This window comes from Danio rerio, chromosome 4 (genome assembly GCF_052040795.2).
Source record: "Danio rerio strain M-AB ecotype USA chromosome 4, GRCz13ab, whole genome shotgun sequence".
Taxonomy (NCBI): Eukaryota; Metazoa; Chordata; class Actinopteri; order Cypriniformes; family Danionidae; genus Danio; species Danio rerio.
In genome coordinates this window covers 17850765-17980000 of record NC_141024.2, presented here as the reverse complement: position 1 = coordinate 17980000, position 129236 = coordinate 17850765, and the positions used below count along the sequence as shown (strand labels likewise).

General features: G+C 36.0%; 8 protein-coding genes across 14 annotated transcripts in view; 4 read left to right on the top strand and 4 right to left on the bottom strand.

The window, feature by feature from the left end:
* Positions 1-1871, top strand: part of LOC101884203 (uncharacterized) — a 78957-nt gene extending 77086 nt beyond the window's left edge. For both annotated transcript variants that reach the window (XM_087248159.1, XM_087248160.1), the window contains one exon: positions 1425-1871. In XM_087248159.1, the coding sequence (XP_087104285.1) occupies positions 1425-1676 (252 nt within the window). In that variant the 3' untranslated portion in view covers positions 1677-1871. The remainder of the gene's footprint in view (positions 1-1424) is intronic.
* Positions 1872-7998: 6127 nt separating this feature from the next.
* On the bottom strand, positions 7999-9659 carry ascl1a (achaete-scute family bHLH transcription factor 1a). The gene is given in 2 exon segments (NM_131219.1): positions 7999-8826; positions 8933-9659. A coding segment is annotated over 1 exon segment (591 nt). The 5' UTR covers positions 9537-9659; the 3' UTR covers positions 7999-8826; positions 8933-8945.
* A 7805-nt stretch (positions 9660-17464) lies between these two features.
* Positions 17465-35222, top strand: pah (phenylalanine hydroxylase). The gene is given in 13 exon segments (NM_200551.1): positions 17465-17544; positions 18835-18951; positions 23339-23522; positions 26050-26138; positions 26531-26598; positions 29302-29498; positions 30796-30931; positions 31043-31112; positions 31721-31777; positions 31884-31979; positions 33384-33517; positions 33603-33718; positions 34419-35222. Coding segments are annotated over 13 exon segments (1350 nt in total). The 5' UTR covers positions 17465-17499; the 3' UTR covers positions 34460-35222.
* Positions 35223-35800: 578 nt separating this feature from the next.
* Positions 35801-46328, top strand: th2 (tyrosine hydroxylase 2). Of its 3 annotated transcripts, none has more exons than XM_087246446.1 (12): positions 35801-36109; positions 38277-38454; positions 38542-38630; positions 38754-38821; positions 40717-40767; positions 40871-41016; positions 42220-42355; positions 42435-42504; positions 43122-43178; positions 43610-43705; positions 43986-44119; positions 46005-46328. In XM_087246446.1, the coding sequence occupies exons 1-12, from the start codon at positions 35879-35881 to the stop codon at positions 46168-46170; spliced, it is 1422 nt and encodes a 473-aa protein (XP_087102572.1). In that variant the 5' UTR covers positions 35801-35878; the 3' UTR covers positions 46171-46328.
* Positions 46329-56488: 10160 nt separating this feature from the next.
* nup37 (nucleoporin 37) lies at positions 56489-99218 on the bottom strand (the record flags this gene model as incomplete). The annotated part of the gene is given in 11 exon segments (NM_001002619.1): positions 56489-56667; positions 56766-56859; positions 56931-56981; positions 57323-57504; positions 57717-57807; positions 63800-63894; positions 65552-65624; positions 66918-67042; positions 72025-72229; positions 80589-80714; positions 98967-99218. Coding segments are annotated over 9 exon segments (981 nt in total). The 3' UTR covers positions 56489-56553.
* On the top strand, positions 73786-88190 carry parpbp (PARP1 binding protein). Of its 3 annotated transcripts, none has more exons than NM_001040380.2 (11): positions 73786-73878; positions 74118-74275; positions 76416-76649; positions 76744-76851; positions 78010-78180; positions 78276-78430; positions 81792-81969; positions 82059-82240; positions 82793-82874; positions 86524-86695; positions 87501-88190. In NM_001040380.2, the coding sequence occupies exons 2-11, from the start codon at positions 74123-74125 to the stop codon at positions 87803-87805; spliced, it is 1740 nt and encodes a 579-aa protein (NP_001035470.2). In that variant the 5' UTR covers positions 73786-73878; positions 74118-74122; the 3' UTR covers positions 87806-88190. The 3 variants fall into 3 exon arrangements, with proteins under 3 accessions (NP_001035470.2, XP_087103677.1, XP_087103678.1); XM_087247551.1 differs by having other exon boundaries at positions 73793-73878; positions 74104-74275; XM_087247552.1 differs by having other exon boundaries at positions 73793-73878; positions 73992-74275.
* Positions 88191-90400, bottom strand: pmch (pro-melanin-concentrating hormone). Its single transcript, NM_001202542.1, is given in 3 exon segments — positions 88191-88338; positions 89301-89463; positions 90119-90400. Coding segments are annotated over 3 exon segments (456 nt in total). The 5' UTR covers positions 90362-90400; the 3' UTR covers positions 88191-88288.
* Positions 96596-117949, bottom strand: igf1 (insulin-like growth factor 1). 2 transcript variants are annotated; one of them, XM_087245888.1, is made up of 6 exons: positions 117797-117949; positions 116491-117509; positions 115253-115412; positions 103496-103677; positions 102940-102975; positions 96596-100774 (listed from the first exon to the last, which is right to left on the bottom strand). In XM_087245888.1, exons 2-6 carry the CDS (start codon positions 116536-116538, stop codon positions 100715-100717), a joined length of 486 nt encoding a protein of 161 aa, XP_087102014.1. In that variant the 5' UTR covers positions 116539-117509; positions 117797-117949; the 3' UTR covers positions 96596-100714.
* Between the last annotated feature and the right edge of the window lie 11287 nt (positions 117950-129236).

The following is a 129236-nucleotide window of genomic DNA, read 5'->3' as shown; positions in this document are numbered from 1 at the left end:
CGCATTCGAGGGCCTAAAACCAAAAAGCTTCAAACATGTTTCAAACTTATTGCAGAGTCGCCCAAAGAAGGGCCTGTGGACCTAAGTTAGCCTATTGTAACCTTTGATTTGGCCCACCATCCCATCTGAGAGAAGTGAGTATGAAAGAAAGGATTGAGCGACAACCTCCCGCTCTCCCTCGTGAAGCAAATATGGAAGTAACTGAAACTGCAATTCATCGAATTTCAGCTAGTCCTGGCTCCATAATAGAGCAGATTTCTTTTGAGCTCACTGTTAAAACGGCTAACTTTACAGCAGAAAAAAAGGTGTTTACAGCCCGGTACAAAGAACAATTTTTGTTTCATATAGCTAATATTTTGCCTTCATGACAACTGTGAGAGGGTGAGTTTTTTTATAACTCCTCCGTTTTGTGTATATTAAGTTATTTTAAGTCTGCATAATTGAGGGCGTGGCCACTTGAGTGACAGCTCGGTCTCGCTGGTCACCATCACTTCACCTCAGCCTATTCCGGCTGATTAGCCGCTGAACTCGACATATACATCGTATTTTTGTTTGTTTTTTTGTGGCTTTACACAGTCAGTTGCATTTTGAAATTATTTCTTAAAATAATCAGATGATATGGCATGCTGTGTGCACTTAATTGTGCTCACAAACCATTCACGTGGCCTCCATTTCCCAGGTTAGTGAAATTATAATAATAATTATAATAATTCGCACTTTTTCCTCTAGAAAAATATAATAAGAACAATGCTTAGTGGCTCGATGTATTACAACAGTGTTTTTAAAAGTCTAAACACATTATTGATATAACGTACAACCAAGCACATGTGATCAGATGACAAGCGGGTCGCAGGTAATAAAGTATTAAGCATTTCTTCCAAAAAAAGCTTGTCTAAGCAAAATGCTAGAAGGCGTTTGTGTTTTTTTGTCGAGACATCAACAAGCAAATCAAGGCACAAACTAGTGTAATTCTGTAGCAAATGAGGTTGTTCTGTTTTTTTTAAAAAAACTATTATTTAATATAAAGCAATGTTTTCAAGTAATTTCTAAACATTATGAATTAAGCTAGGAAATTACCCATAGCAACTATATTCACCTTTGGCCCACTAGTCTCAATCAAGTTTTGGTTCCCTTTATAAGAAAAAAATTGGGCGCCCCTGGCTTATTGTCTTAAACAACAAAACAAAGATTTGTGAAAGCAACAATATTTACGCAAACATATAGTTTCTTTATAAAGTGACATCGCCAACTACAGGCCAGGCATGTATAATACAGCATTTTAAGTTATTTTTAGAGAATCCATGTGAGTAGTGATTGTTTTTAACAGTGTAGTTTCCTGTACATTAAACCTTTCAAAAATGCAGAGTAAAAACTTCCCAGTATGTCATAGGCTACTAACCTGAGAATGTGTGCTCGTTCTGCAGCAGTTATTCTTGTTCCTGCTGGAGGCTCAGACAGGGGGCACTGTGGCACCAGAGGGCTGCATTGAGGCTGAGCAGCTGCTGATGGAGCTCAAGGCAGGAGGCATCAGGCCAGAACATGAGGCTTCGGTGAGACGCGAACTTCGCAATCTGCACTCTCTCGACCTTCTCGACTTCCTTGCTCACCTGCCTCTCTTCATCCTCATCCACAACTCCGTCATTGCAAACCCTTTCGATGACTCCAGCAACCTATGATGGCATCAACAAACAACTCTAGTTGTTACACTAACTACAGAGTGTATACTATTAAAAATAAAGTAATATGTCAGTAAGATTTAAACAGTTTAATTTATTTAAATAAAAATATATTGGTAAAATGTTTTATTTTAAATGTCATTTATTCCTGTGCAGACTTCGGTGTTCATAAAATATTTTTTTGTTGCAATAATGAAATCAATTGCTCTTTTTATTATTTTTTGGGAACTGTTTTTTCAGTTTCATGACTAAAGTTAAAGAGAATTTGTTTGAAATAAAAATATTTTAGCAGAAGAGAAGTGCATATTCAAACAATATAGGTTAAAATTTTTAATATAAATATTTTTATACATATATTATATTATATTATATTATATTATATTATATTATATTATATTATATTATATTATATTATAAATCACATTTTTCTGGCATTCCATAACAAAAATAAATAAATAAATATGAAAGCAACAAACAAATACGCCAAATCTCTAAAAGATTATTACAAGTTTAAGTGTCTCAATTAACTTGTATTGAACAAACTAAAACAACTGTTGAATAGACCTGAATAAAAACTACTGTACAATGGTGTGATTAATTTTTTTTAGGGAATGTCTTGTTTCCTTTGTTTTTTATTTTTCTTAATATTTTATTTATAACAGTTTTTATACGCACAAAACATAACAAAAATATTTTAACGATCTATAATATTTTTTCTACAAATGATAACAAAAAATAGAAAACAGTAAATAAAAAAAATTCAAAAGACATAATAATAATAATAATATTCATAATATTCATAATAATAATAATAATAAGCAAACAAAAAAGAAAAAGAAAAGAAAAAACACCAGTCCGTGCAAACATGCATAGAGTAAATAATATACACCATCAATTTCGACTTGGTCAAACACAAAACATTGAAAATGGAGTGGGAATCTATGATTACAATTGTGCATGAATCATAAGGACTCTACTGTCAACTCTTAAAAAGATAAGCAAGGAAGATGGCCCAGATTTTTTCTAACTTTTTAGACTTAGCAAAACTCATTCAGCAGCAACCAATTCACTCAGCCATTTATGAAAGGTAGGTGGTAAAGTGGACTTCCAATCCATCAAGATCAGCCTTTTAGCCACCACCATACCAAACATAATAGACATTTGCTGATTATGCGACCATGCTTACAAAAGGTCAGAGCATTAAAAGCAGGGCTCAAAATCTGAACTAATGTTTTCTCCTAAAACATTTGAATAAAGCTTAGAAATCTCAGAGCAGAACCAAAAAGTGTGAGCATATGTTTTCTCAAAGCTCTTGCATCTGTCACATAATAGGGAAACTGAAGGGAAAATTGTATTGAGTTTGGTTTTGGTGAAATGTAGTCCATGTACCACTTTAAACTTTATGAGTTGTAACCTTTAGCCCTTCTTCTTAGGTATCATTTGAGATGTTAATTCCAATATCCTCTTTCTATGCCAATTCATGTGATAAAAAGACTGGTGCGATTCTTTAAAAGTTTTTTTCAGCATTCGAATCACTAACTCACCAGAAAAAGTCATTCTAAAGACAGGCAAATGACAGAAGCACGCTGCATTCATTCATGTTCATTCAGTGCTGAACATGAGTATAGAGTGAGACGAGTGCTGTCTGTGGTACTGAAACACTGTTTGCATTGCACTCTTCAGGGCCACAGTCAAACAGCTCATATTTCATGCAGCCAACAGCCTTTATTAAATTGCAATTTGCTTTACAGGCAGCAAATACACTGCATAGCGTGCTCGATAAACATCCTATCACCACTGATAATCACTCACCAAAACTGCTGTGGGACTTAGTAGGGGAAAGGAGACAGAGGAGCTTTGACAAGCATAGAGAGCACCATCACATTCAGCCATAACAAAAGTGAGCATTTGTATAAGAAAGAAGACAGGGGAGAAAAAAAACTGAAAGGGGGGAAAAAACTGAGAGCAACCGGTCTCATTTAGCCTAAAGAAACGTCCGCGGCCCTCTGTTAAAGATTGGACAGTGGTGAAAAGCTCTCTGGGCACTCATGAGGAAGTGAGTGCTGTCTAACAGTCTGCGTCTTTAGATTTACAAAGTCTGGAGAAGTTGAGAGGCAGGGATGGCAGCACTTTCAAAGCCAGTGAAAGGAGGCTGGAGAGGAGCGATAACAAGAAGTCCCCATGAATTTCAACAGGGAGAACATCAGAGGGGCCCGGATCGCTAATCAGTGTGGGTTACATGCTGCCGCTCCAGCTCTATTCAGACGAGCAATAATGAGGAGGCAACATTCTGCCACAAAGGGATGGACACGCGGACGGGCTCCAAAGGGCTGTGTGCACAACTACACACACTGCGACGCCCGCTAACCGTTCCCTTGGACACGCTTGAGTTCAGCATGAATAGTTTGTAAAGGGAATTGGTGGCTGGTATTTTCAGGTGAATGGAGAAGTTTTAAGCATGAACTTTTCATTTTCATCGGGTTCGGTTGTCGAACAAACTAAACAAAAAGAAAGTCTTTTGATAGCTGAGTTAGTGAAGCTTTATGCACTTAAACAATTCATTGGACATTAAATGCATTCGCAACAGGTGAATGAAAAGTTTAAGCACGAATCTTTCATTTCATCTGAGTTCAATTTTGGAAAAAACCAAACAAACCGAATCTTGTGTTAGCTAACTTAAACAAGTTCCTACACTCTAGTCTAAAACATTGCTAGGCTGGTTTAACCAATGCAATCTAAGCCAATTTGTAGATTAAGTGGCTAATTTGTATTAGTTTGTAGTCTCATTTGTACATTTCAGTTTGATTTATCGAGGAAGGGTTGGGTTATGCCTCTGTTTAAAAATCATATGTTTTCATATGAATGTAATTGTATAAATTGGCCACTTTTCTGACAATATGTTAAATAGTTACATTTCCTTGGGAGTTTGGGCTGGTTTAACCCAACGTTGGCTCAAATATGGACAAACCCAACACTGTTTTTTTTTTTTTTTCAATTAAACTTAAACTACACTCTTTTTCAAGATTCATTTCTTTCCATTTTGTCTTTATTTGGCAGAAAGACATGAAGTGGGAGTGAGAGAGGGACAGGATTGGGAAAGGTCCTTAAGTTGGAACTTGAACTCATCACATTCTGAGTGCTGTTGAGTTATATATCAACGTGGAACTACTGTGGAAATCTATCATGCCAACTAAACTGCACTTTTTAACCCAACAGTTGAGTTTGTCCCCTCAATGTTCGGTTAAAACAACCCAACAACTAAACAAAGAGAATCTTGTGTTAGCTAATGTAAACAAGTTCCTACACTGCAAAACAGAGGTTCCCAAAGTAGGGCCCGCTGCCAAAGTTGGCCTATGGTACTGTTAATTTGGCCTGTCTGAAAAAAGAGGGAGAATGATAAGGAGTTGATTGGAGCAAATGCGTTTGACAGAGATCATCATTTCCAATTTAAAGTAACCTTTAGTTTCTTTGTATAATTGAGGAGCTACAAAATAAGCCAACTAAAATTAAATGATGTAAATAGATCTGACTTTTAAAATGTAAATACTGCCACTTGACAGATAGAGGACAATGCACAAGACATCAGTAAGCATATCAAGGCAAAGGCAGGAGCAGCTCAACTACTGTATTCAGCATTAATCTTCATTGTGTTTTAAATTGGATTGTTTATGTTTTAACTATAAGTTCATTATAAAACATACGAAATTATATTGCATCATTAATGTGTTCGTTTTCTAGTTATTTGTAAATATTAGCAAATAAATTAGGAAAATACACATGGCAAATTTATGGTACAGTTTATTCAACACAGCCCTCAATTAAGTTGGGTTTTTGGCCATTTATAAGAGAAAGTTTTTGGCACCGTAGCTCTAAATCATTGCTAGGCTTTGTATTCATTTGTACGATCTCATATACATTTCAGTTGGATTTGCCAAGGAAGGTTTGGGTTATGGGGCATACCTCTATTTAAAAGTCATATCTTTTAATATGAATGAAATGATATAAATTGTCTATTTTTCTGACAATTAGTTAATTTGTTACATTTTCTATTAAGATCGGGCTGGTTCACGTTGGCTCAAATATGGACAAACCCAAAAGTGGGTTATTTTCTTCAATTAAATTTAAACTACACTCTTTTTCAAGATTGATTTCTTGCCATTTGCCTTTATTTGACAGAAAGACATGAAGTGGGAGAGAGAGAGGGGCAGGACTCGTCACATTCTGAGTGCTGTTGAGCTACAGTATATATCAGTGTGGTACTATTGTGAAAATGAAAAGCTATCGTGCCAACTAAACTGCACTTTTTAACTCAACAGCTGAGTTTGTCCATATTTAGCTAAATGTTGGGTTAAAATAATCCAGCATTTTTTAAATAATTGTTAATTACAGTATTTCTATGCTAATCTTTCACCGACTCACACAATAAAAAGGAAATCAAGTGGAAAATGTGCTTTGTCCATCTCAGAGATTCTGATTCATTGATTTTATTCAGGATTTAAAGGCAAAAAAAGCACTGCTTTTCATTCTCAAATGAATTTCACACCAGATAAATATGAGGCTCTGGCTGTAGAAATGTAACTGGCAAATAGGTTCAGTATGCTAGAATAAGATGGGACTTGGTCAAGCTTCTGATGGAGAAGCACTAAAATTGATTTTGATGGCAGTTTAACATGATAAGTAGGTCGAATAACATCGCAGGGAATTCTGGGGCCCATGTTGGCCCCTTAGGTTTTTTAAAACTAGTAGTACTCCTGCTGATTTATGGTCATGATATGGTCATGTTTACAGGGCTCTCATACTACAGGGTTTGTCAAAAAATCATAAAAAAATGTTTGAAAGTCCCAATGCTGGTATAGATACTTTCATTCTACTAATATTGAAGTAAAACAACGGTTAATTTTACAGTTAACAATTGTACTACAGATGCATAGTACTGTATTGTACAGCAGATATTGTTGTTAAACTGGTCAGTTTTGCAGTTGGTGTGCTTTCATGTACTCTGCAACAAAAACTCTGTTTTGCAACATTTATTTCAAACTCTTTAACAGGCAAATTATAACTAAAATAACGAAACCAACAAATAAACAAACTCAATATTGCTTAAAGTGGTGTCAGAACACAATGTAAACAGAGAATTCTTTTAATGTCCATTAATCTGTGTTTTGGGGCAAAATGGTATCCTTTTGTATGTAGCTGATTCACTGCAAGTAGATACCAAAGTTCCACTATAGTTAAAAACAAATAACCATGACAAATTCGAGGTTATCACGGTTACACTACTGAAAGAATGTCCAGTTTTATTTGTTGTAAAACTATTGTCAATGGTTTAAAGGTGGCATGGGTGTGTTATTATTCAAACCATCAATTCATCTAGCCCTGACCGGTCACAAACCGTGGTTTTCCGTCTGAGACGAGTGTAAAATTGTGGCTAATTGATAAGTTTGGGAAGGCCTGCTTCGTCTTACCCTGAACAATGCAGGCGGTACATTCGTCTGAGAGATGTTTTTTTTTCTTCAACACCTGCCTGTTGTGGACAGCACTCGCTTCCAGACGCCGTGTGTTTTTAAAGGGCCAGTTGTTGAGTGTGTGTCGCGGGCTGCTGTCAGAAAGGCACACGCGCCTTCAGCCGACTCCACTCGAGCGCCACACACGCGCACAGTGCCTTTCAATTCATTACAGAAGGCACGCGCCCACCCCGCGCGCGCACACACATGCACACTTTACCTGTCAAACTCCACGACTGTTAATTTAAACTCCACGACTTGGACTTATTTATGTGCAATCGTAACAAACGTGCATTTAAAGTTTGTATTTGGATCAGTGACATCATGATATTTGCTTGTTTCGTTTGTTTTCAACAGATCAGATACAAAAATACTTTTTCTATGTTTGCAATTTCTGAATTTAAAGGTAGGCTATTTAGATATTTTTTAACGTTAGAAACGTCAAAATTGTGTGATTGTTCAGAGATTCCACCACTTATTGCACAAATAAATAAACAAATAAATAACGTTTTTCCCACAAAACGTGTATGGAATGAGCATACAATTTGCTTATTTTCCAAAAGTGCTGTCTCCAAATTGGCATTCATTAAGAGCGCAGTCTTTGAAACGGTCCAGCATGCTGGTCACGTCTCCCCTGCCTGACAACAGGCAGACTGCCGAGGGTTAGCAGGATGGCTTATCACTTTTGTTGTCTATATAAAAAGAAAATGTGTAATGAACAAAAATCTTTGACACATGACTGTGTTCTACCACCATAAAGCAAAATAATTGACTGCAACACGTAAAGCAAAAACCAAGAAAGCATATTTCTTTTTAGAAACGTTTTATTATGAGACTAAACTGTAGAAAATATGGAGATAAGGCATATTCTTATTTTCTGAGGGAGGCAAAACCCAGCATTGTAAAGGCAAAGTGGAACAGGCAGTGTGGAGACACAAAACACCTCCGTTTGGACAATAGCTGCATAACCTTTGATCACTCTGAGTCACATTACAATTGCAATTATTATTCCTATTAAATAAGACACGTTGGTGCTGAAATTTAAACTCTTGAGCATTACACTCCTCTAAAAGCTCCACAACCGTAAAGGGAATTGCCAGCTGCGATGCATTTGAGACTATAAGTCTGAATAAGCAAGAGGTAATGAGCAATTTACGGCAGGCTATAGGTCAAAATATACATATTAAAATGAATGTGTACAAAAACATCTATAAATCTCTCACATACAAAAATAGCTTAATATATTTCCAAAAACAACATGTTTTATACAAATAGAACTTCATATAATAAAATTCGCCAAGTTGGAAGCATATCAGAGTTTTGAGAGAGGGGTCTATCAGGGCAAACCTTCTTTGATTACATTAGCATAGGTAAAGAACAACGTTTGCTTGTTGTTGTTTTTGTATGCATGCCACGGTGTCGTGGAAAGTCTTTTTAAAATAGATTTCTTGGGCGAGTGCGCTGGAAGGACTGGATTCCCGCTCTTCCCTCTTAGTCCCTTGGCTCTTTGACACTCGGGACCCGTGGTTTGCCGGTTTGTATGGGCCATCTCTGGGTGTGCATCCGAACCGGACTGCAGCGCAAACGCAGTGCTTTGTGTTCTTGGAGGACATCCTCCCAAGCGAGTGCTGATATTTTTAAGTTTCCTAAAAAAAGAGAACAAATCTTGGTGAGCATCATGCATGAACAACCAAGTCGTATAAACACACTATAGCCAAGTAATAACAAAGATTTTGACTCATAAATACGAACCTTTTACGAACGCTCAAAACCAGTTGGTGAAGTCCAGGAGCTCTTGTTCTTCTGGACTCAGAGGGTCGTATGAGCCCTCATCCGATGAGTATGAGGATACAGGCGAACCGGCCATAGAGTTCATGTCATTAGAGTAGTTTTGGGAGATGGTGGGTGACAGGACGCCCGACTGGAATGCCGCGCTTACAGCGTCATGCTCGTCCAGAAGCTGCTGCAGCGCGCGGATGTACTCCACAGCCGAGCGCAGCGTCTCCACTTTGCTCATCTTCTTGTTGGCCGCTCCATTGGGAACGTGTTCGCGGAGGGTTGCAAAGCCGTTGTTCACAAGCTTCACCCGGTTGCGTTCTCTCTCGTTCCGTCTGGCCACCGCATGCGGCTGCTGCTGGGGTAAGCTGTAGCCGAAACCGGCGAAATTGAGTCTTCTTTTGCACCGGAGCAGCTCCGGGGAGGATGAGCGCTGCCTCTTTGCCTGCTTTGACGCGGACTTGTTGCTGCACTGGCTGTCTGTCGGGCTGAGTTGGATGCTCTGAGAGGCGAAAAAGCAAGCAGGTGGCATGAACTGCTGCTGGTTTACGCTTATTTCCATCTTGGCGGTGATGTCCATTTCGCGGAGTCAAAAAAAGGAGTGAGTCAAAGCACTAAAGTTTTCTTTGGACTGCCCAGTGGCCGTGCGTCTTGCTCGTGGCGTTCACGTGTGGCTTCAATGGGCAGGGGTGCTCCGGACTCTCGACCTGTTCTGAGTTGGGAGATGGAAACAGCGCGGCCTTTTCAATACGCCGGCGGCCCGCCGCGCGTTACCCCTGACCACGCCCCCTGAGATACGCTTGCGTTGCGTACGCCGGGCGCGTGCCGCTCCTGCCACTGAGTAAACAACTTCTCGTAAAGAATGACTAGAGGTGTTTTTCGGTTATGACAAGTGTTCCTCGGAGAACAAACACACGCACACACAATGAGCTGCAATGAAGGCATCCCATGCCCTTGCAAAATATACAAGAGCACATTTTAATTTTACTTTAGGACGCATTCATAAATGAGCCATCTGAAGATTGATCATTTTAATACATAGAAAACATTTGAGTGAAAATATAAGAACGGTGCATGTCTAGGAGTCCATTGACTGATCTAATGGATTGATTTGAATAGATCTAAATTGGATTTTATTTTTTTTATTTTTATTTTTTTATAATTTGACTATATGTATTTTTTGTTTATAGAGAACAGAAAAAACAATGTAGTTTTCACAATTAAATGTGCTGTTCAAAAACTTACCAGAAAGAAAAAAAAAACAAAGTAAAATAATTATAAACAAATATACCTAAAGGTGTTTCCCCAGATTACACTTGTTATTGACAATAGAATCGCCCATTTAACTATTTAAAATGTCGATCACTTACTTATAAAACAAATCAGAAGTTATGCAAATAAAACAAACAATGCGTAATTGATGTTGTGAATAAGACCCATTACTCCCTTCGAAATTATTCAGATGTGACTAAAAAGCAAACAAAGCACTTTTATGGCCTGAAAGTTATGAATTCACACTTGTCACCAAGTGTCTGGCCGCTGTTGTTAACGCATTACAGCCTTATAACTCTGCTCCACATAGAGAATCTTTGTCCGGGCGAGATGATTTTGGCCAGTCATTATTAGAAATCATCACAGCAGGACAGGCGGAACGGATGGGTTATTTTGTGGACGCGCATTGAGTAAAGCTCCTGACACCTTATTCACTCTATTTACTTACAGTATATCCCTCGATTAATTTCGTCTCTTTCACAGAGCACGATAATAGCACATTGCTTTCACTCAACTTTGTTTTGAATGACTTTGCCTGCGCCCGTTTTGTGTGTGCGCGCGATGCATGTGGAGTGGAGAGGGAGGGAGGGGGCAATAAATTGTGTAATTTCTCTTCGTTGGCTGAGGCATTCAAGATCAGGCCAGCATTCAAGCACCCAGCCCCCTCCAACTTTCCTTTCTCTCCCTCTCTCTTTTTTTCTCCTTCTCCTTTTTTAGCGCAGCAAGGGCGTTTAGAAAAGAAGCGTGGGTTCTATTCACTCCGGCTGGGACTCTCTGAAACATATCCACCATGCTCTGTCAGTGCATTTGCAGAGTCCAATTAGCGTTTTGTAAGCCCCTCTTTCTTTCATGATACTCTAGGCTCCGGGAAGGTTCCAGTCATTCCCGGGTGTAATAATTAATATGACATCTGGGCGTCTGAACTGCTATTGAAACACCTCTGCGCTGTCTTACAACTCGGAGAGCTGCAGCAAAATAATAAAAACAAAACGACCGAGAACAAAGCCGTTTGTTTTCACTCATAAGCCCGGGTTTGATATGCAGGATTATATTTCAATTTGTTAGCTGTTAAAACTACATTGCAAACTTGTTTTTGTTGTTGTTGTAGCTCGATCGATTCAATGACTATTCATTGGTGCGCTTTTGGAGCAGGTGCGCGGCGTTTACGCGCTGCTATTTCTGAATGATATTGGATGAGTGTGGGCTAATGAAGATGAGGCGGTCATATTCGCGAAAAAAGCGAACACCAACGATTCTTCGTTTACTGCGTGCATTTTTTTTGCAACCACACGCACGAGCGTAAAAGTAAAGGAAAGGGTTAAGCGCGCAATTCACTAGAAGTACAATAGGCTGGTATGGCATGCATTTAGTGCACACATACATACATACATACATACATACATACATACATACATACATACATACATACATACATACATACATACATACATACATACATACATACATACATGCATGCATGCATGCATAAACAGATTGCCCAATGCGTTAGAGGGTCTGCTGTATGAGTAATAAACAAACCAAAAAAGTTTTTTCCTACACAGCACATTTTAACTGAACTCATGAAAAAAAGTTATTTAGTTATTTTCATTTCATACAATTATTGTTATAATTATTGCTATTGTCACCGTCATCAATATATATATATATATATATATATATATATATATATATATATATATATATATATATATATATATATATATATACATATTAGTTATTTATTTTCTGCAGTGATACCATATAAAACCATTTTTAGTTCTCCAAAGAAACTTTTAAATCAAAGTTTTTTCTTATGTATACTTTTAATCAATAAAGGTTCTTGGCAGTTCCATTAAGCACTTTCCAATCGCTACAAATGAAAAGACTTTTAATAATTAATTTTATAACGTTCTTAATTCAAAGAAAATAAACGACTTTTAAAAATAAAACTCCTTTATTAAAGCATAATTTAAGTTTGTTGAAGTTATGAAGTTTGTTTAATATTTATGTAATCTTATATATTCTGTTCTCAATCTAAATGTCTTCCCATTTTTTAAATTTGTTGATCACACAAACTAATGAAAAATGTACAAACAACAATAAAATAAAAAACAGTTGTAAAGCTCTTATAGTGGCTATTTGGAGAACAAAAATGGTTCATGTGGTACTGCTGCAAAAATGCTTATTTGGAAGTTTGATAAAAAAATGTAACCTTGCGTGCACTTGCAAAAAAGTTTCCTAATGGAACCACAGATGCCATTAAATATGTTTTCACTGTCTGCGCCAATAGCCTAGTGGTTAAGTGCGCTGACATATAGCACCATGGTGATAACGGTGACCAGAGTTCGATTCCTGGCTCAAGGTTCTACACAGATCCTTCCCCTCTCTCTGCTCCCAATGCTTTCCTGTCTGTCCTCAACTATGCGATCAAAATAAAACAGTAAAAAAAAAATGTTTTCTCTTAAAAAATAAGGATTCTTCTTTGACATCAACGGTTCTGTGAAGGACTACTGTATTCACCCTACATGATCTATTAAAATTCAAATAAACTTTTCGTTCCATAGAGGGTTCAAAAATACATTCTTTTTGTTATTAAAATGTATTTTACACACACAAAATAATGTTGCTTTTAGGAACTATTTACTTAAAGATTGCTTAAGAACCAAAAAAAAAAAAAAAATCTAATATGGCATTGCTGTGAACACTATATTTTGGAAACTTTATTATTAAGTGTTTTGGTCCCACTTTATATTAAGTGTCCTTAACTACTATGTACTTGCATCAAAAAATAAACACATCGTACTTACTGTGTTCATAATGTATTTGAAAACACTTGTGGTGCTCGTGAGTTGGGATAGGAGTAGGGTTATGGACAGGCTTGTTGGTATGGGTAGGTTTAAGGGTGTGTTAAGGTGTAAGGGTAGGTCAATAGTGTATTAACAAATGTAATTAAAGAAGTTAATTACAGATGTAATTACATACAGGTATTTAATCAAGCATAAGTACACAGTAAATACATGTATTTACACAATTAATACATTGTAACTCATTATTAGTTTCTGTGTAAGTACAAATTAGTTAAGGACACTTAATATAAAGTGGGACCAGTGTTTTTTTAAAGAGTGTGTTCCAACTAAGGGGGAGTTTTCACCAGCATATTCAGACATGTTTTGGTTCCCCGAAGAAACTTTTCATGATCAGCTAATCAGAACTAGGCATGTTATGATAAGCGTTTACAAGGTATACCGCAGTTTGGAAAGTCAAGGTTTAAAACTGCCAAAATTTTCTGTTATACCGCTCCTATGGTATATGTAAGATTTTTTGTTTAATTTTGTTTTTGGTACTTTAGGACAACAGTATCTCCACCAGAAAAGATATTTAAAGATGCTGTTTTAAATCGTAAAGAAAGCTGTGTTATTGAATCTAATGAAGACAGCAGATGTCAATGATTGATTTGAATTATTTAGCCAGACTGTTTACTGTTCCAAAATATTTTAAATGTTTCCCAAAATAAAATATATATTGTGAAGACATTGTGTTCAAAGGGCAATTTTTATTTTCACTTTTATTTTTTTACCAAGACATATTTTAGAGCAGTAATCACAATACCGTGAAACTGTAATATTTTTCTCCAAGGTTATCATACCGTCAGAATCATATACCATCCAAGGTTATCATACCGTCAGAATCATATACCAGCTCATGCCTAAACAGAACTGCCCCACATTAGGCCTACATGTATTCATCTTATCAACATTTCTATGTTAAAATAATCAATTAGTTCATAATGTGACTTATTTCTTTTTAAAAGTATTAATTTCTGTTATTGTGTTGTAAATTTAAATAGTAAACAAACTTTGGCTTATACAAGTGAGTAACTCCACTTAACAATATAAGGCAAAGGCCAAATGTGTTGGTTGTAACAGCCCTTCATTCATTTCATTTAGCGTGCATATGTGTGCTAACTGCCACCATGCCTTGATGTGTTCTTGTGATAACATTTCTATACACAGGGAGTCTACTGTATCCTAAACGTATCCTACCTGAAAACATCTGCAGGTGTTAAACGGGGAACGGTGTCCAGATGTTCAAGAGAACTTCAGCTGTTTAGATCACGTAGAGGTTTGGTCATGGGCCAATATTTCCTGTGTAAATAAACAGACATTCATATACAAGCTGCGTCCCAAATCGCATACTTATGCACTATTTTACGCCATTTTGTAGTATAAATAGTGTAAGTAGTGTGTTCACATTGAAAACTCTCAAAATAATAAGTGCACTTTAATTACCCGGATGATGCACTCATTCAGCCGCTAAAATGAAGTGTGTAATGATGGACACTTCACGCACTCAACGACCGCAGGTTTGCTTACGTAGCGGAAGGGGCGGAGCGATCGGACGCACATGTTGAATAACTTTATTTATTTTGGATAGTGAAAGCAAAATTCTCCTACGAGAGTGATTATAGCGCCTCCGGATGGTAAATGCGGCAATACTCACGGCAGGTATTACTTGATAATTCAGTCGTTTATTTCACTGATTTGGCAACCGTCAAACGTCATCAGGGAAACGGTTTGAATTTCCGCTTAGTAAAAAAACATTAGTGTGCCATTTGGGACAGCACTACATACATATACTATCCTGTTGAGTGTGTAAGTGCATAAGTACATAGTGCATGAGTGCATAGTGTATAGTGTGCCATTTGGGACGCAGCTACAGTGTTTCTAAAGGCTTTACTTTCTATTCGGTGATCTCAAATTAATGTCAAGGTAAAGGCATTTCTTTGATAATGAAGATAGATTTTTTATCTTGACATTTGTTTATGGCATAATTTGTGGAAGATGTTAAAATGGTGAGGCTGTGAAAAACATTAATAGGAATTATTAGGACAGTGGAGTTAACAGAAATGATGATTTACAAATTGTATAGACACCTACTGCCATCTAAAGGTGAATAAATGGATGGTTTGCGGTAGCATAAGCAAAGTGTCTGTGTGTGTTTGTGTGCGTATGTGTGTGTGCCAGATAAGTATGCCAATTTCACTTAAGACAAATTAAAAGTGTGGCAAAATTAGCTTTTAATATAGGGACTGAATACAGACCATACATTGCCTATTTTCATGAATCATTTTAAGGATTTTTTAATATACTAATTATTGAAACAAAAAACACAATTTTTTCATTAAGTTCATAACAGATTGAAATATACACTCTAAGAAATAAAGGTACATGAGCTGTCACCGTACCTTTTCAAAAAGGTATGCATTTGTACTAAGGGTCCATATTGGGACCTTAAAAATATTTATTAGTACCTATAAACTTTAAAATGAAATTTTTTGTACTTTTGAGGTTCTAATGTGTACCCTTGAGGTATTAATATGGACCTTGCAGGTTCAAATTTGTACCTTTTAAAAAGGTACCACCCCAATGACAGCTTGTGTATCTTTATATCTGAGAGTGTACATAATGAAAACTGTTACTAGGAATATAATCTTGATTTACATAACATAATCGGAAAAACATTTTTGATTACTTTTAGATCACTTTTAACCTGTTTATAACATACAGACTTCATTGTTTTGTACCAAATTGGTCTAGAAATACAAATAAAATATGCTGTATTGCTTGTTCATAAATAACTTACTATTAGATTTATTTAACATAAAAAAGTTTTAGAGCTTCACATGGAAAACAAACTGAAAATACTGAAATACTTTTTATTACAGTAAACTGTGATGTACTGTATTATAACAGCATTGTAACAACTATAAGTTGTAGAAACTTGCAGCATTGGGTCATTTGTTTATTTACTACAGTTGAGTATAAGGTAACTAAAGTACTTCATTGTGGTTAAAAAACACTAACTGCACTGTAAAAAAAATCTATGATCAATTTGTCTTGACAGCACGTTTTTTAGTTCATTGTAACTTATTAAACTAAGTTAATCATGCTCTAACTTAATTTTATAAGTTACACAAGCTGTTTTAAGATACTTTAACTTACCTAAATATGAGTTCAACAGACTCAGTTTAATTAGATTCAGCTTAAAAAAATTAAGGCAACCTGGATTTTTTTACAGTGTGTATTTCTTTTATTTAACTAACTATCATATTGTTCATGTAAGCAAACTGTGGGTATGTAAATTGATAATAAATAGAACTATGAATTATTAATAAAACACTTGAACTTAAAAGATACAGATGAAATATGTATTTACCTGAACCTCATGTGGCAATGAACTGTGAACATGCAAAAATTAGCTAAAAAAAATTACATAGTAACTTGGTGGTAAGTTCATTTTAGGTCAAAACGGTTCGCAAACAAATAACCTGCAAATCACAATATGCAATCATCTAGTGAATAACTAATCTGATTAAGAGCATTTTTAACATAGTAATCCAATCTATTGTACTTTAATCTACAATTAACTTAATTGCAATTTTTTGGGAATCTGATTATACAGCTATGGCCTAAATCCTAGTACATATGTAAACACATTTCTCTTAAAAGCATTTTTGTTTGCAATCACCCGATGAGAGAGCAGCGCCATATTTGCGTGGCAATCGATCAATACAGAACATTCGAGTAAAACAAAAACATTATTGTTTGTTTAAGTAGTCGTTTAGCTACTTATGCTAATAACACCAAATCAATCTCGGTGTAGGGCGAGTCGAACGACAACAGATTAAAACAATCAAACAAAATAACACTAATATGGATTAAACCTCCCTAAGAGTAGGTGTTTTTTCTCATATTGGTTGACATTCGCTCACCTAAACTAATTCCCAATTTATGAAGTCTTTATCTAAAGTTAGATAATTGGCGCCATCGAGTGGTCATAACAGAACATCAACATATAGGCCTATAGATGATGAAATTATAACATAACTCGATTCTGTTTCTATTCGTTCTTTTATTTTATTTTATTTTATTAAACTAAAATACACATTACATCATTATTACATCAGGTAAAGGGGGGAAACAAACTAGCAAACTAATCGTTGCGAAATGATGACTTTGAACTCCATCCTCACCCAAAACTCCCCCTTTTCCACTGGACTGAACAACACAAACCAGATGCGCTTTTGGTAGCAGCTTCCAAACATCCCCAGCAGGGCTTTATGTGCACAACTGGTCGCGTGACAGGCACACGGGCCGGTTCAGGGGGTGTGGTGTCACGTGGTACTTTTAAATTGCTGGATTTTTGGATGAGTTGCACTAAGTTCACAGAAGCATCCGACAAAGCCACATCACCTGAGGACTGAAGCAAGAATGGACGCAGGACTCACTCAGATAAACGGGGGACTGGAGAGAAAGGTGAACAATTCTTTTAATCCTACTTAATTTTAGCTTATCATTTTACACTTATGTAGCATATATATATATAGGCTATATATATTAGCACTTCCCCAAAATCAAAATATAAATAAATTGATGAAATTAAAACTTGTAAATTAGAATGATCTAATAAACTCAATCTATAGCCTACATTTTGCTTAAATTTATTCAGTGATAGTCCAACTCATTTTTAAGTTTTGTAAGACCTGACAATAAATTTAATTCTATGGAATTAAGCTTTTTTAATAATTAAGTTTGAAAAGAGTGAAAGAGTGTGAAAGAGATGATAATTATTTTTAACAATAAAAAAACAAATGTAAGCAGTCAGAGGTCAGTGCAACTAATTGTTTTATTTTATTTTTATTTTAATATACATTGTGGATCGCCAAAGGTATATTTTTCCATTTATTTTTTATTATTATATAATGATTTTATTATATATATATATTTTTTTTTATTTAAAGCATATTATGGTAAAATAGGGATGAAAGTTATGACAATGACAGCTGATTTAGGAATGTGGGTTCAAAGGAATGCGAGTGTGACTTTGGTCATGAGTTACACACATGCACAGTCTTCTGAAGCTACATTATGATCCTACTTTGGTGGTCTTCTTATCAGATTAATGAGATCTATTAGGGCCACAACAAACTTGCAACATTATCCGACTGGCGAAGAACGAAAAAAAAAAGTTAAAATTATATAAACCTCTGATTTTTGCAAAGAAGAAATTCTCCTTTAAAGTTACTTATTTGTGTAGTTTTGCTAATATGTAACAGACAGTTTTGCATTTTAAGCACATAAGGTGGCTGAATTAAAAGGATAGTTCACCTATAAAAGAACATCCTATAGTGATTTACTCTCCCTTTAATTTTTCCAAATCCGTTTGATTTTTTTCTGTTGAACACAAAAGAAAATATTGTGGAAAATATTGGAAGCAATTGACTTCTATAGTATTTATTTATCATACTATGGATGATTTCCAACTTTGCTGAACAGAACAAAATAAACTCATAAAGCTTTGGAAGTAAACAGTCAGTATATTATTTTTTTTGACTGAACTATCCTTTAACAAGCAGAGACAGGCAATCTATTGTCAATCTATTGTCTAGCAATCTATTGACTAATCTTTATTGCAGAAAAATAACCTACTTTTCATTTCAAAGACCTTTTTAAAATAAAAATAATAATAATAATAAAGATAATTTGACATGATGGTTCTGCATGTGTATTAATGATGGTGAGTGCCTCGACATGCTTGTTTAACAGGGCTCTCTGACCTCATCCTACCTGGAAGAACCAAAAAACAAATCAGGAGTGGTGTCCTGCATTTTCTCTCTGAAGGAAGAAGTTGGAGCTCTCGTGAAAGCTCTGAAACTATTTGAGGTTAGTGTATCGACAGTGCATTTATATTGTATTAATTATTCACCTTTCTTTCTGACTCTTTCTATAATGTACAACTAGAAGCATTTATCAAAAGGTAAAACATGAGGCTCAAGGACAGCGAATGATAGTGGACATTTCTCAAAATTCAAAACACTGGTCAGGACGCATTTGTTAGGCAATGCTGTCCATGTGATGCAACTTAAGCGAGGTTAATGAAGTTTGAGATCTGCCCTCACTTTAAAACAACATGGAAACTAATTTAATTTTTGTACATTAAAAGTACTTTTTAAATTCATTAGACAAAATACAAAATCACAACTATCATATATTTTAAGCTGATTTAAAAAAAGACACCCACTAAAATGAAATTCAGCTTAACATAATGATAATTATATGATGTTTTTAGATATATAAATTAAAATGACTTCTAAATTTCTCTATGTTACCATGCTCTTCAAACCACTGGGTTTTACCTATTTGTTTCCACATGGAAAACATGCTTTAGTGATTGAAAGTAAATAAGTAGTCAGGTTTTGAATCTTACTATAGTAAAATACTTCAGTTCATCTGTTGTGGTTATTATAAAATTGCTTTGGTAATACAACAACTATAGTAAAGTAAAGAAATGACCTAATTCTGTAGTTTTCTACAACAATAGGCTATTATACTACATATTTTATACTTATTATATTATATTGCCACAGTTTACTGTAGTATTTATTACAGTTTATTACAGTTTATGTAGTTAATAATACAGTATACATGCTGTATAGCATTCACTAACAAAGTGTTTTAAATAATTTATAAAACATAATAAACTTTACTATAGTATGACTCAAAAACCAAAGTAACCAAAAGTTTTTCTTCATGCAAGTGAGCAAAAGGTTTTAAAATATATAAAGTCACTTTCGTAAACTGCATTTAAAGCAAGTACCTTAAAATGCAATTGGCTATACAGAAGCAATATATCCCCATGATGTAATAATGTGTAGTAATGTGTTATGTGCATGTGTAGGAAGCATACAAACAGTATCGAAATGGACATGCACGGAGTGTCCTGTAATAATGCCAAGATTTCTTGAATCATTTCCAAAGCTCTTCTTTGTTTGTACCAAAGTTCAGTATATTTTGTTTTTAGGATGTTGACTTTTCTGCTGCCTACGTGCTATGAAACATTTGACCAAATAGATGACAGATTTCACAGACTTATTACAAATTTATTAAAAATGTTTGCCCCATAAGATTACAACAAATTGCATTCCACTCAAGCATATAGGCTTTTTTGAAACTAAAACTAATGAGCTAAAAAATCTGTTTGTGCAAGTCAATAATGGATACATGCCAAATGTGCACCCCCTAATGCCACTATAAACATAAAAGCTTGGCTTGTAGATTCTGATTGGTTCATTTGTGCCATCCTACTCCACCCCCTTAAAACACCCCCTTCTCCACCCCTCTGCCCGGACACCCCATGGACATTTTCCAGCATCATTTGCACTAATTTAAAACACTAATTTCCTGCATTGAATGTTTGCTGTGTGGAGAAAAGGTGCTTTATGAAAGAAAGTAAGAGTTGATTAAAGGTACAGTATTACTTATTAAATATTATATTAACATAACATCAACAACAACAACAAAGCAATATATATCACATTTTTTAAAAAAGTACATTATAGTTTATGAAGATTATTCTATGCGCTTGACAGCTACACTGTCTACTATACTTTCTAGTTTAAATTGTAATAATGCACACCTTTTGTAAAGCTGCTTATAACAATACTTATTGTGAAAAGAGCTACACAAATCAACTTGAAATGAATTACAGTAGATAATGTTTATAATTAATAATTTACTATTCAGCTTGAACAACATATCTTATTATTTGCTCATAATTAAAACAATGTAATTGTCAATAATGCCATTTATTATTATGATCAATGCATTTATTTATAAGTTACTTATTATAAGTAATTTTATGCGATAATATTGTTACTTTATGTAAAACTTCTAGGCAAATGTTTGATTAAGAATGCAAAAAAAAAACAAGTTTGAACGAAATATAAACATGTTTTCAAAATACTAGAAATAAAATGTCAAATCATACTTTCAAGCTTTCATTTCATGCTTTGCACTTTCCTGCACCACAAAACAAACTTTTTAAAGCATAATATAAAATTCTAGAAGTTTAATATTTTTCATTCAGTATATATCATCATATTGCACAGCCCAATTTAGATTATCATCATGAAAAATGTCAGAATGTGAACCAAAGATAAACAGGGGCTTTGCAGCACACTCTCAGAAATAAAAATGTACAAAAGCTGTCACTGGGGTGGGATCATTTCAAACTCTGGTACCTTAAAGGTCCACATTTGTACCTTCAATGTACATATTAGTACCTAAAAGTACAAAAGTGTAACAAGTGGTAAAAGTATCAGTATAGACTTTTTTAGGTATAAAAGTGTACCTTTTATGTACAAAAGTGCGCCTTTTGAAAAGTGACCACATCAGTGACAGCTTTTGTACCTGTATTTCTGAGGGTGCACATACAGTAAATTAAGTAAACATAAAATTTTGATGCAAACCTCAAAAGTGATGTTCAAGCATACAATGAATGTGCTGACTGAACCCTGTGACTCTGTGAATGCGGTTGTAATAACCAACCGTTTCATAAAAAATGCCAAACATGCAGAAAAATAATGCAGCAAATCTGCAGTTTTGTTCTCGGGTGCTAAAGGATGCAGTTCATATGGACTCAATCAGTACCACAAGGGAAAGGAAGGAGATTATTAGAGATGAAAAAGACATTGTAAAACCTATCCGCCTCCTCTCTGGGCCTATGGCAAACAGCAATGGGCGTCCTCCCTCTGTTTGTGTGAAAACGCATAAATACAAACATGGTTTTGCTTAAAAATTGCAGTCAGATGCTTGAACACCCTCTTTCTGATTGGCTGAAATAACGCTGTACACTTGAAGCTTGTGCGCTGCCAAAATGTGTGCGTGCACAAGTTTAGTTTAAATGGATTTTCTGATAAACTACAGTAATTTACTCAATTAGTTATTAAGGAAAGATAAGTACACACACACACACACACACACACACACACACACACACACACACACACACACACACACACACACAACGTATATTCTTAATCATCGATTGTTTGTGGTATATTTTACACATTCCTTAACTGATGGTAATTGATGCTTTTATAACAGGTTCTGGTGCAGAAAACCTATTAATAAATCAATCCTTCAATAAATCAATGTAAAACCAGCTACAATGATTTAAGGTTTGTTCTCAGCATTTTGTAACTGCTTCATCATTTAAAGGGCAAGGCTGGACTGCCACCTAGTGTTTCATCTGTGCAAAATGAGGTCAAATCAATTTAATGTTTATGTTAATGATAATGTTTAATGCAAACCACACAAATAAATTTATTATTACTATTAATAATAAATGAAAAGTTCTAGTAAATTTACACATTTGTACATTTACACTCTTTTTCCAATACTATCCAAATGAAATGTTAACAGCATTTGCTATTATATTTATTTCTTCTGGAGCAAGTTTTATATATATACTTATATATATATATATATATATATATATATATATATATATATATATATATATATATATATATATATATATATATATATATATATATATATTAAATGGTTTGAGTTGCAGTCGGTTTTGTTTTTTGGGGGGGTTTACAGTGTAACTAATTAATCTAGTTAAGCCTTTAAATTTCTTTTTAAACTGAATATTAGTACTGCATGTCTTGCAAAACAACTACTAAAATATTATGTACTTTCATAAAGGCAAACACAATATATATTAAGTTATTAGATATTATTAATTAAACTATTATTTTTAACAAGGTATTAAATAAATCTTCTCTCCATTAATCAATAAATTCACAGAAAGGCAAAATTATTTTGCCTTTAACTGTATATGCACATTTTATATATGAACAAAACAATTTAAATGCAATTTAAGAATTCATTAATTGTTTGAAATGTTTTTGAAAATAAAATGTCATAAAATGGGTGAAATAACAGTCCTTCATCATTAACTTATACATATATTTAAGTAAAAATGTTACCACAACATTGAGTTTTTTTTATCAATTAAATTAATCTGGCGCTCCGTGTAAATAACAACCCAGCATTTTTTGAGTGTATGCCATAGAAAATAAAATGTATGAAATGTATTATTTATATACTGCTTAGATTATTACAAAAGCAATTAAATAATTTAACCATACTTCTTCTGATCTACAAATGAACTAATAAATAACGCACATTGTCTTTTTTTCTTTTTTGTTTTGATGCTTGAAATCATTAGATATAATTGTCATAAATGTGTATTTTGCAGGAGAAAGGCATTAACCTGACGCACATTGAGTCCCGTCCATCACGCAAGAACAATGAAGAGTACGAGTTCTTCATCAGCGTGGATCAAGCCTCCTCTAAAGTTCTGGATGAAATCGTTGATGGTCTTCGCACCCAGATCAGGGGCCAAGTTCACGAGCTATCCCGCAACAAACAGAAAGACACAGGTGAGACCACCAGTCTGAACAATAATTGGCCGAAAAAACTGAGTGAGAGCAATCGAGGGCATTTACACCAGAAATAGTTGTAATCACTAATAAATGTCATCCTGCAGATGGATGACAAAGACCCCTGCACTCCTTCTCTCTCGTGATTGTTTCCAGAATTACATTAGTTTAGATTTTGAGGACTAACAGACTCCGATGAACTGAAATGTCCTGTGTCTCTCCAAGAGTCAGTTCAGCAGGGTGGGGGTCAAAGGTCATCACAAAGACTGACAGACCAACAGACCCTATTATCAATACAATAAGAAAACACAGCACTGGGGGACGCTCATGGATATTTATGGCTGATGAGGAAAAGCAGTCAGTTCTTGGCCTTTTGTTCAGAGCGCCTCAGGCTTATTCTTCAGTTATGTGCTGATGGCCGGACCCCCAACGAGTTTAGCTGTCATAAATCTAGACTTTACGCAGTTCTGGATGCCGCAGAGCAGGGTTTTCGTCTGAAAGGCTGGACTGGACTATTCTCCATACAATGTTTTCCTTTTACTGTTGTGTCATCTATCTCTGTTAGCATGCCAATGTTAGAGAGCACTGATATACTGACACATATCAGGAACTTGATTCGATCATTAGTCAATTTTTTTTAAATGGAAAGAATGAAAAGACTATATGGAGGATCTCATTGAAATCTAAAGCAGAAAACTAAAAAAATATGTTCAGTTATAAATTGTGCGCTAGGTGATATTAGGGGTAAAAGGGGACAGTTAGGGATTTTATTATAGATTTAATTTTAGAGTTTATTCTTGTGCAGTGCACTATAGAGCTACCTTGTAAGTCCATTGTTGAAATACATGATAAAATGTACGTGTATGCTAAGAGTTTACTACATTTTATTTCAATACTATTTGTATTTTATATTTTGTCTCTTTAGGGTATTTATGGTATTAAATACTATTTTCGTGTCATTATTCAGTAGTATTCAGCATAGACCTGAAAAACGCAACGTTAAAAGTTCAGACACATTTTAAAGAATTAATTCATTTAAAGTGAAAAAAAGTTTATAAACTGACATTTTAATTCTGTCTAATGGAGCGAAGATTTTTTTTACACATTTCTAAACATTATAGATTTAATAACTCATAACTGATTTATTTTATCTTTGCCATGATGACAGTAAATAATATTTTACTGAATATTTTTTAAGACACTTCTATTCAGCTTTTAGTGTCATTTAAAGGCTTAACTAGGTCAATTAGGTTAACTAGGCAGGTTAGGGTAATTAGGCAAGTTATCATATAACGATGGTTTGTTCTGTAGACTATCGAAAAAATATAACTTAAAGGGACTAACAATTTTGAGCTTAAAATGGCATTTAAAAGATTAAAAACTGCTTTTATTCTAGCCAAAATAAAACAAACAAGATTTTCTCCAGAAGAAAAAATATTATCAGACATACTGTGAAAATTTCCTTGCTCTGTTAAACATCAATTGGGAGATATTTAAAAAAAAAAAGAAAAAAAAAACAAAGGAGGGGCAAATAATTCTGACTTCAACAATACTGTACACACATTTACTTTAACCAGGTACAAATGTTGAAATTAGTCTTGAAATATAAAAAAATATTAGTATTATTCGATCCAGTTTGCGAAATATTTGAAATACTTAAATATTTAAATATGTAAATATGTATCTCAGCAGACACAGGATGTCAACATGACATCAGATTAATGTCGTACCCCAACGTCGTGGGACGTTGCATTTTGTTTGGAAATGAAAATCAGGTTGACTTCAGAACCCAACATCAAGGCTAACATCAATGTCCAACATCGGACAGATGTTGCATTTTGGTTACTTTCCAATGTAACCTAAAAACAACCAAATATCAACGTCTAATGTTATTGCAGCTTGTGTAGACATTACCACTATGATGTTGACTTGAAGTTGGATTTTGGTCACTTTCCAATAGAACCTAAAATCAACCAAATATCAACGTCATTTCACATAATTCTTTGACATCAAAATAACACTGTCCTTATATTAACATATTAACTTATGATGTTGTATGTCTGCTGGGATTTTAACATTTATTTATTTATTTATTCATTCATTCATTCATTCATTCATTCATTCATTCATTCATTCATTCATTCATTCATTCATTCATTCATTCATTCATTCATTTATTTATTTATTTATTTATTTATTTATTTATCTATCTTCCTGTAATTAATCATATTTTTATTTATTTTAGTCAAATGTGTGTTTATTTCTTTAGTTTTAATTAAATTTTTTTAAATAGTTTGTTATATTTGAATGCTATTATATTTGTATTATTTATTCTAGCAAACATTTTTTATTAAACATAAATCTTTTTAAACAAACTTTACAATAAAGCCTTCTTTCAAATATCATTTGTCCTTAAATGTATACATAAAAAAACACCAACAAAAGTTCACTTGCATTGAATACTATTTCAACAGAATAATCGGCCATTAAATCTAAAATGTTTTCTTTCTTTCCATCTCATGGAAAGTCCCATGGTTCCCCAATGACATCCAGGACTTGGACCGATTTGCCAACCAAATCCTGAGTTATGGATCCGAGCTGGACGCAGACCATCCAGTAAGACACCATATATGCAACAGTGTGTGTGTGTGTGTGTGTGTGTACTTTGAAGTGACCGCCCTCACGATCACAGAAAAGAGCGAAAGTAAACGTAAGAGGGAACTTCTATCAAACACAAGAGTGTGTGTGTGGGTGTATTTTTTGTATGTGCTCCGCGCGACTCTAAAAGCCCCCAGTTAGGATCTGCATCACTCTCTATTGTGATGGAAACGGGCGGAGGCCCTCAAATTGATGTCATCGCTTTAATTGAGTCCCTGTAATTATAAATAATTGCCCCCTTCCCAGCCGTCATTAAACCGAAATGCATTCATCATAAGCAGCAAACACTCTACAAAGGCTTCATTTGAATGAGAGATCAGACTCTGTGTTAACATCGCTTTCGTTTGCAGGGTTTCACTGACACCGTCTACCGGGCCAGGAGGAAGGAATTTGCTGACATTGCTTACAACTACAGACAGTAACTATTGTCTTCTTGTCTACAGCTAGCACTTTCCCTGTTGTTGTGTTGTGCTTTCTATGGAAAATTACTCCAACTGCCAAACAAAGGGGCTAAATTACAGGGTCCCCGTGCAGTGCAGAGCGCCGCAAGCTTTGTCATCATAATTGAGATGCATTATTCACACAGCCTCTACAAAGGGCAGGAGCGCTGAATGTGACGCCCCCTGAGAAGGCTCACATTTACATGCACGCTCCATCAATAATACAAGCACTCATTACTCTTCAACTTACACTGTACTTGCACTGAGATTTGACATGTTTGTTCAGTGGCCTTTAGGGTTTTTTGGGTCATTTATGCTTATTTTAGGGTAACACTTTACAATAAGGTTGTATTACATAATGTTAGTTAAAGGATTTATTAAAATGAACAAACAATACACAAAACATTTATTACAATATTTGTTTATGTTAGTTAATGTTAGTTTATTAAAATACATTTGTACATTGTTAGTTTAACTCAGTGTGTAAACTAATTTTAACAAGCATGAATTTGGATGTTAATAATGCATAAGTAAATGTTGAACTACAATTAATAAATGATGTACAAGTATTGTTCATTATTAGTTCATGTTAGTACATACATAAACTACTGAAACTTTATTGTAAAGTGTACTTGTTTTAGTAGCTTCTGAAAGGTATAGTTCAGGAAAAGGTATAGGTAGTGTTTCTACCTTTTTTTTCCACCTGTTAAGCACAAAAATTTTTTTTCCTATAATATTAGGGAAAAAGTAGCCATTGACACCCATAGAAGAAACAACAATTCTATCAAAGTCAATGGCTGTTTAGCATTCTTCAGTTTGACAGAAGAAAAAAAAAACTAAATTGAACAGGTTTGGAACAGGTGGAGGGGGAGTAAATGATGACAGAATTAATTGTTTTATTAAACTAGCCTTTAACGGTTTAAATTTTTATATACATCCACAGTATATATATATATATATATATATATATATATATATATATATATAAAATCAAGTTTTGGTAGAAAAAAAAAATACAAAAGGACCCAAAATGTATTTAGATTAAAAAAAGGGAATTTATAAAACCAAAAATTCAAACTCACATATATACACACGCTACATTAATAACACTAGCACACATCACTCCTCCATACCAATTTGATTAGCAAGATTGTTTGTTGGTTTACTGTCCTTTAGCCTATGGCACAGGTGTCAGTTCCAGTTCCTGGAGGTCTACAGCTCCGCACCGTTTAGTTCCACCCTCAAAAAATTACTTTTGCTGCTTTTTTAAACTACTTATTTAAAATGAGTTGAAGCAACACAATTCTTGAGTTTTTCTTTGGGGGAGACAACTTAATTGTTTTATGTTCAATCCATTTATTTGTAAAAACAAATGAGTTAACTTAACCAATTTGTGTTGGGACAAAATGATGGAATTGTTTGAAACCTAGCATTTTTTTACAGTGCACCCTTTTCCAACACACTTATTTGTAGATTTCAAACAAACCTAAAGGTCTGAATTAGTTTGGTCAGGTGTGTTTAATCAGGGTTGGTACTAAAGTATGCAGAGCTGCGGCCCTCTAGGAACTGAAATTTGACACCTGTGGCCTATGGGATCTAGAGAATGACATTTGTGCTTATATTAATATCTATTATTATGATTATTCAGGTACAGTATACAGTACACCAAACTACAATAATACGTCTACAAGTTTGAAAAAAGTCTAATTTATGTGTGGGAAGCTGGTTAGAATCATGCTGTTTATAATAGTATTCAAAAACCAGGATAAAGGGTTATTTCTTTCAAAAACAAAAACGCTGTCATCATTTATTGACATTCATTCCATTTAAAATCTGATTTCGTTTTTTGGAATATAGTTTAAATATATTTTGTAAAAGCAGCTTTTGCTGATGGATTAAAAGAAAATGCTATGCAAAACAACAGGACAATGAAATAATATAAACCTGTAGGCTTCTTTGTACTAATGTGTGGCTAAGTAAATGAAGATGGAACTTGATTTTTGGGTAAACTAAAATGCTTTTGTTCAGTTTTTAGACTAGAATTTTTATCTAATTACTTTATCTTGAGCTTGCTTTAAAAAAAAACAGAATATATTTTTTTTCCATTTTGCAACACTCTTTTTGAAGTACCTTTTTGTTTTAATTTTAGAAATATTTTCTTGGCAACAAGCTAAAATAAAATAAGCTTTATAGGTTTTTTTCTGTCAACAGTCATATTAGTTTAAGTTTTGTAACATAAGTTTTATGGTTAAACAATTTTAGTCATTTAATACTAATGATAACTAAACTGATAAAATAAAATGTATTTGTTGATTATATTTCAAATAAAGAAACAATTCCTTCTGGATGTTTCGAGTCTGATGATACTTAAGATCACTTTTTTTTCTTCAAATTTTAGTGTTTTTTCAAAGAAAAACACAAGATTTGAAGCAAAAATACAATATGTTTCATGAAAAACAGTCACAAAATCAGTAATTTAGGCCGCAACTATTAAAAAATGTTTTTTCAAAATCCTGGATGAACTGATTAAAGCACAAACATAATTATAGTCCAAAACATTTCTCAAAATAATCTTTCTCAGGTTTCAAATAGTATGCAACATTATATAAAGCACTTAGACAAAAGCCTTTGAACCCATTGTGTCCTAAAACTAAGCTAAGCACATGTTTCTCTTCTGTTAGTGGACAGCCTATTCCACGTGTTGAATACACAGCTGAAGAGAAGGCCACATGGGGGACAGTTTTCAGAGAGCTGAAGACTCTGTACCCCACACATGCCTGCCGTGAACACAACCGTGTCTTTCCGCTGCTTGAGAAATACTGTGGGTATCGTGAGGACAACATCCCACAGCTGGAGGACATCTCACACTACCTGCAATGTAAGATCGGCTTCCAGTAGAGCCACTGTTGTTCAGACATAGCAATAAAGCTTTTACGTCTGCTCTCTTAATAAAAGCAAATATAAAGACACTGCATTGGAACTATCAGTACATTTAATGAATGTACTAATAGCCATCACCATTCTTTCCCAGTTTAACTGATTGCATTAAGAATTGCAAACATTCATTTATTAATTTTCCTTCAGCTTAGTCTCTATTTCAGAGGTTGCCACAGCGGAATGAACCGCCAACTATTCCACCATATGTTTTAGGCAACAGATGACCTTCCAGCCATAACCCAGTACTGGGAAACACCCATACATTCTCACACACACACACACACACACACACACACACACACACACACACACACACACTACAGCCAATTTAGTATACCCATTTCACCTAGAGTGTATGTCTTTGGACTGTGGGGTAAACGGGAGCACCCGGAAGAAACCCACGCGAACACGTGGAGAACATGCAAACTTCACACAAAAATCCCGACCGACCCAGTCGGCACTTGAAACAGTGACCTTCTTGCTATGACGTGTCAGTGCTAACCTGAGCCTTGAAATTGCAAACATTTTTTTATATTAAATTTATATTTACATATTTATAATAATATTTTATTTTTATTTATATTTCTACATTATATTTGATAAGTTTTCTAAATTGTTAGGTATAAATTTGAAAATGAGGTGGGCATATGAAATATGCGCTAATTTGCATATTTCTTCTCAGTTTTAATATTCTTGTCATGTGAAAGTATTTTACAGATGAGATTTTAGTTTATTTCTATTTATTACTTGATTATTTTTAATGATGCAAACAATGGTGTATATTATTATCGAATTATCTGAACACATTTCTAGAGAATATAGATATATTGTAAATAAAAGTGAGTCAAAAGTAATAGAGCTGCAAACAATTTATATGTGCTGAATGTAAACAAATTAAATTCAGTACTGTTCAAGTTAAATTGTTAGTTTAAATTTAGCCCATATAAATTATTTGTAATTTAACTATTTGTAAGTGGATTAAATATAAAACAATTAGGTTGTCCCCCCCCCAAAAAACACAAAAATAGTGTTAATTCAGTTTATTTTAAATAAATTGTTTAAACAAACCGCAGCAAAAAAACAACAACATTTTTTGAGTGTATTTTGTATGAGTTCTTAACATTTGCCAGAAAAAAAGACTCAATTTTGACAGACATCTCCTTTGTTTTAATCTACAGTTTTTCCTTTTAAATGTTTCTATTTTGCATTGCATGTCTGACCTTTTCTTGATTTCCCAGCATGCACAGGTTTCCGTCTGCGTCCTGTGGCCGGTCTCCTCTCCTCAAGGGACTTCTTAGCTGGTCTGGCCTTTCGAGTGTTTCACTCGACCCAGTACATTCGCCACAGCTCCAAACCCATGTACACACCTGAGCCGTGAGTATAAATAAGCACCAGTTTAAAATTAAGGTGGACAAAAGTGATCAGAGAAAAACAAATATTAATTTTGGTAATGCTACATTGGTTAAAATGTGCTTGTTCCCTCAGGGATATCTGTCATGAGCTGCTGGGTCATGTGCCGTTGTTTGCTGACCCAAATTTTGCCCAGTTCTCTCAGGTTTGATACCATTATACTTCTTTTCATGTTGTTGTATTATAATATATATTAAGAAATATTAGTTCATGAGATAATTCACCTTAAAATGAAAATTATGTCATCCTTTTCTAATCATCCACTCGTTTCAAACATGTTTAAGTTGCTTTCTTCAGTTGAACACAAAGGAAGATAATCTGAAGAATGCTGGGAAAAAAACAGCCATTGACTACCATTATATTTTTGTTCCTACTATAAATGTCTATGGTCCCTGATTTACATGATATTTTGTTAGGTGTTCAACAGATATAAAGAAAGAAGTTCATAAAAGTTTCAAATAAATAAACATATTTGAGTGAACTATGCCTATACTATATAATGGCAATTATCAAGGTGAAATCCATTTCCCAATTTTTGTTTAGATTTCTATATTCATTAAAATATAGTATAACATTTTAAAATTCTGAATTCTGAGTACAATTCTGAGAAAAAAAAACAACTGCTTATGAAATTTGAACTCAAAAATAATTTGAACTAAAAAAAAAAAGGAAGTGTAAAAAAATAAAGAAAAAAAAATAAGGTCATTTGTCATTTGTAAAATCCAATTATAACAATGCTTTTTATCTGATCAGGAAATTGGGCTCGCTTCTCTGGGCGCCCCTGATGAGTTCATAGAGAAGCTGGCTACAGTGAGTTATGTTTACAATAAGAATACCTTTCTCCATCTTTAACTGAAGCCATTCATGTTATACATCAAGGATAAAAAGCACTGCAAAATTTCATTTGTTTCTGTAGGTCTACTGGTTCACTGTGGAATTTGGTCTGTGCAAGCAAGGAAATGAAGTGAAGGCTTATGGTGCAGGTCTGCTGTCATCCTTTGGTGAACTGCAGGTGTGTATGAGTAACTTAGCCAAAATGAGCGTGTGTCACTAAGGAATTGATCCACAACTCTGCTGCGTCACTTATTGAACAGAAGAACTGCTCATATCCTCTGTCCTTCATGAATGCACATCAATTTCATCAAACCAAAATGACAGTTAATAATCCATTGTGAATCGACTGAAATGTGTGCACAACACAGACCAAACATACCTAAATGTGTATATACAGTTGAAGTCAGAATTATTAGCCCCCTTTTGATTTTTTTTCTTTTTTAAATATTTCCTAAATGATTTTAACAGAGAAATGAAATTTTCACAGTATGTCTGATAATATTTTTTCTTCTGGAGAAGTCTTATTTGTTTTATTTCGGCTAGAATAAAAGCAGTTATTAATTTTTATTATTTTATTTTATTCTTTCATTAGTTATTAAATTAACAAAATTATTAGCCCCTTTAAGCTAATTTTTTTTCCGATAATCTACAGAACAAACCATCGTTATACAATAACTTGACTAATTACCCTAACGTGTCTAGTTCACCTTATTAACCTAGTTAAGCCTTTTAATGTCACTTTAAGCTGTATAGAAGTATCTTGAAAAATATCTAGTCAAATATTATTTACTGTCATCATGGAAAAGATAAAATAAATCAGTTATTAGAAATAAGTTTTTAACAATCTTCCCAGAACAGAACAGAAATTAAATTAAAAATAAATAAAAATAAACAGTGTGAATGCTCAACAAGCCAGGACTAACAACACTGAGATAAAGTACAGTAGTACAAAAACTTCCAAATTATGTACCATGTAAGCACTAATATATTCATATCATTAAGCTTGGTTAACTACATTAGGACATGAAGACTTCCACTTTGTACAACATCAAAACTGGAATTTATATCCAACAAAAGAATTGATTATTCATTTTATGACATTTTTAAAAGTATATTATAGCTAACCAGCTATAAACAGCTCTAATTGTTTGCTAGATTGTTCTGTCTAGCTTTGCTTGTTCATATTAAATGTAAAATATATATGTATATATATATATATATATATATATATGGTTTTTTTTAGAAAAACATCTTTTGTTTGTCATTATGGTTGATTTGGTACACATGATTTACGTGTCATGCTTTTAAACTTCGATGCATCCTGATTTTCACATTGCATTTTGGGTTTATTGAAAGTTTCAATGCACTGGAAGAAGAATTTTGCAATTGAGACAGTTCCTAAGATGGCTGACTCTAGTCAGTGACCCGACTACAAGGGAGCTGGATGCACCTACTGAGTTTGAGACAATTAGGAATATAATACGTTTTAAAAAGTAGTGACACCCTAAGTGACAGCCTTTGTACTGTTGTTTTCTGAAGGCAAAATACGTATTTTTCTGAAACCTACAAATTTGCTTTGCAGTACTGTCTGACGAACGAGCCTAAACTTCAGCCCTTTGAGCCAGAGAAGACCTGCCAGCAGAAGTATCCTATTACGGAGTTCCAGCCCGTTTACTTTGTGGCAGAAAGTTTTGAAGACGCCAAAGAGAAAGTCCGGTAAAGTGACCACAGTGAAACCCTCTCTCAAAACTTCTCTGCATTTCCAGCAGTTAATAATGTGCATTTTTGCTTTAAATTATAGGAGATTTGCCACTACCATCCCCAGGCCTTTCTCTGTACGCTATAATGCATACACACAGAGAATTGAGATGCTGGACAATGCACAACAGCTGAAGAACCTGGCTGACAGCATCAATGGTGGGTATTTAGTTTAGGCCATCCTCATAATTACAAAATAAAGAAAGGAAAATTAGGACTTTCTTTAAAAAATCAGGAGCAGAATGAGAACAACAGGAATGAGCAGATTCTGAAAATGGGGATGAATGAAGAATATATAAAAAATTAAGGAAAATACATTTTAAAAAATATATATTATTGGTTAACACGTATAGTGGAACAACAACAGATTTAATGGGAACATAAATTACCTATTAGTATGCAAGTCAAATTTTTGATTAAGATGAATTCAGAAATATTTCACAACCACAAGTCATTTCAAGGGTCATATCACTATATAACAGTTTAAGCATTATTTGAATGTATATTTGTCTTTTTCCACATAGCTTATCAGAAGAAATTTTCGTTTTCATTCAAATTTACACTCTAATAAATGTGAACCTGCAGTTAAGAGAAAGTTCTCTTTGCTTTTAGCACAAATCTTTTTTTTAATTGGATAAAAAGATTTTACAATTTTTGTGTTAACAATACGTCATCATTAACACTTATTAAATAACATTAACAAAGATTAACTCATTGGTGCCAAAGAAATTACTTTCATTGGTTAATTTTATTGTAGATCTTAATTTTTGAATTTTCTGGACTCAAATGTAATATCTTACTGTCCCGTTTTATTTTAATCCAGATAGATCACTAATTAATCACAATATTGTATTCCCAGGTGAGATCTCAATCCTGTGCAATGCCCTGCGGAAGATGTAAACAATACAATTTGTGAAGACTTTCGAGAGAAATCAAGAAGAAATGCTGGAAAATCAAAGAAGCTCCACATCATCGATATTGCTTTTTAGACGCACCTATAACATCACTTCTAGTGTTAATCAAGCTGTTACAAAGAGAGCATGACATTTTAAAATAGTCATTATGTATTGCATGTAGAAAAAGATATATATTTATAGCCTAATTTTTGTAGTCCAAATATATAGGCGCACAAAGTATTTAACATAACGAATTAATACTAGAAAATACGCAAACCGAATCGCATGTAAATACCAAAAAAACGCTTCGTATATTGTGTAGCGCGCTGCTTGCAATATTTGTCATTTTATACATTGTATATTAACATGTCTTGTTCTTGGTATTTTAGACCAATACTGACTGCCTACCGTCCACCATTTGCTTCAGCTTGTTGTCTCTCAGTGTTGCTGTAATTTTCCCAAACAACCTGCAATCAATTAAGCATCAAAGGCTTGTTGAAATCATGAGCTGAGCCAATGCATTCGACGAGTTGTTTTTTTATTATTATTATTATTATTTACGAGGTGTTTTATTTACAAGATGCGCTCATATGCCGCATTGAACTAGATGTTAATTACATTACTGACAAATATATGTAGCTAGTTTCGCTCGACTGCTTACGCAACTCAACATACTGCATATTTTGTTGTAGATGCAAAACTGAAATGTCATGCACGCATTGTTAAAATTGTTTGAAAAAAAATCAATAAATGTTGACAACTGTTAATAGGCTACTGTCATTATTTACTGTTGCGATGTATTCTTATTGTTTATTCTAAAAATGAATTGTTCGCCTTTTAAGTTAGCCAATTAGTTGTCATTATAGACTTGTACATACTTTAGAATCTGTACTGTAGCCTACGTACTTGCTATTAATTAAACAATGCATTTATTTTTATCAATCAACATACTTTATTATTGCAGTTTGCATTATTATCACCATTTTAATTACATGCTATATATTAGCAAACAAACTGCGTAATAGCAGAAGTTCGTTTCAGTACCTTGGAGAGCAGCACTCTAAAAACCGTGTTTTGATTTAATTGTATGTCATTAAAAACGTATCCACTTATGTATTTATATATTTACGATAAAGACTCGTTTAGTGCTGACCTTTCACAAAAAAATAGAGTCTATTTACGTAATCTGTCGCTTGAAGCACCTGTGAAATGTCACGTGTCGCAGTTCTTATTAACAACAAAAATTCATGACGCATCTCAGCCTAAAATCAGACGTGCATTTGCGCAACTCATTTACATAAAGTCCCGCACGTCTGTATATAAATTGCGGGGATGTGGCCCCCACAGTCCTACACCAATTTTGTTCCTCGTTTGTTTAGAGTTGGTATTGACATAACATTAACTGGATATATTCAGATTTTCGATGAAGTCGGACAGTATAGCGCAGAATGTTCCGCTGAGCGGCAGAAAGCGCAGTCTGATTGAGGACGCGCGGCGCGACAGAGAGAGCGGCTCTTCATCTCCGGGCCCCTCGCGCTGCGGAGACAGCTTCGTGTTTGAGGAGGAGAAGACTGGCAAAATCACTCTCAACATCCTCTTTGCTCTTAAAAATGAGAAAAACGCCGGCTTCTTCAAGGCTGGCAAAGTCTTTGAGGTGCGTACTTCATGTAGGCTATAATCGTTTTAAAAAGATTCTTTATTGTAAATTAAAGAACAGTTAACATCCGCTACAGTCCACAAAACGTTCAATATATTACTGGGAAAAAAATGCTTCATTGAATTTACTAAATTTATTTAAGGTAAGTGGTTGCAAACAATGTAGGTATATAAGGAATTTAATTTGTTTGTTTAAAATCAGCCCATATAAATTTTTTGCAACCCCTTACATTAAAACAATTACATTGTAAACCCAATTAATCTTTTTTTTAGGCTAGTGCGAGTAAAGTGTTTAATGTTCTAAACATTGACAGAATTATTAGAACTCCAAATCTTTCATTGGCTTGGCAGAAACCTGCTTTTGCAGCCTAATTAGGGTATACTGATTTTTAACATGCCTTTAGTATCTGTAATTTTAAATTTTTTGTAATTTTACACATAATCTTTCTCATTTTACCCCTTTTTTGTTTTTTGTCAAATTAGGGTATATGAAAAATTGGTTACATTTTACAATAAGAGTTCATTAATGCAATGTATTTACAAACATGAACTAATTATGAACAATGAACAAATGAACAGCATTTATTAATAGTTCAACATTATGAATAATGGATTAACACACTGTGAGTTAACAAACAAATAAAGAACAACTGTATTTTCATTAACTAACACAATCCTATTGTAGAGTGTTACAGAAAATTCTAATTACATATGTAAATCAATGTCAAAAACAACTTTGAAAACTATTTTTATAATTTTGAGGCAGAAACAGTGAAAAAATTTTTTGCAAACCTTAGTAAAAGAAAATGTTCTCATAATTTGGTTCCATGAGTTTCCTTTTTCTGTTAAAAACAAAACAAAATATTTTGAAAAAAAAAGATAGAAGTTTGAAACCTGTAAACTCAAAATACTATGGAAGTCCAAAAAATACTATGGAAGTCCATGGTTACAGTTTTCCAACATATTTTAAAATAGCTTCTTTTATTTTCAAACAACTCAAACAGGTTTGTAACAAGTGAAGATTTTTCAGTTTTGGTTAAACCATCCCATTAATCTTTATTTACAACTACAAGAAAAAAGTTAAAGCTGTAACATCAATGGCAACTACAGACATGAATATTGTATATTTTAAATGTTAAAATATTGCTAGACCCTTTTTTTTTTACATTTTAGAGTCGAATATATTTAAGATATTTATGCAATCCATCACTGAAAAAAATCACATTAAAAAGGTAAAATAATTAATTGTAATAATACATGTTAATAAGTAACATCACAATTATAGTTCGAGAGCTAAACCTAACCAAAAATGTAATTTAAATATGTAACTTCACTGCAAAAATGTATTTGTTCAAACTGAAAAATAAAATGGTGTAATATCAACTTTACTCTTAAATTACTACAGTCCTTTAATTTAATTTTCATTTCCAGTTTCAATATTTACAAAGGAACAGCAGGTAACACAATAAGAAACAAACTTGAAGATACTAACCTATACTCAATACTGTAAAAATTAGCCATGATTTCAATGGTAAAAAACAAACAAAATTAAATAAAAAAAACTGTAAAAATCTGTAATTTGGTTAACAGTATGTTTTCCTAATATATACAATAAATAACCATAAATTGAATTTCCCTGAAGTTTTTTTTTTTTATACATTTTTTATACATTACTATGGTTCCTTTTTTTTCTCATAAATTAAGTACATTAGAGTTTTATGCTGCACCTAATGTTGATAAAAATGTTTATTCCATTACTTTAATTGTATGTGTTGACTGTATGAGTTTTGTAGCTGTGTGAATGACACTGAGCACCTTCTATATAATAGTATATTTCTCTGCTTGTGGGAAAATTGTTTGATATGAGCATTGGTTCATCATTGGTGTATATTAATTAATAAAAATGTACCATACTTGTAACGGTTAAATACTGGCCACCACAGCTGCATTTTTACCATACATTTTATGGAATTTATGTGTGTAATTATCTTCAACATTAATTTTAACAATGGATTATTGGAAACACTGAAAAAAAGCTCATCATATTTTAAAATCAATAATGTTGGTGCCTTAAATCTGGCCATAAACTTTATTTTATTATTGTATATATAATAATAAATAACGAGTACTAAAACATAATAAGTCTGGTTTTTTAACTTATGTAGACTTTCGAAACCAAGCTGCTACACCTGGAAAGTCGAGCGAGCAGAAAGAGCAAGAGAAGCAGTGGAGAAGATCTGGAGTTCTTCATGCGGTGTGAAGTGCACTGCTCCGACACCGACATCTTCATCAACTCTTTAAAAAGAGTTGCAGATGACGTGCGAATAGTGCAAGAAGAAAAGAGTAGGTGATTTTGTGACTGCATGCTGTTGGTAACACCAGCAAACATTTATTTTTAGTTATCTTACAACGTTTATTTAAATGTTATAGCGCCATGGTTTCCAAAGAAGATTTCTGACCTTGATACATGCAATCATCTGATAACAAAATATGACCCTGATCTGGACCAGGATCACCCTGTAAGTGAACAACAGTGATGCTGTTCAGGACGTTAATTATTATTCATATATTTTATAATCCTAATTCTGCGTCTGCTTTGTGATCAGTGTTATAGCAGTGAAATAAATACTTGTATTATTCAGGGATTCAGTGATTCAGAATACAGAAAACGAAGAGGATTCATTTCTGAAATGGCTTTCAATTATAAGCAGTAAGTAATATTAAAGTACTATTACTACTAACAATAATTATAATAAGGTAATATAAAAATAAAAGGTAATATAATAAAACAATAATAATAATAATAATAAATAATAAAAATAATATGTTTTCATTCTTACAATTTAGAATAATTTTATAATGACACGTCAAAATAATAATAATAATAATAATAATAGTAATAATTATTATAATAATAATAATTATTATTATTATTATTGTGGTAATAAAGATTATGTTATATACTATTACTAATATTACTTCTGATAGTAATAGTTTGTGTTATATTTGAATTTTTAGCTTGTAAAAACTATTTTGTTATTGTTTAAAACATCAATAATAGTAATACACGTATACAAGTAATTAACATTATTTTTTAAATAATTTGTAATAATGTTATTATTATGAAATTAGCATTATTAATTAAAACTATTTCTTTTTTAAACATAATTAATAATAATAACAACAACAATTTGTTATTGCTGTTGTTGTCTTCTTTTTTTGATGATGATGATGATGATGATGATGTTATTAAACTGTGTTGGCAAATCAAGATTACTTTGACTTTAACATATATTAAATTAATGCATGAGCTTCAATTATAATCTATGCCTATATAATTTGGGCACATTAAGAGTAAAAAAAATCCCAGAAAACACATTTCTGAAGATGTTGTTAACTAAAAAATTCCACCAGATGTCAGTAACAACCAAATTAACACATATATGCAAAGAAAACCAAACTAATAGTTTTAGAAAATAAGTTACAGTGCCTATAGAAAATCATACCCTGTGAAAACCTTTACTCACATTACACCCTGCTTTCAAAAGACCTTCGGGATAAAGTTGTAAAAAAGTGCAAATTAGTTGAAGGCTAAAGCATTTCAAGCAAAGTTATTTTGTATGTAATTTGATTTCAGGCTGTATGAAAAATAAAGTAAATATTTCAAACGTTGTATGATGATTTTCTATAGGAAATGTATGTGTAATAAAGTGAAACAGTGAAAAAAAATTGAACACATGAAGAAAGTGAGATGTAAGAAGGCATGGAAAGGCCAGACATCAGCTGAAATCTCTCAGTGGTTAGAAATCAACCCTGCACCTCATCAGCGTAAATTAATATTAGCTGCTTCAGTTCTGACACCTACATTACCAGATGATGAAGATGAAACCAGGGTAGAAATTTTACCAAAAAAATTATCCCAAATATACAACTGCTTTTAGAAAATAAAAGGAAGCCGCAAGAATGACCCAGCCAATCACCTGACCTCAATCCAATAGAAAATAAGCAAGCATTTTATTTTGCAGATAAGATTAACAGAACTGTAATTTTATTTTTTAGACTTTATTGAAGTATGCGAAACAAAATTTACCTGAGCAATACATGTGAATTTATTTTCCATACAATAGGTGTCTTGAATCTGTCTTTACCAAAAATGTACTGTTACAGTGTACAAAGTACACTGTAAAATAATTATTCATTAGATTTACTAAATGTTTTTTAAGGTACTTGGTTGCAAACAATTTATCCGGGCTGAATTTGAACATACAAAGTTGAACGGTACTAAATTTAATTTGTTAAATTCATTTCTTATAGATTGTTTGTAACCACCTTAAAAACATTTAGTAAATCTGATGAATCATTTTTTTCCAGTTTATTAAATACATTACAATAGGTTTCTCTTTGTGTAATTTCATTATTATTATAAATAAATTATTTTCACAGGGTGCAATAAGTTTAGTTTTATCCATATTATTGGATTGTGTGAATTGTTACCGAAGTCTGGTGCAATTTTATGTCAACAGCTTCTTTAGAAATATATTTACCTGGAAAAATGGTGACTTCTTCAAAACTAATTTTACCCATATCTGTCTTTCTTCTGTCTAGCGGTGACCCTTTACCAGTAGTGGAATACACTCCAGAAGAGAATGCCACATGGTAAGTGTTCCCAATAATATGAGTTTGATTGCTATCAGAAATATAATTTCCTATTATTTAAATATTCAGACATACTGTATAAGTGTGGTATGTGATGAGGCAGGAGGGAGGTTTACAGGACTCTGAGGAGCCTTTACCCCAGTCACGCCTGCAGACAGTTTCTAGAAGCCCTCACTCAGCTGGAGAGTGAACGTCTGTATGGAGAAGACCAGATCCCTCAGCTCAGAGAGGTGTCTGCTTTTCTCAAAGGTAAACGGACCTGCTTCGTTTAGTTTTGAGTGTAAAAAAATATAAAATTTGAAAATTTGATTTGCTAAATTACACTTAGAGTTGTGCAATATGACTATGATTAATAGACAGACAGACAGACAGACAGACAGACATTTTTGACTACAATGACATCATAAATTTTGAAAATAACTGATAGAGGGCTTTAAGACAAATGTATTTTTGAATAATTAATCAATGGGCTGAGAAAATTTGAATGAGCTAGCCAGTTTGTTATTTGCCTGTAGTCTATACAGTTTTTCAACTTAAAACAAGTTTTGACAGATTCCTAATTGTTTTTTTAATAATCTTTAAAATAAATTTATATTTTAAATATAAGTATTTAATTATTTTTTTAAATGCTCATCTCATATATAAAACTGTAATTACAGTTTACAGTTTAAATGCACATTTGTAAATATATACTTCATAGTAGTAAACACTTTGATGAAATTGTAGGAAATATTTTTGGTACATAAAGTGGAGTCACCATCCGACAAGCTAATCCAGCAAAGCTTAAACCTCATAACTGAATAGAAATAACTGCAAAATGGTCCATTTCTTTAGAAAAAAGAACCATTCCTTTCAATAGGCTGGCTAGAAGCCTAAACTGAAAGGACAAAATAAAAAAGACAGTCATTTCACATACCTATTGTTTATTTTGTGGTGTCAGAAACTTCATTGTTTACTTTTTTATCATTTATATACACATCGTAATGGCCTTAATATTACATGCCATTACAAGGATGCAAATAGAGACATGAATAATAGCATAGTGAGAAAGTTACAATCTTGAAGTACAATGTTTACATTTTGCATGCTATTTGGCAATATTCTCTATTATAATATTTTCTATTACCTTTATTGATGAGTTTTAGAAAAGTGTTTTATAATATATTTATTTGATATTTCTACATTTTTTATTGAACATATTTACCCTGAAGTTCTAAATAAAGTGAAATATTTGATCACATGAGTACATTTTTGAGTATATACTTTAAAATGTAAAAAAAGAAATAGTTCTTTACATGTGGGCAATATATTTAAAAAACTAACTGATTGAATTTACAGAATCGGTGCTTTATTGAAATATATGTAAATATCAGGATATGTGATGACTCTTTTTGTGATGAGATTTTTTGTCTTATCACCCAGCCCTAATCACACTAAATTGATGTTGTTCAGAGAGAACAGGTTTTCAGTTGCGGCCGGTGGCAGGACTGCTATCTGCTCGAGATTTTCTTGCCAGTTTAGCGTTCCGGGTTTTCCAGTGTACCCAGTACATTCGTCACCCTTCAGCCCCCATGCATTCCCCTGAACCGTACGTACAATGCATAACGTTTTAAAGCACACTGTTATTAAATCTATATTCTCTGGCTGACTCTTGTTTTATTTAATAGAGATTGCTGCCATGAACTACTTGGACATATTCCTATGCTTGCAGACCAAGAGTTTGCTCAGTTTTCACAGGTACTACATTACAATCCATGTTACATGAGACCATTTATTCTTACACATGACCATTTACAATTATTTGTCAGTGTAGAAAATGCATGAACATGGATTAATTGCTGCAGGTTTTTGTATATTTAACTTCTTAATCAGTAGCGTTTTTCAAAATTTACAAGAGGGCCTGATGATGAAGTAAAGAAAGTAGGATAATAATAACCAGGATTTCCACCCTTTTATAAGTATTATTAATAACTATATTATATTATATTATATTATATTATATTATATTATATTATATTATATTATATTATATTATATTATATTATATTATATTATATTATATTATAATATTATTTAAAAAGTGTTCAGATAAAACAGCATTTTAAAAATGTACAATTATGTTAAATTTAAAATATATATTTTTTAATTAATTGCAGAACCATGAATACATAAATCAATTAGGGAATATTATAAGAATGCTTTAAAAATATAGTTTATGTAGAAATGTTCTCAAAATTTTTTTTATTTATTTTCCTTATAGTTTTGCATATTTGATCATTTACTTAGTAAACAATTGCAGTGGAAATATCGGGAAATGTTCAGAACTGCTACTGAATGACATTTTGACCCTGTAGGAGATTGGACTCGTCTCGCTTGGAGCATCAGATGAGGATATTGAAAAACTGTCAACAGTGAGTATGGTTTCCTTTTGCAAATATACAGTGGGAGATTATTTAGGTGAAGGATAGTACACTACAGTAAGTCTTTATCGCCCTCTTGTGTTGTTTCATTCAAATGACAAATTCATCCTGAGCAAAGGCATGAAAAGTGCTAGGCCGATTTTAGGGGGACTTTAGCTCCTTATTTGTGGAACTGGTTAAGAGCAAAATGTGCAGAACAGTGAAAATCTTAATGTTTTTAAATCTTACACTAAAACCCTTTTTTTCCAGTTTTTTTGATTGCTTGCATCAAATGTTTATTGCTGTTTAATGTTGACGGTTTTGTGTAAGATGTCCTTAAGTGTTATGCAATGAAAACTATAAATAAAATTAAAACTGAAAATATCTGCTTTATGTACTACATAAATATATGTTGTCTAACAAAGCATATATTTTACACACAGCTGTACTGGTTTACTGTAGAGTTTGGTCTCTGTAAGCAAAACGGAGCAGTAAAGGCTTATGGGGCTGGACTTCTGTCTTCCTATGGAGAACTGTTGGTAAGACAAAAAAAAACTCTTTCTTTCTTTCTTTCTTTCTTTCTTTCTTTCTTTCTTTCTTTCTTTCTTTCTTTCTTTCTTTCTTTCTTCAGGGATATTTTATTTCTGAAATAATTCTAATATGCTAGTTTGCTGCTTAGGGAATACTTCTAAGCATTATCAATCTCAAATATATTTTTGTGGAGGCTGTTATACATTATTTTCAGGATTCTTTAATTTAAAAAATACTAATTCAAAAGAACCACATAGCTGAAAATGTTTAATGCATTGTGTTTTTCAGTATGCCCTTTCTAATGAGCCTCAGTACAAGCCATTCGACCCAGCTGAGACTGCAGTTCAACCATACCAAGATCAGTCATATCAACCAGTTTACTTTGTGTCCGAGAGCTTTGAGGACGCCAAACAGAAGTTGAGGTACGTGTGTGTGGTGCAACCTGGTCACAAGTCGTGTATTTTAAATAATGGTAAAGAGAATGAAATCTTACTCTTTATGTACTCTCCCTCAAGTGGTTCCAAATCTTTTTGATTGTTTCTTTATTCTCTTGAACACAAAATAAGATGTTTGATAAAGAAAGCTAAAATCATGTAACAATTGACATCTAAAACAAATACTATGGTTACAGGTTTACAGCTTTCTTCAAAATATCTTAATTTATTTTTAACAAAACAAAAAGCCTCAAAGAGCTTTGGAACAGGTATAGGGCGAGCAAATGATGACAGAATCTTTATTTTTGGCTGAACTATCCCTTTAAGACCACCCGTAATACTTTACATATTTAATATAATAGATGGAAAGAGAAATTCTCAAGGCCAATCAATGACATCATAATTTGCAGAAAAGCAATTCTTGATTTCAATATTTTAATTCTTGATATCAACAGTTTACAGTTTTTCTCAGCCGCTTTGGTAAATATTTTAGATCTTTAGATTTTAGAGTAGAAATTTTGCAAAACAGTAAGTACATTTCTCAAAACAGTGCGTACAAAAAGCAGAACACCATGGATTACCTGCAAAAGCTATTTCTGTCAATGAATGTGTCAGTGCCATCAGAATTAAAAGTCCTTGTGTCATTGTGTATGGATAAGTCAGTCATGTTGTCAATATAACAGGTACTCTGGAGGCATGTTCTGGTATAAAATATGACATCTTTTTTGCTGTTTGTACTGTAATTTGCTGACAGATCATGACATTCTGATACAGGAATTCATAGGACAGCATGGCATTACACAAAGAAAAAACAAAACAAAAGTATAAATATAAACATAGGATAATCTCCTTTGAGATGCACCTGAGAGAAATTTACCAACTGAAGACAGATTTAGAAAAAAGTCTAATGGAAATGTATAGAAAAATGCATTTTGACAACTTGTTCAGCCATTTTGCATGTAAAGACTTTTGATGTGCACAACTGACACAATGATGTGAAGATTGAACAGGTAGTTTTGATAATTTCAAATGTACCAAAGTGACTCAGAAAAATGTCCAAATCAAGAATTAAGTTCTTGATATTAAGAAATAAATTGTTGATATCAAGAATTGCATCTCTCCTAGTAAAAATGTTAATTCTTGATATCAACATTTTGGTCAAGTTTCAGTAGTTAAAATGTTCATTCTTGATATCAAGAATACAATTTTTAGTATTTGATATCTGTAATTGTATTTTCACTAGTTAAATGTCACCAAAGGTTAAATTAATTAATTAAAAATTGATAAATAATTAATTCATTAATTATTTAATTGTTGATGTTAAAAATGTACTTCTTACTAGTTAAAATTAATCTTTTATACATCAGAAATACAATTTTTACTATTAAGAATTTAACTGATATTGAAATGTAAATGATTGATATCTGTACATGTATTTCAGCATGTTACATATATTAGTTCTGATATTTGGAAATGCATTCGTAATATGAATATTTTTTACTTTTTTACTAGTATAATTTTTACTGTTAGCAATTCAACTGTAAAATCAACAATTTAATTTCTGTTATCAACATTAAAATTTAAATGGCACCCTAATGTGACATTAAACTAGAAAAAAATTACAGATGTTAAAAATTAAATTGTTGACATCAGGAATTTTATGTTTTTATATCAACAATTAAATTTGTGATATCAACAATATTTTTTTAGATCACAAATTACATTGTTGAGATCAGTTATCAGCATTTTTGATATCAGCAATTCCATGGTTGATATCAAGAATTCAAATATTGAAGAATGGGAATAAATAAAAGTCAATAGGCCTTGCTATAATCCGAAAGCCCCATTACTCACTGCCACTGTCGTTCCACAGGCGATATTCATCCACAATACAGACACCCTTCTCCATAAGATATGACCCCTACACTTGCAGCATGGAGGTTCTAGATGAGCCCTCCAAGATCCAGAATGCTTTGGGGCAGATGAGGGATGACCTGAAGATCTTGCATAAAGCCTTGGGGAGACTGGGACAGAAATAACCCAGAATGAGAGATCAGTCATCAATAACGGCTACCTATTTAAGGAAGCCTTTTTTGTATGAATGTGAATTTTGCAGATTATATATGAGGTCTAGGGTTGAAATGCATATGTGTGACTCTCAGATGTAATAAACAGTTCTATTTACGAAAATAATAAATATCTTTATTTTGAATGCTCCGTTTTTATCTTAACTTGAAGTGTAATGCAGGGTTTGAGATTAACTTTGGATGCCAGCATTTTAGGCCTATTTCCAGGGGCATTTTTAAATTCTTGATATTACTCTTTTTCTATTGTTTTTCTTTTCCAAAATATTTTTATTGGGTTATTCGCATCATACTGAAACCCATCGACATGCAGCAAATTGTTTGGAAGCATTAAATGTGTCCAAGAAGATACTTTACGTGCAGTGACCCAGAGACTGTTTAGACTAAATGTCACTGATGAGTTGACAGATCTGTACTGTATGATGACCGAAGTGGCCTTAAACAATTACAAAATGGACTACAAAATGTTACGTTCACACACACACACACACACACACACACACACACACACACACACACACACACACACACAAATTACACGTAACTGTATTAGCCTTTCCCAGCGTAATACTCACTACTCATGAGTACGTTTAAAAGGGCTACTTTTTACTCATACTTTGAGTAATATTTACAACAATTACCTGCACTATATTTTTGGGCAAGTAATGTTATACAAGTAAAAAACTTATTATCAAATACTGAAATATCATGACTATCAAAATGCAGTATTTTAACCTCATAACAGAATGGAAAATGAGGCGAATAACAGGAAAAAGGTTCCACTTTTTAAAAGAAAAGAACAACCCCTTTCAATAGGCTGGCTACGGGCCTGTTACATAAATGTAAATAATAACAGTAAATAATTAAAAATAAATATTTAATAACAACGTTCAATACATATTTTTGTACCTTGCATTTCACAGCTTTCCATTGTGTGCTGGCTTAACAAATTTGTTAATTGTTGCTGAAATGTAAGACATCTGAACAATATAATAAGACACCAACAAGGGTTTTAAAGCTTAAACATCAAAAAAAAAAATTTGCATGGTCCACCTGAAAGTGCTGAAAAGGGTTTATATTTTATAAAAAAAAAAAATCTTGTAATTTTCCTTTAACAGTGTATGTCAGCTTCTGCAGAGCAAGATTGCAAGTAATTTCTTTAAGCCACTGGCCACAGGATGGCCTTTGGTTTTTTTTTCCCCTAATCCCTGCTGAAAAATCCAGCTTAAACCAGCCTAGGCTGGTTGGCTGGTTTTAGCTGGTCAACCAGGCTGGTTTTAAAGGGGTTTTGGCCACTTCCAGGCTGGTTTCCAGCCATTTCCAGCCTGGTCTTAGCTGGTCGGGCTGGGAGATGACCAGCTAAAACCAGCTTGACCAGCCTAGCCAAGCTGGGAGTCCAGACAAAACCAGCTATATCCAGCTTAAACCAGGCTGGTCAAGCTGGTTTTAGCTGGACTCCCAGCTTGGCTAGGCTGGTCAAGCTGGTTTTAGCTGGTCATGGAAACCAGCCTGGAAATGGCCAAAACACCTCTAAAACCAGGCTGGTCAACCAGCTAAAACCAGCCAACCAGCCTATGGTTTAAGCTGGATTCTTCAGCAGGGATATAAAGCAATAACAAGCTTTGCTTGGAGTAAACTAAAATCTAATAGTTTGTGTTTGCTTGTGTTCAGATTCAGCTTTACAGTTTTTTTCTATGATTATTACCTTTTTAAAATTGTATCTGTCTTCTATGTCAAACAATTTAGCTTACAAACGGTTAATAAAAACAAATTAGAAATGTAGCCTAAAATTTTACATTTAAAATTAAACTCGTCGCAGGTTATGTGTACTATACACTGATATCATTTTAATACGTCATAGATATTGTAACATTAATCATTAATGTCAGTTTATGAAACATGTAAAAGTTTTTGTATTTCTGAAACGGATCGTTTGGCTACCAAGGACAAGCAATGACGGACCATCACGTTAGTCTAACGCAAATTATGCAAAAACTCATTATAATTACCAAAACTGCTGAATAAATTTCATACTTACATCGTTTCAGCACTTTTTTTAATTAAAAAGATTCAAAATGCACTGTAAACGGCGTCTCAGCAGTCAATGGCTGATTAGAAACTTTGATTAGTCGCAGCTGGCTCCCAAAATGCGTAAACATGCTTGGAGCTAAACGACAGCCGCGATAGTTTAGTTTAATTGTACATGAGCAATTTTACCCCTTACCTTGAATTTGCGACCCTTTCTTTTGTTTCCTACAATTAATTAAAAAAGATTTAAGGCAACTTAAACGCATGCCGAGTTGTGTAGAAACATCGTATTACATTTTAGCAACACCTTAATAAACGAATAATTATGTAATAACTAATACATATTTTTCATGCATCCTGATTCACAGGCCTGTAGCCAGCCTCGTGAAAAGGGTGGTTCATGTCAAAAAATGAATGATCATGTTTTCTTTCAAAAATAAGGTCCAAGATCTCAAATACAAGTTGTCAAATCTTTTCACTATTTAAAAACAATGCAATAGCAAAAGATGACTATGTCAGATATTTTCTTGCACAGCTGTTTGGTGAAAAATAACTTGAAATATAATTGCTTGCACTGGCCAAAAGTGATTAACTGAAGTCACACTAGGATTCCGCTTGGTCTTAAAGCCTTTTTCGATGGGTTATTTTTACTATACATGATGGCATAGCAGTTAAAATAGGACAAATGAGCTCTTGAATGGGACAAATTCTGGAACACGTTAGTGAGGGGTTTTCTGAACCATCCGAACCCCCTTCTGGCTAGGGGCCTGATACATAATATCTATTGGGATAAGTAAAGTAAAAACATTCATCTCAAAAGACACAAAAGTTATCAACACACTTGTTGATCACAGTCTGGCAATAAAAGTGGACTGACAATAAAGGAGTCAGTGCTCATGCAGTGTGACACTGCTTACATCCAGACAGGGCCACTTTCTTCTTCAGTGAATATAAAGAGGTGAGAGAGAAATGCCTTGACAAAACCTCAAACCTCATGCTCCAGTTTTCCAGTTCGGCAGAAACAGATGAAATGCAGATGTTACAGATGACGATGATACAGGTCTGTTTTACATTTTTAATTTGCAAATATGTTGCAAAATGGTGTACAACGTTAGAAAAAACTGTATTAAACATGCAAATATCATAGATTATAGTAAGAACATGGAATATTTCCTTTTGACACTTTCTGCAGGTTAAATTCAGTAGGTGGCATCAAAAAGGACTGTGTTGATCAATAATTAGTTTCAGTGATAATTCACTTTAAAAAGAAAATGCCTGTGTGCTACTAAAATACAATAGTGTGAACAATTGATTCCTTTCTGATTTTATTTGCCTATTTGTCACATTTTAATGTTTCAGATCTTCAAACAAATTTCAATATTAGTCAAAGATAACACAAGTATACACACCTAGTAGTTTTTAAAGAAAGGTTTTTATTATTAAGAGGAAACAAAATCCCAAGTTTCTGAATGGCTAAAGAAAAACAAAATGAAGACTTTGGAGTGGCCTAGTCAAAATCCTGACTTGAATCCAATTAAGATGCTGTGGCACCTTAAAAATGCAATTCATGCTCAAAATCCCTTTAATGTGGCTGAATTACAACAATTCTGCAAAGGCCAGGGGGCCAAAACACTGTAACAGACTCAATGCAATTTATCGAAAGTGCTTGATTGTTGTTGTTGCTGCTAAGGATGGCCCAATTAGTCGTTAGGATTAGGAACAAACCATTTTACTTTGTTTTCCATTAATGATAAAAACCTTCATTTCAAATCTGCATGCATTTACTTCTTCTCTTTGACTGATATTTTAATTTGCTTGATGATTTGAAGGGGCAGCGTGGTGCCACAGTGGGTAGCACTGGCAAGAAGGTTGCTGGTTTGAGCCCTGGCTGGGTCAGTTGGCATTTCTGTGTGGAGTTTACATGTTCTCCCCTTGTTCGGGTGGGTTTCCTCTGGGTGCTCTCCACAAGTTCAAAAAACATGTGGTATGGGTGAATTGGGTAAGCCAATGTTGGTGTTTCCCAGTGATGGGTTGCAACTGGAACTGCGTGAAACATATGCTGGATTAGTTGGCGGTTCATTTTGCTGTGGCGACCCCTGATTAATAAAGGGACTAAGCCGAAAAGAAAATGAATGAATGAATGAAATATGATCTGAAACATCACAGTGTGACAAACATAAAAATCCGTAAGGGGCTAAAACTTTTCCACACCACTGCATGTGCAAGTGTTGCCATCTTAGCTTAATGTCTGACAATTTAACAACTTTTTTTAAAAGACCATTTTAGATTTTATTTATTTTTTGCTGAACATTGAAATTAAATAAATAAAAAACTCAGTTGCTCTGACTACCTGTCAGCCTGTGGCTACAGACTAATCACAACCATGCTGATATTCAAAACATGTATCATAAATGAGTCATCTTTCCTACTTTGGCTCCAACAGGAAAAGAGAGCGTTTAATGGATTAGCACAACCTTTAACAGATTGACAGGTTGTGGTTGCTCTACAGATGGTGTAGGAACAACTACGCAACTGTTCCATTCATGCTAAAAGATTAGGCTACCAGGTTACAACATATTCCTCCACATCAGACCCAGCACATGCCAAATCATCCTCTAGGCGAAACCACAAAGCGAGCAACCAGGTCACTCTGTGCTGGAATTCATTGAGTTCAGGGTAAATGAGGTTCTATCAGTTGGCTGGCCTTTGTTTGCCTTGAACATGCTGAAAGAAAAGAAAAACGAATCAGAGCAAGAGAGAATAAAGCAAATAATGTACTGTAATAAATGTGGGAGAGAGGAGTGCAGCAGACATCTGCTTTCACAAACCAGATTCAAACACTTAATCATCTCTCATATCTCACTTTACACTGCGTTCAACCCAACCCACAAATCCCTCTGAAAACCATAGCTTGGATCTAAATCCTTCATGTTCAAAACAAATGTGCGTTACCCTAGCAATATGATAACCACTGACGGTTGTAGTGAAATTGGACCTACAAATCCCAAATGCTTATCACGTCACATCAGAAAAAAGACATTCATTTTTGATAGAATTAGGAGCATTATAGATTACAAACACCAGGTTCCAGAAGCAAAAATCACATTCATTTTTTCTTCACAAGGGAACAAAAATGGGAACTGGGTGTCCAATACTGAACTTGAACTATAAAAGTTCTTTAGATTTGACCTCCATTCAGCTCAAGCACACTTGCCTAATGGATTCTAACAAGTCTGAAGATACAGGGTAGTTTGTTATATGGAACCAGAACTAGAACTTTGAATTTCTTTACAATTTCCACCATAGGTCTACGTCATTGCTCAAGTCCATTTCAACTGGTCCATATGGTGAAAGAAAGTGCAACCAAGTATTGATTCTCAAAACATTCCTACCTATCTACATTATCTCCTAGAATCAAAAGAGCCCTCCTTTCTTTTGCTCTTTTTACTTTGTCTTAAGTACTGAATAGGATTAGGCCCCTGCGCTGTGCAGAAGCTCTCATTCTGGTTGGAGCTGCTTTGATCATGGTGATTTTTTTTAGTCATTAAAACTACTTGCCAACTTTGAAGGCTTAAGGCATTAAGCCTTTGAAGGGAGGCTTGCGTAGGCTTTCTTCATCATCACAGGGAACATATGCTGGAAGCAATACATAAGCATTCTCCATCACAACACTGCCTCTGTTGTGTCGTCTTTTCTGACAATGCATGACTGAAATATTCCAAATAAAAGCCAGATCCTTTGCTATATGAAGCATACTCCAACCATGCACTGACTTAAAACAAATATTCACAGGACTCTGGCACAAATGCAATGATCCATCCACCAGATGGCATCCTTGGGTTAAAATCGTGTCCAAACAAATATTGATCATTGGAAGTATACTTTGGGAAGGCAGTCATTTACCGTATCGTATTCTCTAAAAATCCGTTTAGTTTTTTCAGTAATTTCCCAATTCTCACAGAATGTTACTGTATCCTTTGGAATAGTGTCCCTTGTGTGAGAGTATGTGGATGAGGCTGACATTGATTTCTCCAAGCTATATGAGGTTGGTTCAGCACCAGCCACGTTCAGCGCTATCAAAACCTCATTTCAGACCACACTGAACTTATTCAAACAAAGCCAGCGGACCAGGAGAGCAGTAGCATGTTATGATTGTGGATGGTGGTGTGCTTCAGGGCTCCAAGAATCATACAGGCTTGTCTTTCGGTCTTGAAAGAGTGTAGGTTCATTTCTCCACTGCCTTCTCTGTGCACCCATTTCAATCTCACCTTAACGCCCAGGCACAATATGCCCTACTGTTAAACATGGAGCAAATGCTAAATTCTATGGAAGTTCTGGAAACCTTCTGGTTTGCTACTCTTTTTGACAACTTAATTTCCATAACTTAAAAAAAAGATCCAGCAAATTGCCAGTTGCAGCAAACAAAAAATAAGAGTCAAAAGTTGACATTTACAGCTCCTCGTGTTTGTCAGTGTTACCTCCATCCTCAAAATTAGAATAAATAAGGAGAATATGTGCTACCTAACTAGCGATAAAAGAATTAAGGCCGTTTTCAAACAATACATGTAAGAAAACATCAACTTCTTCAGGCACTTTGCACATTGGACTCTATTTTACCGATTATTTATTTTAAAAGTGCCTCTAAAGCTTTTTTAAATATGGGAAAAATTATCTAAAAGGGTTGTTGCTGTTCTCATATGGGTGTGTTTTGGGTGTAAAAGACATAGGTCTTAAACTCGATGCCTGGAGGGCCGCAGCTCTGCACAGTTTTGCTCCAACCCTAATCATACACAGCTGATCAAACTAGTCAAGGTGTTCAAGACTACTAGAGACTATTAAGCAGGTGTGAGTTGGAGGTGGTTGGAGATAAACTATGCAGAGTTGTAGCCCTCCAGAGATTGAGTTTGAGACCACTGCTTTAATAGCATGTTGTGGTTGTGCCCCCTGAGGTGAAGTCGTGGGAGGGGCTAGTGGTTTTATATATTTATGTAGACGACAATAATCTTTTAGATTTTAATCCTTACATTTTAGACCCACCTATATAAATAACTACAAACAAAAGTGACATTGACTTAAGACAAGATTTTAGTTGGTCAATTGCACAGTCTATTTCAGTGTGCACTCACACTAGGCTATCCAAACCATGCTCAGGCCCATTTCCCAGTTTGTTTGTCAAGTGTGAATTTTCTGAATCGGGCCCAGGCACGGTTCAGTTTTCTAGCCCTGGCCTGATTGGAAGTGGTGTGTTCGGTTGGGCTTTGACACGGTAAGCTTGTTGTGCGAGTGCAAAGCATGCCTGAACCCAAAACTAAAGTTGCGACGTCACATTTAAGAGACTGTTTCATATTAATTTATTAATTATTCTAACTTTTCAATAAATGTGAACTGTCAAAGTTTGTTAAAGACGCAAACCCCCTCGCTACACGTCAGCTGCACCTTCAGCAAGCCTCCTATTGTGCTCTAGCACGGTTCAAGGCAACTGTACCTAGCATGAATATACCCTCAGTTGCATCAAAATAGCAATGTGGTGACAATGTACCTTAACACACCTCCATTTCACACTAGCACAACTATGGGTGCACAAATGCAAGGTATTTAAGCAACTTGGCGAAGGATATGATCAAAAATCATTTGCATTCCATCTGGCACCGCATTGCGGCAGGTAAAAGATAGGGTTACCAGAAATGGTTTGCGCGAATAGATCAAACATTTCGTGTCCTTTCAAGCATAACACCAATTAGATCATAATCTAGCCCCTACTAGAGCAAGCTTCTGATTGGTTGACTGCGAATGACTGCCAAAGTTTAGATTTTTCAATTCGAGCATTTCATGTGAATCTCAGATCAAATGCTCTAAACGCCCAAATTTGCACCTTGTCATTCGCTCGATTTAAATCATTCATGCTGCCTCATTCATACGAATAGCATTCAGGACAGCATTCGCACAGTTCCAGACCCTTCTCCGTGGCTGACACCAACCCTGATGTGCACCTCCCAAAAAATGTAACTACATGTTGCGACGACACGTAGCCCAAGCTGTGATTGGTTGGCTTGGTAGCATTGACGATTGTGAGCCATGAGAGCGGAGCACACCCATTGGAGCGAGTGTTTAACAAGTGTTGCGTCCAGTGAAGGAGTTTTATATGGAGAGTTTTGTTTTATGTGTATGATTGCATGACTGATGCAAGTCCACCAGTTCCCACCTCTGAATACGTTTGTGCTGTTCGTACAAGGTAGCATTACAGGTATTTCCACTGTAAAAAAAAAAAAAAACAGAAACCCCATTGCTAGCTAGCTAGAGCAGCACAAGCAGAATCAAGAAGTATAAGTGCTACGTGCAAGGTATGTGCTGTGGATTACAGCAATGACTCCACGAAGAAGTCAGGCATTAATGGACACATGGCACATAGCAGCCATTTTGAACAGGGCGATTCAGAGTCAATACAGTGCTGCTTTGACTGTCAGGTAAAGGTATACTACAGATGTTACCTTATTGTGTTCTCCACTCAAATGTGCATTTATAGGTTGGGCACTACATAGGACAGATCACAGGCACCCTTTAGAAATCTACTATGAATGGGACACTCAACAACTCAATTCCTGGAGGGGCGCAGCTCTGCACAGTTTTGCTCTAACCCTAATCAAACACAGCTGATGCACCTAATCAAGGTGTTTGAGACTCTTTTGGACTACTTGATTATTTGGATCAGCTGTGTTTGACTAGGGTTGGAGGAAAACTGTGCAGAGCTGCAGCCCTCCAGGAACTGAGTTTGGAACCCATGCTCTAAAGTATTGTGGACTTAACAAATGTGTAAATTGTGGCCACTAAGTTTGCAAGGTCACAATACCCACATGAAGCGTACCATTTGGGATTGAGCTGAATAGGCTTGACCATAGTCATTTACCACCTTGTTGTACAATTTAAAACACGAGTAATGGAGCGGTCACACTAGTTTGAGCATGCGAAATTCTGTCAAATGGCACTGCGTAAATGAGTGGGATTAAACAAGATGATTCAACATAAAAAACGTGCGATTTGTCCATATTTAACATTTCTGTACAAAGAGGTCATATCTTGATTTTTATTGGTCTCACACAATCACGAGATGCGATTTCGCAGTTTGCGTATGAATGGAAGCCTATAGGGTGCAAAGAGACTGCGGCATTAGAATCAACTTGTTTATGCACACCTCACTGACTCCAACAGGGTAATAATCTGCAGTCCCATTCCTGACACTACAGGGTAATCTAAAAAATAATTATTTAGTAAAAGAGGGTTATTGTTTATTTTTGTTTGTTTTGTGGGAATTCGTTTGTCTAATCCCATTGTTAGTTTATTTTGTTCACCTTTTTATGGATTTTTTGCTGGCTTATAGCTTCCTGTTTTCCTTCATGTTCCACTTCATCATCATTTCCCTGTGTTTGATCCTGCTTTGTCTTGCCAGTCTAGCTAAGTTTGTGTTTGAAGATATTTTCCCCCTTAGGGTAGTTTTTGTTGCCTTTTTGTTTTATTTGTATTATTAATAAAGCCATTTTAGTTCCTGCATTTGAAACCTCACTCCTTCCTTCATCCAAACCTTGACACTTCTACTCCTACATCTACTGAAGGTTCAAGAATTAAAATGACATGTATGCAGAGTATACAGTATGTAAACATTCATGCATCAATCTTAAACAATTATTTAAACAGACTTTTAAGAGTGTGAACATTGTTGACCCAACTATTTTACCTTTTGGCCTCACACCTTAACGCTCAAACATAGAACAACTGACCTGAGAGGAACCTTGTGTGCCGCTTAGAGAGTTTTGTGTTCTCTTATGCACTTTAGTTTCCCATACTTGTCTTCATCTTCAGGGATCAACTGTTGAAGCACAAAAAGCACTGTGTCTGTCTCCCCCACCACACATGCGTCATGGTCGAGTGGAGGAAGCTACCCTGTAGGGTTAGGAATGGGACTGCAGATTATTATCCTGATGGAGTCAATGAGAACGTCTATATGAGCACCTGTAAAGAGTTTTTTCCCCTTATACTCGAAAGCTCCTGCCGTGTGGCGACCTTTGGCTCAACTTTAAGCCAGCTTGGCAGAACACCACACCAAAACACACTGATACAATGCTTCGCAGAAAAAGGGAAAAGCTGAGAAGAAAGAATGAGAGTCTCGTTTCCCACAATTGTTAGTCTGAGTTCTAACCCAAGTGACCTATAAAAATAAGACAGAGTGAAGTAAGTACAGTGACAGCGCATGAAAAATATGACTTTATTTACTGAAAAAGGAAAACAGAAAGACTCTCCAGTTGACTTCGAACCAATTTACATCTCCGTCATCCAGAAGAACAACTTTCGATCCCCACCAATAACACAAAGAGGCAGGGTCCTGTGCCAGCTCAGTCCAGCCCCCACAGATGCCGAACCAAGCATGACAGGCTGCAATGACAATTACATACCTTGAGAACTGAGGCAGATGCAAACGTACTATTTAAAACCGTCAAGCATGTTCTGTATATAAATATAAATGAATAAACCTGTGGATGGCCAAGATGATGCACCAGTAACTGACTGTTGATTTTTCCTGGGTAGCCTGTGGTAGCAAAAAGATTCTCATTTGCCCTTGACCATCTGTAAGAAAAGACCATCGTCAGTCACATTTTAACAATATCATAAACAAACTGATCTTCAGAAAAATTTACCTGAAATGTCTCGCCTTGTCAACATGTGCGGGTCTTTTCTCGAGTGGATAACTGCAGGCAAAACACATCATTTACAGACAGTTTAATTCACTCCTGTATTATGTCATGGATTTAGCTAGCAAAACTGCTCATGTTAATGTCGTAAGGTGATTTATTGTGGAGGAGTTCAAGTAAGACTTTAAAAGGTTTAAGTCTTTATACAATCTCTAACCAAGCTTATGTTCTTTAAATATTATGGACAAATTCTTGATTCTTAGAAAGATAATATAAATTAACTGGAATGGGGGATATGGTACATTGTGCCTGGGTCATGTTGACTGCACAAACAGTTCTAACTCAGAAACACGTGCCACCAACAGCAACACTAACCACAAAGAGAAGGTTGTGTTTACCTGGACCGTGTAATGTCCCAGATAACCCAATCATTGGCCACCACAGCTCCAACCTTTATAGTGTTTGTGAGACACCAGTCAGCTGACATGAGTGGCACCTGCCCGCTGTCCAGTGACAGAATGGCATGCTGTGTGACAAGGTCATAGAACCGTATTGTGCCCTTCTTCTCTGCCACCATCAACTGTATAAAACAAAGCCAAATATTAGATTTACAATGGTGTGCTTACATATGAAACCACATTGAAAATCTGGGACACAAACCAAATTTCCAGGTTACCAATGAAATCCCTTTTTTGACAATGATCATATGAACTCCTATGTGCAGTAAATTTTCCTGTATGAAAAGCAAATCTACAGCCAGCACAACAGTTCTATAAGACTTTTGTTACTAACCTTACAGTTGTCTTCAGGGTGCCAACAGACACTTACACCAGGGGAACGAAGCCTGAATGAGGTGGTTTCATTACCATCAAGGTCCCAAACTCTATAGAAAGGAAACCAAAAAATATAATCTTAAAGTAAATACAAACTACCAAGTAATCATTACGTATGAGTAAAGCTGTAATATTTCCCAGAGATGGGTTGCCGCTGGAAGGGCATCCGCTGCGTAAAAAAATGTGCTGGATAAGTTGGTGGTTCATTCCGCTGTGGCGACACCGGATTAATAAAGGAACTAAGCCGACAAAAAAATGAATGAATAAAGCTGTAATACATGTTAACACAGTAACATAACACAACACATTTAACTGAGGATGTTGTTAGTGTTGTGTTGTCTAGTGTAAAGAAATTATCAATTTAATTTGAGTTATAAATGCACAAAGTTGAAGGTTGCGGTGAAAAGAAATGGGCCAGGAACAGGACAAAAAAAAAAGACCATTAATTGAATATTACATCACCCTTGTCCCCATGTGTGCTCACCCTTTAAAACACGCTAACTAAAAAAGAACTGTCAGAAAAAGGACACTAATCAAATGCAGCATAATCCTAATCAGAGCTCAATTAGTCACATTGAGGAAGCAAACCAAATGCTAAAAATAGCATTTCCTGCCAAACGAAAACCCAAATACCACCAGCTTAAAAACACCAGGTAGACTCAAGACTAAAGAGTGCAACTTCATGGAGACAGTGGCAATGAACCATCATTCAGAATGATTTGCATTAAAGGCATAAACTTTATTAGAATGTGTGTGTTCCCTGGGAACGGGTCGGGATAATGCTAGCATCATGCTCTACCAGTTGAACTAAAGGACCCCTTGCCTTTAGCTGACCCGGAGTTCTACAAAGAAGTACGGCTGCCAATACCTCCCAGCCTTTTCTTCCCAGGAGCAAAAGACTTTCACTCCAAATCTGGCTTTTCGGAAGTTTATGAAGGCACGCGAGGGCAAGTACAGATACACCAAGAGGCCTGCAAGCAGATGCAATAAATCATTTGGTTGTAGAAGATTGGAGATCAGATTCTGGTTGGTTACACTGGAGATCAGATCTTGGGTTTACCACATCACAGAGGCCCGAATGAAGAGAACCACAAGTTCTCCCAAATGAGTTGAAACCATGAAGGTTTTCTGGGAAAGCGTGGGGAAAGAGAAGGAGAAGGGGAAAAAAGAAGCCCTTCATTAATAGGAAAGACGCACATGCGCTTAGTTGATGAGGTCATTGAAAAGTCTTCATCAAATGAAGGCCAGAAGTACTCCAAAGACTCTCTGAATGTCAACCGTGCAGTTGGGGAGATTAATATCCACAGATGAGTGGTACTTGGAGGACATGCCCCATACTCAAAAATTCCTAGACAAAAGTCTTTGTGAGCACCTAAGCTCTGTCCAAAACATTTGCCAGGAACTCCTGAACTGTCTCCCCGCATCTGGGGCATCTCTGCTCCGATCAAGCTCCTTTGCTGAGCATGAGTGAGGTTTCAGACCACACCACACAAACATGGTTAAAACCCCTTTACTCAGAACCCCTCGCCAAGCAAGAGTTCAATTGCACGCAAAACCAAAACCGCCAGCCCTGACAACCACCAGGGAATTCAAGAGGGCAAAAAGTCAGTTCTCTACAACCCTTACAAAGCCAAATGAGGATTAAGACACTAGGCACACAAACAGTGTGAATCATCACAGACAATGTGTTAAAGCTATTGCATAAGACTCTTCAATGACTGACACAGCAACGCGGGATAACACGCAGCAGCCATGTACAATACAAGTTGAAAGAGAGGGAAGTGTTTGAAGTCACATAAGAACTAAAAGAGAAAACAAGGGGAGGGACTGTCTGGACTGTCTGTGTTTTCCCACATTGCGCAAATGGGAAGCTGAGCTAAGCATTCAATGTGATTTTCAGATGGCCAGGGGTGAGAAATGCTGAAATCGAGTAGAACTGTTGAAAAAAACATTTATGGTGGCAACCGGGTCAAGGGCTAATTCCTTGTCAGACATGGTGTGAATAATAGTTTTGACCTGACCTGTTTGAAACAACAGTGTTAGAGGTTTTATTTACATTCAATTGCTTTCAGCAGCCAAAATAAGACTTTTTATGTGGTCTGGTGTAATTCATCAATCATGAAGAGAATGAAAAGATTTAAACTTCACACAGAAACAGATGTGAGGCTGGTGAAACTAACCCAAAAACCGTCATCGTCACCAGACTCAATTTATTAGACATGATTGTTCAGTTCCAAAACCTTGCAAGTTTGTTCATAGCAGCCCAATATGAGTGCATGTTACTAAGATTAGGGTACCTAATCTAAGGTACTAATGTGCACAATTTAAGGGTAAAGAAGATACAAAAATGCCCCAATGGGGGCACTGCTCAGTGACAATCTCTAAAGCAATTTTTCATTCAGGGTCCTCAGCAAACCTCCAAAGGGGAGACAGGATGACTGAAGACAAAACAAGGAAAAACATAAAAATACAGGATCCACACCCTTAACATCACTTTTTTCCCTTACTTTTTGATAAATTATCCTAGTTTGCCTTTAAACGTTTTTATAAAAATTATTAGGCAGCATCCAATGTATTATTCTTACTGTATATAAGTTTTTGACAATTCAAAATCATTGAAAAACCATAATATGTTTGCAGATATTTAAGAAACATTCTAAGTGAACATATTTGTTTATCAGAAAAACAATGCTGAAGTCAGTAATTTCTCTACTCTTCCATGTCTGAATATCTGTCTTTGTTTTGGTCTGGAGAACCTGTCCGCTGCCAGTTTTCCCAATTATATTTCAGCACTCCGGGTTGCCTTGGTGGAAAGCACACAGTATTTCATTTCAGTCTTGAAGGCTGCCTCAATGTATGTGGCTGTGGCCAAAAACACGACCCCGGGAGGATGCAGATTCAGAATTATAAATCTACGTGGTGTGGTTTTAATTAGCAAAAATTGCATGTTGGTAGCATTTAACACTGAATAAAGCACAGTACCTGATGTGATTATTGTTATACAAGTTTATGCTGTTGTTCAGCAGCAAGAAATAGAAAACGTGTAGTTTTGGTGTAGGCTCAATGGTCAGGCATGCTTGCTCCCATTGGTGTCGTCAATCTCACAACCGGCATTTGGGTGGAGTCTTCAGAGGAGGAGCTGTGTAATAAAGTCTTTTGAATTAGGGGTGTAATACATATGTCGATCTAACATACTGCACCTTTAAAGGTGCCCAATAAAGAAAAGCTAAGTATACCTAGTTAAATAATATGTGATCAGTATATGGAATGGGCATACCGTGACCTCTGTTCTCATGCAAAATCCACAATGGAGACAAAAGGCCAAATAGAACACAAAACGAACCAGACTTGTGCGTTGCAAGGCTCATGGGGCACAGCTTCCGTATTTGGATGTACTTCAAGTGAGGTTTTACTTCATCAAACCTTATGAGCAGCTGCTTCATTAGGAGACCGTTCAGCAGACTGTTGTTGAACTGTCCTCAGTCTTAGTGTCAATCCACAACATTTCCTAGTGGGACAACAATGATCATTTCCCTCCCTTAGTTATATTTTATATTTAACTACTTATGTCAGACTTTTTTTAAATGGCAGATACAGATTTACTATGCGTTACTGAGCAACGACTGCACGAGACATGTTAAACTCACAACAGAACAAATTATCTTATTGAATAAATGTAGACTATAGCACCTAACCAAGTGTGGTAATGCTCCTAGTGGACCTTCTTCCTGCAGAGTTTTATGAGCAGTACTTGAAAACAGTTCACTTTAAGAATCAATCTGTGGTCAGATATCTAACCATCCCACGAGGAGTGTCAAGTAAAGTTTATACTGATTATAAATAAGCAACTATAATTTCCTATTTTGGATCACACCCTTTTTCTAAGCAAAATAACTGCCCTTGTGTTACCCGTCTTCCTCTACAACTGCAGGTATGCCTTGTTCTCCTACTGTAAACTCTGTCAACTCAGCATTTCCTTGTGTGACCTGCACTCCCAACAGTAATCTGTAGGTGGCACTGAGGCCTGTAACAACACTACAGCAAAAACCTGCTCTGATCTTCAAAGGAAGCAGGTTGAACTCTTTACCCAGTGCACACACAGAATTACGTAACTTTAAAGGAGATCTGAAACGGTTTGAAAATGAGGTGATTCCATGAATGAGGTGGTTAATTAAACCCTCAAAGGCAATATCTTAAAAGCCTAGCAAGATAAAGCTAAACTAATTGTGGGGGAAAAACAACCTCCTAAAAAGAACAGCATGAATTTCCAAATATTCTGATGAGCTTGTTGACTAATATAGGCTAACTTAGCCTCAAGCATCATAGTCATTCCATAATTGGGATCAACGTCCCTAGCACATGTTTCTGAATAAAAAAAGTTTGGTTTGTAATATAGGAAAGGTTGTCACATGCAAAAACGTTCCAGCTGAGAGCCACATTTGCATCAAAGACAGTTTGTGTGGCCTGACTGGAAAAGGTTTACTCTCTTTTTCTAACATTAACCTGATCTTTCTCTTGTTCCACCTCGCTGTTCCTCCTGCGTCCCATATTTTCTCAACGTGACAGAATTTAAATCTTTCTGCAGATGGAGCGCTCTACTGTTTTCTCTGGCTCCACAGGAGAGGGAGACTGAGGCTTATGGCGGATGTTTCCTGCTTCGATCCCTTCAGTGGCCCCTCTTTTCTCCCACCAAACACACTATCTCTGACGCAGAACCCACTGTCCATATATCAACTATCTGCATCTAAATTCTGATGGGCATGTGTAAAGTATGGTTTTGGAGGGCACTCTGGATAACATCTGGCTGTTTTCCTTATGAGCATGACCACAGCGAGACACCAAATCTCAAATCATGCTATCAAATCTCTCATTTGAGCTGGCAGCTCAGGATTAGTAATATATGGTAAATGCAGCGGTTTGCACCTTACTGTGCTGTCGGGTGGGCCATGATTTATTCATAAGAGACGGTCATTATTTAATCAAAATAATAAGCTGTTTCGAACCGGGCCAGTCTTAGGGGTGTTAGGGATTACAAAAGGGGTTTCAGCACATCCAGGATGTAGCAGAGAAATGGATAAGAAGCCTATTATTGCAGAAGCTGCAAACTAAAACAATCTCAACCAAAGACTTTGATAAAGATCAGCAATTTCTCCTTTCATCAAAGCCTGAAAATTCACCAACATCAATAAAACTGCTCCAGGAAGAGTGATGGGCACACTTCTCAATGGCACACCACAGAGATGATGAGTATGTGCAAACATTATCACAGCACAGTGGGTCAGTGTTGACCATAGGTCAAATGCTGACACTGCGTGCAAAAAGAAAAGGACTCGAACATGAAGATTTCAGTGCACTTAGAATACGATGGTTAATATCAAGCAAAGCAATAGTGCATACATAGCAAATCACCTGATCATGTTGAGAAAACATGGTTACACCTTCCAACTTTAAGACATATACCATAAAACTGTCATGGCAAGTTCTGCATAAAGGATCCAGTTGCTGAGTTTTGGATGTCTGTAAGGAAAACTACCGTCTTGGTCCTTATCCACCTTGAAGCCATTAAGCTTTGAAAGCTGGGAAGACTAAGACTGGGCCATTGAGTTGTGGCAGGCCACAGTGCTTCAACATCCAGGTGTGTAAGTTACATGGTTCCGACGCAAAAGGGAAGACCCGGGACTCCAGAAGTGCTTTCTTACATTACCTCTGAATGGCAGGAAACCGCACTTACCTCAGCGGCTGATTGGTGGGGCCACATTTGAGGAGCTCGTTAACTGTGGCAGTGGAGAGGAAAAGCCAGGGCTGCTGATTGGATTTCCACGTTTAACCAATTACTTAGAAAAACTCTGCATGCAAGTGGTGGTTGATGCTTACGCAGAGCAATGGCGAAACATGTTGTGTTTAGTGTCAGGTTTCAGAGTGGAAATTTGGTCAAGACTTTCTGCATCATTAACATAGAACAGAACACACTCACACACACACACACACACACATATATTTATATATATTTTTGCTTTCTCACACTCACTCAATCGGACTAACCTGCAAGTGTGGTCATCGCTGACAGAGGCTATTTGCTTTCCTTCTGCAGGTTCAAACACTAAATGATTGATGTAGCTGGTGTGGCCTTCCATCACCTAGGCAGCACAAGAAATTATAGAAAATTCAAATGCAATGTTCAAATAGTGAAAAACTCTGCTGAGGAAAAAGAAACATTTCTGCGTAGATGGTAAAGTAGAGCCACAAACATTCTGATTACAAAAATAGTTTTCCCACAGTACAGAGTGTCAGGGGGACATGTAATTGAGCAACATTTCAATAGGAAGAATTTTAATGTCTCAAATTGTTTGGTCAATAAGCTGTTTCATGACCAAACACACTAGGGCTGTGTGATTATTTGAAATCATATCGAAATCGCTATTTGAACATGCATGATTTCTAAATCGCCTTACAGCAAGATTTTTTGCACGCTTCAGTCCCAACTGACACCTCTACTGCAGTATGTTATTTAAACCAATCATAACGCAGCACGCCTAAACAGAGCGCGAGATCAGGAGACTGAGCTAAATGACAAATAGGGAAGTCCAGATCTGATCCCGTGATCGAAATCAAACGTTACCTCCTGATCAGAACTTGTATACGTGTGTGAATATATATATATATATATATATAGCTATGTGGTGGCACAGAGTTAGACCTCTTTGTTGACACACAGAAACAGCAACGTTTGCGGCCTGACATCACTTTGTTGCAGAGATGCTATTGGTTAAATGCTGCCAAAGTAAAACATGGAAGCAGCTTGAAGCGGAAAGCATGAGTATGTCTGCGGTGTGGAGGTATTATAAAGTTGATGACAACAACATTGCCATTGCCAACATTGCCATTGCCAACATTGTGAGATATGTAAACTTGGCATTGCAAGAGGTGAAAGGGAAAAGGCTACATTTAACACAACAAACCTGATAAGACACCTCAAAAACAACCGTAGAACCTCAATTTGAAATGCCATCTCCCCACTATTTCACAGAGAAAGCTCTGTCAGTGTTTATAAGAAGTTTTCTGACAAACTACTTGTCCTGTTATAAGATGTACCCCTTGTTTCGATCACCACAGACATATGGAGTTTGTCCGTAACTCCCATGTAACTATTAAGCCTTTGTGTATTATAGAAGTATCGGATCAGGTTTCGATATCGGTTGATACTCAAAATCCCAAAGCACACCACCAAATATCAATTGAGTGGCTTCACAACATCGAGTGGCCTAGCCAGAGCCTGTACATCGTCGCTTCCCATCCAACCTGACAGAGCTTGAGAGGTCCTGCAAAGAGGAATGGGCAACAATTCCCAAAGACAGATGTGCCAAGCTTGAGGCATCATATTCAAAAAGACTTGAGGCTGTAATTGCTGCAAAAGGTGCATCAACAAAGTATTGATCAAAGGCTGTGAATCCTTATTTACATGTGATTTTTCAGGTTTTTTAATTTTAATAAATTTGCAACAATTTCCAAAAATCTTTTTTTCACATTGTCATTATGGGGTGTTGTGTGTAGAATTTTGAGGAAATAAATGAATTTAATCCATTTTGGAATAAGGTAACATAACGTAACATTAAAAATGTGGAAAAAGTAAAGCGCTATGAATACTTTCCAGATGCACTGTATACTTTTCAAATATATCCAAATTTGAACAACCAATTAACATTAAAATCCTTTTAATATTCACATGTTGCTTCATTTTATTTAAAGCTTGTAATGTATATAAATTTTGTATACCCAATGAAAAAAGAGAGCTACCTTCACATCACAACTGTTTTGGAGATCCGATGTCCACAGCCTGATTTTTCTGTCAGCTGCTGCAGTGGAAAACCTGAAAAAGAAGCATATAATCTGGATGAAATAAAACACTGCGTTTAGTCACGATCACGCATGCGGGTGTGTAATAAACCACAGATGATAAAAACACTGGAGATTATTACAAATGTTAAAAGACAAACAACTAAAGTCAGAATTTCAACACGCCATTTTCACATTTGTCTTTTCGAATCCAACCAAACCTAATAAAACAGCTCTGCCACTAATCAGCAGCAGCAATTATTCACACAATTACCCTAACTCACCTCTGACAAGAAAAACACTTTTAGTTAGAAAAACCACACGCACATTTTATGTTACAATACCACACACAGACACAAAATCTTCTTCCATCCTATAACAAATAAGATTCAGGGTTCCTGCCACATAAGGTCCAAATACCATCACATAGCTCTATCAACATGTTCATCTGCGAGTTGTCTTTGGCTAGAATGTTGTGCAGATGGAGTAACATCACTGCAGCACCCATCATTTGCATGCTAGCAAGCAACCTTTCAATAACCTCTGATTCAATGTCACATGCCCAGGAAATCTTAATAAGGTCTCTAGTACCCCATTCCCAAGAGGTGCACCTACAGTGAAGAGGAAAATAAACCCAAATAAGGGGCAGCACACGCTAAATCTTCCGCCATGTCCACAGCATGACCAGGAAATGACTCTGCCCTTCCCATGCTGCTAAACCTACAGGAAACTTCCCCACTGGGAGTAGAACTTTCCCAAGTTCACAGCTTAACAAAGGACATGTCAGACTGACATCGTCTTATTAGACTCTTGATACAAACCAGATCAAACCAAAGCATTGACAGACTCTTTCCACTGCTTGACATGAACTTACAAATCTTGGTAATGAATCGATCCCTGGAAAACGAGTCTCTCAGTGATAGTGTTCTTAGAAAGCACTTTTATTTGAACATAACTGAGTATTTTTGTGCGTGTGTGGTAAAATATCTCAACTCTCAAATATCGCAATTGACTCAGACATCAATTAGGAGGGGAAATTCAATAGTGAGAAGCAGAGAAAGCTTATTTATCTAACATTTAAAAGAATATCAGGATTGGTGCAGTAAAATAAATCAATTATCATATGCTCTGTCTGAGCCCCTAATGAAGAGAAGTGACTTGGTTGTAGATGAAGAACTGTATGGTGTCTGGCATCAAGACCTGTGCGGCTTCCATAGATCATCATAATTCCACATCTTCTATTACACAAACAAAACTCACATTATAATCCATCAGTACTATTTGGTTTAACCCCAGCATAAAAGGCAACACAAGTTCAAAACTATACCTGATGACTGGAGGGAGCTTGTCTAGATGGGTTTCAGGGCTCCATGCGATGGCATCCACGCGTACTCCATGCATGAACACCTGTAATGAGTTAAACTCTACACCCTCCACCTCTGCGTCTTCCTCCTGCACAAACACAGACCACTAGGCTGTCATTCATATACTGATGTGCAAGCAGGACAAGTACCAGTACAGTTTTAAAAAATCTCAATACATGCATCAACATTTGATGTCAAGTAGGGATCATTCTTGTTGAACAAGCACCACAGTTTGGAACATGTTCAGCCACATTAAAGCTTATTATCTGCATGTTTTAAAGGTCTGTTTCTGTGTAAACATTTTTCCTAACCAGTTCTAAGCATTAAGGCAAAAGAAACAATTACTATTAATACAGTGAAAATTATGCAGAGTTTTTTCAGTTTTGCTTTTGTTACATTAATTACATTTTTATAACTGTATATTTTAGACTACTTCCCCAGAAAAACAAACATTAAATTTGTATTTTTGTTTTATTAAACTTATATACACTCACCGGCCACTTTATTAGGTACACATTACTAGTACCGGGTTGAACCCCGTTTTGCCTTCAGAACTGCCTTAATCCTTTGTGGCATAGATTCAACAAGGTACTGGAAATATTACTCAAAGATTTGGGTTCATATTGACATAATAGCATCAAGCAGTTGCTGCAGATTTGTCGGCTGCACATCCGTGATGCGAATCTCCCGTTCCACCACGTCCCAAAGGTGCTCAATTAGATTGAGCTCTGGTGACTGTGGAGGACATTTGAGTGCAGCGAACTCATTGTCATGTTCAAGAAACCAGTCTCATGAATAGGATGAATAGCACTTTATGACATGGCGCATTATCCGGCTAGAAGTGGCCATCAGAAGATGGGTATACTGTGGTCATAAAGGGATGTACATGGTCAGCAACAATACTCAGGTAGGCTGTGGCATTGACACGATGCTCAATTGGTACTTATAGGCCCAAAGTGTGCCAAGAATATAAATACTCAGAAATACTCAGACCCTGTCTGGCACCAACAACCATGCCAGGTTCAAAGTCACTTAAATCATCTTTCATCCCCATTTTGATGCTCGGTTTAAACTGCAGCAGATTGTCTTGACCATGGTAAAATGCTGCCATGTGATTGGCTGATTACAAATTTGCAATAATGAGCAGTTAAGTGTACCTAAAAAAGTGGCCAGTGAGTGTATGCTTGTTGTTTGTCTATTAACAAATTAACCCCAATCTTTTTAAAATAATTAATTATGTCCAAAAAGTGCTATTCAGATCATTTGGCATTTTCACATTACAGAAAAACAAAATAGTTTAAAAGTTTAAACAGGTACTACATGAGTCACGTTGCTATTATCATGTTACAGTTCAACATTTCAATGCCATTCATTCACAAATCCTCTTCTGTCACAGTAAGGTGCCTAATGGATGCGCACTTTAGAATCTTCCTCAAAGTAGCAGATCAACCGTGCGCATTTTTTTCTAGTTATATGAAACCAGAAGCTTTTCACACAGATTTTGTACGGTACTGTAAAAAACACAAACACATGCAGCAACTGTGTACATGTCCTGAATGCCTGAACTTCCCAAACAACATGGACTTGGCTTAAATAATGCATTGCTTTTCTGGTTGTACTTCAGTAATGTCCAATAAAATCTCTATCAAAATGCAGCAGAAATAAATAGCTTGCAATAAATTCAAGACATTGATGCTTGGATACAGAACATCAAATGCTCCTTACTCTCCTACCTTCTCTTATGAGTATTTATCCCCTCTAGAAGCCTGAGGTTTGTTAATGAGGCACAAAATCACTTTCCTTCTCATTTACGTTTCCTTGCTGGTGAAATGACTTTTCCAAACCTACACGGAATACCAAACCCCTTGCAATAAATCAATAATTCCATTAATGTACTACATTTGACTTGTAATATTAAGTGTGACAAACGAACAAACAGCAATATAATAGTCTCTTCAGACTCACTTTAAACATTTATGTACACTGCTATTATAAATTGATGTCATTTACATTTAATATGTAACCAACAGTTGATTGGCAAATGTTTTTGTCAGTATGCACAGCTAATTTTAGAACAACACTACAAGGAACCACAACGTGTTCTAGACAAGGCTAACATGACCATAGTAACCAATCAAACCATGACTCATTTGTTTACAAATTTTCTTTTTTAATTGTGTATAATGTTCAGCAAGCACTATGCAATTAATTGAAAGATAGCAAGCTGAATTTTAATGTAACCATTGAATAAAGGCACCAAACTTAAAAAAGCGATAACATGTAAACTACGGCTGCACAATATTGGAAAAATATGGCATTGTGCTTTATATTGCATTATGAATATAATTTCACCAGATGAATTGAAAAGCTCTATTAGGATTAGGCATGGGACTATAAACATTTTTTAAGGTATAGACCATTTTAGTTTGGTCATCTCATTGGCCCATGAACATTTCCTGCTTGTTATCATACTATTTCATAGCTGTAACAAGAGGCAATTTAATCATAACTTAATATTAAAACAGATATTATAACATTATTTATCAATATGTGGCTCTTTTTGGATACTCAGACGCTATTAAAATTAAAAATGTAAAACAGAAAATACATATTGACCAATCATTTTTGTTTGCAACTCCTTACAATGGTCTATACAGTGGTTTGGAAAAGTCAAGGTTTTAAAACCGGCAAAAAAGTTTTTATGCTGTTCCAACCATTTTTTAATCACATTTTTTTTCTTAGAACAACAGTATCTCCACCAGAAAAGAAACCCAAAGATGCCATTCTACAATGTAAAGAAATCGTTGTTTTTGAAACTAATGAAGATGGCACAAGTCTAAAGATATGTTACCATCCAGAAATGTCAATTTTTGCGCAAAACTGGAATAACGCATAAAAGATGTGCAAATAAAGCAACATTTCTATCCAATGAGTCAAAGAGAACAAAATCGTCACTTCCTGATTGACGGGCGACAAATATCAACAGTAAAAATGGAATTTGCAGCGGTAGAAGCTGCGCGAATCTTTTCTTCATTTAATAAATGACTTGCACCTCAGAAGACAAATGCCATGACACAATGAAAGCGTGGTGGCGTTCAAAGGTGTGAAATGCAGAGCACATACATTCGTAACGATGTAATAAATAATTTAATAAAACTAACACTGAAATGGTTACGGCTAGTTTTTCCATTCAAACACATTTTTATCATCACATGATCTCTTATAACAAAATCAAGACTTTTTAAAAGCGCACACTGGAATTTCTTTGGTAAAAGTGTTTCCATTGGTAGTTTATGCACATTTTTTTTACCTATAAAAAGTTTATCCTACTCAGTTATGCGCAGACATTTTTTATACTCATTTACAAAACTTATGCGTATCTTGACATTTCCATCATCCGATCTTTTATGCGCATACCCAAAATTCACATAAAAAAGGTGGATGGAAACAGAGCTACTGATTCATTTAAATAATTTAGCCTGACATGTTGACTGTTCCAAAATGTTTTAAATGTTTCTCAAAATAAATTTTTTTTTTGTTCAATGGGGAAAATGTGTTGAATTTTGTACATTTAGACATTTAACATTTAAAGACATTTAAAACAAATATATTTTAAAGCAGTAATCACAATACCGTGAAACTGTGATATTTTTTATCCAAGGTTATCATTCTGTCAGACTCATATATTGGCCTATACCTAGTTGGAACGATCAAGTCTTTTTCTATGCAGCGTGTTTGCATAAATTACAAGCATATATAAATACAACAGAGCAGAGAAAGTGAAATACACACCGTTTTATGGTTTTTAGGACAGTCTAACAGTATTCAGGTACAGAAATTGAACAATCAAACATAAGAAAACATGATCATCATTGTATAAACAATTAAAAAAATTATTATGTTAAATAATATCTTTATGTTTTAAGATTTAATAAATAACCTAAGCAATTAATCTAATTAATAAATAACCTTAATAAATAATCTAATCCTGTGGTTTGAGTATTGTAAATTTCTATGCTGAAACAATATATTGTGCAGCCCTAATGTAATCAGTGAAGTTTTAGGTAAACAGCAAGCTTAATTATTTTATATGATGAGTAACCATAAATTAACTGTCCCAGAATTCATTGCATGGCACATTACTAACGTGACATTACTATTGTTCTTTTTTATTTTATACCTTTTAGTCCTCTCATCATTTGTGTACTGTAGTGTTGTGTAGCATCTAATATTGATAATGGGTATTGCATGCTTTTGGTGTCACGTGTTACCCTGACGATGTTGATGCTAGCAGCTTAAATATAGAAATGTGTCTACCATACTTCAACTGTAATTTTGTTTTTTACATTTGACCATGAATTTACCATTATTTTATATTTATTGCCCATTTCATGAGCACTTGGAAGTCTTATTGACATACAATGTCTGAGGTTTACATTAAATACACGAAACCAAAGAATGTTGCATCAGTTCATTTAGCGTTTAGATCATGCCAAAATATTAATGCATGCTAGTTCACATACAATTCACCCTAAACAGTGCTCCAGATTAGCTATTTTTAGCATTATTAGTAGTGGACAGAGGGCTGGGTGATATGGCAAAAATCTCGATTAATTCTTTTCCATATTAAACAATGACAATATACTTTTCGATATCAGTTGTTAATGCTTCATTGATTTAAAAGAGTATCCCAACAATGACTGAAGCCACAAAAATGAGAGATTCCATTAAATAGCATGACCTATTTTTGGTGGCCGAAAATTTGGTGCATCTCTTGTATCAATCAACACACTTCTAGATTCCCATTGTTGTACGTTTCTGCTGTGTGATTGGATTATAGATCAATATAGAGTAAAAAAGTCCAGAGCTTATCATTGTTATCGACATAAATTTTATTGCTATTAGATATAATATCAGTTATTATCCCAGCCCTCAGTGGACAGGATGCCAATTGTCTCCTGGCGATCCACCATCCTGAAGGGTTTCTCATTCTCTTTTTCTTGATTATTAACCTGCAGTCAGGTAGCTCTTCAGGATTTGACTCTGCAAAGATCGGTCTTGTGTACTTACCTTAAAACGACAAGTGCCGACGACCACATACTTGTTTCCTCCGTATGCCAAGAGTGACGCAGGTGAGCCACAATCATATGGACTGAACTCCACTACGTGGACATAGTCCTCGCAGGGCACTGTGTAGCTTGCAGAGCGGACTGTATCATCTGGCATCTTCCATCAAATTGATCTTTATTGTTGAGAAGAAATGGGTTTGCCTAACCTTTCAAAAAAGTTTAAAAAAAAAGGAAATTAGGAAAACGTACGACAAAGTAAATATGCATTTTATAAGGAGAAAAACTAATTTGTAAAATATTATTCTAATGTGTTGTTATAGTTTGTCACAGTTATGAATAGTTTTGTTTCCTTCATTCAACACTTTTTAAATTATTTATTTCAATAAGAATGATCCATTCGACTGCCTGCTCTACCAAATGGATGACCATGTTTTGACAGTTTTAAATAATGACTGTTAATGTTTACACACACAGCATTGTTGGTTTACAAAAAAACTAAAAAATAAACAAACATAATTCTGTTGCTCTAATACACTTGGTTTTATTGTAAAAAAACACAAGAAAACATGTTAGATGAGAATCTGAAATATGTTTATGGCATACTTCAATAAATAAAGATGATTTAGTATTCAAATGTTTTATTTTGATCATATTTTTAAATAAATTGGTCCTATATATACTTAATATATTCTCATTTTTTCATAGTGTATGTATTAATTTCAGATCTTTTACCATATACCGACATATCTAGAGGCAGAGGTTCTCAAACATTCATTGAGTGTGTTAATTTACTTAGGAGTTAATAAATGCGATCAAAAAATTGAAATTTCTTGAGGCAGTTAAAGGGTTATAAGCAAACATACACATCATGTTACCGTTATAATGCGTTACATATAAGTTATAACACTTTAGATTTCTTTGCACACATCCTTTCATTTTACTATAGTATATTTCTTTCAGAATGCAGACAGCTGGCTAACGTGCAACGACTCAAGCCCACGAATAGCTCGCGCATGTAAATATGTATTAAAGATAAATATGACAAACCTGCAATAACTTTTACACATGTACGAACTCAGAAGGCAGTCTGGCGGAGTGATCTCTGCAGCATGAAAACACACACGAGCTGCTTGTTCTCAGCGCGCTTTCTGGTCACGTGATCGCGCGTGTTTACTTCCAGGTTAGTGTCGTCATCGTGACGTTAGCGCATAGAAAAAAGATCAGCTTTTAATTTTATTGAAAAAACAAAGACATTTTTTTGTTATTAACATCCAGTGTGGGACTTATGGAGTTGTATGCATTTTGTATTTTCGGAGATGTGTTAAATCACAAAAAATATACAGCATTTATAGATGCCAAGTACCCTTTTCCTGTTAGTGAGTATACTATATATGCTTTAAATACACACCGACGTTATAAACAAATATATAATGCACAGAATAATAGTTTAGTCTTTTACAACTAACGTTAAGAGCGTTTATTTATTTCTCTGCAGGAACTGAAATCACATAATCGGATTTACAGTCATGGGGAAATGACCTACACTCATATAAAAAGTGTTCTCGTGTTCCCCAACATCACCACATGAGTTTTATTTCTTTTCTTGTCAACAATCGACACGAATAACGATTTAGATTTGAAAGAAAACAGGACTGTTGTGTTGTGTTTATGACTTCCCGTTTGGAGGGGCGGGGCCAACGCAACTCCCCCTGTGATTGGTCTAGGCGTACTGGCATGTGGATTTAAATCTACAGGCAGCGGACCAGTTTATAATAACTAACATCTACTGGCGTCTTTTTGTTTTCCCCATATGGTTCACATTAGAGACCTAGGACGCGTCTAAATATCAGTTTTGGTAAGTTGACCTAGGAGGATTGAAGGCTCTGTTCCTAATAAAGTGTAAAGGGGCTCCTCTTGTTCCTGACTATTATTGTGATTTGCTTTATGTCTTTGGACTTTCTGTTCTAGCTCAGTGGTGGAGTTGGAAAGCTAGGTGATGCTGGCTGGGCTTGCATGTATGTTCTGCTGTCTGCTCATAATCATTTCAGTGCTGATCTGATCCATTTTTCTGGCCCTCTTGTACGTTTTGCAAAGATTGAATGTTGGTGGTTATGGAGGAAAGAATGAGAACGATGGCCAGGGTCTTCAGGAGAGAGTGCCACAGGGTGTTAGACTCTGAGAGAACCACTATCCAAGGGGCAGATGGGATGCTGATGGTCCTACAACTTGCTATAGCTGGAGTAAACAAGCAGGTAATGTTGCACTGTTAGATCGATTACCAGCAGTTAAAGAAAGTTATTTTAAAAAAAATATATTATTTTAAAATGTATAGCAAAACACTTGTTTTTGAGGTCTGTAAATGAGTGTTTTATGTAGATCAGTGGTATACATTACCTTTTGAGGACAGTAAAATTTAAAAAAATGATTTCAAAGAAATTATTGAAAAAATAACTTATTTTTTAATAAACAGCAACTATTTTCAAGATGGTTGTCAAGACGGTTTCAAAGATGTTTTTTTTTTCTTCTTGTGCATCAGATTTGCACATTACAATAGTTTCTGGAAGATCACGTGACACTGAAGACTGGAGTATGCCTATTGCTTGCTGCTAATTGAGCTTGGACATAACTTGAGTTAACATTTTACAGGTTTCCTCAATCATATCCGGATGCAGCCTTTATGATGCAAGCTGAGATTGCATCTCTCAGCGATGTAATGTCAGACACATTGCACTCAATGGAGCTAGTGAAGTCTCTGTGAGGGTTAAGGGGTAGGCATGGGCCAGTATAAGTTTCTGGCGGTATGATAAACTTGAATAAAAATACCATGGTTTCACAGTACCACAGTATTGTGATTACTGCTCTAAAATGTGTTTTTTTTTTATGTCTCGTAAAACAAAACAAAACTTTTTTTTTCCATTATACACAATTTATTATATTTTAAGAAACATTTATAAAATTTTGCAACAATAGAAATGTCAAGCTAAATAGTTTAAATAAATCATCTACTTCTGCTATCTAAATTAATTTCAAAAACAGATTTCTCTCAGAATTTTATTTTAACACCTAAAATACATTTAAAAAACATGACATATACATTGGGAACAGTATAACAGCACATTTTACCGGTATTAAAACCTTAACTTTTCCAAACTGCAGTAAACCTTGAAACTGGTTATCGTCTTATGCCTAGTACGGGGTGGGGTTAGGTGAGGCCATTAAAAAGCATTGCATGCAGCTCAGATTGCATCTGCACCAGGTTTGCATCCAGACCCCTCTCGGTTTCCTCCTGATCTTAATTTACCTCTTCCACAATTTGAGGCCTTAAAAGAGCTTTAATCAGAGCAGAATAATTAAATTTGAAGTCATGGACCTTATTATTCCATGCACTGTAAAAATAGTATGTTTTCCCCAATACAAGTAATACATAATTACTTCCATTCAATAAAAAAAAATAGTTAGTGATTAAACTAAAACAAACAAACAAAAACTGGTAAGTGTGGCTTAAAATACAGTTTATTAAATGTGGCTTTCATAAGCCTTTTGGGAGGCATTTTTCTTGCTTGTATCATTTTGATTCATTTCACTGAAATCAAGATTTTGTATAATTGTAAAATCTTGATTTAAGAATTCTTAGACATTTGCACTAGAAAACAATATTTAAAGACAGAAGGAAATTTCATTTTAATCTGTGATTTTGGCTACAGTAAAATAATTTCTTTATTCTAGTTTTTGTAAATAGTTATTTAGACATTAAAAAAAAAAAAAAATATATATATATATATATATATATATATATATATATATATATATATATATATATATATATATATATATATATATATATATATATATATATATATATATATATATATATATACATATATACATATATTAACTTAAATTTCCTTGCAGACGTTTACATAATTTCTTTTAGGAAATCACAGTTTTGACTCCTCTTTTTTGATCAAATAATTGTAGCATTATTAACATTTTTCAAAAACAAGATCTTACCAAGCCCTAGAATTTTGAACTTTGTGGTTTTACATGAACATCAAACATGGAAATTATTCTTTTTTTATTATTATTATTTAATATTTTATTTGATTATGTGAAATTTGCAGAGTGACTTATTCTCGGTGGAACAGTCCATAAAATAACGCTGACTAACACAAATTGTAATTGAAAAAATATATGTATAACCATTTTTCGGACTGACTGTTTTGTATATCCACTTTGTGGCTTTTTAAACTCCACTTTCCTGAACTTCTGCGATAGGAAAACCAAATCATTTCACACAAATTTGGAAGGTACATTTTGTTCCGTATCTGTACATTTTCTTTGGAGTGGTTGTGCGTAATGTCCTCGTCCCTGTGTTTGCTCTTTTACTGACAGGAACGTGGGGACTTTGGCGTTGCCTTAAGTGAAGTCTTGGCTGTCTGGAAGTACTTCCTTCTGGATAAGCTCCAGTTATCCCACAAAGATATACCTCTTCCACAGAGCTATGACCTCATCCGAAAAGAGTACGACTGCTTTTTGAAGCGCACCAATACTGTGGACCTGATTGACGTCTTCAGTATGTTCAAGGAGCTTCGGTTAAATGAGGACCCCGAGGAGCCCCTAACCACAGTGAGTGCTGCCAATGGGCCTCACGTTTAGTTGTTCTAACAGTCGTCTTTCCTAAAGATGTGTAATCTGTGTTGTATTCTCATTCAATATCTAGATGCAAATGTTTCAATTTCTCTTTGGAGAAAATGAAAGTTCAGAGAAACCAAGTCAACCAGTATGTCCTGCAACTCCATCCTGCAAGGCTGCAGACTGTAGTCCACAAGTAAGTGTTGAATTTATTAGCAGAAGATTGAAAATAAGGGACAGTTCACCCAAAATGTCAAATTCTGTCATTTACTCATACTCGCTTGTTCCAAACCAGTTTCTTTCTTCTGTTGAACCCAAATGAATATATACTGAGGGGGGAAAACAGCCAATGTCTTCCATGGTATGGGTTGTTTTCACATGACGTCATTGACATCGAAATTCAGACACACGAAATTCAGATGGAGGGCAGGAAGTGATTCCTCTAACTATACTCTAGCAGTATAGCCTATTATAGTATAAAGCAGTATAGCCTAAACAGAACATTGTAGTTTTACAAACATAAAGATAAGAATGTTTATAAATGAACATCACAAAAGGCCTACAAGAATAGGCTATATCCAATATTTTTGAAGGATTGTTATATTAAAAATCATTCAATAACTTTAATAAAACTTAATTTGTTTTTGAATTAGCAGGTAATCTATATTTTTTGTATGCTCTAAAAATTATTGGTTGTTTCAAATTGATTATGGGTTGAATATAACCCAACGACCGTATTGGTTACTATTGTACTTATGCCACTGGACTTAAGAGTAGATTGTACAAATTAAATTGCAAATACATTATAATTTGTCACGAGATTGTCTTGGATACAAAACACAAAGGATTAATTAAATCTGGCACTTTTTATTCATGCTGAGTTGTTACTCTAGTTTTCTTTTCCTGGCTTGCTTTTACCTTTTGTTTCCTGTTTAATTTCACTCAGTGAGATGTGCCTCTTATGAATATCGTCTCATTCAGAATCACGAAACGAGAACGGGATGTTTTAAAAGCACTTTGTATAGTGTGTTGAAACTACGGCTACTCTTGCCCAGTTCTGTTCACAGCTGCTCTGCTGGGCTGTGATTTATGTGCGAGTAGACCCTGGGCTTTGCCACTGTTATACTGGGGGTGATGAAGTTTATGAGCTTGGCCTGTTTAGGCTTAAGGGGTTCTGGAAAAAGCCTGTCCTACCATACGACATGAGTCCAAGTCAGCTAACTGACTCATCAGTATTGCCGATCGGAAGAGTATGAAACATTCCTATTAAAAACAAACCATTTACCCTTTAGATTAACATATGTTTTTAAGTACAATCCCAATTATCCCGCTAAATTGTTATTCAATTTTCCAGATACAGAGAGTTGTCAGGAGGGTTTTTTGTTCTTATTTGGGCCTTCTGGTGAATTCAAAGAATGATCTCGCCCTCACATACACTCTGGACAATCCCAATCGCTCGCTGGGCCACATCGCCTTCACTGATCTCAGACATGCCGCCTGCGACAGCGCCTCATCTCTTTTCCTGGTGAATTATTAGAATTCTATTTATATACATGCACACTTTTTTTGTTAAAGTAGACATTTAATGTGATTGCTAATGATTTTTTTTTATGTATTTAGACAGTAACATCATTTGTCAGAGCCATACAGCTGGGAGGAAAGGGTTACGCCCCCCCTGAGTCCCACCCTTTAAGGAAGCATGTAAAGGGTTTATCGGAATTTCTCAATTTTGTTGACCAGTGTCAAGACATCTTAGGAGAAACCCCTAATCCAAGGTAAGCTTTTAATTCCTTATTTTACTGTTATTGGAATTCTGTATGTCTGAAGACAAATATCTACAACTGAATTGTAGGCTAAAGTAAGGTTGTGTGATATTTACAGTCTATGACAGTATCACAAACTTTGCTATAATAATGTATCTTGAGAGTTTGAAAGCATTCACTGAATTTAGGGTATCTGCAAAATCTGTAGTAAAAAACATTGTTTCTCTACACCCATCTGGGGTAACGCACTTATGAAATGGGAGATGCAATGAATTCATAACTGTCCTTGCTATAGATTCACAGAAATTGAGTATGTTACTCATGCTAGAGCTGTAATCAGGCCTTAAAAGTTTGGCCTGACAGGGCCAGAGCCTGACAGGCCATTTTGATTGAGAGCTTTTTAAAAGCCTCAATCTTTTCTCGCAAAACTTTTCAAGCCTTAAAAGTTAATCAGGACTTAAAAGTACTTGCCCCCTCAAAAAAATAATTCTAATTAGTTATTTCCGAGCCACATATTTCAAATAATGAGTCAAAACAAGCAGACCCAGTTATTCAACATAACTAAAACAAACTCTTTAAAAAATAAATGTATGCACAACAGACTGTTATAATATTAGTTATAAATAGAGTTTTCCAAAAGTTTTACTGTGATGTATTGTCGGTGATTGGATGTGTGTTGGATCGATTAGGTAGCTTTACATAAACAAAGCAAAATTAAGACCTGTTTAAAGTGGTTTAAGACTTACAAGACAAGATTTCAGTGAATTTAAGACTAAGGCCTAAAATTTTGTTTTTGAAATGTACAACATTTTAAGACCGGCTGTAAATGGGTTTGGGCTTTTAAAAAGCTCTCAATAAAAATGTACTGTCAGGCTCTGGCCCTGTCAGGCCTAACTTTTAAGGCCTGATTACAGCTCGAGCATGAGTAACATACTCAATTTCTTTGAATCTATAGCAAGGACAGACATGACTTCATTGCATCTCCACTTTCATTAGTGCGTTACCCCAGATGTGTGTATGAGAAACAATGTTTTTTACTACAGATTTTACATCACCTTACTTCATTCAAAGAAAACGTACTACTTTAATCTGTTTTTGTGGATCTTAAAAACGGATCCCTTCTGTCATCTATTGATGCACTGATCGCCTCTCCAGAGCAATCTTCAATGACGTCCGCACTGTTATTAATGAAATAGCCTGAATTGCTCAGGCATGTTTATCTGAGTAACATCAAAGTGCATTGTACCAAACAGCAAACGATGACCTGTCCCTCGTGAGTTTGATAACCCTGATCAAACGTCATAATCATGAGATTTTGCTGTGATAGCGTGTACTTCAAAACGTTCACGCAAATCTCGGAGATGTTTGGCAGCACAACACATAAAGCTGAGTTGAATGGATGATTGAGCCATTCAGAGTTATTTTCTGCAGTGCATCATGTGCATCAACTTCATTTTTGAAGGAAGTGCCTTGAACCTGCTGCATGTGGTCCTGTTCACCACCACGTCTTGTCTTTACTCTGATGAGAGAGTGCGAACACTGAGCCAAAAGGGGTCTTTCATCGGCCTGCTGCCCTGCCTGTGCAGCTCCCCACCTCCCAGCACCTTATGGAGTACTGTATTACCACACACAAACAGTCCGTACGGGGAAATCGGGGTCTCTCGTACAGCTAACATCTGTTTTCCCAGATGATTCTGTTACTGTAATTCCCTTGCACAAAAGCAAGGTCAGGGATTCAGGGCGGCCTCTTTCCTGCTTCAGGCCCAAATGTTTACATTTATTAATCTCTTCATATATTCACACATAAAGTGAGGTGGAGTACAGCAATAGTGTTGGTCTGGCAGGAAAATCTCTTGGAGCCTCCTAGACCACATTTTTACATGAGTTATCGAGTGGTCACATTGGATTTGAATAACGCAAAGTTGTTTTTCTGCAACCAATGCATTCGGGTATACCTTTCCTACAAATAACCAGTATTAAATCAGATTCCAAAAGTCATAAACATGAAAATATTGTTTTAGTTACTGCTGAAAAGATGACTAAAGTTGATCTACTGTATAATAAAACTGGCTTACAAATGATATACATTTGTGAGTGAATCATTGTTTTTAAAGCCAGACTTAAAGGATTTGTTTTCCCTGAAATTAAAATGTTTTTATTAATTACTCACCATCATGTTTTTTCCAAATTCCTAAGGCCTTTGTTCGTATTTGGAGTACAAAATAAGATGTGTTGGATGAAATCTGAGAGCTCCCTCATCCTCCAAAGGCGGCAATCGTCCCACCTTATTCAAAGTCTAGAAAAATACGAAAAGCATCCTTTAAAAAATAACAAAAACGTATGCCTTCAGTTGTTCAATCAGAATACTATCAAGCAGTGTACAGTGTTTATAAATGAGCCCTCGGATATCATCGAAAATATCCTAATTTATGTTCTGAACATGAAAAATAATCTCATGGGTTTGGAATGAAACAATGACTACAAATTGATCGACTGTAGATTATAACTGGCTTAATAATGATATGTGTATGTGAATCGTTGTTTTGAAAGCTAGACTTTAAAGCATTAGTTTGCCCCAAAAATGAAAATGTTATTAATTACTCCCCATCATGTCGTTTCAAACTCCTGAGGTCTTTAATCATATTTGGAAAACAAAATAAGATATTTTTGATGAAATCAGAGAGCTCCTTCATCCTCCAAAGATGGCTATCGTCCCAACTCATTCAAAGTCTAGAAAAATACAAAAAACATCCTTTAAAAAATATATGCCTTCAGTGGTTCAATAAGAATATTATCTAACAGTGAGCAGTGTTCATGAACGAGCTCTCGGCTATCATCTAAAATATCCTAATTTGTGTTCTGAACATGAACAATGATCTCTGGGATTTAATTTTCAGTTTTTAAATATCACTACGTCTAGTAATTATGTAATAACACATAAGTCACGGAATTGGAATGGAATCTATTGGTCTGCTATTAAAAAAATAAATAAGGGGAATTTTGTGATGTGTATTAAATTTAATCGCTACATTTGTTTGTTTTTTAGCACTTCCACTTAGAAATTGGTTTGCTTATGGGTACATTTCTATGAATAACAAACGGCAGTAAACAGTCAAACTAAGTGTTTATGACTATAAATAAAAATAATAAGAAAAATACCAGTTTACTACACCAATCAGCCCCAATCAAAATTCAACGGAAGTGAATGATTTCGAAAGTCTGGAGAAAATTAGGTTCCAACGTCTGGGTTCACTCTTACGTGAAAGAATGAGGTCAATACTTCATGCAATCACTTCTAGGTCTACCTGCATATAAATGTGAAAGTTATAAATGTGTTTTTTGCTAACTCTTTGCATTTTCTTGTCGCAATTAGAGAGGCTGGATGCAAACTGGTATCTAGTATTAGAGCTGCTCTGGTAAAAGGTCGCAGTGCTGGAGATCCAGTGTACCTTGCAGCTGAGGAGTCAACCAAAAGTCTCAAGGAAAGAATCGGTCAAATACATGCCATGCACACTCAGTCAACAGTTGGCACAGGAATCAGTCCAGCAAGGGTAAATCATATTGGATTTTGTTTTCTGAATTTCGCCAAATACATTTACCATGCTTATTATTAGTAAGACATGAGATGTTTACTTTATAGCCCAAAGCGTATGCTATTAACCATGCCACCGCCTATGGAGGACGAGAGACGGTGAAGGTTTTGATGGCTCTTTTGGATGAGGAGGCATTAGCTCTGCCCTGCAGGAACAAGGCAGAACTGCTCTCTGAAGATCATGCAGCTATTAATGGCAGCACTGGAGCTTGCCTACTTGCTCTTTATAAGTGAGTTACGCTACTATTACATAAAATGCATTACATATTTAGAAACACAGTTGGTAATTGAGAAACTAGACATTTTTTTAAATTTGTGCATAATTTTTGGCGAATAAAATTACAACTAAATGCTAAATATGTATAAATTTGTTCTCATTTTGTTTTTGTGTTTTAGAAATATTTATGTTTGCACGCACAAAAAAAGAATTCTTACTACTATAAAGTTTCAAATAAAAACAGTTTGTAAGGAATATGCATCTATTTTCCTGTCTGTTTTTGCAATTCGGTCACCTATGACAAGTGTGGCAAAACATTCGAGTGTATTTGCTTATTTTAAATATTTATGACTTGCCAGTTGTCAAAATGTTATCATAGGACAAAAGTCCATTCAGATTTTCTCAGTTAACTTATCTTTGACAGGTTTAACAAAAAAAGTTGATTTGTGCATACGTGTTAAGTAAAACAACTGTCTATTGCAGACATTTGTTTTTGTTTGCATGTCAACGCCTTCTTTTAATCTTGGGTTATTCAGCTTGTTCTCTTTCTACTTTGTGCCTATAGATCTCCAGAAGCCCCCACGGGATCTTCTCCAAAGAGTTTACGGAACCGCGTCTTGAGCCAACAAGAACATATCAAGTCCAAGGTAAAGAATCATCAGGGTTGTAAGCAGAGACCCCGGTCTCAAATAGCAGTCAAACAAAAATTGAATGTGACACTTGATTTTTAAAACGGACAGCAAGTAATGCACATTCACGAGCTATATCATCTGCTTCCCTTGTTTTGTAATGTGCACATTTATACAGCTGTTTTTATGCATAGTGCTTGTGCAGCAGGTTTTCCTGTTATATGTTAAAACAGCCACTGAGTGTGAAATTTGGTGTAGTACAGCACACTCCAAACTCTATCCAATAACCTCTGGCAGTGATGCATGCTATCACACTAATACACATCTTCTCCAGTAAACATTTAAAATGCCTCGCTGGTCTTGGAAGATTACATTAGCATGTGCTTAAAATTTAGGATTGTTTTTTGGCCTTGTAAGGATTTATTTTACTATTTTTCTCATAAAATTCTTGAAAGGAATAAATCCCTTAATATGAAACAACTGCTTGAATGGCAACTAAATGATGCCTGTCATGAAGCTTGTTTCTAAAATGAACTTTAACTAGTCTCTGGATTGCTAATACGTTTTAAATGTGGTGATAAATGGCGTTTACATTTCTTCCTTTTTTTTTTTTTTTTTTTGGACCTGGGCATCTTCACCAACGAGAAATGGTGAGCTCTCTGTAAACATGTATGCTGGGTGCATTTTGTTAAAAGGCTTCTTTATTTGATTGCAATAGCAGATGTCTCTTTAGACCTCCACTTTCTGGCCGCCTTCCTGTGTTAGTGAGCAGTAATGGTCCCCAGGCAGCTCACCGCTTCCTGAACTGGACGGGCGGAAGCTTTCTGCATCAATTTCACTTTGAACATGCCATATCAGTGGCGTTACTCAGCTAGCAAGGGAAACTTGAAAGGTTATTGTTTCCTGTTGTCTGCAGAATGACTTTATCCAGTCATACTCCAATAGTTTCATCACAAACTGACATCGATTGGCACAAGAACTTCCTCCAGCAGTAGAGAGAGATTATATAAAGTAGAGTTATGCTGAAAGGTTTAACGAACTCCTAATGAACCCCACACTAGCACCAGTACTCTGAGGGCCGCTATTATACATATTAAAAGACGGAGGTACATGTTTACAACATGTTAGGATATATTTGTCTGTAAATGTTCATTGATAATGTGCTCAAAACAGACCTCTGATATTATAACTTGTATTGAGTTAGCCCAACTCAAGTTCTCAATTCTGGTCTTCGGGCCCCCCCACCCTGCACATTTTGTATGTCTCTTATTTGACACACAAGGATCAGTTCATGTTTTTTTTTTTTTTGGTAATTAGCTGAAGATCTGAATCAGGTGTCTTAAGTAAGGAAGACATACCAAATGTACAGGTAGGGGAGTCCCGAGGACCGGAATTGAGAACAGTGACCTACATGCAGGTGTAAACAGGATGTTTTTGGAAAAAATAAAAGTACATGCACAAAAATTAACTTTTAGATAATATACAGTTAAGCCAAGTAACAACTTTGTTCCTAAGAATTTTTTTTAAAGATTTTCAATCATGTTTAGTTCAGGACTCTGGACTGGCCATTTCATTACTGTTTTTAGCTTCCATTTTGCAGTATTGTGTGGCTCATTGTCCAGCATGAACATTGCTGGCTGATTGGACAATAAATGCAGGGAAGAAACTGCATGTTGCTGAGGGAGATTTTAATAAACATTTGCATCGACTCCCCACTCCTACTACAAAAAATCCAACCTTGACCCTGCACCCACTTGGATTCAGCCTTTCCTTAATTTGATGACAAACATGTTCCCTTCATGTTCTTATTTGACACGCAAGGTTCAGTCCATGGATCTCTCTTGTTAACTAACTGATAATCTGTTGTCTTAAGTAAGGAAGACATACAAAATGTGCAGGGCAGGGAGTCCCAAGCACCGGAATTAAGAACCACTGACCTAAATGCAGATGTTATTGGAATGTTTTGAAAAACAATAAAAGTACATCCACAAAAATTTACTTTCCGTTAATATACAGTGGAGCCAACTCTGTCACAACTTTTGTTCTGAAGGATTTTCCAGAGATTTTCAACCCAGCTTAGTTCAGGACTGGCCATTTCAGTACTTTACTGTTTTCAGCTTCCATCCAATCCAACCTTGACCTTGCACCCACTTGTATTCAGCCTTTCCTTATTTTGATGCCAAACATGTTCCCTTAAAATTAAAGGTTATTCTCTCAACTTTAGGTACTAATGTAAAGAAAAAAATGGTAAAGACTACATATAGCCAATATACACAAAGTTCTTCTCTAATCTTTAAGGATTAAATGTGTTTGAAATGCATACTCTACACTAACAAGAATGGTATTTGTATGAATGTTTATGAACTTTTTAGTTTTGCTTAGACTATGTCAGAACAGTCTAACAAAATCATGGGTCTCTCGTCTCTTCAATTCATTCATACACCTTACAATCGACTGTAAAATTCTCAGCTGACCACTTTGATTTAGTGTTAACTCAATTTAGGGTTGTATTGTGTAATACAACATTGGTTATGTAGTGCTGTGTCAGCTGACTCGCAGGATTTGTCCAGGGACAGGTGTTATTCAACTGTGTGTCATTTAATTGTTTGCTTCACAAGCACGCAGACACACCCCTCATTTTATTGAAGGCTTAATGATGACGTTCATATCAGAGCGAGCTGCTGTTGGACCCAGCCTGTCGCAGTTTTTCTTGGGCTCACTGTTGGCCTGCAGTCAGCGCTGCCCAACGTACCATATAAGCCTCCCATACGAAAGCACCCAGTCTGAGCGATACTGTTGTTTTAGGTGCTCTTTTGAGAAAGTGCTTTGAAAAGCGGCACTCGCGCTTTGATCCCCCACCAACATACACCCACCCCCCCCTTTTCTCTATGCTTTGCAGTCCCACCCAATTATGCCTGCAGTATTTTTTACTTTGCTGAATTCCACACTCCTACTGCGGCCGACTAGCCTGAAGGGAGAGAGCCTTGAATCCTGATAATCCTTAGCAGGGATGGATCAAAGGCCCTGAAAGAGGTGGATCAGCGCTTCTCTGGGACCCTTGAGACCTTAGAAGTTCACTACGCCTGTGCAAGCTACCATTTCCTTATTTCATGCTTCTCACGCCGGCTTCTGGACCGCAATATTTGTTCTTATTTGTGCTTATAAGATTTTAGATGTGGTCATTTTCTCCCATGTTGTATCAGCAGTCCGTAACAATAAGGATGACCTAAGAGCATTACGAGGGCCTGTTTTCACATGGCATTTATATTTGTTTTCATCAGTCAGACCACAAGCCAGCACTGTTAATTACAGGTGGATAGAATCTATAAAAAATATTTTAAGCTTCTCAATTTTGACCACTTCCAGAGGTAGTCGAAAATGCATTTCATCACTTTACAAGGATCTTAACAATGCAAATGCAAGTGGTCACAGATGCATGTTAAGATCTGTGGAAAACCATAATGCATCTCAGCTGACCACTTTTGATTTGATCACTGAAAATGCAGAGTTAATCCAAATGAAAACAAGGCCTAAGAATGTTTTGGAAATGTTTTTTTTTGTTTTTTTTCTGTGCAGCTATTGTTCACAAGAAAATCACTTCAACATTTTATTCTTGTTTAATTTCCTCACATTTGTCTCATAAGCCACTTATTTATTCTCTCTTTAGGTTGTGCGGCCAACAATTCGTTCTCAGTTTGCATGTACATACAAGGAAGAGGAGCTGCCCCTCAACCGGGTGCTGGAGTTTCCCAGCACTAGCCAAATTCCCACCTGTGTGCACCCTGCACCCAAAAAAGCCAGCTCTGAGAGTGACAATGGGATGGACAATAGATTCAAAGGTAGTGTCTTTGCTAAGTTCATGCAATCACTATAAATAGCTGTTGTTTTGTTGTTGTTGCTGTTTTTGATGATGATGTGTGGACGTTTTTAAGAACACAGATTTTAAATTTGACAGTTTTAGCTGCTAAAATGCTCTAAGAATCTATAGCCATAATATTGATCACTCACCCCATAAAAAAACAATAATGAAAAAAAGCCCAATCAAGGGTTCACTAGAATGTTCCACCTCCTGCAACCAAAATATGTGTTCAAGTAATTTCTTTCTTTCTTTTCTTAAACGAGGGGGCTCAGTTCTTAGTGTACTGAATAACCTTCATGCTTGGTCTGTTTGCTGCGGACGCACATGCAGAAGTGCTCCCCTTTTCTGACGCCACACGGTCGGAAAGATGCCCAGGTCCACCTCAACAGCCCGGGCCTCGATCCCTGCCCAGTCCCTGCTTGGGGACTGGTACTTAAGATCAACCTTTTAAACGATTCCCCATCCCATAAAACCTGGCCGCCCCCACATCTGTTGTAAAAACCCAAAGAGCACACGCTCCTCTCCCCCCTACTCGTTTTTGTGGGAACGCAGGCTTTGCTCCACCAGGTTACATGACAAATGTTCAGTTTCACTGCTGTAAAATAAACACACCGCCTGTTAAAGTGCAGACTAACGTCAGCAATTTCATCATAACCTTTTCTACCCTTCCGCCCTCAGCCCTCCCTTCTTTCATTTTAATTTCTGTTCATTGTATTACCTTCTCAAAATCCACTGTTTTTCTTTTTGTCCCCCCTTTCTGTTTTTTTGTGTGGATCTGGACCCAGAGGCCACAAACTTAAGGTGTGAAGGTCCTGGCCAATCCGCTCTGGGGGAACATAGTGGAAATGCCTGGAACCAAACAGGTGGGAAGTCAACCCAGCCAGAACCGCTCAGAAGAGCAACCGGGACCTTGAAGAGAAAGCTCGCCAATAGAGAGTGCACTGAGCAGGGAAGAGAGGAGAACCAGCCCCCTCAGAAAAGGCCCCCTGCCAAGGCAGCCACTGGAGGCCCGGGGAAAAGGAACAATAAAGCTGTCAGCAAGAAGCTCATTGCTGGTCAGGGCAAACTGACTGGCTTTTTCAGATTGTAATTCACTCACCTGTCTCTTATTGACGATGCTCCGTTTTGGGACCATTGTTGCATTTTATTTATTTGTAGTTTAAATGCATTTAAAGGGATAGATCAACTGAAATTTAAACAGGTTGTTTAAAACCTTTTTTTTTTTTTTTTTTTGGAGCAAAACATCAAATGATTTTACTCTCCCTTTTAATGCAATTTAGATCACATGAACATCACTGAGAGCTTTTCTACAGATAATTGTGTGTGCGTGCGTGTGTGATGTACATCATTGAAGTTGGCAAAGAAACGCAGGCAGAGTGATATTGGTGTACCTTTTATGATGTATTTCTTTGTCCTCCTTAAACACGAATTGTACTCTGCAGGTTTTAATAAACTTTATTTCAGTATTTCTTAAATCATACATTTCTGCTCGTCATGTTTATATTTGGAGTGTCTTGCAAGATCAAGGGATGGCTGGGAACATCATGTAGATAATTTGTCAGCTGCTCCATTTTCAAGCTTGCCAGCAGGGCCTGTATACTCTCCCTACCATGCACCTCAGCACTGTAAAGAGGAAGAGTAAAAAAAAAGGCATTTTGTTTATTCATCTTCCACTTTCAAAGCCTACCCAAGTATCCTGACACTTGGATGGGCAGAATTTCTCATGTAAACATGTATTTTTATAAACAGTTTTTCCCCCCACCTTCATTGTAAAACAATCTCTATCTACACGAAACTGCAAAAATACACCATGATCCACTATCAAAGGCTTGCAGATTCTGCCATCTGAAGCTTCACACTGATGCAATCACCATAGTGATGACAGACAATCACATCCAGCTTAGACTGTGACACAAAAATGGCGCAGTAGTAATGTAAAGACTGATCATAAGGCACTAGGTGATAACCAAACATGATTATAAGCTTTTCCTCCATTTTTAGAATTAACATTCATGCCCTATGTGGGGTTAGAATAAAGCTGGCCAATCAGAGAGGAGAAAACAGCACACACAGAATTTCTGAAAAACTTTACCCAGGACTGATTTTTTAATAAGTTAGAGTTTCAGTCACCTGATACTGTGTTTTCACGTGGACAAACAGCCAAAACTTTAAAAATGACCCCTGTTTGTGTGGACAAGACCTAAATCAAGACTGAGTTTTTTACAGAGTTCGCTTCTAACCTGCTCCAACACACCTACCTGTAAACATAACATTCTCCTAGAGACTTATTAAGGTTTTAATCATCAGAGATGGAAAGCTTTGGAGAAAGGTAAATCTGTAGGCCAAATGAAGGAATGTGAAACAAAGATTGCCTACTAAGGATGTTTCAAATTAAACCCTCTGATGGTGTGCAATTAGCAGGCAACAATGAATTCTGGCTGAAAAGCTCCTTTTGACAATATTGATTTATTTTTGTAATATTTGAAAAATATTTTTAAAAATTTGAACTGGAGGACTACTTCATGAGCGCATTAATTTAAAAAAAATATCAATGGAGAGGAAGATAATGTATGAATCCTGCTTACTGTCGATGTCCCGCCTGCCCACTGGAATGACATCTTCTACGTTACGTTGCTCATCCATCGTGCTGAATCCATCCAGAGCATGCTCTAACCCATGTGGCAGCAGCTCAGAGAAGGTTCTCGAAAAGGCGAGGTTTCCCTCCCTCCCTCCTTTAATTCCTGTGTCCTGGCGGAAAAGGGAAAGACATTTTTTTTTTTGTCAGTGCATGAGATCTTGGAACATCCAGTTGAACAAGCTAAACCCCAAACACTGCTCCCTCTACAGTCACTATTCTTGCTGTTTGAAAATCTGCAAGTACACCTGGAGATGTTTAAGTTAATTTGAACAACACACGCCCAAGGGCAGCCTCAAGATCCCTCTCCATAACTATTCCAAAACTACTGGAGCAGAGCCGGTGCATGGAGCCCCACATGGAAGAAATGTCAAATTGCGACAAAGTTTCCCATGCCTTGCTTAGCCAATTTTCACAATATCACCCTGGGTCCTTTTATCCATAGATTCCATTTCCCCTCTTGTGACTGTGTCCTTCCCATAGTCCTCTTATACTATTCCATTACTACACTGATAATTGTAGCAATGTGAGGACTCTGTCTTGAATTGAAAAAGCTTAGTTAGATATCCATGGAAAGGTCTCTTAAGTCTTAGCACACTGGCGAAATTGATACAATGGCACAGTACGGGAGCAATCATTACTTGAATCTGACTAAAATTACATTTTTAAGGTGCATGTAAATGTATGAGGTTGACAAAAACATAAAAATCTCACTTGTGTTTGGGAAAAAGGCAATAAAACTCAAGAAACGTGTATGCAAATACTTACCGCAAGTATGAAGATTCGTTTTGTTCCATCTTCATCCACCAATCTACCCTCTATGATGGGGTGTCTTCTGAAGGGAAGCTGCCCAGGTCCTAATTCACTTATATCATCTTCTCCTGCTACTGAAACCATTCTTTCTTGGTCCGTATGTTCTTCGTCCATCTTAAATTTGGGCAAAGCCATTGAGCGAGTAGTCAGCTCAACAAAAAGTGCAAGTGCAAAGATGATTATGTAGGAAGATGCCATGATCTTCGGCTGTGATGGTTGCAGAACCTAGCTTTGCACTTGCATGTGTGGTGCGAGTCAATTTCGTGCTTTTATAGTGCGTGACGATGTTGACTGTTTAGATCTTTTCAATTTTATTTGAGTTATTGGTGATGTCTGTGGTTCTCCTTTGGAGAAAAGTCATCCACCTTGACATATAGGTGAATGACCTTCCACAGGGGAGATATTGAGAGATTATTTTTTAATGTTTTTTTTTTCTGAGAGAACCCACTGTGGTTTTGTAGAATGCTACACGGGCCTCAAAGAAGGCAGAATACCTGTTGTGAGCCCTCATCATCTATCAGATAACACCAATTCCCTTGATGCCCCCTCCTCATTGTACCTAATATCTTCCTGTCCTTTTTTTGTTTGTAGGTCAGACTGGAATAATATGTAATTTTACCACAGGTACCCCTTGATCTCTATTTAGAAACATGGGCTTGTATTTGTGGCATTCAGTCTCTCGCAGCATTTTAATTCTTTCAAGAACAATCTGAAAGGTTTGTCATAGATGTTTACACTGTCCAGTCATACATTTAAAATGGAACCTGAGCAAAAACCTGTCACAGTGCACGCACTCTCAGGTTGTATGCAACTTGCAGCACCAGACGAGATGGAATCTAATGAAACCACAAGTTTTACCTTTCATTGCCAATGGTAATTTAAAATTAAATCTAAATTGTCACTGTTTGTTCCAGTCACAGTCCTGTAGTGTACTTCACAAGAAATCAGAAGTGTATTTGCACTGTTCTCCAAGGTTCTTATGAAAACACAAGGGCTTTCCTTATTAATATCATAGAGGGTGTTGCTGCACAGGCTAGAAGAAATGGGACATGAATAATAGTTATTGAACTCAGCTGAAGTGATTTTACTTGGAACACTCAGCCTTTATTTAGTGAGTATTTGTGTTGGAGTGAGAGAGCCTCTACCGAAGGACTCAACTGGTCTATGGAGACATGGTTGTTCCAGCAAGAGCACAACTGAACTTCAGAGTTTGACGCTCTATTATTGTAACCTCTTTCGCTGTTGCCACTTCACTTTCTGACTTCTCTCACCCTTCAGAGCGACATATTCTCACCTTTGATTACCCTTACAACCATAATCTAATGTTCTGAGGTGCAATTTCATGCTAACATACGTAGATATTTCATGGCTTAGTAGCTGCCAAGGTAAAACACTTGTTCATTTGTGGTCTAGCTTTAGTTTTTTTGGCAAAGTTGTTGAACCTTTAACCTCAGCATAATTGACTTGTTAGCTAGACAGCTCTATAGATACTGTTTTGTTAATGTACTGCTTAGCAATGTCACAGTGGTTTCACAGGGATTTATTGGGTAAACAAGACTGAATTATCAAATTATCAAAATTATCAAAAACTGGTGATTGTGATGTTTTACTGTATGTTATTGATTTTTTTATCTAAAGAAAATTCATTCATTTTCTTTTCAGCTTAGTCCCTTTATTAATCCAGGGTCGCCACAGCAGAATGAACCGCCAACTTATCTAGCACATGTTTTATGCACCGCATGCCCTTCCAGCTGCAACCCATCACTGGGAAACATCCATACACACTCATTCACACTCATAAACAACGGACAATTTAGCCTACCCAATTCACCTGTACCGCATGTCTTTGGACTGTAGGGGAAACCGGAGCACCCGGAGGAAACCTCAAGAAAATGTTTTGCTAAATTATTTTAAGTCATTCAGTGATGAATAATGATGGAAAAGCTGAAAAAAACCCTGTTAATGATAATGTTTAGTTATTTTCTTAAATAAACTGCAATGCTTAATCAGTTATCAATTTATTTCTGCAAAATTTACTTGTACATCTATGCACAGATGCCCAAAGTAGGGTATGCAGGCCAAAGTTGGCCCAATGTAACCTTTGATTAAGCCCGCCATCCCATCTGAAAAGAGAAGGAGAATAATGGGGTGTTGGCTGGGGCGAATTCCTTTGACAGAGATTGTCATTTTGAATTTAACGTAAATTTTGTATCTTTGATTTATTGCTGAGCTACAAAAAAATACAACTTTATTAAATTATTCAGTTCAATGTTGTAAATGAATCAGACTTTTAAAATGTAAATGCTGTCACTTGACAGAGGACAATACACAAGACTTCGGTGAGCAAATCAAGGTATAGGAAGGAGCAGCTAGACTAGTGTATTTAGCATTGATCGCCATTGTGTTATAAAAAGGATTGTTTATGTTTTTACTGTAATAATTTAAAAATGCTAAAAATGATACTGCATTAGTTAATACAATTTAAATATTACCAAATAACTTTCAGATCATTTATAGTGCAACGTTTTATTTTAAAGGTTCTATTGTGGAACATCAGAAATACAGCTATAGACTTGTACCCCTAAGTACAAAATTTTACTTCCACTTTTTTTTCCTGACACTGTATTCAGTTTCATGCTACTGCAGAGGTTCTCTGCATTTGTAGTATGTGCTTTGGGAGCACAGATTGATGGGATAGTTTATTGCTCATTTGCAAGTCTATCCTTTTGCCTCAAAAAAGGAAACGTGAACATCCTGTAACTTAATCATTGCACTTCAATGGAAATCCATTTGTGTCCTAAATACTTTGCATAGAATTTACCAGAGGTGAGATAGAATATGTAATGACATCACAATTTTGGCTTTATTTTTTCTTCATCTTTTAAACAAAATCACGTTTGAATTTCTTGAATTCTGCCATGGCCTCATCTCGCCCCATCTCTCACCTCATAGTCTCTGCCTTTGATAGATCACATATCCACTCCAAAATTGGCAGCTGAAATACCCAGTAATGGAGAAGAAAGCGTGGTCTGAATGACATTTTGTGTGTGTGTGTGTGTGGTATAAAGTTACGTTCAATTATGGTGGCTGACTCAAAGCTATTCCACTCATTGCCGGTTTGAATTAAAAGTCACATGTAGATGCTTCTCTTTCGAGGAAAAGCATTAATTCTTCAGCAGAACTGGAGCTGTGTGGTGTTTAAATAATGCAGCAAAAAAAATGGGACTGAGAAAATGTACTGAAAGATTTAAGCTGTGGGACCAATGAACGAAGCACTTTGTCAGGAAGCATCTCATGGGAACATTTAGTTCCTTCACTTCTCATATCAGGGGGCACTGCTGTAAAGTGGTCTTGTGGTCAACAGGGATGACATCACCAGTATCATCACCATATTCCCCAACGGATGCCAAAAGGACTGGATATGTTACCCCTTCCCATTTTGTTGAGCATGTCAACAGAAACTTTACATTTCCATTCTCAGAAGACTTTAAAATAAACCAGCTTCTGGTCATCTTTCGGGAAACCAGAAGAATTTACGGTCACAATTCCTTGGTAATCTACCCATTGATCATGTTACCAGATTATTTTCTTTGCTCGTCTGTTGTTTGGTGGTGTAGTAAATGATGGGTTCAGGACTGAAGGGGCCTGATGAGGGCTCAACCGGACCATGGTGGACCGGGATGGGGTTAGCTTCTTTGTTGCCCATAGAACAGACCATGATTTCCAGGAACAATGCAGCTGATGAGAAACTCTCCAAGGAAAATATGGCTCTGACATCATGGGTTCTTAAAGCTCGCAGCTGAGCCAACACTCTTGCCAAAATCAGCTCTCAGTGAATTTCCACTGCTGATCGAGGAAGCGATCTAGAGGTAGAGGGTGAAGGGGAGCATGTAGGGGCATGGATGTTGCCTGCTACCTCCTATACATTTGTAGGGATGTAAGTAGAGTGACTGGAGAGCTTTGAAGAGAACTGATATCAGCTGATACTGTTCTCCAGCATAACAGTTCTTAATTGCTAATACTTACACATGCCATTTAGCTTTGGTTATGCATTTAACGTTAGGGATGCAACACCGTCTGTGTAAACAGGATATATTGATTTGATCCGTCAGGGTTAATTTAGATTGCAGAAAGTGGGTTAGGGGTATGCCATTTTTGTGCTAATATAGTGGTGCCAAATGGAAACACTTAGTTGAGTTTTGGGTGGGGCTATATGTTGGACCAGTGGATGATCAACTTGGGATATGAAAGTATTTGGAAATAGATTTCAAATTAACCTATTTAAAATGTAACAAGTACCAGGTTACCACCATTTTTGTATTGTACAGGCTGTCTGTTTTTTGTAGATGTAATATTTGGTATGATTTTTGATAGCATATCATAAAGTCTGTTTTCAAAAAACAGACAGCTGTATCTGTTAGTCAGTGTTACAGCTTGTGCTTGATTGCAGAACTGGCAGTTTGACACTTACGTATTTGTCTATCAAAACAACAGAAAGCAGTTCCAGTACACACCTGAGTCTGATTATGATATCTGAACACATGGTGTTTTGAATGAATTTCTTTCCTCAATGATTGTTTAAGCTTGCATTGTAAAGTTGCCAGATGTTGCAGATCACCTGTCTAATAGAGAGAAAGAGAGAGAACTAAGCTGCATGTGTTTTAAATAGATGCTGCTCCTTTTCAAATACTCAGATTAATAATTTATTATTGCAAATCTTTATGCGCCAGCCGTTCCTGTAGTCCAACTGATGCCTTGTATTCATTAGCAGTGAAAACATGGCTTTTCAGCCCTACATTAATTCTTTTTCTACTTAAACTACTGTGGGTGAGTTTGGGAAATGGGAAAAAACAACTGAATTAGACCACAAGGTCATTGAAAAGACAATAGCACACATAAGTTGAATGGGCTTGGAGCTTCAATTTCAGGGTAGGGTCCAGGAACCGTGTCCTTAGATGCACTCAGAGAGCTACTGTAGGCCCGCTCTGGGGAAAATGCAAGCTTGCTTTTAGCTAGAAACCTTCTGAACTTAACCAGCAGATGGGAAACTGCTGCTTTTAAACAGCTGTCCTCTGTTACCATTCCATGATGGTACTGTATGTGGAATGGTGGTACTGCAAGATGTAATGTATGACTAGTGTTCATTGCTGTTGTCAGTACAATGTCACTAGAACAGTGAAGATTTCTGTTCTTGGTCGACAATGTTTTTCTGAAAAGCATGATTTAATAATTAGATTAGGTGATTGTGGCTTTTTGTGATCTTGTTTTCTAATCTTGTTTTAAAATATTCAACCTAAATAAAAGAATGGCTATTTTTTTTCCCAATCTTTTATAATTATTTTCCACTTCTAGGGAGCATGAAGAAGTAAGGAAAGTTTAGAAGAAAATATTGCTTGATTTATTTTAGTATTACTTTCTCTAAATGAAGTAAATAATGACCATAGTGTTCGCTGCTCCAAAAATCTTTTTTTATGACATTTATGAAGCCTGACAGCTCTGATCACCTTTCGGTCTCAATATATAAATAAGAGCAACAGGAACATTCTGACAAAAAGTCAAATAGGAGCATGGGAGTTAGAAATAGAGTTTAATTTTTGAGTGAACTTTCTTTACAATGAAAGTGTTTTACACAGAATTGTATGCAATGTGTTTTTTGTGCAGAACAAGTTGGAGGTCAAGTTTGGCTAATCTACAATTCTTAGAAAGGCTATTCAATTATTGGTTTCTCTGGTTTTGCAAAGAATCCAGAATAATTTACAGACTGTAATTTGTCTAATTGGGCATGATAATTGATTCGGTATTAGGAAAAATGGATTAAAAAAATATTCAAAATAAGACCAAGACAACACCTGCCAAGAGCCTGCTCAACATTTCAAATTATGTCTGCTGAACCCAAGCCAGGTGGGCAATTTATCTATTAAAAGGCTTGATTGTTCCACGATATTTCCATTAAAATGTGCTGACAGTATATGAGAGCTTTGTCCTGTCACTGAGAACCTCCTACAAAGAGCTGAATGTGCAGGTTTCTTGTCAGTACAGCCACAACCTGATTTGTTTGTCTTGGCTTAACGTGTCATATTTTAGGAAGTATCACTTTGTCATGCGGTGAGCGAGCAGTTTTAGGGTATTATGTACGATTTGGCAATTGCTACTCTTTTATTACCTTTTAGTATTCAAGATGATTCGCAAGGACTATTGCTTTTCTGCTTGGAGGCTTTTAGTCCAAATTTATTATCTCTGAGATGACATAACTGTCTTTCTCTTCTAGAAAAACCTATATTGATGAGTCATCCTGTACTAAAATATTTTTGTCCAATCAAATACTCCCCAGCAGTTCCTCCCACCAATGCCGCATAGACTTCCTGTTTTTGAAAGAAAGCGCATCTGTGTATAGTTCCTGTCATTATAATAATCACTCTTTGACACTTCCAGTATTGACAAGTGGTTTATTCAGCAGGAACGGTGAACAATCTGTCAGTATTATCATATTTTGTACAGAAAGCATTTGAGCACCAGTAATGAAAGCCTCACAATCAAAAAAGGTTTTAATGATCAATGCCCAGAATCCTCTAATATTTATAATTTCATACTGTTTCTGTATTTATGTTGTGATGCGAAAACTATCAAATGCTAGCAAAGTGCTGCAAATCTATATTCATTTTAAGAGAAAAACTTCAACAAAAGCATATTTCTGAAACAATATGTGTCTAATCAAAAATTCAAGAAGTATTTTTAGTGCTGCCCGTGATATTATCCACACAGCTATAACCAACAAACATTTAAACAAATATTCAAAGTCTTTGGTATTGCGTGAAGACTATTACATCCAGAGATCTTGTGCACATTAAATAGATATTCTGGATGGCTATTGCCAAAATTAGGTTGCCAAAAGCAGACGTTTGCCTTTATGCCCACTTTCCTTTTGTTTTATTTCGTTTATAGATGATTCATCTTCTGTTTAAAATATAAATAATAGTATAATTGCTTAATGTTGGTGAAATTTTCCTATTAAACCTCCCTAGATATATTGATATGTAAAAACACAAGCAGGTGAAAAAAAAAAAAGAGGTTCTAAATAGGCTCTTACAGTGTTAGCCAAGTTACACTGTTACTAGCTGGTTGAACTGTACTTTAACTCTGTTATTACTCGAGGGGAGAAAGTCTTTCTTGTCTTTTTATTACACTAACACTATTTTAAGTTGTTCAATCAGTGCCAAGATGTCAAATTAAATGTAGTGCGCATGAAAAGCTGCTTTGTGATGGGCAAAATCTTGGAGATTTGCAGTTCACAGTACTCTGTCAAGTTATTTGACATAGGGATTTCATCGCTTCAAAAATATCAATTATTAAAAAAAGGCAATTAAACATCTCGGGCCTCTTCTCATGTACTCACAACTCTCACAAAAATACTTTCGCTTGCTTAAACTATTGAAATCGCTTACCAATAAAACTGAAGAATATTATTACAATGGTGGCCACAAGGCTGTGCAAAAGGGAAGACATCCAACATTGAGCTTCTCAAGCAGTCATCTATGTTTTCAGCCGACCCCTGCTAGTAACAAACTACATTATAGCACCAATATACAGTGGGTCGATCTTTTATATGCTTTCGCTATATGATGCCATCACATACAATTATGGATAGAGATTGCGAAGATTACTATAGGTTGAGTATAGATAGAGAGTACACAGTGTGTGTTGATGTGGTCTGTTGGGGTCAGAATAGAGGAAATCACCATGCAGAAGGATTGTGAAAATCATAACTCAAAACCCTTGACAACTGCTTTAAAAATGGGGTGTAGAGCAAGAGTTCACCCAAAAAAACAGAAATCTTGTTATTATTTATGGACCCTTGTGTCTTTTGAAACAAGATGTATGCTTTAGAAATAAATGCAATAAAAAAAAATACATTAAATCACTTCTGTGCTTTGTGCAATGCCGAAATTTGAAGTTGCTGACTGATCAATTTTGCTCTAATAGGGTGTGTTCACACTTGACATGTTAAAACCAACTTTAGTTTGAATAAAAGTGCTGCGATCGGATCTTAAAGCAAACTCTTTCAACCTAAGTCGTAGACAATATACATCAAAACAAAACAAAAATAAGATCTGGTATTACAAGATGTGACCTTAAACAAGACTGAATGCTTACAGCAGATCTTCATTTGTTTTGGACAGAAATTCTTGGGGCTGTTTTTATCCAGTTACACATTATATAAGATTTTCAGGATTTCTCCACTGAAAAAAAAAATGTAATAAGTCAAGCACACAGCATTCTTTTTGATGTTTCGTAAGTTCCACCACAAAATATATAAATACATATGTCATTAAAAATGACAGAGTGAGCACAATGTAAACTAGAAATATACTTTAATTAAATATTTCAACTAAATGAACCAAACTGAAAAAAAAAAAATGTGAACACACCCATTAAGCACATTTCTGCTTGAGAGAAACAAACATTTAATAGTTATTTGGAATAAAGTAAGGTCACATGAGCTATATTTAGTTGAAATATTGCATGCAGAATGTTATATTAAACAAAAGTTACTTTCAAACCAAGCAGCATTTTGTTATTCAGTGCTGTGAATGTGTGTGACCAACTTAAATATGAGTGAAATCTGCATATGAAATATTTTTTATGCCTTAACTGTTGTGACAATATCAAGGCTCGTACGTGCACACCGGGACGGTTTTCGCTCAAGCTTATCGTCGGCGATTTTCGAAAATCACTTCCTGACTTTGGATGGTATTTCATTAACTTACATGCCATGAAATAATATTAAGTGGAAAAATTTACTCACCATCGAATTCTATTTGACCTGGAACTCCTCTCCATATTAACCAGACACTTTGCAGTCACTATCACGTTTATCACACAAAAACGTTGTGTCAGACACCAATTAAATGAGCAGCTCCACTATCATCTTGCATCTTCGTCATTAGTATTTGAGCGCCACCAAGTGGTGTTTACTGTAACTTCGACAGCTCTATGCACGTGAACAAAAGAGCCAATATTGGTTGACAACGTGGTTCGTCAAAAAAAAAAAAAAAAAGAGAAATTTATGACGCTTTAACGCGTGATGTTTTACGCGTCTGTATTCACGCGTACAAAATGGCGCCCTTTTCGTCAGGAGGAGTTTAGAACGAAAAAAAGCGCGAAAATCATCCGGTGTGCACAAATCTCGTGGATTCCCATTGAACAACACTGATTATGTTTTTACGCAGAGCAATGGTAAATGTGGCCGTGCAATTTCACAACATATAATCTCAAATGCTTTTTAATAATTCCCAGTAGAAACGAGCATGGACTACAAGAGTCATCATATTACAAGTAAACCCATAAGAGAGTAAAGTAAAATCAATAAATGATAGCAAATTACATTTTTGGAAGATTAAAACCATTTTATACAGCTATTGAGTGAGTTGCAGACTGGCTCATGTCGCCAGCTTTTTTGTTATGAATATGTAAACCTGCATCTTCCCATGATGATCTTCCCTCCCACAACTAGCAATTGCTGATTCTGAACCAGATTACAGTTTTCTTATTGTTAATATATTACAATTGCTAGTTTTTTTGTGGTTTTTGTTGTCTTTTTCTGTCTTTCCTGTGTGCGTGCTGATACACTGGTGTAAATGCATGCGAATAACTGTTCGAGTGAATGGCTTTCACCTCCCATTTTCTAAAGAAGGTAAACCATGCAATTGCAAGTATTTTTTTTTAAAAAAGAAGCAAAAATCCCTCACACACAATTAAAGAAAAAAAGGATGTAGGTCATGTTTTATCAGTCCTAAATGTGTTCTCTAGAGCACCTCAGCATGTCTGCATAAGGCTTTTGAATAATCCCCTTTGATCTGGTCTTGCACAATGAATCAAATAAGAAAAAAAATATTTGTATTTTATACATCATCTCTCTGTGCAGCCACAGTTCAGTTTTGCAAGGGTTCCATCTGGTATAAACTGTCTAGACAGCCTTTCTTGTCAACGTGGTCCATGATCTCATTGCGAATTCCTTTCTTGGCGATGGAGCTTGAACATTTTGCATGTGCCCACAAAGTTTGTTTGCAAGGTAAAATATTGCAACTTTCTTCTGCTCGATCCGGATTGTGATAAGCTTTACAAGAGTGGGGACGATTAAATTCTCCAATAGTCACCTATTACCTCAGTTCCAGTATCAGTCCATCAGAATTCAGTGTAATATGAACCTTAGAACTAGAGTAGGGTCAATATTTGGGCACTGCCACTATAAAAAGCTTTCACCATCCATTCAGTGTAACAGTTCACACAAGGAGGATAAATTGTTGACTTTTTATAGCAGCTAATTTTGTTTTTTCACCAGTATGTATTGGTGCAGTGTATGGAAATCATCAGATTTGTTTGTCTTAAGATGGGGCTTAAACGTCCAGTATCTTTTTTGTTTGCTTGTTTGTTTAGTTTAATACAGTGCAATGGAGCACATTCCTAGAAAACCAGTCTTTCTTTCTTCCCCTCTTTTTTTCGGCTGTCCAACGGTTTCTCTTGTCTCTCTCAGTTCATTCCTCCCGCTGTCCTCTACATGCGATAGTTTCTGCCCCCTGTGTTTCCTCGGCTCGAGTTCTTCTGATGAACCTCCTAAAAGTAAGAAAGAGAAAGGCAGTAAATGTCGATTCAGATGATGAGAAGTAACGCAGAAAGCTGACCCAAGGAGAGCAGAACGGCTGTCGCTGCCCATAACAACACAGCTGTTTGGTGAACGGAGTGTTATTTCATAATGCTGAGGAAATCTACTGTCAAAGCAACACATCAAAGGTTTCACCGCAGCAAGATTAATAAGTGTAATTCACGAAAGCTAAGCTGGGAATGAAACCGCATGCAGGGAGTGGAGGAGAATGGCCGGCATGAGGGGCCAGACTCTGAACTCAGTGTGCAGACATCTAAGGTGACCTTAGACTCAGCTTCCAGAGCATGACGTATGGGTGCAGAAATATGTCTGCGGAGAGCATATGCAGGTCTACCACAAAAACCACTTAGGCAGTTCACTTGCTAATGGTTTTCTTTTTCGAGAGAGGACGACTGAGAGCACTTAAAAGGATGGCCCACATTTGGGCAGCGAGGGTGAGGGAAGAGCTGCTTTTTTCCTTATGTATGTATCGCAGCACTGTGTACTGGCATCATTCGCTAAGGGATGAGGTAAAGGCATAGCTCATCCAAAAATGGAAATTCTGTCATCATTTCCTCACCCGTTTCAATACTGCATGAGACAGTTTCTTTTTTGAGAGCAACACAAAAGGAGAAATGTGGAGGAATGTGTGACTACATTTGAGACTGGTGCTCTCAAGCTTTAAAATTTATGCAAAGTTGCACACATATCAAAACATGTTGTTTGCATGATATTACAAGTCTATGTATGATAAAAAGTCCAGATATTAAGTTATTATACAAGGATTTCTCTCATTAATGTTTCTTGATTCAATGAGTTAAACTTGAGTATGGGATAAGTTTGATTCATGAATGAATCTTTCAGACTGGTGTTACAAACTGGATCAATTAGATTTAAACAAAAAGATTGGTTTGTACTTCACTATTTCCTTCCTGGAAGATTTTGGTCAATATTTAGCTGCTGTTAGCTTTAATTTTAGTGCAAAAAAACTAAAAGACAGAAGGTTTTGTGTGAATTGCTTTTTTCTTTTTTTATTATTGTCGTTTTGGAGTCAAAATGTAACTATTTAGAATTTGTTATAAAATCATGACACTCAAGTTACTCGATATCAGAAAATACACAGAACTTTAAAACTTAGTATTCAATAATTAATAGGCACATACACTACCTGACAAAAGTCTTGTCACCTATTCAAGTATTAAGAAGAACAGATTATAATTTGAGTTCTAGTTGATCATTTGGTATCAAACGTGGCTTAATTGAAAGGCAAAGGCCTCTAGATTATGCTTATTTTACCAAAATAAAATATGATCATGCCTTGATTTTTAATTATTGAATTAGGATAGTAAGGTCTGACTTTGCTTAGACCAAAGACTTGTCACTTAACAGAAATAATGTACTGTATAGAATATAAAGTCATGGTGCAGTGGAAAAAGAATTAATATTGTGTATGACTCCCATGAGCTTGGAGGACTGCATCCATCTCTGCAATGACTCAAATAACTCATTAATAAAGTCATCTGGAATGGCGAAGAAAGCGTTCCTGCAAGACTTCCAGAGTTCATCAAGATTCTTTGGATTCATCTTTAAAGCCTCCTCCTTCATCTTACCCCTGACATGCTCAATATTGTTCATGTCTGGTGACTGAGCTAGCCAATCCTGGAGCACCTTGACCTTCTTCGCCTTCAGGAACTTTGATGTGGAGACTGAAGTATGAGAAGGACCGCTATCCTGCTAAATAATTGCCCTCTCTTGTGGTTTGTAATGTAATGGGCAGCACAAATGTCCTGATACCTCAGGCTGTTGATGTTGCCATCCACTCTGCAGATCTCACGCACACCCTCATACTGAACGTAACCCCAAACCATGATTTTTTCTTCACCAAACTTGACTGATTTGTATGAGAATCTTGGGTCCATGCGGGTTCCAGGTCTTCTGCAGTATTTGTGATGATTGGGATGCAGTTCAACAGATGATTCATGGTAAAATCTACCTTCTGCCACTTTTCCAAATAATCAACTAGAAGTCAAGTTATTATTTGTTGCACTTACAAGTAAGATCAACGACAAGACTTTTGTCAGGTAGTGTATATGGTACAGTTAATGACAGCTAACTGTCTGATTGGGTAAAAACTTACCTTACAGGAAGAGTGGCTATGCCCAGATATAGGTTTCTGCAGAGGAACACAACCAATAGTGTTATAAACTATAACAAGCCAAACAGTGAATATTGCAAATGCCATTATTTATTTATAGATTGAATAGATGGTTTTACAAAATTGTGTCAAACAATCTGCCGACCTTTCACTAAGCCCAGCTTTTAAAAACAATACTGACTAAAGCAACTTGCAGAACTTGTGCAAATATATTCATATGGCTATAATCAGAAGCTTTCTTTACTGCCACGTTCTTCCATTTGTCATTTTCTTTGTGTTTATCTTGCTGATAAGAATGCCTTTTAAATGCATCCATAAGCAAAGAATGAAAAAAACATTGCTTTTTTATCAGAGCTTTAAGTTACTGTTCTCCACCTTTTAATTCATTTTGCTATAATAAGTTTGATATAATAATTACTGGAAAGCAAGACTGATTAAAAATGAGCTTTCATCAACATGTAATATCTCCATAACTGTTGAGTACAGTATATATTACAGTGTCAGGGCTTAGCAAAGGATCATAATCATGGATGAGCACCTTTGGTGTCCTGGGAATATCTGTGTGTCGTTGTGCTCGTAGAGATCGTGGAGATTTGCCTGTCTTCACAGGCGCACAATACATCTCGAGGCGCCGTAGCTCACAGCTTTGAAAGCAGCATTCGTCCACGATGCCACGGTTGTGTGACCTTCTTGAACTAGGTCCATATCCTGTCGGTTTGCCTGTTGGATACATAAAAATAACACTCATAAATAATCTTTTGTACAATTTCTGTACAGTGAGCACATCTGATACACATACGAAAAGTGAAAGCACTCCTAAATCTCCACTGTGAGGGAAGACCTTTATTTAATGGTGAGCTCAAATTCTGTCCTGCCTCAGGTACATTAAATAAAGCCTGTCATCACATCAAGTTCAAGCCCTTTATCCATTTTATTCTTGGCTTAGAAACATCTTGTGAGGAGCAATTATGGCCTACAAGGTCACGCTCCAAAATGCTAAATCTCTAAACCTTTCGGTAGTATCCTGTGGCTAAGAGCCCACTAAAATAGCTCAGTGTAGCAGCCAGAAAGTAACCATGAATTTTCAGATATATGGACGTGTTAATGACTTGAATTTCTTCTGTGTGAAATTTACAGGGTATCACTTTGCACAAAGTAGACCCTTTTTGGCAAGCACCCCAGTTAAATGGAGGTCAAGCTGACCCAAATGTAGAGAATATCACGTTTTGCAGTTTCAACTCTGATATCTTTAAAATAGCCCGTCCATTTGGGAGGCCAAATCTGACCATAGTAAAGGTAAAAAAACAGCGCTCCTAGAAGACAAGGATGAACCATGAACTGTTCCCTAAGTATTTGTTACCACTGCTAGGTGATAATTACCCATGTGAAAGAACATGAAAATGAAACGGACTCTTGGGAATATATTTTGTGTGCTGCCAAAGAGGTCAATCCTAGACATTATATTTAACGACGAGGTTAGGCTACTTCCACTAGAGCATCCAAGATTTTAGTCGTCCGGACCCACACAACGAATTTATGTTAAATGCAGCACTTAGACACCTGACTAAGTTACTGTTTCTTTCTCTGTGTCGCCAATCTCCTGGTGGGCTTAACAAAATTTCCCACTCTCCATTTACAAGTCACCACTCACCTAGGGCAATATAGCTCCGATAGGCTTTTCCCTGTTACAAAATGAAATAATAATAATAATTTAATATGGCATTTACAAGGAGGAAATGCCTTTCCCTTTCAGAGTTAATAGCTCTTGGCTCACAGGGCTGCCAGCGCTGACAAAATGCATTAAGTTCTGCTTTGCACTTGCTGCACTCTGACAGTGTTGTTTTGGAAAGAGAGGTGCTCTAATTCTGACAAACATGCATCCCTGCAGATTGCTGGACTCTTGGGTGCTGAGTGCTTCTGGGAGATTAGGGGGCGCTGTAATCTTTAAACACGACTGAGCAGTCTTGGGAGATTTATGTAAGACACTGTAGTGGTAGATTTGTATTTGCTCATTCTGACACCTGACGGCCTTGTATTTGACTCATAGAAAACACGTCCTTAAATACTTAGATAGCACGCTTACTAAAAGTACATTCAATTTTAAGTGATATAAATCCTCCGGGTGCTCCGGTTTCCCCCACAGTCCAAAGACATGTGGTACTGGTGAATTGAATAAGAATTGAATGAGTTTTAAACATATATTAAGAAAACACTTTCAGATACCTCCAGTTAATTAAGCACCTGGTGGTGATTTCCTTAATTAACTCTCCAAAACAGCCTAACCTTCCAGTTAAAGTGAACCAGATGAAGGTCAAATGGATGACCCTTTCAACCATGCAGAGCAAGATAAGTTGGTTGTTTAAAATCTGAGATTTCTAGAATATTGAATATCTTGACAACGTCACCTACTTATTCAAGAGGCTGGTCGTCCACATAAGACAATTGCGCAAGAAGGCATGATAAATAACATAGAGAATCTAAGTTGTACCTGATGTTGAGTGCTGAGAAATCATGTGACCAATCTGATTTAGCAATGGTTCGAATCCAGGATGAAGCACCTATTATTTATTATTGTTATTAGTCATTTAAAATTTTTTATTTTTTTTGCTCCATTCTTGTGTGTTTTGTTTTAATATAAGTCTGACATCCGAATGAACTCTTTGTGAATAAATATTTGTTGTTTTGGTCATTAAAAAATCTACATTAATAAAAGACATTAAGTTGTATTATACCCATGCATGGTCCACTTGGCTACGGAAGATTTTGTTTCCAACCCTGCAAATCAAACACAGATTCACCAACTATCTGAGTGCTTGTGTAGTTGCCAATGTTTTGAATCAGTTTATTCATGTGACCTAGGTGTTTTAAAATGTTTCAGAGCAGCATTTTGAAACATCTGCGGTTCGGAATCTCGACGCCCCGTCAAAACATTAGTTTCACTTCAGCCATCCCTACTTACAGTATATGACTGCTTGCTCCTGTTTTGACCTTTGCCTGCATGACAACTCTAATAAAGCTGTGTTTAGATCCAACCCCTGTTGAATTCCCTCTGTTGTTTTCACCATTCTGTGCCTGCAATAAAGCTCTGCCAAAGATGCTCATTGTTTGTTATCACAGTTGACATCTAAAAATCAAATTGTCTTCTCAGAATCAGCAGATTCCGTTTTTAAACCGATTGTTTTCTAGATGATTTTCTAATCCCTTACTAAACAAAACCTCCCCTACATTTTGCTCAAGATAGCTCATATGACTCTTCAGGAAAAACATTCGAATGGAACAGGTGCAATAAACAACAACAGCAGCTCTCATAATGCAGTGTAATCGGTTTAAATGGGTTTTTCAGAGATTTGAAGTGCTGTATTTTAAGAGGTCAAAGTTGTAATCCTAAAATAAGGTATTATTGCTAGATCAGCCATGAAGCAGCACTGGTCTGCAGACCTGTTTTTCTTTCTATCAGTATGAGCAGATTAGCAACAGCCTTTTGTGTTTTTCTTTATCCATATAAATTGTCCACAGATTAGGTCATGCTTTTATTGAAGATTGCTGCAGTCTTGAATCCCTTCCCCCATTCATAACAACGTGAGCGAGCTGTGAAACCTAGGCAAAGCACATTCCCATTACATCTACATGGACATTAGTGATCAAGTGATTAGCTTATTCGGAATAAGACAATATTATGATTGTATTTACGCTACATGCTTTTCAAATATTCCTTTTACCAGTTATACATATTATTTTACATTAATTGCTTACTCACACATTATTACTTCCCCAGGAGATGTCACTGACATTCCCTGAAGAATTTCACATATCAACATAAAATTCGTCTTTGTTATTAGATGTTCCACTTTAAGTTTTACTTTAATACAACAGATTCAGGCACAAAGTCAATTTCTTTTTAATAGTTTTTTTTGCAGTCTGATTAACTGTGTCGCAAAATGTAGGAAAAAGTCCTACACAACAGTAATAGGGCCTGTCTGTAAGCTCTAAAATTCTGTCTTCAGAAGCATCAATTCAATGTGAGAAGACAGCAGGGCAAGTACGAATCCAAATTCTACACCAATTGTTCTGTCTTGGGAGATGCCTTCATTCATTATCATTTAACTCAGAAGGTAGCATACACATGTCCTTCACTGACTTTTATATTCCACAATCCTGTGCATTCTACTTCAAACAGCTGAGCTCCGTTTAGGTGTCATTTGGTGTTTAAATGTACATTTTTAACCAATGTTTTTAACATTTAATGGCATTTCTGAGACGTTATTATTGTAGAAAGCAAATATTCCTTTAGTTTTGTTATACATTATTAAATCAGTTTGCAGTCTAAAGTCCGTTTTGTCAGATGTTTTAGATGTGCACAACCGCTCGCTGTTGGAAAGTTTTTGGACAGTTTGTGACTAAAATAGGAGTATTTCACAGGTCTTAATTCAATTGGTGTTTATTTCAAGTATAACTTTAGTCGAATTAAAGTAATTAAACATCTCTGTATACATTGACCATTAATCACAGTACTGTCTTATTCATATTATAGGGGTATTTCATCCAAAATTGAAAACTACCTACTATTTACTTAAGCTCGAGTGCTTCCAAACATTTATGAATTTCTTTCTTCTGTTGAGAATTCAAAACAAGACATTTTGAAAAATATTTAAAACCTGTAACCCTCAACTTGCATGGTAAGAAAAGCAAAGCAAGACAATAGATACAGTTTTCCAGCTAAATTCCAAATACCTTCTTCTATGTTCAACAGAAGCAAGAAAATCGAACAGGTTTTTAGCAGATGATGGCAGAAAACATTGTTGTCCATGTAAAAGTACTGACTGTAAATAAGACCAATGCCATATGCTTCAGTACAAAAGCAAGGCTGTGTCCCAACACCTTGGGCTAGACACCTTTGCTTCCAACCATACAGGCGCATCAGAACATGTACATTCCAGGAAAGCCGCTGGAAAGAAGCTGACTTTTATAGCCATGCTCTTGTTATTGAAGAACAGGGAGTTCTTGAAGCTGCTGCCATACGCTGCCTGCATAGTGTCAGGAAGTTTACTATTCACTGAGGACTATGAAAGCTGCTATAGTCCTGGAAACTACCTCTTTATCAATGGCACCACAAAGAGTTTATAGTGAGATGAAGTTTCCTTCCAATAATTCTTTTTTGTTTTGTTTCATGGTTCCCTTTGCCTCTGTTTACTCTTCAAGATTTGTTGGCTCCAGCAAGCAGTAAGGATTGAAATGGAACTGTTTGTGGTGTTTAAAGGTTGTCAACAGCCAAGTAGTGTTTGTCAAAATGTTTTGAAATGTTTTTTTCCACAGTGATATGCTGAAAGATGTGTGTATGGTAAGTACAGTATATATCTTATAAAGCAATGTATTCTATTTTAATTTAGATATGAGTGTTCTTTGTTTAAGTTAGATATAGTAATTTTAGAGGTATATTATTATTGTGTTATTATCATTAAATTATTATTTAAACATTTTTATTACATTTTATTTTATTAAATTATATTAAACATGTACTATTTAAAGATTTTAATTTATTTTTAGTTTCTCTTTTAGTATGTTTAAGACAAGACAGTAAAATGTTTAAATGAATTAAATTATTTCAATTGTTTATTTAGTCACATAAGAACTATAAATGTATTTCAAATTCATATTTAAAAAACGAATATACAATTTTAAATGTTTGTACATTTATCATATATGGCAATATATTTACATGTCATTAAGATACAAGTTAATTTATTTTTATTGATTTGAGTAGTTGATCAATGGAGCCAACCCTGTTCCTGCAGATCTACCTTCCTGCAGAGTTTAGCTGCAAACTTATCAAACAGACCTGCCATTAATTATCCTTAGGATTCTACTTAGTTGGTTTAGTTGTATTTGATTATGGTGGGAGCTGAACTCTGCAGGAAGGCAGATCTCCAGGAACAGGGTTGAGCATCTCTGATTAACAGCATCTTTTCATAAAATCTGGCTCTTGGGCTAGGTTTTAATGATAGCTCTTTATATTAATAGACCCTATTACACATCCACTCAAAAAAAAAAATAACTCACTGGATGAACTCTATTTAATTAAGGGCAGGATTTCCATCAAATCAATTTGTTTAGCACCAACTAAAAAAACTATTTAATTAAATGCAATTGAGTTGGTCCAACATGATTTTATCAAACAAAAGTTTAAATACATTTGTATTTTTATTTGACTTAAACTCAAAGCAGGTCTTATAATATCATGTTTAATATCAATATTAATATAATATCAATATTATAATATCATGTATGACTATTATGAGTTGTACATTTTGAAGTCTCTAAGGTTTTATTTGAAGTTATCCTAAATAAACTTAAGAGCCATTTTTAAGCGTATTACATGAGTTACATATACAGTTGATCGAGACTGCTCTCAGAACTCATTTTAGGACAGTTATTGCTCACTGAGCAAAGCAACAAACTGCATTTTTGCTAATTAAGCTGCCAACTCCGAAAGCATGGTTGCTTCTGCAAGGTAGTAATCTAAAAACTCAAAGCGGTACATAAAAATCTTCTAAATCTTTAAACTAAAGTGAAGATTAAACTCTAGCAAGTCTTTCTTTTTAACTTTAAACATCTAAGATTACTTTTGTTGTCAACATTTCCCTCTCTTAATTCAATCCCACGCAAATCATGCTGGAAACTACAAATCCCCGAACCAGGTAGTTGGACCAACACAATTTCTTTATATTGTCCCAACACAAAACGCTTAAGTTAATGGTTTACAAATTTAAGTGGGCTAAACATAAAACAAATAAATTTGCCAAAGAAATTACAAGAATTGTGTTGTTTCAGCTCATTTTAACAGGTAGTTTGAACAAGCAGCAGTAATAATTTTTGAAAGCACCTAAATCTCAAATAAAAGTATCACATGGTTTCATAATTTTATCAAATACATTAAGCTTTTTCATGTGAGGTCCAAGCAATATGTGGGCGTAAATGTTGAAAATGAGTAAAGGTAATGATGTACTTACATATTAAAATACGTCAATTTTCCGTTAACCTTTTTAAATACAACTTTAATTTAAGATTATCTTGACTCCGTGAGTCTTTAGTCTTTATGGTAGTTCAGCTTTGATGAGACATCAATCTGTATTCTGTGCCATTTAAATCAGACAGACAAAGCTTGAATCTAAGGGCTTGTGCTATAAAAAGCATGTTCTTCTCACCCGAAAAGTACTGAACCCAGAATACCCAGTGCCCTCTGCAACGTGTTCATGTCCAGTAGAACAGCGGGCCAGGAGGAGGGCAGAGGGCATCCTGATCATCCTGTAATCCCCCATAATCCGCTGCTGCTCTAGGAAAAGAGCCAAGCCTGACTGTGTGCTGTTGATGTGTTCTTCTCTCCAGCTGCTTCAAACATAATCAAGCCAGACAAAGAAAACCGAAAAGTAGTGCTATCATCGATGTCCATGTAAGAACTTCCTTTCTGTTTTGATGTTTCTTTGCTGCTGAGAGTCGACGACCTGTGATCTGCTTTATCTAATTAATAATATTGTTCAAATGATCATATTTGCACGTTGAGGGCACTGGAATCCGCATATGATGTAACAATGACACATATATTTGCTTGTCATTATAAATAGACTCCGCTCACTGGCATTCAATCACTTTCCTGCACCAGATTAGACTGTCAAGCGTTGTCAAAGGCAAATAGATCCATTTATAATCATTGCTATTAATAACAAACACTGAATTTGGTACTGTATATAGATGCAAATTCAGTTTCTGCCATTCACCAGATGCTTAAGTTTGCTGACAAATCGAACTTTTGCTTTGACGTGCCCACTTCAAACATCTTGTTTGCATCCCTGTACAGACTTCAGAAGGATCCCACTGTCAGGAACAAGTAGATCGTTCATTTTTAATGTCGTCCTAGATCATGTCAGAGGATTACACAATTTTCTTTTTGAGGGCATTTGTCTGCAGATTTGTTACTGCAAGCTTCAGTTAAAGCAATCACCTGTACTCAATCTGACAGCAAACCATATTGTGTGTTGCAAACCATAAGTAATGATTTTATAGACAGTTGTTTGTGAATAGTTTTTTTATGGATCATTTAGTCAATTTACCCATGTAATGGTTATATAAAATAGTTAATAATTCCTTTGCGTTGATGCTAGTCAATCAAATTACAGGTTGTTTTCTGACCAACTTTATTGAAAGATTCTTAACAGCAGACTTTTCCATAAAGAAGGTCCGAATTAGGGTTAAAAATAAAAGTTATTTTTGACACAGTGTATCCAGAAAGTATTCAAAGAGTTTCACTTTTTTATGTTACAGCCTTATTCCAAAAGGGGATAAATTCATTTGTTTCCTCAAAATTCTACACACAATACCCCATAATGACAATGTTTACTGAGGCGTTCACAACAACTCGGTGAATGTCCTTGATTGGCCCAGCCAAAGCCCAGACCTAAATCCTATTGAACATCTCTGGAGAGATCTAAAAATGGCAGTACGGGCAAAAATTCTTAATGAAAGGTGTGCCAAGCTTTTGGCATCATTTTCAAAAAGACTTGAGCCTGTAATTGCTGCCAAAGGTGCATCAACAAAGTATTGAGCAAAGGCTGTGAATACTTCAGGTTTTTTATTTTTAATACATTTGTAACAATTAATAAAAAAAAATAATAAAGTCATTATGGGGTATTGTGTGTAGAATTTTGAGGAAATAAATAAATATAAAAAATGTGTAAAGTGAAGTGCTATGAATACTTTCTGGATGCACTGTATGTGTATTAGTTTATTTGCCTTGCTGTATAGTTGTTTAGTGCTGGTGCAGCAGCAATGTTATTAACAATACAGAAATGTGAAATATTACTAATATTTTACTACTGTTTCATTAGTGTTAATGCAATGAGCAGTAATACTGGATTATAAAATAGGAGTTCCTTCATTTTTAACAATTTAAGTGGCTATTCCAAGAAAAAAAGGTTATTAGAAAAAAATACAATGCACCAGTAACTGAAAGTATCAGTTACAAAAGTAATGTGCCCTATTTGAAAGCTTCCTTTTTTGTTAGGAAGGCAAGTGGAAGAGTCCAATATTTTCTTTTTCTGATGCCCTTCAGGCGTTAATCCATAAGGGAGAACTTCCTCACTCAAATGTAGTATAATTCCTTTAAGATTCACGATTAGCACATGTTCACCTGTCATCTCATGGTGTCAGGTCCTTCCAAACGTGTGAGAGGAGACTTGCACCCACTTCTGGACAAACTGTGAATTTGCAGCGCATTTTGGAGCCAAAACTTTCCACATTCCCGATGTGTTTGTGTCTGGGGAATGGGAATGCATCATGAGCTACACGCACAGACTGTTGGCAGACGTCAGAGGTGCTTTGCTGCAAAGGACTAGAGTTGAACCATGGAGGGAAAGGACAGCTTTGAGTCAACACAAACACTCCTGGCCATGCAGTGCCCTTTGAAATAAACTGGATGATGTGCTCCAGCTCTGCGTCACTCGTTCCGGAGTCCCACTCTTTTCCAATAACCCAAGACAATCTGGGATGAAACTGCCGCTGAGACAGGCTAGGATTTCTAGGTCAGACTAACAATTGGAAAAACTGACTGCATTGTCAGTTTCATCTTCTTCTGTGTCTTCCTCTAGGGTCTTCAAAAAGCCACATTTTGTTTCCATAAAAAATTGCCAAAGCGCAGTATTTCACTTTTATATTGAGGTAATGAAGTATTGTGACAAGGTTATTCGCGTACTTTGTCAATAAATACAATGCTGATTATATCAATCTTAATTGTTTGAGGTTGGTTGGTTAATGTCGATTTAAAAGTGATTTAAGTGGTTACATACTACATAATACCTGTTAAAACGATGCAACCGTCAGGGTACAAATGACATTCTGTAAGGTTTTATAATGCATACTAGGTCAAAGTCAAATGATCTGTATAAAATCGTCTATTTGCTCTTCACCGAACCTGTCACACTGATGCAATAATTTCACGGAAAGTTCAGATTAGCATAAACGTATTTATTTTGGGCTCTGTACTGACAAAACAAACACATGGCCATTGACAGCCATGAGCGATCCAGCCAGCTCCTTTGTGACCACTAAAAGCTCAAATGTTGTTGACTGGAAACTTAAAATGTCAACTCTAACTTGAAGTTCAATCTTGCTTCGCTGTTAAAGTAAGTGAATAAAAAGTGTCTCGGTGCGGGTTCTGTCCACTTGTCAAAATAATCACTTCATACGTCATTATCGGTGGCCTGAGACTCTCATGCTTCCTTGAGACATTTGCACTTCGTAAATATCTCATCAGGTAATTTACAAAGATAGAATATATATATGGAAAACTTAAAAACAGAATAGCTGCACTTTATGTAACTGGCCTCAGTTGGACCACTGAAATCAGATGTCATAGACAGGGGCAATTGATTTTACAGGACGACAGGAACAATCTAAGATTAGAAATTAAATATTGCTATAAAATATATCCAGTATAATATTTCATGTTTCCTCATGATACAGTTCACCTAAAAAATGAACATTTTGACATTTATTCTGCAAGTGAACACCGCAGATAGTATAGAAACAGAAAACTTGTCAATGCTCAAACCACATAGATCCCTTATTAGCAGCTGTTTCAATAGGCTGCCAAGTGTAAACCATAATTTAAAATGGTTAAAGTCTTTCTGTGATCACTCACAAGCAATTTAAGTGTGAGTTGGTCTGGTAGCGTAGTTATATGAATGTATAAATACATTTGCATTAGATTTCAGTAAAATATTCTGCTAAACTAATACATACAATACCACGAAGGTGTAATATCAGCATTGTGTCTATTAGAAATATTGTCAACATGTATTGTAACTTGATTTGGCTGAAGAAACATTTTGGGATTTTCAGCAAAAAATATGGAGCGGTCTGCACATTTATCTAAATATCTACTTTTGTTTTGCACAGAAGAAAATGTGTTTAAGTAACATTTAAGGGTTGTATATTTAATGTTTGGGGTAAAAAATATAAATTTGAATATTTCCTATGGAATTGAAATTATGCTTTGTTTTATTGTGTTTGTCAAAGTGTTGTACAGTAAGTTCTCATTATTAGTAAGCACAACCCTGCCAAACACATATTACAGATAACAATTTAGTAATGCACAATCAAGATAGGTAAAGTATATGAATAAGTATAAAAAGCAAACAAGCTCAAGAGCTCCTGAAACTTTCTGCCTAAAGCTGATTGGGATAACCCAAGACTCAGCAGTTCTCATGGCTTGTGGAAAAAGAGAGATGTAAGTCTAGGATCCAGAATGGTTTTCTTTGGGTAGTCCCCCGTACTCAGTTGGAAATAAGATGTGCACTACATTTATTCGCCCTGCCTACTTGTGTCCGCCAAATTCCAGCAACCTCATTTTGGGAGCAAAGCATCTGGCTGATCTTCTTTAACTGTAATACACCAGCATCAGTCAGCTGCCACATTTCTCTCAGCTGCCTCTTTGGCATTGCAACACCTCACCTTGCAATAATGTAAACTTTTTTTTTGGTTAAATTATGACATATCTAAGATTGAATCTGATATCTATTCTTTTTCATTTTGAAAATTGTTTTGATAATAAAAAGTGGGAACTGTATTAAGAACTGACAAATTACGTCTACTAGAACCTCAAGTTTTTATGCATTCTGGGCAATGATTCACACTATTTTTTTGAGGGCCTGAAAACTAGATCTGGGCTTCCCAAAGCAAATTTTTGAAAATGCCAGGACAATATTCTCTGCGCAACTACAAGTTACAAAAATGACTTTGCGAAAACAGTCCTGTCATACCTGCAACATTTTAAAAAATTAAATAATTGATAACTGCTGGACCACACGTGAGCAGATGTTACATCGCCACCTACTGACATGGAAATGAGTGCATAATACAGTGTTCCTATTCTTTCTGCACACGCAAAGAAAAAACGTTTCCATTTTTACACAGTACCCTATAAATATACAAATTTATGGCCATGATGAATCATGTATAAGACCAGAAGCATTGATTGACAAGTAAAGTGTTAGGTTAAATTAGATTGATTTGATTGTAAACATTTTACCCAATCAAACTGAAACTAATTAAGCAAACAGAAAAAGGGCAATACTTGAAAAACTGGACAGCAAGACGTAAAAAAGGATGCTTTTCTTATTCATGAGTGGCGCATTAGTGCGTGGGGAACTAGAGAGAGAGAGAGAGAGAGAGAGAGAGAGAGAGAGAGAGAGAGAGAGAGAGAGAGAGATGATGCAGTTGATGAATAAATAAAAAGTGCACTTACTGAAATAAAAGCCCCTGTCTCCACACACAAACTGCAGCGTGTCTACAAGCTCCGCCCCGCACAGCGTCTCCGGCCCCGCCTCCAGAGTCGCGGGAGTCAACGCGAGGACGCACAGCACCAGTGAGAGGGTGTGGGTACTCGGGAGACAGCGCATGGTACACTGCATCCCAGAGAGAGGCAAACCACAAACACATTACAATCACACGCTGAAAAAAAAAACTAAGGACAGTATGCAATTTTATTGACATTCATTATTATTATTTTTTAATTAATTTTCTTCCTCACTTTTTATTCTTCATGCATGTTTCCCCCATATATGCTGTATTTCACTGTCTATCATCTGCACATTTATTACTGTCATTCATCTGCTTTTACACGTCTAACATCATGCAAAGGCAGGTGTCTGGATATTCTACTGATTAAAAAATAAAATACCAAATCTGATCAAATGCACCTGTCTATGCATAGAGTGCACTTTTGAGCGCGTGCATTTACTTTAATTGTGTTTCCCTATCAGATATTCTTTACTCCTCCATCCGCACACAATCTCGCTAAAGCAGCGCGTTATTTCGGAACACTTCTCCACAAACGCGCGCGGAAATGTCTCCAGCGCGCGCTTTGAAGCGCCTGGTTCTCGCTCGTGCCAATAGGACACTGCTGCTTGAACCAAGTGTCCGGTAAAAGAAGAGCGCTTTTGTAAAGCATGCATTTTTGGGGGTTTGGATAAAACTGTGGTTCACCTACATATACGTGAGGTGGAACTGGAAAGCTGCAAAGCCGCCAAACCCAAAGAGGAAGCACTTTACATAATAAAGAGAATATAATGCGCAACGCACAAGTACGCAGCAAAACCTTCAGTCCTAGCCCTTAATCATGTCGACTCAGCAATATTTACTTTTAAAGGACTGGATATACAAGTTGGTGACTAGTGCACTGCGCAAATGAACTCCCTGGTGCATCATGATATGACTCACCATACACATCATGCAATCTGTCGTAAGTCTGAAAAGTTTGCCATAATAGACTGCAGCTGTCAGATCTTTAACGTGAAATACTTTTGCATGCACTGACTAATGCGTAAAGACGCAGAGTAGTCATTGCTCATATTTAAATGTGAGCGCAAATTGTCTTCAAATATCATTCAGTTTTTATCTAAAATACTGCTTTAGTGAAAAATTAAAGCCATAATGGTAAGTCCAAAGTGTCTATTTGCTCTGAAAGGAAATAGGTTAAGTTACCTTAAAGACATCACACCAATGCCCCTGGAAGAAATGACCGCTAGACATCCCTTTGGGTCTCCAGCAAAAGCCCAGCAAAAATGAACTTGTTTGAAGTCATTAAAAAGCGAGAAAGAGGATGAGATGCGGGCAATGTCACATCTCAATATTCCGACTTTGTTCCATTGCGCAGGCTCGTTGTGGAGAAGTGAGATTTAGCGAACAGGAGACGGATTTGGAGAGAAAATCCCTCACATTTATCTACATTACAGAGACATTTTCAACAGGAAACAGCTGGGGCAGCATTTGCCTTCTCCGCTTGCTAAGTTACTCATTAAGGATTTTGGGCACCCTGTCAAATAACGTCATCTGTTTCTTAGAATAGGCTCGAATTTGGATCTTTCTAGGACTCACTAACAGCAGAAAAGATTGCACTGCAGAATGAAAGCGAATATGAGAGGTTGAGAAAGTGGTGAGTTTTTAGAGAGGGACAGAAGTTGAATTCAGACCGACTGCCGTGCGTAATTTGTACGGTGTCTTTTTTATCACCGCTCTATATTCTCAGCTGACTTATCTGTCAGTGCTGGTATTATAGCTGCTGTAAATTTTAAAAGGGTAACATATATTTTAAAATACATTTATATAGAAATGCCGTGCCTCAATAAAACAGCTGAGATAAAATAATTAACAAAACCTAACGTTCTTGTTTTAGAGTCTGTAAAAAGTATCCTAAAGTGGTATATGATTACGCAGCTCGAGTTAAATGCCTTACGCTAACACCTTTTAAACAAATGAAAATATATATTTTTATTCTGAAGTAATACTTATTGACACCTGTCAATCAACTGCGACATACATATGCACAGCCTACATACGCACGCACTCACCAAAATCCCTATAATGCCAAAGCAAACATCAAACATTTATTTATTTAGTTCATTATTTATTAATTCATTCATTAATTTTCTTTTCAGCCATAGTCCCTTTATTAAATTGGGGTTGCCACAGCGGAATGAACCACCAACCACCAACTTATCCAGCTTATGTGTTACGCAGTGGATGCCCTTCCAGCTTTACACACACACACACACACACACACACACACACACACACACACACACACACACACACACACACACACATATATATATATATATATATATATATATATATATATATATATATATATATATATATATATATATATATATATAAATATATATGAATGAATGTATGTATGTATGTATGTATGTATGTATGTATGTATGTATGTATATATATATATATATATATATATATATATATATATAGCTGGAAGGGAATCCACTGCATAAAACATAAGCTGGATAAATGTATAATTAATTATTTGTAATATCCTTTTATTAACAGTATATTACAATTTTGGTGCCTACTCAAACACTTTTGACCACGGGTGCCCAAACTTTTTCTTATCAGGGTAATTTCCTAATTTATTAATATTGAAAAATAAATAGAAAAAATACTTCAATGATATTAATAATAATTTTTAATAAGTAATTTTTAATAAATAAGTAATTTTTTTTAACATTTTATTAAGAAATTCTTACAATAAAAACATAAACAAATACATTTAGAACACAATGGTGTTCAATGCTAAATACACTAATCAAGCTTAACCTGCCTTTGCCTTGATTTGCTCGTCGATGTCTTTTCAAGAGTTCATACTTAGCTGATGATTAATTGTAAGCAAGTTTGGCATGCTGTCCCGGGAGAGAGCCCTGAGCCCAAAAGGTCCTTGAGCCCTGGGCTCCCTCCCGTTTGCAGGGCGAGAGGGAAGCTTTGAGCTCAGGTAGATCTCGATAACTCCCCTTGATAAGAGTTGATGGCTAAAATGATTGCACAGAAACAACAGCAGTCCTGATAAAGGAATAGAACCAGTGACTTCCCACTGCAATGCAACAGTGCCAGCCACTGGGCCGCCCTGCCGCTCTGTGAAGGGAAATGTGGAGAGGTAGGGGTGGAAGGGAGGATTCTTTTAATCGAAGATGACTGTAGTGAAAAAACCTGGCTCTTTATAGTGGGTTAGGAATCGTCTGATTGGTGGATCATACATAGCTAATGCAAGACCAGCCGTGTTCAATCATAAGCACGTGATCCTCTCAAAATTAGTTTATAAATAAACTTCACATGTATTGCTTTCTATCTTCGAGTAACATTTTTAAAAATGTTCATGCACAACATTAAAATGAAACATTTCATTTCAGCTGACTTTTTTGTAGCTCAACAATGGTTATGTTAAATTAGAAATGACAATCTCTATTGAAGGCATTCTAATTCAGATTGGATGGCGGGCCAAATCAAAGGTTACCATGGGCCAACTTTGGCACGTAGGCCCTATTTTGGCTATCGCTGCTTTATACACTTTATAAGCTGTTATATTGTACTTGCGCAATTAAAACAAACATAGATATTGTTATACGTATATCTATGTGGTTGATGATTTACATTCAGTAGCCTACACTTATATTATTATTGTTATAACTATTGTTTAGGTGGTATTTCTAGGAAATTCAACAAAGAATGCCAAAGTAATCTGATTTCTACTGAAGCTTATTAGCATTAGTATATTCCTTCAAACTGATTGTGTTGTTCATTAATTTAAAGATTGCAGCTATATGCTTTCTGTTTATATTGCATTATGTATAAACTGTGGTCTGATATGTTAGGACACACCTGCATTGTTTTTTGTAAAATCCGTCCAAGGCTTTTTCAACCATCATCACTTTACATAGAGATGTGACAATGAATCGTTCTGATACGATTTATAAACTGAACCACATTATCCACACTCATCAGTGCGTACACGTGTAAAACACTGCAATAACATAATCGGAGGAAAAGAGGTTGTTGAGTATTTATTTGATATAATTCCTGTCTAGATGATTGATGCTTAGCCTGGCTTCTTGGGTAGGTTTTGTCAAAGCACGGTCTGGCTGACCTCAGAGGAATGAGCTCTCTCATTGCTTCGATGAACAGACAGTGCATTCACTGAGACTTGGGAGAAGATTTCTCTCCACTAATACCATCTCGTAGTTTGCTCGATGAGCCAATAGGAGTGCTTACATAGTATAGTCTCTCTCTCACGCTCAGAGAAGTGGTTGGAAGGGGACACGGCAGTCAATGTGGAGGGACATGTTAATAGATGGCCGGTATTACTGCTTCTGGAAGCTTTTTGAAACCACCCAACAACCTCCTGCTGTGTGTGGTCAGTGTTCACTGGGCAAAGAAGCTCGACTGGCACAGACGCTTCTCTGATGTTTTTTTTCTCTCTCCCTCTCTGTTTTCATCAAAGAACAATGCTCACTGATGGTGCCGGCAATGGGTCAGCCAGCAGGACAAGGCTTTGTCTAGTGGTTAGTGGTGTTGTTGAAAGATCAATGCTATAATAAGCAATGGCATACTGAGTGTTGATCTGACGCTTGCAGACTGAGGAAAAGAAATTAAGGTGGATTTTGCCACAAGGCATTAAATTAAAGGGATAGTTCAACTAAAAATTACAAATCTGTCATCATTTACTCACCATTTACTTGTTTCAAACCTTTATGAGTTTCTCTCCTCTGTTAAACACAAAAGAGCATTGACATCCATATTTGTTTCAATGGTTGCAGTTTTCACCTGTGTTCACCTGAAGAAAGAAACTTATAACTGTTTATACCTAATTGAGGGTGAGTAAATATTGCGTACATTTTTATTTATGAGTAAACTATCCCTTTTAATGACCTTTTTAATTCAACTGAAATGATTATATTCAGTTATAAAATAAGGCTACATAAGCTTACAGTGTTGTAACATGCAGGCAAACTCCAGTAAACCTTTTGTAAAAAAAAAAAAAAATCTATATTTGCTGAGCAACAGCACACAATGCATCTAATTAGTATGTACAGGGTGAAAAGAACATTGCAAAACTCTTTACAGATTTACTCCTCAGGAAAGCCAAATGAATGGTGAGTGCCTTAAAGGACCTCTCAGCTAAGCTAAGACTCTGGTGACATTTCAGTATCACGGTGTTCCTGTGGCTTAACTGGAACAGCGGGGTGCTAGAAGTGTCAGTGTCGTGGGTTCACATCTCACCGTTGGGAAAAAGCAGTGTGCTTGAATATGTACTGCAGATCCTAAAAGTATATTGTGTAACTTCAAAGTGAAAACTGCATTTCGTTTAGATTTAAACTGCAGTACATTAACTTTTTTTTCTGCTTTAGACTTAAAGATGCAAAAACACAAACAGGAATTTCATTTTGAGTCCACATAATAGCAATGTCCTTTAAATGTCAATGCTCTTTAAAGTTCCCGTGAAATTAAAATAAAGTTTTTTAGATGTTAGTATCAGTATTATTTGTTTGTAGGATATCTATAAGCTTATGTGCCCCAAAACAGAGACAAAATTTGGATTTAGAAGACATAAAACTGGTATAAGTAAAGTTTTACAAACTAATTTCGAGAGGAGCATGTGATATAATTGATCGCGGCTGGTTTCTAATCTATAATCAGCAATAATCCAATCAGATTAGTTCAAGCTTACATTAAATAGACCAATTTCACTCTACTACCTCATCTTCATCTTGGAACAATCCCTCCTTCCACCCCATCTCCTCCTTTTTTCTCCCATTACCAGGGGGAGCTCTCGAGACCTGATCTCTGACCCCCTTATATGTTTATTGACCAGACATGAGCCCTGAGGTCAATTATCTCCGAGCTCAGGGTTCTCTCCCGGGGCAGCATGCACAACTGCTAAGCTTGAACTATTGAAACATGAAAAGCCTGTAGTTTGTCACTTCCACCCAAACGAATCAACTGTGAAAATCTGGAATTTGCAAAAAATCTAAATGCTAAGAAAAATCAGTTTTAAAGTCTCCAAGAAATCAAAACAAACTATATGATTTTATAAGAGCACATTGCTAGTTTTGTGGCGAACAATTCATCTGTTCATTTCGTTAAAAGAGTTTGCCCTTTTAATCTTTAATTGAAATCTAAAAATGCACTTCCTGTTTGTTTTCAGTTAAATATTAAGTATATCTTAGTTGATGGGCATGGCTAACATTTAATCACGCTGCTCCAGCTGTCAGTTTTGACAAGAAACAGAAATGGTGAGGAGGAGGTGTCTGTACCCCCCAATAATACCCCCCAAACACTTTTCCCAATCCTTCTGAATGAAATGCCTACTTTACTAAATCGATTCAGCTCGCAGTAGAAAAACAAGCCATGCACATTGTTTTATCATTTGATGATGCATTTCTCTATGAACTGCGTCACAATATGAAAAATGGTTTTGTGGTCTAGTCAGAAAGTTCAATGCCTTAAACAGTCATTGCACTTGAATCAATCACTTCAATCAATATTCTGTCACATCACATTAAGTAGTTCCATATTTAAACATTTAATTAGTCCCTTTATTAATCACAGCGGAAGCTAACTTATCTAGCATATGTTTTACTCAGCGGATACCCTTTCACCTGCAACTCAGTACTCTCAGTACTGGAAACACCCAATACACACTAATTCACACACATACACTATGGACTATAATTCTCTTAAAGCTCATGTCTTCGGACTGTGAGGAAAACTGGAGCACCCAGAGGAATCCCATGTGGACACGGGCATACCATGCAAACTCCACACAGAAATGCCAATTGACCCAATTGGCAAACTTCTTGCTATGAGGCTAACCACTGAGCCACGATGTCACTATATTAAAACATTTTACACATAAATAAACTAATAGTACGTTTGATTAACATTTTGTTAACATCCATTACTCTACATTAACATAGGCTAAATGGTGGCCATTTTAATTTCACACGACCAGAAGAATACTACTTGCATTATTGTATTGTAGCCACTTGTTATTGGTCACCATTGCCTGCACAAGAAATAGTGAAATGTGGCTGACACTGGACGTGATGACTGCTAGATCGATGCCACTAGGTGTCAGTATCAAGTAGGCCTCAGTAAATCCAATTGCATGTTCAAGCCAAGCAGAAATTTCACATGGACTCAGTCACTGAAACATTTTTCTAGCTGGAGAGCTCTTATTTTTTTAGTAATCCAGGCCTACTTTATATGCGCAGCCATGTATCATATGAGAGAAGTCACGCAATCACTTCTTGTGCGTGTAAGTACTTAAGGATAAACCCTTTGACTGTGGTTCTTCTCCACAACAGCTGTGAATGAAGAGTAACAGTAAGCTGAGTTCAAACCGCAAGATCGTGTTTACAGAATGAATGAATTAAACCCCCCCCCCAATGGCGTGAGACAGCTACATGTAAAGCAATACAGTGGGTTTTGCGCTGATGCCTCGCTGCGAGTCTGATGCAGTCAGTCGGTTGACCTTCTCCCTCTCCTTTCTTCGCACTGGGCAGCACTTAGATTCGCTGTACCTCTGCCAACTTGCTCTTCTTTGGAGCCGTCTGCCTGCCTGCCTGTCTGTGTGAACCCACTGACCAGGAAAAAGCTTTTTTTCTCTCCCTGCTTCAGACTCTACAGAGACAATGTCTGACAGTGTTATCTGTCTGGCTCGAGCTGCCAAGCCTGCTGACTCTGAGACGGTGGTCCTTGCTTCAATATCAAATTATATGAAGGGAAGGCTTATGTTTGGATGGTTCAGACACATTAATAAGTTGATTCATGCTGGGGCCATTGTGCAATATTATAAGCGCAGAAAGAAGCAAGTTCAAAGTTATATCAGAATTAAACTTTATCAAAGCGTATACAAGAAAAGACCAGAACTAAAGATATAAACAAATAATGCAGCTAGCAAAGAATTCTGGCCCAGATTTGGTATAAAGCTGGCACAGCAGGCATTCATCCGGCACTGGCATGTGGGCCAAACATGGACCAGGCGGCACTTAAAATTTGGGCCAGATGTAAAATATAGTATTTGGCCCATATGTTAAAAATTGATATGTGGGCCACGTAAGTTTGGCCTATCTTGACCCACATTTAAAATACATAAAAATTCAGGTTGCTTCAAGAAAAGTCCACCCATAGTGTGCCTAAAGCTCAATGCTTCATGGGTTTATCAATTTCATTTTAGTTGTGACACACCAACCACGGCCCAGTTATGGATTATTAACTTGGCTGAGACTTGACAAACATATGGTCCCTGTTTGGCCCATGTCTGGAAGCCAGACTTGGTCCAGTCATGTACCGTAATTCACTGCAGCATGTGGGCCAAGCAAAACCTGACTGTGTAGGACAGAACTGGGCCAGAGAAATGTTGCTATGTTCACACTATAAAGATGAGGACCAATATAATTCCTACTGAAATTGACAGCTAAATTCATCCTGTTTATAAAGACAGTGGGTGTTTAAATTGACAGATGACAAAACTAATGGTATATCATCTGCAGAATTATTACTTGGCATGGTTTGTATTAAAGTTTACATATCAATCAATCAATCAATCAATAAATCAATCAATCAATCAATCAATCAATCAATCAATCAATCAATCAATCAATCAATCAATCAATCAATCAATCAATCAATCAAGCCTTTATTTGTCACTACACTTTCGTATAGCAAAATTGGACCCCCCAGACCATACACAAAACATCACACTTTTCAGGGGAGACAGATCATATGAGGTAGCATTTAGAAACAAAGAAAGATACATTTGGACAGTTAGGCAAAAAAAAAAAAAAAAAACCTCAGCTTGCCCTTGATTAGGACAAAGTGAGAAAAGGGAGAAAAACAGCCCTATCTTAGCATAAGCACACGCAAGACACAACATAGACAGAGGGGATGGGAACAGGGGTAATGGAAAACAGTCTGTTAAGTGCGGGCAGCCAACCGGTCCAGCAGCCATTTCAAGGTGCAAGTCACAGTCCCGCCCACGCCCCACGTGGGTAAAAGCACACGAAGGCGTTAAAAGTAATCACTGCTGTATTTAATGGTTACAAAATTCACTTTTTTTTAAACTTTAAAATTTTCAGTTTGTCTTCTGGTACTGATAATGATGCCTCATCTTGTACTAAGCAGATTTTTTGGTGGATGTCAGTTTTGGAACTGAACTTTGCCAGTTGATGATGCTGTTACACTAGAACAAGAGGACGCAACAGCAGTGGTCAAGAAGATCGCCTGCAGTTCAAACCAAGCATCAGAATGGTGAAGAAAGGTGATTTAAGTGATTTTGAACGTGACATGGTTGTCAAAGCCAGATGAGCTGGTGTGAAAATTTCAGAAACTTGTGATCTACAGTGATTTTCATGCACAACCATAGAGTTCACAGTGAATGTCCGAAAAAGGGAAAATATACAGTGAGCAGCAGTTCTGTGGGCGCAAATGCCTTGTTGATGCCAGACTGGTTCCAGCTGATATCAAGGCAATAGTAACTCAAATAACCACTCATTACAATCGAGGTATGCAGAAGAGCATCTCTGAACCCACAACACGTCCAACCTTGAGGCGGATGAGCTACAGCAGCTGAAGACCACAACAGGTGAACCTCCTGCCAGCTAAGAACAGGAAACTGAGGCTACAATTTGCACGGGCTCACCAAAATTGGACAATGGAAGATTGGAAAAACGTTGCCTGGTCTGATGAGTCAGGATTTCTGCAGCAGCATTCGGATGGTAGTCTCAAAGTTTGGCGTAAAGAACATGAAAGCATGGATCCATCCTGCCTTGTATCAACATGTCTTGTATATCATGTCAATATGGTAAATAAGGTCAGAGGAATATTTCCTGTACCTTGTTGAATATATTCCACAAATTATTAAGGCAATTCTGAAGGCAAAAGGAGGTCCAACCGGCTACTAGTGGAGTGTACCTAATAAAATGGCCAGTGAGAGCTTATGAAGGGTCATTTCTAATGGTGAACAATACAAATGTGCATTTACAATGCATGAATTGCTGACTGAATTGATTATTCCTGTAATTTGTGTTTGAAATGTCTTTCCATGCATCTAGACACACACACACAACACAAAGGACCTTTCTGATGAAGTAATTCAATACGACCCACTTCCATAGTGCATTGACATTTGTGGAAAAGCGGTCCTTCATTTAACATGCGAGACAAGGACTGCAATCATTCTGTCAGCTACCATTAATAATGACTGGACACAATGCTTCCTGCTGGAATTTCATAAACTGGATACTGTAAGCCTCTGAGTGGGTGAGATAGAGAGAAAGAGAGTTCGTGTCTTTGGTCCATGTGTTTGTTCAAACTTTTGTCGCTTCTTTCATCGCATGTTATCAAGCTGTCGTCAGTCAGATGTTATGTTTTGTTGTCAGCCGTTGCTATGGACTGTCAAGCTTAAATATCGTCCTCTGATTGACATTCATGTTGGGTTTCCATGTAAGAAAGTGGTGGAATCAAAGGTTTTATGGGAAAGCCATCATTACTATTTCATACATCAAGAAGAAAGTCATGGTGGGTCCCACCACTGAGAATGTCATCTGTGTAAAACATTTGACTTGTCTTTTCCACACCCAGCTTAATAGTGATGTGTGTGTGTGCGCTGCTATAAATCTTTGGAAAGAAAAAGAAATTGAGGAAAACTCCACTGATGCTAATTGCAAAATAGGCTAATAGGAACAACAGACGGAAGAATACAATTCAGTGCATTTAATTAAATTATGTTATATACAATATAATAATACCATAAAAAGAAATGAGACTCAAGCCGGGACTCAAACTAGTGACCTTCTTGCTGTGAGGCAACAGTGCTATCTATTTAGCCATAGTGTCACTCCTTCAATCCAATTCAACTGTTTTTTTTTTTAAATAATGTTGTTAAATTCATATTAAGGGATAGTTTACACAAAAAAATACAATTCTGCCAACATTTACTTCACTCTATTTGCTCCAAACCTGTTTGAGTTTCTATCTTGTGCTGAACTCATACTCATGAATACAGAAAAATCTTGCAAAAAAGCAGCAACTGACTTACATACACAGTAAGAAATGTAGACAAAAAGTCAAGAACAAATATTTTAATGTTGCTTTAACTAGTTTTAATAAGCAATTCTGGTTTCAATTAATTTTTTATGTTATAAAAGTTTAATTTGGTGGCATGGTGGCTCAGTGGTTACAGCAGGGGTTACCAAATTTGTTCCTGAAGGGCCGCTGTACTGCAGATTTTAGCTTCAACTCTAATTAAACACACATGAACATGCTAATCAAGGTATTACTAAGTATACTTAAAACACCCAGGTGTGTTGAGGCAAGTTGGAGCTAAACCCTGCTTGGACACCGGCCCTCCAGGACTGAGATTGGTAACCCCTGCCTTACAGCAAGAAGGTCGCTGGTTTGAGTCCCGGCTGAGTCAGTTGGCATTTCTGTTTGTGTGGGTTTCCTCAAGCTACTTTGTTTCCCCCAGTCCAAAGACATGCTCTATTGGTGAATTGAATAAACTAAATTTGCCGTAGTGTGTTTCTCAGTACAAGGTTGCAGCTGGATGGGCATCCGCTGTGTGAAACATATGCAGGAATAGTTGATGGTTCATTCAAGATGGTTCATTCCGCTGTGTCGGCCTCGGAAAAATCAGTGACCAAGCCAAAGGACAATGAATGAATGAAAGTTTAACTTTGTTTGATTAATTTACCTTGAGATGACTAGAAAACATAACGTGATTCAACTAAAAAATATGAAGCAGGAAGATTTTTTTTTTACAGTGTAGTATTTTATTTTTCATATTATAATAAAATAACAATAAACTAATACATGTTTAGAACCACCTAAGTGTGAGTAAATGCTAAACATTTACCATTTTTGTTCGCACTATCCATTTAAGTACATTTTTGTCCAATTTTCTAAGACAAAAGATAGCTAGACTGTAAGAAAATACTGAGTTAAATTAAGTAGGTTGAATCAACTTAATCTTACAAAGCATTTATCCTAAACTCCATTAAAGGAACTTCAAATAGCTTCTATTAAATACATAAATAATAAAAACATACAGCAATAAGTGTTATAAATGCACTGTATCTAATAGAGCAACAAGAAAGTACTGCACATGCTATAATGACAAACCCATGCCAGCTTGTAAGGTGCAAGGAATGTACAATCTTATCAACGGATTTCAGGTTTCAGCTTTTACACACTTTGCCAAATTCTTGCCCTTTATCAGATGAGTAGATGCTCAGTGAACCTGTGAGCAGGGAAGCCTCAGCCTGTAAATGAAGATGGGCCAGGTTTGGGGATGCTCTCCCCTCTCGCTGGCACAGGGGATTGGGTGGGGTGCCTCTCTACCCGCTGCCTGGCACTGGGCATTTCCAGGAGTGTGTCTTTGCCAGGCCTCAATTACGGGGGAGTCATCCAGAACATATTGAAGCAATTACAGCTCCATATAAATCAATATGTTTCTGCTTAAAAAAGTGATCTGATCCCAGCGCGCTCTGGATCCAGGCTTCTGCAGGTCCATGTTGATTTCTCTCCCCTTATTCTCAAGGCAAGAGCATTATTTCACAGTTCACCGGTGATTAAGGTCACTCTAATCACATTTAGTCTGTTGCACATTTTTTAAGTGTTACCAATAACCAGACCTGTATTAAAGCATGTTGGAAGTTATAAACCATGAGCAAATATTGCCATTTAAAAAACAAAACAAACAGGTGATTGTTCTAGTTTTTTAAATGACCGAGTAAAACATGTTTTTCTTATTGGTCAATAATGTTCTCTATCTCTCTACTACCTCATGCACACACAAGGGACACACATGCACAATTATTCAAGCCAATGTTTGGATAATTTTCCCCTCTTAAGCACATTTTACAGATTCCAAACCCTATCCCTCTTAGTAACTATTGTTAATCATGTATAATCATTTCTAAGTGATATATATATATATATATATATATATATATATATATATATATATATATATATATATATATATATATATATATATATATAAGCAAAATGGCCGCAAATATATTTTTGTTGAATTCAGTTAATTATAAAACATTTCAATTATTATTATTAAAATCATTTCTAGAGAGATATCATTTCTAGAGAGATATACTTATAAAACCACCCACAGACTAGCACCCCACTCCATGCCTTTCAACGTAAAAACTTGCAATGATTCATAAGAATTTAGGCCCATCGTTTGTTGTATTACGCCATCTTGTGTACAAATTTGGTACTGTAACATTCTTTTTTATTCATTTTTTCAGCTTAGTCCCTTTATTAATCAGGGGGCCGCCACAGCAAAATGAACTGCCAACTAATCCAGCATATGTTTTACATAGCAGATGCCCTTCCAGCTGCAACCCATTACTGGGAAACACCCATACCATCTCATTCACACACACACACACACACACTGCAGACAATTTAGCTCACCTAATTTACCTGTATTAAATGTTAAAATGCCTTATAAAAACGCCAACTGACCCAGCCAAGGCTCGAACCAGAGACCTTCTTGCTGTGAGGCAATCGTGCTACATACTACACCACCATGACGCTTTCATACTCATATTATTGTTAAATATCACCTTATATAAAACAAACGTGTCAGATATATCACAAAAGAGATAGGGTACAAAAAATAATAATAATATTAAAACAATTCCTGCTTGGAACTGGTCTATGGCTTTACATCATAGTGACTCATGCCTGAACATTTATAGACACGCAAGCCCCGCCCATTTTAAAGTGCTTCATTTCCCTCAGCTTAGTCCCTTATTAATCAGGAGTTGCCACAGCGGATTTAACTGCCAACTATTCCAGCATATATTTTACACAGAGGATGCAGCAACCCAGTAGTGGGAAACACCCATTCA

Coding starts and splice junctions, on each gene's coding strand:
- th2 (XM_087246446.1), top strand. CDS start 35,879: ATGAAGTCGGACAGTATAGCGCAGAATGTTCCGCTGAGCGGCAGAAAG. Junction 36,110..38,276: donor AGGCTGGCAAAGTCTTTGAG/GTGCGTACTTCA, acceptor TAACTTATGTAG/ACTTTCGAAACCAAGCTGCT. Junction 38,631..38,753: donor ATCTGGACCAGGATCACCCT/GTAAGTGAACAA, acceptor TGTATTATTCAG/GGATTCAGTGATTCAGAATA.
- igf1 (XM_087245888.1), bottom strand. CDS start 116,538: ATGTCTAGCGGTCATTTCTTCCAGGGGCATTGGTGTGATGTCTTTAAG. Junction 115,413..116,490: donor ATTGGTGTGATGTCTTTAAG/GTAACTTAACCT, acceptor TCTGGGATGCAG/TGTACCATGCGCTGTCTCCC. Junction 102,976..103,495: donor ATATTCCCAGGACACCAAAG/GTGCTCATCCAT, acceptor GTTCCTCTGCAG/AAACCTATATCTGGGCATAG.
- parpbp (NM_001040380.2), top strand. CDS start 74,123: ATGTTGGTGGTTATGGAGGAAAGAATGAGAACGATGGCCAGGGTCTTC. Junction 76,852..78,009: donor CTGCAGACTGTAGTCCACAA/GTAAGTGTTGAA, acceptor TCAATTTTCCAG/ATACAGAGAGTTGTCAGGAG. Junction 82,241..82,792: donor TGCCTACTTGCTCTTTATAA/GTGAGTTACGCT, acceptor TTGTGCCTATAG/ATCTCCAGAAGCCCCCACGG.